Source organism: Apium graveolens, chromosome 6 (genome assembly GCF_009905375.1).
Source record: "Apium graveolens cultivar Ventura chromosome 6, ASM990537v1, whole genome shotgun sequence".
Lineage (NCBI taxonomy): Eukaryota > Viridiplantae > Streptophyta > Magnoliopsida > Apiales > Apiaceae > Apium > Apium graveolens.
The window spans coordinates 226,798,669-226,942,847 of NC_133652.1; positions in this window are offsets into that span (position 1 = coordinate 226,798,669).

Here is a 144,179-nt window from a genome sequence, read left to right on the forward strand (position 1 = left end):
AAAAAAATAACTCTAGAGTTAACTTAAGACTTTAACCAAATAATATCTTGAAAAGACACGGTTCCCTAGACTGATTATAATCATGACATTATACATGCACACTTAGCAAATAAACATTTTATTTCACATGCACATAAATAATACATCATAATACATCATAATAGTAGGAACAAAATGAAGCTCTATGGTTCCTTCCATGACATGCTCTCTTATGAAGTGATATCTGATACTGATGTGCTTTGTAAGAGAGTGTTGCACCGGATTTCCTATCATAGCAATAGCACTTTGATTATCACAATAAAAAGAAATTTTTGAGAATGATAATCCATAGTCCATGAGCTGATTTCTCATCCATAACAACTGGGCACAACAACTCGCAGCTACAATATATTCAGCCTCATCAGTTGAAGTAGAAATAGATTTATGCTTCTTGCTGAACTATAAGACTAATCTGCCTCCCAAGAACTGACAGCTTCCTGATGTACTTTTCCTGTCTATTTTGCATCCAGAAAAATCATCATCTGAATAACCACATAATGTAAAATCAGCTTCTCTTGCATACCAAAGTCCAAGAGAAATAATACCCTTGAGGTATCTGAAAATTTTCTTTACTGCAATGAGATGTGGCTCCCTTGGATTTTCCTGAAATCTTGCACACAAATAAGTGGAAAACATAATGTCTTGCCTGCTAGTAGTTAGGTATAGCAGAGATCCAATCATACCTCTGTAGGTTGTCATATCAACTGTTGTACCTTCATTTGGATCAAGTTTTATAGCAGTTGCCATATGAGTACTTGCAGTTGCACTTTCTTGCATATTAAACCTCTTTAGTAGATTTCTTGTGTACTTGGACTGATTGATATAGATGACATTATCAGTCTGTTTAATCTGCAAGCCTAGGAAGTAACCCATCTCTCCCATCATACTCATTTAATATCTTGATTGCATCAACTTTGAAAACTTATCACACAGTGTTTGATTAGTTGATCCAAAAATGATATCATCAACATAAATTTGAACTAAAAGCAAATCTTCATCTTTATTCAGATAAAATAGGGTTTTATCTATTGTACCTCTTTTGAATCCACTTTCAAGTATAAACTGAGCAAGGGTTTCATACCATGCTCTAGGTGTTTGCTTCAGTCCATAGAGTGCTTTATCAAGTCTGTAAACATAATCAGGATGTTTAGGACCCACAAATCCTGGTGGTTGTTCAACATAGACTTCTTCTTCAAGTTCTCCATTGAGAAATGCACTCTTGACATCCATCTGGAAGACTTTGAACTTCTTGTGAGCAGCATATGCCAAGAAGACTCTGATTGCTTCCAACCTAACAACAACAGAAAATATCTCATCATAGTCAATACCTTCCTATTGGGAATATCCTTTTACCACCAATCTTTCCTTGTTTCTGATGATTGTTCCATCAGAATCAGTCTTATTTCTAAAGACCCACTTTGTGCCCACAATTGACCTGTTCTTAGGTCTAGGCACCAGCTTCCACACTTCATTTCTTTTGAACTCATTTAATTCTTCTTGCATGGCTATGACCCAATCTGCATCCTTGAGTGCTTTTTCTACTTTCTTTGGCTCTTCTTTTGATAGTAGATTATGATATAAATATTCATTATGAGTTGCACTTCATGTCTTGTTAATCTCTTGTGAAGCGACGGTGGATCTTGAGATTTAGAACTTGCCATGCTAGCATAGGTTCATGTATGTTGTGCATGATTAGTGGGTAACTTTAACAGTTTTATTTGCCCTATGTAATCAAAAGGAATAACTTGTGCTTAAATCGTTGTGTTGTCAATTTCTGTAGACATATAGGAACTCAACATAATTGATGACTATTCAACTTCTATCTTAATTGTGGATGCTTGGTAGAATGGTATTAGTACAATGAAAGTTGGCTTTTCTCAGTTTCGTGTTATTCGATTAATATCATCACTGTCACATGCTAAAGGTAATAACAATGGCTATTGAAGGAAGTAATAATGAAGTTGTGATCTCATGAGTGTTTTATTATTGATAATTTGAAGTGTTAAGTAAGTGATTAATTAAGTAGTTAATTATAGTTAATATTTAATCAACAATCTTAAGTGTTAGTGTCTTAACATTGAGAAGTAATCATACATTGGTGAGTGAGTTTAATTAGACAATAATTTAGTCTGAGTCTCTATGGGAACGAACTAGAAAATATTCTATATTACTTGCGAACGCGTATACTTGCGTGAATATTAGTGTGTGATTTCGCCCTAACAAGAAACCCAAAGGTTGAAGAGTCAACCTGGGAGTTAGAAAGTGATATGAGAGAAAAGTACCCTCATTTGTTTTCTTAGGAGATTCTAAGGACAAAATCCTTTTAAGGGGGGAAGGATGTAATATCCGGGATATATCGTGTAATTATTTTGCTATTAAATAATTATTATGTGTGTTCAGTATCTATTCTGTGAGTTAATTGTTAAATGTTATCTATACTTGGATATTCAAAAATAATATTAATTGAGTATTTTAATTTTTATATGTCCAAAATAAAATATAGATAATTGTCATATCTTTCTAATTATTTTTATGTTGATTTATGGATTTATAAGGATCATATGAAATTTATAAAATCTTTTTCCGAGTATTTAAAATCTATTTTATAAAAACGGGAACCAATCGACGTCATCCATTGTTACGTTTTTGGAACCCGAAACTCTTCCGAAAACTCCTTCCTAACCTAATTGTAATATTCCCAGCATATTCCATGTTTCGACTTTTTCGATCCGGCGTACGGTTTGTTCTGCGTGGGTCCCGGCACAATATTTTCGATACAATATTCCTTTCGGTAAATCAATAAAACCCGTATTTTTGATAAACGGGAGCTTTTTATTAAACTATCCCAATTATCACTTCGTAGTACGTGTAACCAGGCGCTGAGACCAAGACCGTAGTACAAATTGTACTGATTTGGATAATTATCCCGAAAATCGATACCGTTTGGATCAGTTTTTATAAATAAACGTACCGTTTTATATCCGGAATGATCCAACGGGATACTAATTTTCCGTAATTATAAATAGCCTTTTTCCGTATTTTATTTCGTATCAAAATCATTTGCAGATAGTTAATTCAATAATTTTCAGAGAAAAACCCTAATTACATAAACTGTTCTAAGAATCGAACAGCAAAACGAAGGCGTTACCGATCTCTCTTTTCAAAGCTTGAGTAACCAAAAGGAAGGATTTGAAGTGTTCTATCAGATTCTGAGCTTTGTTTCACTGCAGAATCAAAGGTTTATTTTCTGGATATTTATTTATTTTTGAATTAAATTTATTAAAAATATGAATTTTTGTTCGGATGATTGTTTGTATGATTTAATGATTGCATGTTGTAGAGCTTGTTTTCCTGATGATTTTGATATATTATACGTCTGATTTGGAGTTCAATAACATGTTCAAATTTGAGTTTGATTTTCGAATTTTAAAATTAGGGTTTATAACTCGTATGAATGTTCTTAATTGAAATTTGGGGGTTTCTTATTCTGAAATAGATTGATGTTGTGGTATAGTGTATTGTATTCTCTGTGAAATTTGCAATCTAGTCGTACAAGTTTCATGAATCAACGAGGTCTGTAGAGAAGGGAGTTGTGTTTTGAAGTTTACGTCAAACCCGCCGGAAACCGGCGAGTTTCTTGATCAAATTCCGGCCAAGTCTGGGGTTATTGATGAATTTTGATTGCAGAGATAGGTTCCTGGTGTGGTGTAGTTTAATTCTGGAGGTGATGGTGGTGGGAGGATGCCGGAGGTGAGTTCTCCTGCCACCCCCGACTTTTCCGGCGACTGGAACTGCAAAATTGCAGTTTGGTCCCTGTACTTTTCAAAACCATGAATTTTGGTCCCCCAGGTTTCCAGACTTTGCAAAAATTGGATTCCTGTTTTAAAAATGTTTAAAAATCATATTTCCTATTTATTTTTATTATAAAAAAAATTCGTTTTTAATTTCTGAAAATTCTAAAAATTAGTATTTTAATTCCGAAAATTATTTTTAATTCAGAAATAAATCTGAATTAATTATTTAATTAATTTCAGTTAATTTTTAATCGATTAATTGGTCAATTAATTTGGAAATTAATTGATTAATTGATTTAATTAATTATTAATTGATTTTAATTAATTATTTAATTAGATATAATTACTTAAAAATGATTTAAAAATTCCGAAAAATAGTTTCGAGCTTTAAAATATTATTCTAAATTATTTCCATGGCTCGATAATTAGTATAAAATTGTTTCGGAGCCAGAATTGGCCAACCGAACCCTGTTTATTAACCCGAAATTGATCCAACGACCCGTTCTAATTCTGAAAAATGTTTTAAAAATCATTTTAAATACCCGAAAGCCTATTTATGACCTGAGACTTCTTTATAAATAATATATCATTGATTACGTGATGTATTATGTGCTATATGTGACTTGTTGATTGACTATCAGTCTATATATTCGGTGTTTACTTGATTATTGCATAACTTTCAATCTGTTAATCGGATTTAGGTAAAATGAAGGGTAGATAGAAGTATGTGTTGAATAGAACTCTATGAGTCGATTATTGATAGATGTTTATGATATGTGAGCAGAAGAGGCAAGGCGTAGGAAAGGGAAACAGGTAGTTGAGGAGTAAGACGATTGTGATTGGAAGCGAGTGCAGAATAGTAAGCTAGTACCAGGGAAGTGTTCTGAACTTTCTCGAGATATTGTAGTACTTGATAATCCTGTGATATTGCAAGTGCTTTGAAGCACAGAAACCTAAACCCTGATTCCAGTTATTGATCTTGAGCCGTAACCTGATTCTTTCTAGACCATTGATTGTTGTATACCCAAACACGAACCACGAATCTACGATACTACTCCACAAATACATACAAACTAAATACCAAACGCTAAACTAAATTACTTATATACTCAATCCATGATATCTTATGCTTTGAAAGACCAAATCCTTGAAACCCTGAAACATTAATTCCTTTGTTATCCAATTCTTTCATTACCCAACATCCAAGCTTTGAAATTACCTTATTGATCCTTACAAGGATTGAAACCCTTTCATTGTTAAACACTCATCGTTGTTAATGATTCTGGTTATTGTTTATTATTGCTTATTCTGTTATTATGTTAGAATTGGATTGTTTTTATAAAATTGTGGACCAGATTCGTGGTCAGACCATATAATGGTCAAGTTAGGCCAATGTGTGCCTTGGATCCATTAGTTAGAGCAATGTTGTGTGCCTTGCTCAGGGTTAGTGCATGATTGATCAGCAGCCTAACCTTGGTTTTTAAATTAAAAGTATAATATCCAATTCTAAATCATAATCCATTGTTCACTTGATATCATAATCATGTTCTCTTGATGATCATTATTCTCAGTTTTGTCATTGTGACTTGCTGAGCTAGTTAGCTCATTTGTGCGATGTTGTTTATATTCTTTACAGTTAAAAAGGAACCAGTTGGTAACGAGGATCCCCAGTCCAGTGCGAGAGCTAGGGGTTCAGGTTGAGAAAGCTGAGCTAGTAGGCTTCTTTTGGAATAATTTAAGTCTGTAAAAGTTTGTAATAAAGTTTAATACTCAGTTTGAGTTTGAATGATTGGGATTTGAACGGTATATAATATAAGTAGATGTATGGCTTGTGTGCATACTTTAACCTGTTGCGATCCGTGGTAGTTGGTAAATAGGGTCACTGCATATTATTGTTATCTTTATTATTGTTATAAGCAGGTTATAAATAAGGTGTGTGTGTGTGTGGACCCCAAACTTCTAACCCGGGTGTGGAGGGCGCCACATAGACTGAGTGTATTTTCCAGTTTTTGGGATCGAGCGAATATTTTACTCGCCCCAATATTTTATCAGTGATAGAAATATTATTTGGTATTTTAATCGTGTTCACCCGTTTGGCTTAGGCCGAATCCTTTAAATCGTGGAACAAATTCTACCAGAGGTGCGTCCTGTCTCACAAGAAAGCCAAAAGGGGAAGCCAAGAAAAGGAGACAGGTTCATGAGTCCAAGATATCAAAGAGATAGTCGAATCCTAAACCGAGTGAATGTTACCACTGTGCGAATAGAATAGAGCCCTCCCTCAAGTTATGACAGCAGGACGAGTGGTTATACTCCCTTGGCAGCCTCATTTGAACAGATCTTTGAGGTTAATAAGAATAAGGGACTATTTAGAAAATCAGATACTCTGTCATCTTAGAAAAGTAAGGATAAAAAGATATACTGTGAATATCATTAATCTTCTGGACATAACACTCATGAATGTCGTCAGTTAAAAGATGAGATCAAGGCTTTGATCATGGAAGGTTACCTTGGTGAATGGGTGGTTAATAAGGTAAGAAAATATAATAGTAGTTCCGACAAAGTAAAGGAGGAAGGCTGTCGAACACCGCGTGGATCCAATAATAAACTTCCTAAAGAAAGTAAATTTGTTAGGGATGGAAGCATTTAAGCAATATTTGGAGATGATACTGGTATGGAATATAACAACTGAGCACTTGGGAGATATGCAAGAGAAGCAAGGTATAGGCCTTTGAAGGATATCGATAATCTGGAGACAAGGCCACCGAAAGTATTCAAATGTGAGTCCATGGATATCACCTTTAGAGAAGAGGATGTGAGGTGGATGTATCACCCCCATAATGATTCTTTAGTTATATCTCTTCAGATTGGGACTAAAAAAGGCTATACAGCCTTTTTAGACAATGAAAGTTCAGCCAACATCCTTTACCACAACACTTATAAAAATATGGGTTTACCCGATCGAGATATGTCGATGAAAAATGCTTGGGTCTTTGGTTTTTCTGGAGAAGATGTTAGAGTTATGGGTTTGATTCGATTTCATGCACCTTAATAGAAAGTCCCCTTTTCGTAACTAAGATGCTTGAATTTAAGGTTCTCAATGAAGAATCAGCCCATAATGTGTTGCTTGGACGACCTTTCTTAAGGGTTATGAGACATAGTCCAAGGAGATTTCAATGGGGAATAGCTTGAAGGGAGAGTTGAGGCTCTGCAAAGTCTATAAAAAACTATAAATGAATTTGATTCCCCTCCTACAGAGGGTGCGCCTTCACCACAAATAACTTTAGACGAAGTTGATTCCCCTCTTAAAGAGGGTGCACCTTCCCAAATGGAAACAACAAGCTTAAATGACCAAATCTTGACTTGGATCCAAACATTCCTTTTCCCGTGGAAAAAATGGGGTCAACTTGTCACACCCCAAACTAAAAACACACTCTCTAAATAAATGCGAACCATAATTATATTATAAACTTATAAGTCCAAAAGATGATAATAATATGATTACAAACCCAACCAAAAATATTAACAATCCTGAGATCTTGACAAGTTCAGAGTTTGGAACATCCCTTCTAACTAATACCATAATTACATACTGGTGGATTTTGCCTAATCTATACATATATATTCTACTTGCGCCCTCAAATAGTCTTCGCCCTGCCTACCGGTTGACTTACGGGCGGTCTGCTTGGTACGAACCATGATTTCTAGTTGTAGAATAGGGTTAAATACAAGAAAATGAGCTAAAATGCTCAGCAAGTACTATCGGTCCTACTATAAAATGCATTATCTCAAAATCACGCGTTCATGAATCAAGAGGTTATAGATGCTTACAAAAATGACAATAAGAAACATGAAGTTATAATATAAAGACATGGTAGAATCATAACAATCGAAACATGGCATATGGTATCATGGCATCGGGTAACATGTTATATTAAATTAAATATAAAATCATCAAAATTCATTTTAGGATGCTACGAATTATAGCCGGTGATCAGCCGCGAAATAATCCCGAACTGCGCTGGGTTCTCAAATATAATGGGATCCCTAGGCTATATGTGAGCCTATCAATAAGTGTGAAAAGGACTTGCATCTAGTCCAATCCAATAAGTCAAGAAAACATTTATTTTATTTTTAATGATTTATAACATGGATGCCGGGGAAAGATTTGGTATCACTTTAATGGAATTATAACAAGAGAATTCAAGTTCACTAATGAGGCTCGCTTTAGGGAATTTGGTAGAGAGTTTGGTATTCACGGTCTAATGGATAGGTAATGTTTTGAAAGTAAGGTACTAAAAAGATTAAGAGTTATTAACGGAAGTATTTGAATTAATTAATGACATGGTGGTTAATTACAACTAATCATTCACGAAAAATTATGTATACTCGCAACAATTATAAGCATAAGAAGATAGTAACTTGCCTTTCAATAGTTCTAAGATTATTCGATCTTGACGGCACGAATCTTCCCCTTCGCTTCGGAACCTACACATTATATTAACCTCATTACTATTCACCTTTTAACACCTTATAAGCCTATAAGCTCCTAGACTCACTTTTACCCTTATCATAACTACTTTTACACAAAAACTTATGATTATAAGAATACCCATAACTTAATCACATATAATTGAAGTAATCTACATAGTCACATAATCACATAATGGCATGGCATATGACACTTAGTTATTATCACCTAAATCCCTAAGCACATAAGAAAGTTATGGTGCCCTCCAAACCTGGGTCAGAAGTTTGGGGTCCACAACACATACACAATATATAAACTTGTATATGAAATATTAGTTTCCATGACCCTGCTTTACATAACCACGGATCGCAACAGGTTAAAGTATAAAAAGAAGCCACAACCTTAACTTTTCTTACAACGTACTAAATCCAAACTAATTTACCTTACAACTGATAATGAAATTATTCTTACAATCTTACTATCTCACTACCATATGAAGCTCCTGCTAGCTCGATCCAACTCAAACTGGAATCCTAGCTCGCACTTTGGACTGAGGACCTTCACTATCATCCATATCCTTTTTAACTGTAAAATATATGAAAAAATGATTCGCACGAGTGAGTTAACTAGCTCAGCAAGTCAAAATAACAATAACTGAGGTCAATCAATGATCAAACGAGATGATTAATAGGAATCAAGTTTCTTATTAAACAATCATTAGAATTGAATATTCATTTTAAATTTTTAAAACCAAGGTTAGGTTGTTGATCAGTCACGCACTAACCCCGAGCAAGGCACACAGCTCTGCTCTATAAACTGGATCCAAGGCACACATTGGCCTAATTCGACCACGAATCTGGTCTGACCACGAATCTGGTCCACATAAAGAAAACTATCCAATTCTAAAGCAATTCAATATGATAAACAATATAATTTAAAAAAACAAGATCATAATCAATAGTGATGAAACATTTGTATAAAGGCATGATGCATTTCATGAGTATCACAAGGGGGTATCGAAGTATGTATAAGAAATGGCCTTCAGCCTGTAGGAGAATCGGGTATTAGATGAACAATGATTTTACAAGGTTTAGTTCTTTGATGTCACAAGGTATGGTTGAGTATAAAAGTTTCTGGATGTTTAAACAATTTTGTTCCAGTGCTTGGTTTTTGGTAGTTATATATTTGGAGGGTAGTATCATATTTGTGTGGTTTAGTATCTGGAAATCAACAAGGGATGGTTTACAAAGAATAAGGCTTACGGCTCAAAGATCAAATGATGTGGCTCAGGTTCAAGGCTGGAGGATTCAAAGTACTTACAATATAAAATAGAGCTATTTTGAATACTTAACAATATGTCATGAGAGAATTTAGAAATATTTGCATTACATTTCAAAAAAGGTTTAGGAGTACTTGCCTTACAGGGCTTTACAACTATTACTGATCAATTCTGAGCCGACTCTGCCACTCAGGCTTTAACGTCCAACCACTAGATCATATTGGATTCGACTTCGACACTCAGGTTTTCCTGTTGAAACTCTACTGAGCTCGTCAACTGACCACTAGGTTATCTTTAGTCCAACGTCCACTTTCGGTTTCCCGACTAGAACCTACAGGGTCGAAATACTATATGTTAGACACCCAATTATGCTTGACATATCCTCGATACCAATCCTACTCAACCTATAACAATCCCGACTCGTAATTATTCGTATTATAATAACATACACAACAATTAAGGTTCACGGTCTCAAAAATCGGTTCGGTATTCATTTCCATAAAATACGTATACTTGTCACTTTACAAAATTAGGGTTATCGGTTTTGGCAGAAATATTTCATAACAACATACAATCAAGTTCCACGTAGAATCCACAAACACACACACACACACATATATATATATATATATATACGCCTGATGTCCCGATAATCATCAGAAATACTCCTGTATTTTCGTAGTTCAATTTCTCGGAAATCGGGCAGCGTCTCCTTTGTTTATCGGACTATCCCGTTGAAACACTTCGACGTCTCAAACCAAATCCACAACAATAATAAATCACAATCAATTCAATCCACCATCCCCACACCAGTACAATTTCAATAATCATATCCTACTTTTCGCTTTAAAATAAATTTTATAACTGATTTTACTTATTATTTTAATAATTGTAGGACTCATATTATATCATCACGATCCACCGTTCGCTCGTAAAAAGTCATCGTGGACGGCAGTAAAATTTCGCGGGTACCCGATTAATTCTCGGGTTTCCAACGCCAAACTTCGCCGATTACTCCTTAAAATAATTCTGCGTGAATAATTAATATCACAAATATTAATCAAAACATGCAGAAAATAATTAAATTAATTAAAAAAATCAATAGCACACGCGCATATGCCCGCTCAATCACATAGACACAATTAGAAAAATGAAAAGGGGGCCGGAAACGGAGCAACACCGCCACCGGCCTACAGCCACAACTGAAAACACTCACACACGAATTATATATGCATACTATATATATATACAAAAAGGAAAGCAACAGGGCCAAGCCGGAGTAGTAAAACCGGAGACACACCGGAAAGAAAGTCGACGGAAAAGGACAGCGGCACGGCGACGAGAAAACCGGAAACAGGGCAACGGAAAATAGGAAATCGGGGAAAGAATCAGGAACAAGGAGGAGCAAGAGAGAAGAGATGGAGAGATTTTTTTAAGAGAGATAAAGCCGAGATCGAATGATACAGAAGAAGAAGCTAAGGAGAGTCTCTGCTATCTTGCCACGCGCCCCCACAACATTTTTGATACGTGTCCATTTTCTTTTTATAAGAATTGGACACGTATCCCTAATCTTCCCGATACTGAAATTTTAACTCAATTTTTAACAAACAAATTACGAATGAAAACTCGACAAAACCAATATAATTAAAATACCAAAGTTATCAAAGTAATAAAAATTAATAAACAAAAATTTCGTAAATAAATATAAACTTTCCAAATGTGAAATATACCTGGATTTCACAATTAACGAACCAAGCTGCAGTTAAAACAAATTCAGAAAATTACAAAAATAGTCTTAAAATGTTATAAATATCCTGAAGTTTATAAAAACATGAATTTCAAAATTTTAAAATAATTTTTGAAACGCAATTTATACCCGTTTTTAACAAATAAACGAATCAATGCGCAGGTGAAATTAATCTCAAAAATCCCCAAAATAATTTTAAAATTCCCGGAATATTCCTAACTTAAATAAATATGAGTTTCATAATTTTTGAAGAATTCGGGAATTAAATACAGATTTTACAAATAAATGCAATCAGAAAATCATACAGGGTTAAATAATTGATGAAATATTGATTTCTAAATTTTATAAAATCTCAAAAATAAATATTGAGGTTATAAAGTCATAAAAACAATTTTAGAGACAATCCACATATTTACACAAATAGACTTGTATTAAATCCACTTTTAAAATTGAAAACAATTCAATACAAGTCCATAATTAATTACGAGGACAACCCAGTACACCAAAAATCACATATACATAACGATAAAACAACACATAGTGGTCAAATCCAATACACATATTTTATTTAAATTAATCATTCCATAATTATGCACAAAAATACACGAGTCGTTATACAAGTAACACATAAGAACTATTACTAATGCTCCCATATATCTAATCTGACCTTAACTTAAACCTAAAGATAATGTGCAACACTCAGACTCTTCACCATAAAGTCCCAATTACAACGAATACCACTAAATCTTCCTAATGTCATTCTAAGGGTGCTCTCGGGTGTCTTGGTGGAAATGGGATGTCTCCACCTTGGGCCTTCACTCCAAACCACTTCCTAAAGGTTGTTAGACTATATAATAACTTCTAAAGTTGGTAAGACTCAAGGGCCTCACTCCTATAGGCTTACAAAAATCCATACTCACACTAAGGTTTCTTTCTAGCAACAGTTTGCACTACCTGCGCTCCATGGCAGAAGTCTTGACTTCTGCATTGGGCCTTCAAACAAAGACAATTCACATGGATTCTTAAGACCTAAAACTAACTCTCGAATTCACTCTACTTTGTTTTTACTTACATAAAACTTACTTTTCTCACTCAATTTTTAACTCTAATGGTTTGTTAAACTTTATAAGGATGTATTATACTTATTTAAGCCAAGGCCCCATGAAGGCCTAGCCTATGGCATGGTTATAATGGACTAAAGTTCAAATTTACACAGTCCTAGCATGTTCTGAGCTACTTTCAGAAATGTGTGTGTGCACCTACCTAAATGCAAGTTTTTCAACTAATCAAAGCCACTGGACTCAAGTACAACTCAATTCCTAACTCCAGTCAACTCAGGCCTAGAAAAATTCTACTATATAATGTCTAGTGTACCCCCTACCACCTTAACTCCCATTTCATCACCAGTACCAACAATCAAGCCAACAAATCTAACTTACAATATACACAACCCTATTGAATATCATTTTATTGAAAAATACAAGCATAAACCTAGCCATATAAGTCATTTACCGAGGCAAAAACAGAGAGTATAGCAGAGCATATTTTATATATGCAATTTTAAGCTAATTTTTGAACTAAAAATACATGGTATCAACTTGATGGCTACTAGATTTGATTATGAATTATCAAGGCACATAGCATACTAGCATTTCAGAGCAAAAACCATGGCATGCATTGCACATACACTCAAATTTAAGTCACATAGCACATTTGTCTGAAATATCACTTATACTACGACATGCAAGTATTAACTTCGACTTTTATTGTAAAAATCATGGCATGCAAGGATGAAAACTTTGTAAAATACATTTTAAAAGATAATAAGTTCTTTATAAGCCACATGCAAAGTCTCTTTCTTTTTGAAAATAAATAAAACTAACACACAAACAACAAAAATCCATTCGGCTCCATGGGAGTCATTGCCGAATGCTTGAGGCCAAGATCATGGCTTGAAAATAGAAGCAAAACACTTCATCAAGACCATCTCTTGCTCAAGTTTTATGAGCCACATTAAGTTTAACTCTATATTCACAAGAATCAAAGTTAAACCCTTGGCTTTAACCATATGCAACTAAGAAACTAACCTTAAATGATGATATATGTTAGGCCACACACACTGTAGAGGGGGTGAATACAGTGTATAATACAATCAAATCAAACTTTAATATCTTAAGTAACATAAAACAAACTTTATTGAAACAATAAACTATGTTACAGTATGGAACTGTTACCTCTCAGTGATGAACAAATATCACGAGAGCTACTAGGGTTACAATGAATAATCTTCTCGAATATGATAACACTTATAGTGTAAACCCTATGTCTGTGTTTATATACTACACAGTTACAAGATAATCGCTAATTGATATGGAATATAATTCTGCTTCCTAAAATATATCAATCAGATTTCTTTTCTTCCAAGTATTCCATTCTTCACGGAACTCCTTCTTCATGCATATCTCTTCTTATATTTATCTTGATCTTATTTCCTTTAATCAGCTACTGTCCTTATCTGATCGTCCTTCAGCACTTAAGTTCTGATATCTAACTTCTGATGATTATCTCCTGATAATATAAGTACTGATATCCTTAAGTCCTGACTTCCAGTATAAGTATTGATCAACGATTAAGTACTGATATGTCCTGTTAAGTAAGATCTGAAATCTAAACATAAATTATATTAGCCATGACATTATCAAATATATCTAACAATCTCCCCCAACTTGTAAATTAGCATAATATACAAGTTTAACAGATATTTGATGATGTCAAAAACATTAAGTACAAATGCATGAGAATTAGACTAGATAACTACAACTTACAGTCCTTAAATCTTTACCAATATTCAACTTCTGATAACAACTTCAGTCTGTACAAATATCAGAACTTAAGCAGTTGTAGATCTTCGACTTGGCTTCATCATCTGATCTCTCTGATGTCAGGAGTTGTTCTGAGATAGTTCTTCAACAAACATTTCTCAGCATATCTGAGTTCATCAATCATTCTCCTTTTGGCATCTTTAAGCTCTGCAGTATCTTCACCAATTTGAAAGATTGCAGCTCTGAGATCATTGATCTTTGCTTTTCTTATATCCTGATCCAGTCTGATCAAATAAGCTTTATCAGACTCAAGATTGAATTCAACAGCCCTGTACCCCAGAAAGGTAGTTATAATCTTAGCAGTGTTGGGCTTCATTTCAACTATATCACCATTGTGATCTCTGTACTTTGGAACGTATGTGCTGTCAGACTTAATAGAATAAAGCCTTTTCTGTCTCTGAATCTGTTCTTTCAAATAGTTTGCAGCAGTTCCTGTTATTCTGTCATCCACTTGAAGTAAGAATAGTACATGCTCCAATTCTTCAAAATACTTCAATGGAATGGCATTTTGTCTTATATTATAAACCATACCATCTGTCATGAAATACAACAAGATGTATTCTTTCAAGTAGGTATGGTAAACCATCTGTATAGATTCCAGTTGATTCAATCTCTCAGGAGTTGCTCCAATACCTGGTTCACTCAAGGAAGTTGGATCATTGGTAGTGTTATGTATTCTTCTTTCATCAGCACTTCCCAATCCAGTTTTATCTCTTGCTTCCTTTCCAGTAACTACTCTAGCTTCAAAACCACTTGCAGTAGTCTTCAAAGGTTGAGTCTGTTTTGCTTTAGTGAATCCTGGTATGAGTGTCTTTGGTCTATCTTCTGATATCAAGTTAACTTGAGCTATGTCAGAGGTTACTTGCTTCTTCTGAATATCAGAACTTACAATTTCTTGACTCTGAACAACTTGAGCCATGTCAGAGGTTATTTTAAGAATTTTTCTTGAAGTCAGAGCAAGATTATCCTTTTCATCAGTAATTTCTTCATCCTCTAGAGGCACATAAACCTTGATAGGTTCACCAACCTTTTCTTTACCCTTGGATCTTGGATCTATCTGCGGTTGTGATCTAGCAAATGTTGCTTCAGTATATGTCCTTTCTTTGATCACAATGCCTTTGAGTTTTGGAAGTGGCTTTTTACCAGAAGCTTCAGATTTAGATGTGACTTTCTCTGATTTAAGTCTGGCTTCTTCTTCCATTAAACTTTCCAAGTCCATTCCTGGATTTTCCTGAAGAAATAACTGTCTTGACATTTCCTCATCAAGATCTAAAAGTTCATCAGAACTTATCCTTTTACCAGCAGCAGAACTTATTCTTTTCCCAGTATCAGAACTTGTCCTATGACTTGTGATTTCAGCTTTTCTTGATGTGAATCTTCTACCTTGACTATGACCTCTACCCATTCCAGGGTTTCCTTGATCATCTTTTTTATCATCCTTTCCTGTCAGTATCTTGTCAGTCTTGCATTTGGACTTAATTACTTTCTCCCCCTTTTTGGCATCAGCAGGTAGTAGAAGAGAGATAAGCAATTCCACTGAGGATTGGATTTCAGTCAGTTGTGATTGCTGAGAAGCTTGATTTTTCAGAATATCATCAATCTGAGCTTGTTGATGATCTTGAGTCTTCTCAATATAAGCAATCCTGTCAAAGGTAGGTTGGAAGAACTTTTTCTTATCTATTTTCCAAACTTGTTCCTGTTGGATAGATTCTTCCTGAATCTTGTGTATCTCTGCATGAGTAGCTGAGTGAAGACCTTGTAGATGTTTAGTACTCAATGCAGTGACTATAAGCTGGGTTTTGAAATCATCAGAATTTAACATTTCATCAGCTTTAGTCAAGTGCTCAGCAAGATGCTTTTCAGTTGGAACACATGAAACTGAGTTCCATTCCTTAGTCCACTCCTGTCCTGCAGGAGTTTCACTCCAAGGTACTGGTGCTTCTCCGGTAATAAACTTCTTAACCAGTTCAGACTTTAGAATAGTCTGTTGAGGAGCATGTCCTGAAGGACCTGCTGCATCAGCATCTGCAGTTGGAGCAGCATCACCAGTATCTCCAGCATTTGCAGCATCAGAACTTAAAGAATCAGTATCTTCTGATAAGACAACAGTGTGAGTAGCAACGGAGGTTTCAGCATCCTCTAATTGCTGATCTGGTTCTAAGTTCTGATCAACAGCCAAATCCTGATGCTCACCTAAAGTCTGATCATCAGCATCATGATGCAGAGAAGGTGTTGTTGATAACTCTGGAGTTTGAACAACATCAGTAACAGGTGTTGTTGAAGGATTAGTTGCAGGTGGAGCTTCTAAGAGAATTACTTCAGGCACAACCAAGTTTTGAACATCAATATCAGCACTTGTGCCTGGATCAACAGGAGACACAGATGGTGTGTTAGCCTTTTCAGAAACAGCTTCCTGAGATGGAGTTGATGGAGAAGAAGTGACTGGAGCAAATTCCTTGTCTTGTGAGATCAGAGATTCCTGATCCCCTTCCTTAGCTGCTTCCTCTTCATCATCTAAAACTGGCCTGTGTGCCCTCTGTTTCTTGTATCTCTTTGTTGATTTGGATTCCTTTGGGGTGTCAGGAACTGTCATTCTTCTAAGCCTCTTGAGAAGCCTAGCTCCCCCAATTCCAGAATCCCTCTGAGAAGTCTCTTTCTCAGCTTAACTTACAACAGGTTCTGAAGAAGGAACCTGTTCCTCAGTATCAGATTCATCTCTCAAGGCAATCCTCCTTCTCTTTTGAGGTGTTTGAGGAACAATCTTTGTCCTCTTTGGCTTGGAGGATGAAGGTTTCACAGTAGGTGCTGAGGATGAGGGCTGAACAGTCTGTGAAGTGGAGAGATAGGATTTGAGATATGTCCTGAGGGTAGGTTGAGTAGAATGAGTGGTAGGTGTTGAGGATGATGGTTTTTGGGTGTTTGTTGTTGGTTGGACATCAGAGTAAACAGATCTATAAGTATCAGGATCAGCATTTACTAGGATCTGTTTTACAGACTGAGGCATCTGTAATGGTCTAACCACTGATTTCTTAGTGTCAGCATTTACCAGGTCATTAAAGTAGCGTTTTGCAACTTTAAAAGGTGTGGTTGAGGAACTGACTAATTGAGGTTCATCAGTACAAAAAGTATAAATAAGTTGACAGAATCTAGCAAAATAGACAACATTCCTATCCTCTGTCATCCTATCCCCAATAAAACCAATTATACCAGTTGCAAAATCAAAATGAGTTTGATTGATAATAGCATACCCGATGTGCTGACTCAGAATTGGGATAGCATCAAAATTCGAACATTTGTTCCCAAAAGCTTTGGTGATGCTGTCAAAGAAGAAGCTCCATTCTCTTCTGATATGAGCCCATTTCAACTGCCCAAGTTTTGCCAAACTCTTTTCATATCCCAAATTAGCCATTAACTCCTGAAGAGCTGATTCCTCTGGAATTAAAAAAAGTACACTCTTCTGGGAGATGTAGAGCCCTGCGTATTGTACCAGGAGTAACTGCATAAGATGAATCACCCACTTCGAAAACAATACTGGGAGTGCCATGTTTACCACCATCATCAAAGTGCCCAGTCCGCCAAAACGTCAGAACTTGTTGGTTCGAAAAGACTGAAGGCTGGGTTAATGCATACCCAATCTCACTGTGTGCAAGAAGATCTTGCACAAAATGCAATTCAGATGGAGCTTCAACATGATCAAGAATTGCAGCATAGTTGTTTGGAACAAACTTAGCTCTATCAATGATTAAATCCTTAGATGCCATGTGAAAAATTTAGATGAAAAAGTGTCTGTCAGGTGTTTGATAAAATGTCTGTATGAAAAACCAACGTGAGAAGATGAGAGAAAGTGAGAGTAAAAGCAAGTAGAGAGAAAAAAAATATGAAGGAAATAAAAGATTAAAGAAATCCTCTCTCTGTCGTACTTATACTCTGAAAAAAATGTTACCGTTGCACACCTGTCAGACATACAGTAATAACGGATAGTTACTGGGCTCGAGAAAACAGTAATTATTACTTACCCACTCGCCTGTTTTCAAGGAAAAAAACCGTTCCACTTACCCAGATATGCCATTAATTAAGGTGAAACAGTTTTAATTCAAAATTGAAGCCGTTCCCACTTATGGAATTATTTTTCACTGCAACATTAATATTCTGAAAATAAGTCAAGTGAAAATGACCAAGATAAATCATATGAATAAGTACTGATAAAGGAAAGTCAGAACTTAAATTTAAACATAATTTATATGGTCATCAGAATATCAGTCAGGATTTATCAATGCATTACAAAATATCTTAGAGACAAAATCTTGAAACAAAAACAAATTTCATTAATATATCAAGTGAATACATTCATGAAATTGAGATTATATCAGAATTTATACAAGATTTCCCTAAGCTGCTAAACCTAACATCAACAGCCTTAGTCCTAGCTAAGAAGCCTGACAAAGCTGATGATGAAGAAAAACAGGAAGAAGACAAGATTAAATCATTTCTTCTTCCTACTCTCGATAAACAGAATGGCGAGTCGGATGATTCGCTCTTGCTGGTGGAGAGCTTCCAGCCTTTCCTCCTCCAATCGCTCCAGATGGCGATGGTAATCCATTTAGAAGAACAGGAGGTGGGTCAGTACCTCCTGTGGGACAGAGTCCCATATCTCCTCAGGAATGGCCGTGACGTGCCATTCCTGCTGCCAGTCAGCACATCTTAGCTCCATATTGAAGTTTTGGTAGTTCAAAAACATGTTGTATCTGACCATTGCGTTTTTGAAAGAAAAAGTATGAAGGTAAGTTTGTGAGAAAGAATTTGATGGGAAGGCTTATGTGAAGTGGCTGCTTATATAGGCAAGAGAATGCCAGGAGACGTAAAAGTATTTAATGCTGACAGGTAGAATTAATTCTACCTCGTCTCCCCAGACTTTGAAAAAGAATAACATTCATTGGAAGGAGAAAAAATGGTTGAATGCGCACAAGAAACAAGTAAAAGTGGATTGTTCAAGTACGAATACCATTAACCCTAACCATAGTGACTATTAATCTTCCACTTCAACATATTCTAGTTTGAACCGAGACTGCTATTAAATTTTATCCACAGATAAGCCAGGTAAAGAATTAGACTGTAATATCAGAACTTAGACTTATATCAGAACTTAACAGTCATCGGAACATAATTTCTTAACTCGAAAAAGGAATGCCTATCTAAGTAAATCCTCATACAAGTTCTGAGTTATACTCTTCAGAACTTAATCGTCAGAATATGCAATCAGAACTTGTCCTCAGAGTTAGTGCAAAATGACACAATGACTGTTTATCTAAAACAACATAGACCACCACAGTAATTTTCATCATTCAGATGGAGTGATTAGTGTGTGCATTAAGCTAAATTCCAGACAAGGAGTAAAGTCTAATTCACTTCAGTACATCTTAGAAATAAGGCATAACTAAAATTTTGCTAAAGAGCTATCATTATCCTGAATACCTACTGATGAATGAGTTCATGCTTGAGTCCACCTCAGCTATTTTGTACTAATTTTATGCATCTTTTTAAATTCTATTTTACAGTGTCTTCTCAGTGTAAGTCAGTCACGACTGCTTATCAGAATTTATGCTATTATCAGAGTATTTCTCCAGTAATCATAGAGTGTGAAAAGTCACCAAGAAAATTTTGCTTTTCTAATGCATATTTACTTAATACCAGCAATGCACATGGGTCGTGCCTTCCACATTTTTACTCTAGATCTCAAAGGAGTACCTGATTTTATTCTTTGATCCTTTTTGTTTTTTCTTTTGATAAGTGAGGTTTATCAGCACTTAGTACATTCAGCAGTTTTACTAGTATCAGAACTTAACAGATGAGTAGCATTATTTTAATTTGTGACTTAGTAATAAGATAAACAAAGTAAACTCAACTAAGCTCAATTATCAGAATTTGCTTGTGACATAAGATTTCCACAGAAATAATTACTTCTTATATGGGATCATCTGTTTATTGAAGACTACTAGGTCAGTATATAGCACAGTTATCCTCATAGGATTGAATACTTACTTAAACAGACATATCACTTGTCAGAGTTTAGAAATATATATCAGACAACAATCAGTACTTGAACGCATATTTCAATTAATCACAGAATACACAAAGAGATTACATTCTGTAAATACTGATCATAAAGTCTAATGAAATAGAACAAAACTAGACAGATTTAGAAAAAGAACCTGAAACCATTCCAAGTTCATTTATCAATCTTGTAAAAGTGGCTTCACACAGTGGTTTTGTGAAGATATCTGCTAGTTGTTGATCTGTTGGAACAAAGTGCAATTCCACTGTACCTTCATCCACATGTTCCCTTATGAAGTGGTACCTGATGCTGATGTGCTTTGTCATAGAGTGTTGAACTGGATTACCTGTCATAGCAATAGCACTTTGATTATCACAGTAAATAGGGATTTTGAAATAAGTTAACCCATAATCCAGTAACTGATTATTCATCCAAAGAATCTGTGCACAACAGCTTCCTGCAGCAATATACTCTGCTTCTGCAGTTGATGTGGAAATTGACTTTTGTTTCTTGCTGAACCAAGAAACCAATCTGCCTCCAAGAAATTGGCAGCTTCCACTTGTGCTTTTCCTGTCAATTTTGCAACCTGTAAAATCTACATCTGAGTAACCTATTAGTTTAAAATCTGATTCTCTAGGATACCACAATCCCAGATCAGCCGTTCCTTTAAGATACTTAAGGATTCTTTTCACAACTGTTAAGTGAGATTCTCTTGAATCTGCTTGAAATCTTGCACAAAGACAGGTAGCATACATGATATCAGGTCTACTAGCAGTTAGATAGAGTAGAGAGCCAATCATACCTCTGTAATCAGTAATATCTACTGATTTACCAGTATCCTTATCCAGTTTTGTTGCAGTGGCCATGAGAGTGGATGCACTTGAACAATCTTGCATTCCGAATTTCTTTAGCAAGTTTCTGGTGTACTTAGTTTGACAAATAAAAGTGCCTTCTTTATTCTACTTGACTTGAAGGCCCAGAAAATAGCTAAGTTCCCCCATCATACTCATCTGATATCTTGACTGCATCAGTTTGGCAAACTTCTTGCAAAGTCTGTCATTTGTAGACCCAAAAATGATATCATCAACATAAATCTGGACAAGAAGTAAGTCATTTCCATGGTTGAGGTAGAACAGTGTTTTTTCTATTGTTCCTCTGTTGAATCCACTTTCCAGAAGAAACTAAGCTAAAGTCTCATACCATGCTCTAGGAGCTTGCTTAAGTCCATAAAGTGCTTTATCAAGCATGTAGACATAATCTGGATATTTGGAATCTACAAAGCCTGGAGGTTGTTCAACATATACTTCCTCCTCCAATTCTCCATTGAGAAAAGCACTTTTCACATCCATTTGAAAGACAGTAAACTTTTTGTGAGCAGCATAAGCCAAAAATATCCTTATGGCTTCTAACCTAGCAACTGGTGCAAATGTTTCATCATAGTCAATTCCCTCCTGTTGAGAATATCCTTTTGCAACCAGCCTTGCCTTATTCCTTGTAATTATGCCATCACTGTCAGTTTTGTTTCTGAATACCCACTTTGTACCAACAACAGATCTATTCTTTGGTCTTGGCACTAGGGTCCAGACTTTGTTTCTTTCAAACTCATTTAACTCTTCCTGCATTGCTTGCACCCAATCAGCATCTTGAAGAGCTTCTTCCACTTTCTTTGGCTCAGTCTGAGAGAGAAAAGAATTGTAAAGACATTCATTTGAAGTACCTGTTCTAGTTCTGACACCTACATCAGGATTTCCAATTATCAAATCAGGTGTATGTGACTTTGTCCACTTCCTTGCAGATGGAAGGTTTTCTCTAGAACTGGATGCTCCCCCATGATCCATGCTGTCTTCATTTTCATTTTCTGATGCTCTCCCTGAAACTATGCTCTCTGAGTTGGATTCTTCAGAATTTAGATTTTCAGCACTGTCAGAACTTGGCTTATCAGAACTTGACGAATCAGAACTTGAAGAGCCAGATGTATTTTCTGATGTTTCTTGAGATGTGGTAGGATCTTGAGTATGCTCCCCCTGCATTGGTGCATCTTTCTTTGACGTAGTCACCACAGTTTCAATAACATCAGAGTTTAATCCATTAGAGTTTACAGTATCAGGACTTAGACTGTCAGGATTTTCAGTATCAGAATTTGAGTCTTCATTTTCAAATCTCAACTGATCATGATCAATGAAATCTTCAAGACCAGTAATCTTCTTGTCATCAAAAGAGACATTGATAGATTCCATGACCACTTTTGTTCTCAAATTATAGACTCTAAAGGCTTTTGTGGAAAGTGGATATCCAACAAAGATTCCTTCATCAGCTTTTAGATCAAACTTGGATAGCTGTTCAGGATGAGTCTTGAGAACAAAACACTTGCATCCAAATACATGAAAGTACTTCAGATTTGGCTTCTTTTTCTTCACCATCTCATAAGGTGTTTTTCCATGCTTGTTAATAAGTGTTGCATTTTGAGTAAAACAAGCAGTTTGCACAACTTCAGCCCAGAAATAGGTTGGAAGCTTTGCTTCTTCAAGCATTGTACGTGCAGCTTCAATGAGAGTTCTATTCTTCCTTTCAACAACTCCATTTTGTTGTGGAGTTCCAGGAGCAGAAAATTCCTGCTTTATTCCATGGTTTTTGCAGAACTCTTCCATCATCAAATTCTTGAACTCAGTGCCATTATCACTCCTTAAGATTTTCACAGAATCTTTGAGCAATTTATCCAGATGTTTGACATGATCAATCAAGATAGATGCAGTTTCACTTTTTGTGTGCAAGAAATACACCCATGTGTATCTGGTGAACTCATCCACTATGACCAACGCATACTTCTTCTTTGCAATAGACATGACATTCACTGGACCAAATAGATCAACATATAATAGATGATAAGGCTCAAGAATTGATGATTCAGTCTTGCTCTTGAATGAAGATTTTCTTTGTTTGGCTTTCTGACATGAATCACAAAGACCATCAGGAGCAAATACTGACTTTGGCAATCCTCTCACAAGATCTTTCTTGACCAGTTCATTTATATTGTTGAAATTTAAATGAGAGAGTTTCTTGTGCCAATTCAAGCTTTCTTCAATTGATGCTCTACTCATCAGACAGATTGCAGAACCATCAGTACTTGTTGAAAGCTTAGCTTCATAAATGTTACCACGCCTGTATCCTTTCAGAACAACTTTGCCTTTAGATTTACTCACAATTTCACAGTGTTCTTCAAAGAAATCAACATGATAACCTCTGTCACAGATTTGACTTATACTCAGCAGATAGGGTTGACACGAGATCCATGCCTTGTATTTAATCGGGACATTGTAGGGTAGAAGGAGTTTATTGTACGGTAACTATTCACTGAATAGGTTCTTGATATTCTAAGCAGTGAATTCATATTATCCGGATAGTCGTGATATGCTGAGAAGTATCCCTCACGATGTAGAATAAATGTGATTAATTAATTAATCATATTTAATAAATTAGAGAATTTATATAAATAATGATAAAATAGTTTTATTATTATTTATTTCTACTACCGGCTTAATATTGAACCTACAGGGTCACACCATAAAAAGAGAATGATTTAATGGTGGAGGAATTAATTAATAATGGCTAAATAATTATTTATTTGTGAAATAAATAATTAATTGGCAAATTTAATTATTGATTAAATGAGATTTAATTGATTATAAATTAATTAAGAAAAGTTCTTAATATTATTAATTAAAGGATTTAATTTTTGGAAATTAAATCAAGAGAGAGAATTATTTTTAAAGTGTTTAGAAAAAGGATTAATGATTAAAAGGTGTTTTAATTATTAATGAGAATAATAAATGGGATAATAATAATAATATTTATGGGAAAATTTCAGCTGAAAATTTTGCCTATAAATACACTATTATAGACCCTAATTTTATTCCAACCAACCCGAAAACCCAAAAAGTTTGGAAAACCCAATTCTCTCCACCTCCTTCCTCCTCATTAACATCGTTTTCTTGGTGGATACCGGTGGAGTGCTTCACACTTGAGGAGCAACTGCTAAGGATCTCTGATCGTTGTCTCCGAATTATTTTAAAAGGTTAGATTCGATCCCTCGAATTTTTATTCACGATTTATATTCTTTTATTTGGATTTTGTATGTGTAAAAGTGTTTTACCATGACCCCACTGCGTTAAAAATCCAACAATGGTATCAGAGCATAGGTTGTATGCATATAGATCTGTGGTAAAAATTTCATAATTTTATGTGCTTGTATGAATTAATTATGATTTTTACAAGTTATATCATGAATTAATTTTGTCTGATGAGAAATCGTTTCTCAGAATAATTTTGAATGTTGATCTGGGTTCTACAAGTGTTGTAGATCGTCTGGGTATTTTTTTCATAATTTTATGATGTATAGATTTTTTATTATGAATTTTTGTAGTTCTTGCAATTAAAATTCGTAATTAAATAAGTAAATATATGTATATATAGTATATATATATATATATATTTGTATATACATCTGTATTGTTGCAAAAGAATCTGTGATGCACGGAAAACAAACAAAGACAGACTAGCACAGGTGACAGCGGCAGAAAGGACAGGCACGGAAATAGAGGAAAGCTGTCGGCTGCTGAAAAAAAAAATAGGGGTGTAACGCATTCCGGGAATGCGTTACACACCTGTGGCGCATTCACGGAATGCGTTACACCCTTTAATGGCTTAAAAGGGGTGTAACGCATCACCGGAATGCGTTACAGGGCTTGTAACGCGTTCCTGTAATGCGTTACAGCCCGTCTATTGATTTTAAAATTGATTTTCTGGGAGTTTCGTAACTCCGTTTTAGGCGTGCAATATACCATTGGATTCGTTTTTTCGAGACGGATCTAATGGAGTTATCAATTTTAGTTTATATAAAAGTTTTGAACTGTTTATATTTCCATGAAGTGTTTTTATGTTGTTTTTGACTGTTTTAATTACTTTTAAATGCTTCATGTGATACATAGAGATGTATAATGCTTAGACTAATGTGCTAGATGATGTAACATGCCTACCTTGATGTTTATTCATGTTTATATATGTGATATATGCTTAGTTTATCATGCGATGATAGATTTAGGTGAACTTGAATGAACATAAGGCGTTTGTTAGACAACCTAGTATAGTGAAATTGTTTCATAACCTTAATAACAATATTATGAATACAATCATGAGATTCTTGTGTTTATGAAACACGTAATTGAATATGAATTTTTGATATGAGAGAAAGGATGATTCTGTCAATAACAGATTTCTATCTGTAAGAAAGGGTTATTAAGTGACGCCTCTTGACAATGCTCCACCCGATCTGGGAATCATCTAATTATTGATTATTGATTTGAAATATTTAATTTAAAAGGAAGAATCTCTTTATAATATGATTACAATTGTAACGTAATATAATCCCTCTAAAATTAAATAATATCAAGTAGTAATTGGCCAATGATACAACGGGCTTGTGTCGGTCATAGCCTTCCAACATGATAGAAAAGTAGTTCTTATTTTTGAATCATTGTCGGTTCGTGCTACAGCCGAGGGCTTTGATTTCGAAATAAGAAATACTTGTCTATTACATAGAGATGTGTACATTGAATAAGAATCTAAAGGTCGGTACGTGCTACAGCCGTGGGCCTTTGGGGACTGATTCAACTATACGGAATGTTGGGTTAGACTTGACTTAGAATATTGAGTTTGTCGTGCTACAACCGAGACTCAATTATTCAAGAGGCTAAAGTTTGATTAGGGAATAACATAAGATGTAATTGATAAGAGTTGTCTGCCTATTGAACATTACATGGCGGTTCGTTCTACAGCCGGGGTCGTGTAATGAATGTAGGATCCCTATTCCCACTAGCATTATGAATGCTTAATTTTTCACGTAGGGGGTTGAATAAATTAGGAAAACTAGTGGGAGCCACTTATGAATAAAGACCTGATTCATATAGTGTTATGAAATGAAATCGAAGATTTGCTAAGTGTTGTTATGTGTTTATCATTTACAGATTTGCTTTGTACGTTATGTCTTCTGCACTATCACTCAGGAGCATACTAGATGCTCATAAATTGACTGGTCCTAATTATGCTGACTGGCTTCGAAACTTGAGAATTGTTCTCAGGATTGAGAAGCTGGAATACGTGATTGACTCACCTAAGCCTACTGAACCTGCTAGTGATGCACATAATAATGAACATGTTGTGTATCGTAAGTGGATAGATGATGCAAATGTTGTTCAATGCATCATGCTAGCTTCCATGAACATTGAGCTACATAAGCAACATGAGCATATGGATGCTCACACTATCCTCATGCATCTACAAGAGTTGTATGATGTGGTGGGGAGGACAGCTCGATATGAGATATCGAAGGAGCTGTTCGGTTGTAGGATGTTTGAGAGATCATCTGTGAATGACCATGTACTTAAGATGATTAATTTGATTGAACGTCTTGGACAACTTGGTTTTGCCATGGATGGGGAGCTGAGCCAAGACTTGGTCTTGCAATCGCTTCCGCGTTTGTTTTTGCAGTTTGTTGTGAACTTTCACATGAATAAGTTGGATGTCAGCCTGCCTGAACTCCACAACATGTTGAAGACTGCGGAATCGAATTTTCCCCCTAAGAAGAGTTCTGTTCTTCTAATTAGTGAAGGTTCCAATCCTAAGAAAAGGAAGAGGAACTCTTCCAAGAAGAAGTAAGTAGGTGAGAAAATGCTGGTTCCACCAAAAGCTGTAGACCCCAAGAGCAAAGTTGTTTGCTTTCACTGTAACAAGGTGGGGCACTGGAAGAGGAACTGCAAGGTTTACCTTGCAGAATTGAAGAAGAAGAAGGGTAGTGAGACTACCGCTTCTGATTCAGGTATGTTCATGATAGAAGTGAATATGTCATTAAATCAAATTTCTACTTGGGTATTAGATACCGCCTGTGGTTCTCAAATCTGCAATTTGTTGCAGGGACCAAGGAGAAGTAGGACTCTTGAGGAAGAGGAGGTGATTCTACTGATGAGAAAAGGAGCAAGAGTTGCTGCTGAAGATGTAGAATCATTTCATTTACATATGCCTACGGGCAAGACTATTGTTTGAAATAATTGTTATTTTGTTCCCTCGATTGTGAGGAATATTATTCCCATGTTAGACTTGGCTGGATTTTCATTTATTATTGAGAATAATGAATGTTCTATTCTTAGAGATAATATTCTTTATGGACTTGGTACTTTAAATAATGGTCTGTTTATATGTGACATAATTTACTTCAGATTGAACAAACTAATAAAAGAAAAGGGATGATGAAAATCTCACTTTATAGTGGCACTGCAGTCTCCATTTAGTAGACATGGAGAGAGGACTGCAAATTTGCTAGGAATGGTACACACAGATGTATGTCGACCAATGTCTAAGCAAACCATGGGTGGATTTTCATACTTCATTACTTTCATAGATGATAGATCTGGATTCGGATATGTGTTTGATGAAACACAAGTCTGAGGCCTTTGAAAAGTTCAAAGAATATAAGTATGAAGTGGAGATACAACCAAACATAGTATTATAACTCTTCGATCAGATCGAGGTGGTGAATACTTTAATGGAGTGTTTCTAGATTATCTCAAAGTAAATGGTATAGTCTCCCAGTGGACTCCTCCAGATTGGTATCTGAAAGGAGAAATCGAACTTTGTTAGACATAGTTCGGTCCATGATGAGCTATGCAAATCTTCCAGTATTCCTATGGGGTTATGCATTGGAAACCTCAGCATATTTACTGAATATGGTGCCTTCCAAAATCTGTTCCTCAAACTTCGTATGAGATCTGGAAAGAAAGGAAACCGAGTCTTAAACACGTTAAGATTTGGGGATATCCAACTTATGTCAAGAAAGTTGACCCAGATAAGCTGGAATATCGATCCGTAAAATGTGGTTTTGTGGGATATCCTAAAAAGACTTTAGGGTATTACTTTTACACCGATCATCGGGTGTTTGTCTCCAGATATGCTACCTTCTTGGAAAAGGAGTTTAGCCTTGAAGGAAATAGTGGGAGCAAAATTGAACTTGATGAAGTTCAAGAAGCATAAACTACTACGGATCAAGTGGAAACACCTGTTCTGACTGAACAACCTTTTGTGGAACAGCCCATTCATAGTTCAGGGAGAGTGTCTCTCCAACCTGAGATGTAATATGGCCTTGTCATTGAGAATGATAAAGAGTTGTCGATCATTGATGATGACGACCCTGTGACCTATAATGAGGCTATGAGTAGTGTTGACTCAGAGAAATGGCATAGTGCCATGAAATCCGGAATGGAATCTATGTATACGGTATACAAAAGATAGATTATAGCAGATGGCCAGGTGGACACCTATAAGGGCAGGCTTGTGGCAAAAGGATTCAAACAAAGGTAATGGATTGACTTTGATGAAACCTTTTACCTGTAGCCCTGTTAAAATCAGTTCGAATTTTGCTTGCGATTGCTGCTTACTATGACTATGAGATCTGGCAATTAGCCAGATGGTTTTCTTTCCAAGAGAAATGAAAACCTAGTGTGTAAGCTACTGTGAACCATATGTGGTTTAAAGCAAGCTTCTCGTAGATGGAACATTCGTTTTGATGAGACAACCAAAGAGTTTGGTTTTATCAAAAACGTAGATGAACCATGCGTCTACAAAAGGGTTAGTGGCAGCGCGATAACATTTCTTGTGTTGTATTGAATTAGAGTTGACACACATAACAACATAGCAGACCCACTCACAAAGCTACTTTATGAAAGTCACTTTGATCATCATAATGACAGGATGGGTATTAGATACCAGAGTGATTGGCTTTAGTACAAGTGGGAGATTGAAAGGAATATTTCCTAAGTCCAATCATGTATTAGGATTTAGGAATAACTTTTATGTAATCTGTTTTGATTTCATTGATATTAATAAAGACTTGTTTTGTTTTTATTACGGGCTTTATCTATTTAAGTGTTTAAATAAGATATACCATAGTTTAGAGTAAAGCTTTTTATGGATTATGATGAGATCATAATAGTGAGACCTAAAAAGATGATAACTCTAAACTTAAATAGTTCCTGGTCATAGGATTACTAACTGGTAATTAATAATCCACAAAGATCGGTACATACTATGCTTGCTTCATTATGAAGGATGTCTGTTCTCATAGACATTTGTGTGGTGACACTATAGCTAGTATGTAGGTGCTTATTATAGAATAAGTTCACTGAACATGACTCGCACAGCTGAACAACTGATGGAGTTCACTCACGTGTCAGCAGTTGTTCACATAGTGATAGTTGTACAAGTATCCTTAGACTTGAGGTCATCATAGTCATCTTGTGTACACTGAACTATGCTTTGGTTTAGTTCTTAGTCTCCAGGGACAATTATTAGGGCTCTTCTGGGTATAGGAATTTGTACACGAAGATAGTGTATGATCAATAAAGGATCTACCCCTTCAAGTGAAGGAAGCGAATGTTCAAGGGTGATCCACTTATGTTAGTTCAGGAATCTCTGGCCAGAGTGAATGAAATTAGAAAGGAGTTTCTAATTTGCATAGAACTAAGCATAGTAAATGGTAAGCAAGTGATTAAATTAGATAGGCTTGACACGAGATCCATGCCTTGTATTTAATCGGGATATTGTAGGGTAGAAGGAGTTTATTGTACGGTAACTATTCACTGAATAGGTTCTTGATATTCTAAGCAGTGAATTCATATTATCCGGATAGTCGCGATATGCTGAGAAGTATCCCTCACGATGTAGAATAAATGTGATTAATTAATTAATCATATTTAATAAATTAGAGAATTTATATAAATAATGATAAAATAGTTTTATTATTATTTATTTCTACTACCGGCTTAATATTGAACCTACAGGGTCACACCATAAAAAGAGAATGATTTAATGGTGGAGGAATTAATTAATAATGGCTAAATAATTATTTATTTGTGAAATAAATAATTAATTGGAAAATTTAATAATTGATTAAATGAGATTTAATTGATTATAAATTAATTAAGAAAAGTTCTTAATATTATTAATTAAAGGATTTAATTTTTGGAAATTAAATCAAGAGAGAGAATTATTTCTAAAGTGTTTAGAAAAAGGATTAATGATTAAAAGGTATTTTAATTATTAATGAGAATAATAAATGGGATAATAATAATAATATTTATGGGAAAATTTCAGCTGAAAATTTTGCCTATAAATACACTATTATAGACCCTAATTTTATTCCAACCAACCCGAAAACCCAAAAAGTTTGGAAAACCCAATTCTCTCCACCTCCTTCCTCCTCCTTAACATCGTTTTCTTGGTGGATACCGGTGGAGTGCTTCACACTTGAGGAGCAACTGCTAAGGATCTCTGATCGTTGTCTTCAAATTATTTTAAAAGGTTAGATTCGATCCCTCAAATTTTTATTCACGATTTATATGCTTTTATTTGGATTTTGTATGTGTAAAAGTATTTTACCATGACCCGCTGCGTTAAAAATCCAACAACAGCAAGCTTAATTGGTTTGTGAGGCCCTTCCTTGATTCTATCAAGGTATTCTGGATCTGTTGCTTCCAGGAACATGGTCATCCTTACCTTCCATATGGGATATTCAGATGGTCTCAGTATGGGAACTCTGATGGTCTCATACCGACTCTGAATTTGTGTCTTTGGTGGTTCCTCAATTTTGGTAGGCTTAGTTGGAGTTTCTGTGTCAGACATGATTGTGTTTGGATCTTTAACTGTATGTGTGTTAACAGATAGGCTCTGATACCACTTGTTAGGTCACACACACTGTAGAGGGGGTGAATACAGTGTATAATACAATCAAATCAAACTTTAATATCTTAAGTAACAGAAAACAAACTTTATTGAAACAATAAACTCTGTTACAGTATGGAACTGTTACCTCTCAGTGATGAACAAATATCACGAGAGCTACTAGGGTTACAATGAATAATCTTCTCGAATATGATAACACTTATAGTGTAAACCCTATGTCTGTGTTTATATACTACACAGTTACAAGATAATCGCTAATTGATATGGAATATAATTCTGCTTCCTAAAATATATCAATCAGATATCTTTTCTTCCAAGTATTCCATTCTTCACATAACTCCTTCTTCATGTATATCTCTTCTTATATTTATCTTGATCTTTTTTCCTTTAATTAGCTACTGTCCTTATCTGATCGTCCTTCAACACTTAAGTTCTGATATTTAACTTCTGATGATTATCTCCTGATAATATATGTACTGATATCCTGAAGTCCTGACTTCCAGTATAAGTACTGATCAACGATTAAGTACTGATTTGTCCTGTTAAGTAAGATCTGAAATCTAAACATAAATTATATTAGCCATGACATTATCAAATATATCTAACAATATAGAACCAAGTGTAGTTGCCCCATGCATAGAGGAGTTGAAAGGTGCAAGAAAATGAAGAAATGGAGAAGAAAATGAGAGGGGTGGGGAGGGTTTTAGGCGCGGCCGAGAGGGAGTAAGGAGAGGAGAGAGTGTAGTGATGTGTTGGTGAAGAAAATGATGTGAGATGAGTTGGTCTAGCTTTTTGTCTCATCCAAGTAGTAAGTGGATTTTGCTTTTTACCATTCTATCCTCCTTCTACTACTAGCATGACTTGTATGTAGGCTTTTATTGGTCATTTAGTTGGTCAAATGGAGTTAGTGGAGGGTGAAAGGTTGGTCTTACCCTTGATCTCTATTTGGGTGGAATTTGCATGCAAGGGCATACTTGTTATTCAATAACTATTAAAAGTATAATTAAAATGAATGTGTTTTAGTAATTAATATATAAATCCATAAATCAAAAAATTAATACTATAACTACTATGAGATTTTAGAAGTTTAATAAAATTGTTTTCAAAAATTTTGAACAAAAACTTATATTAAAAGAATTTTCTAACAATATCACACTAATGAATAAGTCATGTAAAATATAATTAACACATTAAAAATCACACACGCAATTGCAAATAAATTGACACTACTCCACAATATTAGAATATAATTTATCGCCTAATCGCAACTATTCAAATATCACTAAATCACGAGAATCTCAATTATTACTTAATCGTGTAGTCGCAACTATTCACATATTATCAAATCGCACTACTTATTTAATCGCGTAACAAAAATCTTACTCGCGTACGAAAACTATACGCTTAGAAATATTCCAGCAACATTCGCAATGCCATACGATAAAATTATACACAATATATCACACAATATTTACGAATATATATATCGCACTTATAAAATAGTTCAAATATTTACTGGTTGTCACACAGCTGGAGATGTCATTTCTATCCCGGTTGATGATAAGGATCCAAGAAAAATTTTAAAGGTTGGCTCTCAGTTAGAGCCAAGGATAATGGAAGAACTCTAAAAAATTCTCTTGGAAAATTTCGATGTGTTTACCTGGAGTCACTCAGATATTGTTGGGATTGATCCAGAGGTCATGTGCCATTATTTGAACATCGATCCCAAATAAAAAAGGAATCTGGAAGAAGCGTCAAATAGTGAGTGGAGAGAGGGCTGTAGCCCTGGCAGAAGAAGTTGATAGACTCTTGGAGGTTTGACTGATCAAAGAGTCCTTTTATCCAGAATGGCTGGTAACCCCGGTATAGGTAAAGAAGCCTAATGGGAAGTGGAGAACTTATGTGGAATTCACTGATCTAAATAAGGCATGCCCGAAAGATAGTTTCCCTTTGCACAGAATTGATTAGTTAGTAGACGCTACTACGGGACATGCTTTGCTAAGTTTCATGGATGCTTACTCTGGATATAATCAAATTCCTGTGTATGGCCCCGACAAAGAACATACCTCATTCATCATCGATAGAGGATTATATTGTTCTATCAGAATGGCTTTTGGTCTTATCAAAATTGGGGCTACATATCAGAAATTAGTAACAAGATGTTTAAAGGGCATATAGGAAATACCATAGACGTATACGTGGATGATACGTTTGTAAAGTCCAAAAAAGTCGGGGATCATGTAAAACACCTCGATGAGATGTTTCGTATTTTAAGAATATATTAAATGAAGTTGAACCCGCAAAAATGTGTATCCGGGGTAAAATCAGGTAAGTTCCTTGGATTCATGGTATATAATTGGGGAATTAAAGCAAATTCGGCTAAAATCAAAGTTTTGCTTGATATGAAATCTCTAGCCAATGTAAAACAAGTAGAGAGCCTAACCGGGAGGATTGCAGCTCTGAATCACTTGGGATCACTTACCCTGTAATCTAGTATGGGCTCCTTATTCGGGGGACAAGGATGCGACCAACCTTTGGGGTAAATCGTGGCTATACATGCGTCCATGGATTAGAGAGACAGCTGATAGCGGAGGGTTATCCTAGGCCGCGGAGATCCCTTATCCATGAAGTCTCGAAGCCATGGACGAGCCTTGTGCCTTTGTGGTCAGGCATCATCGGCGGACATTCCTAAAGCTAGTAGAAGATGGTTTTCAGTAGGTTTCCTACTAGGCCTCAGGATGAGAAATTTAAGCCTATTAGGTTTCTTGTTCCCCAAGAACTACGTTGGCTTGATTTCCTATAAATAGGGTACGTCGGCAAATTGCAAGGGGTCAGAAGTTGAGAGAGTAAAGGAGCCATCACTAATCCTAAGCAATATCAGCCACCATTAAACACAACCACACACTCTGTACAATTTTTTAGCGAAAGACCGCCGTCATAGATATTGTTTCTGGCTACGTACCTCAAATTTTATTGCTACCAAATTCCTCCATCAACAGATTTCATGCTTTATATCAGAAAGTGATGCATGGATCCCAAGGGGAGTGGATGGATAATTGTAAAAATTTCATCCATTGATGAAACTAAAGAAGATAGTTCAGGGATTCCAAATCATGGTTTGTTATAGTGCTGACTACCCATTTTGTGAGGATGAAAGAGGAAAAAAATACATACAACCGTACTATATTCACCTTTGCATTTTCTGGTTTAAAATATATATTATATGTTAGGTTCGTAATCAACTGTAGAGAGGGGTGAATATAGTTTATGCAAATAATTCGATAAAGTTTTAATAAAATCAACAGTTTTTATATTAACAGATAAAAACTGATTACAAAAGTACTCTCTCAAAGGATGAACAATTATCCTTGAGATCTGCTAGGTTATGCGAATGATATATCAATGTACACAATGCTTTTAGCATAAACCTAATATGTGCTTTATATAGAGCACATTTACACAATTAATAAGGAATCCTATTCTATTACAATAAGGAAACACCTATTACATATCCATGTATGATTGCTAGTGAAATAAATTCATTCGCCGCCTTGAATTTCTATTTTCCTTTTCCTCCTCGAATATCTACTGAAGTGACAAATCCTGATAACATTAACTGTTGATCATCAAGTACTGATATAAGTACCGATGACGCCACTCTTCTGTAATACTGATATTAAGTCAAGATAAGAACTCCTGATAGTTTTTGTCCTGGTATCATAAATTATATCTAACAATCTCCCCCTACTTGTGCATTATGAAAATATGTACAAGTTCCAATTGATGATGTCAAAAATATATAAATTCAAAAATTAAGTAAACATATTTATTCTTACTTCAATGAATATCAGACTTTACTCTTCATTCTGAACTCTAACACAGTCTGAAAAATCTTCAATAAACTTCCTCAGCAGATTTTCTTCCATTACATCCAAATACCATTGCATCCTCTATTTATGTTCTTTCACTTCATCTGTTGATTCATCATTCTGATATATGGCAACCCTGAGGTCATGTAACTTTGAATTTTCAAGAGGTAGATTATCCAGTTCCAGAAACCGAATCTTCTTTCTATCAGGATTAAAAATTAATACTTGTCTTCCTAGACTCATTTCTATCTTAGCTCCTCCAATAGGCATATCAACAATATATTCAGTTTGATCAATGGACTTTGGAATGTAGTTAGATTTGTAAGGCATTCCTCTCTGCTTTAACTGTATCAGGCTTGTTATTCCCAAGCAATCTAACAAGTAATATTACAGAAGGTGGGTTGAATATAATTTTAGGTTTCTTTTCAAATATTTAAAAGCTTCTTACAGATAAAATATAACTGTGTATGAATGTGCTAAGTGCAGATTAGAAATATTCAAGCATTCAAAACATAAAGTAAAAAAGATGTTTAAAAACTTTCTGGTGGATTGTTGTTTCCACCAAATATATATATAAGTAGAAGATCTCTATGATGCAAGAATGCACAAAGATGCTTACAAGTAAGTTTACAACAGAGAGAACTTGGAAATTCTTAACAGATTGTGCTTTATCTATTTCCTTAGTTCTTTCGATCGATATTTTTCTACTTGCTACTCTTGGTTTATATATCACCAAGTTACATGTGAAAAAGACAAACTAATAAAACAAAACTATTCAAGTCTAATCACATGCTTCTTCATTTCTCCATCCAACATCTTTGTATTTATTCATATTATCATGGAAATGGAAATGCTTCTTGATCTTCATAATCCTGATTAGCGGCTGCCACATTCCTTTTGTGTATAATCAACCCATGTTACTGTCAATTCAATATCAACTCTTATTTGATTTGAAATCCATCGAGACTCTGTTGGATCATCCATCGAAACTTTGTTGAATCATCCATCGAGACTCTATTGGATCATCCGTCGAATGTGACTTGGGTCATCCGTCGAAGTCTCGTGGAGAACATCCGTTGAAAGTATTCCCATAGCAGTTGACTCAATTTCACTTATGTAAAATTACAAGGCATCTAATATATACAATTAGCCAACCTATTTTACATATCATTCTTGTAGTCAACATGACTTAGAACATCCTACAAATTCTGATTCTCTAAGACATTACATTACACATGAAGGTGCTACAAAAGACTTATTTCATTATAGGCTACTCTCTCAACGGATGACAAGTGAGATTATCCGTTGAGAGCTACAAAATATATTTAATTAAATCTACTAAGGTGTTTTGGAAAATTATCATCAAGCCTACAACATATTCCTAAAAATCTCCCCCAATTTATGTCTACTAGAATTGTAGGCATAAATTTAGGAGGACTTGATGATAACAAAAACCTCTTACAAAATATTAATTCAGTAGTAGATTTAAATGATAAGTGCTGTAAATTTATTGAAAGTTAACACAAGAAAGTTCACATAGGTCTTACAAGCTTTGTTCAAGATGTTCCTGTTGTCTGCGCAGATTAGTCCTTTTCCTTGATCGTCTATACTTCCTTCCAAGCTTCACATTGTTCTCTTCTATCTGGAGTTGGAGTTGTCTGTAGAACTCATCTTCATCTTCATTAGATAGATCCAGCAACTCTTGCATTTCCCTTAGACTTTCATTGCTTGATATTTTTAGCTGATCTTCTAGTCTGAAAAACCTTCTTATGTTCTTTTCATCCTTGAATTCCATCAACTAGTAAGGCTTCAAGTGCACTCTGCTTCCAGTGTAAGGGATATTAAAGATTCTTGGTAGTGCACTTGGTGTTAGGGCGAAAACACACGCTAAAATTACACGCAAGTATACGCGTTCGCAAGTAGTATAAGATATAAATCAGATTCGTTCCCACAAAGACTTTTTTTAGTTAACTTAAGATTATGCACCTATGCAACAATGGTAATGCTATCGCTCAATGCTAAGACAATAACAAGTTGAGATGTTTATAACTAAGATTAAACTAACATGCAATTAACTAAGAACAAAAGTGATTGAATTACCTAAATGAGACAAACATGGGATTCTAACCTCATTAAATACTTCATTCACAGTCGTTGTTCTTAACCTTGGCATGCAATGGTGGTGACAACTAATCAGATAACACGAAACTAGTAAACGCCAACTTTCATTGTACGAATACCCTTCTACCAGACATCCATAAAAGAGATAGAAGCTGAATAGACACCAATTATGTTGAGACCCTATATGTCTATAGAATTTGACAACATAAAGGTTTAATGCGCAAGTTATCTATCGTGATTACATAGTGTAAGTAAGATGGTTAAAATTACCTACGAGCCATCCATAACAATTATACATGAACCTATGGTAGCATGGCAAGTTCCAAACCTCTATATTCACTTTCACTTCAATAGAGATTAACACGTTATCTTATATGTTAGCTACGCACATAAAACGAATAAGCACAACCAATACTAGGATATCAATCGATCACCACACACCATGATATCGAAACAAATTAACTATAGAAATCCATAAGTAAATCTGTTAGAACCCCACGATAACGATTAGTTCATAACCAAACTCATCGTTACCATGGGTTCCAATGAAAGCATGGTAATAAATAATATAAGACTACCAGGGTTCAAAGACAAATCGAAAACAAGCATCCAAGTATCGCCTGTGGCGCCCTCCAAACCCGGGTCAGAAGTTTGGGGTCCACAACACATATACAATATATAAACCTGTATATGAAATATTATTTGCAATGACCCTTCTTTACATAACCACGGATCGCAAAAGGTTAAAGTATGAAAACAAGCCACAACCTTAACTTTTATTACAACATACCAAATCCTAACTAGTTTAACTTACAATTGATAATGAAATTATTTTTACAATCTTATTATCTCACTACCATATGAAGCTTCTGCTAGCTCGATCCAACTCAAACTGGAATCCTAGCTCGCACTTTGGACTGAGGAACTTCACTATCATCCATATCCTTCTTAACTGTAAAATATATAAAAAGATTCGCAAGAGTGAGCTAACTAGCTCAGCAAGTCATAATAACAATAACTGGGGTTAAACAATGATCAAACGAGATGATTCAAAGGAATCAAGTTTCTTGTTAAACAACAAATAGAATTGGATATTCATTTTAAGTTTTTAAAACCAAGGTTAGGTTGCTGATCAGTCACGCACTAACCCCGAGTAAAGCACACAACACTGCTCTAACTACTGGATCCAAGGCACACATTGGCCTAACTTGACCATCAATATGTTCTGACCACGAATCTGGTCCACATAAAGAAAACTATCCAATTCTAAAGCAGTTCAATATGATAAATAATATAATTCAATAAAACTGGATCATAATCAATAATAATAAAACATTTGTATAAGAGCATGGTGAAAATTCATGGCTACCGAAAGGGTATGTCAAAGTATATAAAAGAATGGGCCTCCAGCCTGTAGGATAATCGAGTATTAGATGAATAATGGTTTTATAAGGTTTTAGTACTTTGATGTCACAAGGTATGGTTGAGTATAAAAGTTTATGTATGTGTAAACAGTTCTGTTCCAGTGTTTGGTATATGATGGATATATATTTGTGGAGCAGCATCGTGTTTGTGTGGTTTAGTATCTGATAAATCAACAAGATATGGTTCACAAAGAATAAGGCTTACGGCTCAAAGATCAAATAATGTGGCTCAGGTTCAAGGCTGAAGGATTCAAAGTACTTTCAACATAAAACAAGCTATTTTGAACACTTAACAATATGTTACGAGAAAGTTTAGAAATATTTGTATTATATCTCGAAAAAGGTTTAGAAGTACTTGCCTTATCACAATCGATTCCAATTTCACTTGTATTCGTCAAATGACTCTCTTCAACAACCATTCGTCTACTTTTCCTATGCCTCGATTCTATTTTCTGATCACTTGCTGTATTTTCTACATGTCGATTCCATTTTCTAATCACCCGCTTCCCTTTCCTACGCCTTGCTTACTCTGCTAGGCATCATAAGTATCTATCAATATTCAACTCATATGATTCTATTCGACATACATTTCTATCTACCCTTCGTTTCACCCAAATCCAATTAACGGATTGAAAGTTACGCTATTAACAAGTAAACACCGAACATATAGACCGACAGTCAACCAACAAGTCACATATAGCACATAATATGTCAAATAATCAATGACATATCATTTATAAAGGAGTCTCGGGTTATAAACAGGTTTTCGGGTATTTAAAATGATTTTTAAAACATTTTTCGGAATTAAAACGGGTCGTTGGATCACTTTCGGAGTAATAAACAGGGTTTGGTTGGCCAAATCTGGCTTCAAAACAATTTTATAATAATTATCGAGCTTTGAAAACAATTTAAAATAATATTTTAAAGCTTAAAACTATTTTTCGGAATTTTTAAATCAATTTAAAATAATTAAATCCAATTAAATAATTAATTAAAATTAATTAATAACTAATTAAATTAATTAATCAATTAATATTTAAATTAATTGATTAATTAAATAATTGATTATTAACTAAAATTAATTAATTAAATAATTTAGATTTATTTTTGAATTAAAAATAATTTTCAGAATAATAAATAATGAATTTTGGTAATTAAAATAAATTTTTAGAAGTTAAAATAGAGGTTTTTGAATTATTTTTTTAAAAAGAAATCCCAGAAACAGTTTCTAGGAATTGCAATTGGGATTATAAGATCAAAACCGGGTCATGTAATTGGTAAAACGGGTCAGGTTCCGGGTTCCGGAAAATTCCGGGTCACCAAGAACGACCCGTCGGATTTCTAGAAAACCCGGAAACCGACGAGCAGTTCCGGCCACTAGGAAAGTCCGGCGAGGCTTATGCAGCTTCCAAACCTCTCTGTCCAGTCTGATTCCTAAACAACATCGAATTAAGATCGATTCCCTTAGTCTCCAGGAACAACAACAATGCTAAACAAGCTGCAGAACTCGAATTCCGGCCACAAAATCCATTAAAACCGGTGACATCAAAGCAATTATCAGCCAAAATTCGAACTCCAGCAATACACAACCAAACTCGACGGATTCGGTACCAAAATGAAGCTGTTTAAAGGTACAATATATTCTGTTAATCATAATCAATAACCATTTCATAACTAATCCGAAAAAATCAAAATAAAAATAATTAAACTATTAAACTTGACTTAGTACGAATCGAACCCAAACAATACAAGTTTATACACAAATCGATTCCAAATTGAGAGATAAAGACATTCACAGCATCAAAACAAGTAAACAATCAGCAAATTAAAAACCCCTAAATCCAAAGAAGAACCCTACAATTTCGAAATGAAATTTACCCATCCTCGGGATGATTTGATGGTGGATAAAGATAGAACATATCGAATCCTTCAATCTGGTTACTCATACTTGCGATTTGGACACCAAAATCATCCCCAAACAGTCCATTAATCTTCAAGAACATCCAGAACAAATATTCAAGGATTTTATTATTATTATTATTATTAAAATTTTCAGATAATTATGAAGTTTTATGATATAACTCTGATGATCTGTACCGAATACAATACTACATTAGCTATTTATATTTACGGATTATTAGTACCCCGTTGGATCATACCGGATATAAAATAATAAGTTTATTTGAGAAAACATATCCAAAACGGTACCGATTTTGGGATAATTATCCAAATCAGTATAATTTGTACTGCGTTCTTGGTCTCGGCGCCTGGTTACACGTATTACGAGGTGATAGTTATAATAGTTTAATAAAAAGATCCCGTTTATCAAAAATACGAGTTTTATTGATTTTACCGAAACGAAGAATGTATCGAAAATGTTGCGCCGGGACCCGCACAGGACAAATCGTAACCCGAATCGAAAAAGTCGAAACATGGGAAATGCTCGGAATATTGTAATTAGGTTAGGAAGGAGTTCTCGGAAGAGTTTCGGGTTATAAAAACATAAAAACGGATGACGTCGGTTGGTTTCCGATTGTATAAAATAGTTTTTAAATACTCGAAAAAAGATTTTATAAAATCCATATATTTCCTATAAAATCATAAATCATCATAAAAATAAATAGGAAGATATGATAATTACTTATATTTTATTTTGGACATATAAAAATTGAAATACTCAATTAATATTATTTTTAAACATCCAAACACATTTAACACTTAACAAATAATTCACAGAATAGATACTGAACACATATAATAATTTTCTAACAGCAAAAACAATTACATGATATATCCCGGATATTATGTCGCCTAAATTGAAGAATACAAAAGTCTTCTTCTCCGTAGCCGTCTTGCGCTCTCTAGGTCTTCGTAATGCTCTCCCTTGGCTCCTTGTTGTTAAAAACGTCTTCTTATCACTATATATAGGCCCCTAGTGGACCAAGACCCTCAAAATCATCAAATTCTACTAAAATAAGGATTTTGGAGAAAAAGGGCGGGGCGGCCGCGCTCAAATCAGCGCGGGCATGCTGGTTTTTGGCAGAAAGTCGGGGCGGCCGCGCTGCTTTTGGGGGTGGCCGCGCCTGACTTCTGGACTTTTCTGCAGTTTCTTCTTTTGGCCGTATCTTGAGTTCTGCTCGTCAGAATTAAGGGATTCAACTGCCCACACAAAGCTAACGAGATTATCTTTAACTTAAGAATGACCTAGGATTCCAATTCTTAGCTATTTTTTATCATATTTCCTTGAAAATCTCATTTCTTCATTTAAATTATGCCTGAAATGCAATAACACAAAAACATATCAAAAATACCAAAAACTTGATTCCAAAACACCAACTTAAGCCTGTAATGAAGCGTTCCAAGTAGATATAAAATCCACTTATCACTTGGATCTCTCCGGCTTTGACTTATTTATTAAATTTTATTTAGTATCTCTATTTTGGCCACCTTGGTGAATCCAAAATCTTTCTTGATTGCAGAGAATGCCTTTACTAAGATAGTATAGACTTCATTGAGAATCCTATGAAGAGGCCAAGTGAATTCCTTGCCACCCTTGTACTTGAACACCAATCTTTCTGGTAGTCTTTTGTGAGCATCAATAGCTTACTTCATCCAGCTCATCTAGGTAGAGATTGATGTTTGAAAACTCTTTAATGTCATAGATAAAGATTTGATCTCCTTTATTGACTGTAGGCTTGGGTTTGGATAAGATCTTGGATTGAGGTAATACTAGCTTGGCTTGCTTTCTTGCTGCTATCTTTCTTCTTTTGGAGGTAGTTGGATTGGAAGGTTTAGATCAGGGATATGTAGACTTGCCCGGTCTATTGGTTTATCCTTTGGAATTATTGGCTCGCCATGAAAATTCATATTTGGGTTGACCTTGATTTCAGCTTGCTCCATTGTGGGAAAGGTTGGTTGATTTGTAGTAGTAGACTAGGTTGACTTTGATTCTTCCTCCTCTTATTCAAAATCCAGCTTCCTTTTGGTTCTTCATTCTTCTCAGTTTCAATCACTATGGCAGGCTTCAGAATTTCTGATTTGGTAGCAACCTTTTCAGCTTGTTTCTTAGCTTCTATGACAACCTGCCTTTTTTGATGCTTAAGTCTTAGTTTCTCTTCTTTGTTGGCTTCTACAAATTATGGATGTCTAGACATCACATAAATTTATTTTCCATGTCTGTAGACTTTTGCTATTCTTTTCTTTAGGACTGAGTCTTTTGGATATTTGATATTTGTAATGGAGTGACCAAGCAGTTTCTTCTCATCAGGTTGGGGAGTTACATAGACTAGGTCCAAAGGATTCTTGCTAGAGTGTTTTAAGGAATGATTCTTGGGCTTCAAGATCACATTGGCCTTTTTATGTCTTTTAGTTGAGGTTTGACCCTCTTCCATTCTCCCCAACTTCATTTCACTAATGGGAATTTATCTCAATTGTGTGAAGTGCTTCACTGATTTGTCTTGCTTTCCAATTAGACCAAATACCTATTTAATCCTTTAATCAATCTTCTTCATTTATTTATCCAGCCTGAGCTCAGCTGCTGTAATGTTGATCAAATCAGTGATGTCTAAAACTGATGGCTTTGAGAAAGTAATGGCTGGAACAATTACTTTGCTGACTTGTATATGCACATCCTTCTCCCTTTTACTAACTTGAACAATTGCATCTATCTCACCCATTTTGTTATCATCAAGTTGAGGAAGGTTGGAAGTTTGAGAAACCACCAATTGCTGTAACAATTGAGTTTGAGTTTTTTGATGTGAGAGAATTTGAGCAACTGAATTCTCCACTTTTGACAGTCTTGAACCAAGATCCTCAACTTTGTTGTTCAAGTCATACTCTTTCCTGAGATTTTAACTGAGATTGGTCATTGTAGTATAAGGAAGTTTAGCATCTAGTGTCTTATAGATATCCTGCTTGACTTGATCAATATCATTTTTCATTACATCTACAGTTTGATGGTGTTGAAGGGCTTGAATTTTATGCAACTATAGGGACTCTAGATATGATTGGGGAAGACTCTCGGTGTTGGCACTATTTGTGGTTTGAATTGCATCTTGAATTTGGTGAATGAGTTTGAACAGGGTGGATTTGAAGTGATGATAATTGCAGTCCTTTGTAAACATCCATTATGGAGTTTCTACTTCCCCCCCTATGTCCCTGCCTACCTCCTTAGCATCCTCTCTAAGTGAGGCATCTCCATTGGATTCACCAGAAGCACTAGATGGATAATCAAGATCATCACCAGCTGTAGAGGGTAGTGAATTGATTGCATCCTTGGCTCTTAGAATAGAAGCTGTAGTGTGCACCAAGTTTAGAGTCCTTTCAGCAGCCTCATTGCCTTGTCCAGCTAGAATTTAATATACTGGAACATGATGAGTAAATGCCTCGGCATCAAAGGAGATGGAATCTAAAAGAGCTTGATATTCTTTCTGAAATAACCGCTTCTTTTCTGCATCATTGACATCCCTTAACTCACTAATAATGGGCTCTTCCCATTCTTTCGATGTACCTGCTTTTCTCTTATTATCTCTCTTTTCTTGCATCAAGGGCTCCCCTTGGATTCCCACTCTCAAACCCTCACCTTCACCATATAAAGTGGGACTCCTCTCACTCACTGTTGCCATGTTGGAAGAAATAGCATGCATTTGGTCACTCATTTCCTCTCATATTGCCTGAGAGCAACTCAGCCTCTCACTCAGTTCACTCTTTTCCCTCAATCCTGGTAGTGATTAAACAACCACTAAGTCATCTACACTTGTAACATTTGTAGTAATTTTAAGTTGTGTAGAGACTTCCAACGGATGAGGAACATCCATCAAAATAGTAGTTGTGAATGTTGACGGAGAATTGTTGTGAAGCTTATCCGTCGAGAAACAATCACTAGTCGACGGATGAGGAATATCCGTCAAGAGAGTAGAAATGAAAGAGTTAGGAGTTGAAACTACTATAGAATCTGTGATGATTGATTTGAGATTAAGCACAGATTTCTCAGTAGTATCTGAAAGAAATGGCAAGTGAGCCAACAAATCATCCAAAAGATGATGCTCACTTGCTTGAGATTTTGGCTCCTCCGAGAGTTAAAGATGGAGAATCAGGAGTTGATGTGTTTATCATGTCCACATCCAGTGAGTTTGTGGGAGAATTTTGTATTTGAGGTGTTTCAATTATAAGAGATTTTGACTGTGACTCCACATTTATTGGAGCCACATCAAACTGACTTTGTGATGGTGCAGTAACTGAGTCTTTTACTGCAGTTGGCACTATATATGTACCCTGTGACTTCCCCATAAGTTTATATTTCTTCTTTCTAATATAAGTTTGAGGTTGGTCTGTGTCTCTTCCCCTTTTATCTTGTGCTCTTGGTTGAGAGCTTATTTTAATAGTCACATCCTTTTGGGAGGATGCAACTAGCAATGAGCATATTTCCTTATTAAGCACTACAGTTTGTTGAGAAATTGTAGTGTGGCTGGATTGGGTCACACAAACCTTACTATAACGACTCGTATATTTTCGAATAATTTAATTATGTAATTCTGGAAATTATTAAATAAGTAAAATATGTATGTTGGTTTTGACCGCTATGTGTTGTTTGATTATTAGCCATATGTGATTTATGGTGTACCGGGTTGTCCGCGTAATTAATTAAGAAATTGTATTGAATTGTTTCACTTTTAAAGTAAATTTAATGCAAATTTATTTGTATAAACATTTGAAGTGTCTCTAAAATTGTTTTTATGATTTTATAATTACAATATTTATTTTTAGGATTTTATAAAATTGAGAAATCAATATTTTATTGATTATTTATCTTTAAATGATTTTCTGGTTACTTTCATTTGTAAAATCCCTAGTTAATTCTAGAATTCATCAAAAATTATGAAACTCATATTTATTTATGTTTGGAATATTTCGAGAATTTTAAAATTATTTTAGAAATTTTCGGGATTAGTTTCATTCGCGCGTTGTTTCGTTTAATTGTTAAAAAGCGGGTATAAAATGCACTTCAAAATTTTTCTAAAATTTTGAAAAATTAAGTTTTTATGAACTTCGGGATATTTCTAGCATTTTAAGATTATTCCCATGATTTTCTAAAATTATTTTAAGTGCAGATCGGATCATTAATTATTAAATACAGATATGAGTTACGTTTCAAATATATTTTGAAAATTATGAAAAAATTATTTTTAGTAATTATGAATTATTTGTGATATTTTAAAACTATTTTGGTAATTTTGCGGGCTTTCGCTACCCGTGCATTTAGTCGTTAAAATAGCAAATTGTAAGCAAAACCGGTCTTCGCGGGGAATAGTTATCAGTCCATTACACGTGTCTAATTCTTATAAATTAGAATACACGTGTTGTGCAGGGTGTGGACAACAGTTTATACAAACAGAAAAATAAATAAATATAGAAACACAGCAACACCCCTCCTCCCCTGTCTTTCTCCAAAATCACCGATTATCTATTTTTCTCGGTTTTATTCTATAATCTTCTCCATTCTTAATGTCTTCCTCTCTCTCTCGAAGTAATCTCTCTTAATCTCTTTCTCTCACCCTTCCCTATCCCCATATCTGTTTCCCGATTATGTGGTTCCGCCGCCTCCGCTCAGTTCGGTAAGGCTGGTGTTCGGTTGGTTCTGTTGGCTATTTTCGTTTTCTGTGCTTGATTGTATATGTATGTGTATTTACATGCTGTTACAGTTGGGTGTGGTCTATATTGGGTCGCATGTATTCCTCAGTCACCGTATTTGCTTTGCCGTTTTGCCGCCTTTCGCCGGTTTCCGACGAGATGGCGGTGATGTGCGTGTACCCACGTGTGGCTGTCATTTTCTTCTGTTGCTGCTGTGTTCGTGTTGATTGAATGATTCAATTCTATTCGAATTATTCTCTACATATACTCGAATGAAATTTTATTGATTTTTGAATATTCATTTTAATAATTTGAGACTTAATTGGTGATATTTGTGTTGTAAACCCGACTATTATTGGGAACCCGCGAATTTTACCGCCGTCAATGATGAATTCCGATGAGTTGACGGTGGACAATGATGATATATATCTGAGTCCTAATACTTTGAAAATAAATAAATAAAAACAAAATGCGAGTAGTAATTAATAATTGTGATCGAGTTGGAATTTGAAAATGTATGGATTTTGATTGGATAATTGTTGTGATTGTGTGTTTGAGATTTGACGTCGATTGATGTTTCGACGGGTAGTCCGATAAACAAAGGAAACGCTGTTCGATTTTCGGAAAATTGAATTACGCAAATACGGAAACGTATCCGATTAATATCGGGACGTCAAGAGACTATATATATGTGTGTATGTTTTATACGAAACTTGATTGTACGATATGATGAAATATTTTGCTAAATCGATAACCCTGATTTCGTAAAATAAAGAGTATAGGTATTTTTCGAAAACGAACACCGAATTGATTTTCGAGAACGTGAACCCTAAGTGATACGTGTATTATTATATGAAGTATGTTACGAGTCGGATTTTGTTAACGTTCGGGTAGATTGTTAGCGAGGATATGTCAAGCATAATCGAATGTCTAAGTTAGAATATTTCGACCTTGTAGATCCTAGTCGGAATGCCCGAGAATTGGAATTGGACGAAAGATAGTTGGTGGTGAGTCGAAAAGCTCAGTAAGGTCCCAATCAAAGGACTTAAGTGTTAAGGTCGAATCCCGAGTGATCTAGTGGTTGGACGTTAAAGCCTAAGCGGCAGAGTTGGCCCAGAATTGATCAGTAGTAGTTGTAAAAACCAGTAAGGCAAGTATTTCTAAACGTTTTTCAAAATATAATACAAATGTTTCTAATTCTCTCGTGAAATATTGTTAAGTATTCAAAATAGCCTTGTTTTATATTGCAAATACTTTGAATCCCTCATCCTTGAACCTGAGCCACCTCATTTGATCTTTAAGCCATAAGTCTTATTCTTTGTGAACCATTTCTTGTTGATTTACCAGACACTAAGTCACACAAATATGATACCACCCCCCAAATGTATAACTACCAAACACCAAACACTGAAACAAAATTGTTTGAAAATAACAGAAACTTTTATACTCCAACCGTTCTTTAAAACATCAAAGAATTATACCTTGAAAAATAACTATTTGTCTAATACCTGATTCTTTTATGGATATGAAGCCGTTTCTTTTACATATCCTGATATACCCGTGTGATATCCATGAGTTTCCTTACGTTTTATTCAAATGTATAATCATCATTGATTATGATTTTGTGTTATCGAATTATATTGTTTATCATATTGAACTGCTTTAGGATTGGATAGTTTTTATATATGTGGACCAGATTCGTGGTCAGACCAATGGTCAAGTTAGGCCAATGTGTGCCTTGGATCCAGTAATTAGAGCAGTGCTGTGTGCTTTGCTCAGGGTTATTGCGTGACTGATCAGCAGCCTAACCTTGGTTTTAAAACTTAAAATGAATATCCAATTCTAATGATTAGTTAAAAAGAAACTTGATTCATATGAATTACATCCCTTGATCATTGTTTAACCTCAGTTATCGTTATTATGACTTGCTGAGCTAGTCAGCTCACTCTTGCGAATCCTTTTTATGTATTCTACAGTTAAAGAAGGATACAACTGATAGCGAGGTTTCACAGTTCAATGAACGAGCTAGGACCCCAGATTGAGTTGGATCGAACTAGCAGGAGCTTATTGCGGTAGTGAGATATTAAGATTGTAAGAATAATTCTATTATTAGTTGTAAATTAAATTAGTTGGGATTTGGTGCGTTGTAATAAAAGTTAAGGTTGTGGCTTGTTTTCATACTTTAACCTGTTGCGATCCATGGTTACATAGAGCAGGGTCATTGCAATTAATATTTCATATACTAGTTGATATATTGTGTTTGTGTTGTGGACCCCAAACTTCTGACCCGGGTTTGGAGGGCGCCACAGGTTGGTATCAGAGCTACAGGTTATAAGTCACTGAAACAAGCGTTGATTTTCGGGATTGGGTAGAGGGTTAGGATTAGGAATAGGAAATAGAAAGATAAGATTTTGTGAGGTTGAGTGCGATTGTATAATAGGTCTTCGGCACAGTTCGTATTGTGACTCAGGATTCTTAGCTTGCGATGTGATTTCCAGACAACGGCAATGGCAGATCCTGATTTCCCTATATCATCTGATCGTTTGGAGCTTCTCGTTCAAGGATTGTCATCTTCTTTTAGATTGGATTTGCACCTTGTTCCTCCACCAGCGTTAATGGTATTACCTTCTGTTATAACAGTTCCACTCTTTCAACCTATTCTACACTATTATCACCTCTTGATATGAAACCACCTATGTAAGAATCTCCCTCTGTTTATATTTGTTTTATTAGATATTCAGCTGGGAGAGTATCTTTTCAGTTTACTTTACACCCTGTTCTACACCCCCAGTTTAAAACTCGTCCTATGAAGCAACAGTACCTACGAGGATGGATTCGAGAGCTACAGTAAATGGTGAGTATTTGAGATATAAATAAAGGTGAGAAGAAGGTTTAAGTGTTCCGGAGAATAGCTGTTACCAGATTGAACGAGGGCACTAGTGAATAGACCACTCGTGATTAGTTTGTGGGATGGGCTAGAGGAGTTTTGAAAGAGTTAGAGAGAAAAGTATAGATCTGGAATTTTCATAAAATTAAATGACGGTGCTATGATAAATACGATATGTAAAGTATTGATATGATGTGAGCAAATTATGTTCTATAAAATAGATTTGTTGACTATTGAATAACCTGTTCTACTTAACGACTGCAAAGTGGATGACGGGAGCATTGCCAGGATGGAAATTTTGATGTGAAGTTGTGAATACAATAACGTGTAACGACACTTGAAGTGATCGTCGATTAAGGAAGGCAAATGGACCCAGTAAAGGAGAGAAGGTAGATTGAAGTGAATGGACCTTTATATGATCGTTCCATTAATTTGATACCTTGTTACAGGTCGGAAGGACAACAACCAACTCATATAGTAAGGACAACCAGGTTTGTGATTTTCCAAACTTTTTAAACAAGTTTTCGAAAAATATTTTCCTTTACAAATTTCTAAAAGCTTTTTCGAATAAAATGATTTTTTTTTACAATGGTTGTCAAGTTACTACTTGAGTTTTTGTTTGTTAAAAGACCCGGATTACCTGGAAGGATATTTGTTTCAGACTTAGTATTGTTAATTTAGAGAACAAAGTAAGCCGTGATTATGAAGAAGTTGATTATTCCTACCGGTAAGGTGCAAATATTGTCTGACAAGGTTAATAACAGAATCCGCGTACGGAGTAATTATTCATCCAGTTGCAGAGACTATTAAAGTTCAAAGAATTCATTGATTTAACAGGAGCCTGGGCATGACCGAAGAAGATTGGGAAGATTTCCAGACTTTTCTAAAAGAAGAATATTATTAGCAAAAGGATCGTTATGCTAAATGATTCGTGGTTATTCTAAATTAAAAAGAGGAAACTTAAAGTTATTTGGTAGGAACGCCATTATGATCAAATTGTTAAAGTATTATACGTGTAGGTGCGATGTTAAAGACGTAAGACTTAACAAGTAAGAATCTACCATAATGCTTAATTTGCAAAGGTATTCTAGCGTACCTTCTCAAGTTATTATATGACACGATTGGGATATGATCAAACAAGCTCAAAAGATAAACACAAGTGAAATGTGGATGGTGACCAATGGTATCATACTTGTCCTCAATATTACAGCGTATATTCCTTTTTGATTCTTAAATAAGTATGAACTTCTTTTCTTAAATAAACTCTTTGCTATGACCTCGATAAGGAGGATATTTCATTCCTTTCAAATTTAATTGTTTTCCTCGAGTTTTGTTCTCTGATTGGGACAAACAGTGTTATGGTAAGACGCTTTGTCGGGATGACAAAGAGTCGGGTGGGACGCCACCTAATCATGTGCTGTATGCCATATGGTATGAAAGACTGGCCATCTTAAGTACCAATGTGGTTGTCTCATGCATATTTAAATTCTTATTTCTTCTTTCTTTTCAACTCTAATTTTTTTGAATTGTGAATCCTTCTAGTTGTTTTGTAGTACTGTCGTTCTTTGCAAGAGTTTTTCCAACAGAAATCAATGTATTATGGACCAAGCGGGCAAAGTTCCATCTACCTCGCACGTATGGAAAGCAAACAAGGGCATATGGTGAGAATTGCAAATCACTAACCCAGTCAGGGATGCACTAAGAGTCAAGGGAATCTACTCCAATGAGGAATACGTCTCCGAGAACGAGAAATTGTGATTTTCCTGTGAAATATGTTATTCAGAATACGGATGCGGTGATATGAATGAATATCGTGGATACCTTATGCGTTAAAGTATTGAAAGATGTGAGAGCCACTTGATTGTTAGCTCCCAAGGTTTTGTTGATAAGATTGTGATTAAAGGACTAGCAAGTTAAGAACGTGTAGTTGTTAAATAAGTGGGTACCAATGGTGGAATTGAGATTTCTGGCAATAAGTTGTGAAGAATTGATATCATGAAAGATAAGAGGATTTAATATTATTCTAAGAAATGGATTAACTATTAAAGTGTGATGTCCAGACAGACCGTCGTGATGAAAAGATAATTCTGAGGACACCAAATGAGAAGGTGATGAGGTTCAGAAAATGAAAGAAAGTAACGAATTTGTTAATGATGATTACGGTGATCAAGATATGAGAATTATGGTGATTATGGAATACATAAAAGTCGGAAGCAAACAAAGTTTGAAGATTTTATAGCAATTAAGGAGTTTCAAGATACGTTTCTGGATGAGTTATCAACATTTCCTTTGGATATAGAAATTGAGTTCGTGATTGACTTAGCACCTGAAATGAAGCCAGTGTCCAAGGCCCCGCACAGAATGGCGCCAGTTAAAGTGAAGGAGTTAGCAAAGTAAATGCAAGAAGTGCTAGAAGAAGAAGCGATTAGACCTAGTGTACCCCATAAGGTACACCGGTATTAAATGTTAATAAGAAAGATGGAAGTATGTGATTATGCGTCGACTAGCGAGAGCTCAACAAGTTTACTATCAAAAGCAAGTATCTGTTACCTCGACCCAATGATTTGTTTGATCAAACAAAAGAAGCAAAGTACTTTTATAAGATTTATTTAAGACTTGGTATTTCACCAATTGAAGATTAAACATATGGATATATCGAAGATAATTTTCAGAACTAAGTATTTTTCTCGTATTGCTATTTGGATTAACTAATATACTAGTAATATTTGAACTTGATAGACAGAATCTTTAAGGAATTTCTAGATAAGCTGTAGGGTAACACTTAAAGTCAACGGAGGACCATGCAAAGCATTTAATGATAACTGGGAAGTTGGAGAAGAAAGAAGTTGTATGAAATATAGTTCTTAGCATAAATAGTCAATGTGGAGAAGATCAAAAGAGATTCAGCAGAAATTAATAGTTGCTATGAAAAAAAAAGAGATCAGAAACACCAACAAAAGTAAGAAGTTTTATCATAGACCAGTTACTATCAGAAATTTGTGCAAGATTTTTTTTAAAAGTTACGATATCTTGGACGAAGCTAATGAGGAAAAGCAAATGTAGAGGCAGACGATAAGCAAAAAGGAGAGAATCAACGTAGAAACTATACCAGAAGAATTATTTATGGAATTTTAGAAGTTGGAGTTAGAAGTCAGACATTGATCCCAAGTAAACAAGGACGGGTAGTATGATCTTTTAGTCAAAATTGCTAAGAAAAGATAAGGAGATGTCAAGGGAAGATAATGGATCACGATGTTAGCAGTAGTGAGAGGAAATTTATGTGCCCAGGAAAACGATCACGATATCCCCAGGTTCTCTTCTAGCACTTGGAAGTAACAAGTAGAAAAATTAAAAAAAAAATGAGATGCCACAGGGAATTCACAGTATAAAGTATATACTCTATTGAAGAGATGCCAAAATATATGGAAATAAAAGAAAAACAACGATAACCAGGTATAAGAAGGATATTTCAAAATGGATTAGAAAGTGTTGGACACGTCAAAGAATTAAGGTGAACTATTGGAGGCCTAATGGATAAGGCAGACCCAGGGAATGGTTTTACAAGAAGTGAATCGTGAAAGGTACCAGTAATGTTCATGGAGAAAAGGAATGAAATTATAAGAGTATGTACTGATTATCGGGAGTTTAACAAAACAATGAATAAGAAGAAGTGAGACCTTATAAAGAATTGATTACTTATGAGACCTAATTTAAGAAGTGTGTTATGTATTGAGAATTAACTTAAGATCCGACCTGAGAAAATATCAAAGATTACGATTAAAGTGAGTTCAGAGCATTGCAAGCTTTGATGATATTATGTGAAATGACTAGTGTATCAGGTGGCTATAAGGAATTAAGGAATGTGATGTATAAGGAGTACTTAGATAAGCAAACTGTATTTATTGATAACATCCTCAGCTACTCAAGGAATAAGAAAGTATGCGTGGAGTGCCCAAGGATTTTTCTCCAAAGATCAGAAGGAAAGCAACTATACGTTGAGTTTCAAGAATGAAATTTTGACCAAGGTTAACAAAGGATTCTGAATTAATCCACTAACAACTACCTAAGTAAAGCTGTATGGTAACAGATTGCCTTATGCCGACATAAAGGATCGAATGTAATTAAGACCACCGAGGAGTTAATAGACGAATTAGAAAGAGTGGAATCTGAAGTTTAAATACTTAAAGGTGATAATACGTGAATTTATGCAATTACTTTTCAGCTTTAACTGATGGAAAACAATAAGAAATGTTTAAATGTTTGAAAACCAAGTTGAAAATGAGCACCGCCTACCTTCCTTAAACAAAGAGTCAGAGTAAGGAAGCGATTCAGGGAATATAAGGTATGTTGAGAGATTGAATTTCAAGAAAAACTGGGATGATCATTTACCATCAATTTCTGCTTTAGAATGCCACTTTACCAAGCCTTATTTGAAAGCGAGTGTAGGTCCCCATTTTTACCGAGATAAAGTGGGAGAAAGAAAGTTGTCAAATTTTAAGTTAATTCAGCACACCAAGGGTGTAACAATATTGACTGAAGCAGCTCAAAGTAGACAAAGAAAGAAGCGGAATTGTATCAAGGGAGAGTATGAATATAGAAATAGAAGCAATAATGTTAGTAAAAGTGTCGTCTTGAAAGAGATTGGATAAGTTTGAGTAAAAAGGGCAAGTTGAGTCCTAAATTTAGTGAACCATTTGAGGTATTAATAAATATAGATAAAGTTGTTCATGAGTTGATGTTACTGTCGCAACAGTGTGTATATATAGTGTGTTTGGCCTGTTAAAGTTAAAAACGATAAGTATATGATCTAAATTAAGTGATTAATCAGGAGCCAATGGGGCTCTTGTCCAAGTTGTTTTGCATAAAGTGATTAATCCAAACTCTTGATCGTTAAAGGCGAATCATTGGAAATGAGTGTATATCTATAATAAGTATATTTGAAATCCTCAAGTAGAAGAGTCTACTTGGAAATTAGGGTCAGATATGCTTGACAAATATCCTCACTCATTTAGTTAAACCAGATTCTGAGGACAGAATCTTTTTAAGGGGGAAAGGATATAACAACTCGTATATTTTCGAATAATTTAATTATGTAATTCTGGAAATTATTAAATAAGTAAAATATGTATGTTGGTTTTGACCGCTATGTGTTGTTTGATTATTAGCCATATGTGATTTATGGTGTACCGGGTTGTCCGCGTAATTAATTAAGAAATTGTATTGAATTGTTTCACTTTTAAAGTGAATTTAATGCAAATTTATTTGTATAAACATTTGAAATGTCTCTAAAATTGTTTTTATGATTTTATAATTACAATGATTATTTTTAGGATTTTATAAAATTGAGAAATCAATATTTTATTAATTATTTATCTTTAAATGATTTTCTGGTTACTTTCATTTGTAAAATCCCTAGTTAATTCTAGAATTCTTCAAAAATTATGAAACTCATATTTATTTATGTTTGGAATATTTCGAGAATTTTAAAATTATTTTGGAAATTTTTGGGATTAGTTTCATTCGCACGTTGTTTCGTTTAATTGTTAAAAAGCGGGTATAAAGTGCACTTCGAAATTTTTCTAAAATTTTGAAAATTAAGTTTTTATGAACTTCGGGATATTTCTAGAATTTTAAGATTATTCCCGTGATTTTCTAAAATTATTTTAAGTGTAGCTCGGATCATTAATTATTAAATGCAGATATGATTTACGTTTCAAATATATTTTGAAAATTACAAAAAATTTATTTTTAGTAATTATGAATTATTTGTGATATTTTAAAACTATTTTGGTAATTTTGCGGGCTTTCGCTACCCGTGCATTTAGTCGTTAAAATAGCAAATTACAAGCGAAACCGGTCTTCGCGGGGAATAGTTATCAGTCCATTACACGTGTCTAATTCTTATAAATTAGAATACACGTGTTGTGCAGGTTGTGGACAACAGTTTATACAAACAGAAAAAAAATAAATATAGAAACACAGCAACACCCCTCCTCCCCTGTCTTTCTCCAAAATCACCGATTATCTATTTTTCTCGGTTTTATTCTATAATCTTCTCCATTCTTAATGTCTTCCTCTCTCTCTCAAAGTAATCTCTCTTAATCTCTTTCTCTCACCCTTCCCTATCCCCATATCTGTTTCCCGATTATGTGGTTCCGCCGCCGCCGCTCAGTTCGGTAAGGCTGGTGTTCGGTTGGTTCTGTTGGCTATTTCCGTTTTATGTGCTTGATTGTATATGTATGTGTATTTACATGCTGTTACAGTTGGGTGTGGTCTGTATTGGGTCACATGTATTCCTCAGTCGCCGTATTTGCTTTGCCGTTTTGCCGCCTTTCACCGGTTTCCTACGAGATGGCGGTGATGTGCGTGTACCCACGCGTGGCTGTCATTTTCTTCTGTTGCTGCTGTGTTCGTGTTGATTGAATGATTCAATTCTATTCGAATTATTCTCTGCATATACTCGAATGAAATTTTATTGATTTTCGACTATTCATTTTAATAATTTGAGACTTAATTGGTGAAATTTGTGTTGTAAACCCGACTATTATTGGGAACCCGCGAATTTTACCGCCGTCAATGATGAATTCCGATGAGTTGACGGTGGACAATGATGATATATATCTGAGTCCTAATACTTTGAAAATAAATAAATAAAAACAAAATGCGAGTAGTAATTAATAATTGTGATCGAGTTGGAATTTGAAAATGTATGGATTTTGATTGGATAATTGTTGTGATTGTGTGTTTGAGATTTGACGTCGATTGATGTTTCGACGGGTAGTCCGATAAACAAAGGAAACGCTGATTTTCGGAAAATTGAATTACGCAAATACGGAAACGTATCCGATTAATATCGGGACATCAAGAGACTATATATATGTGTGTATGTTTTATACGAAACTTGATTGTACGATATGATGAAATATTTTGCTAAATCGATAACCCTGATTTCGTAAAATAAAGAGTATAGGTATTTTCCGAAAACGAACACCGAATCGATTTTCGAGAACGTGAACCCTAAGTGATACGTGTATTATTATATGAAGTATGTTACGAGTCGGATTTTGTTAACGTTCGGGTAGATTGTTAGCGAGGATATGTCAAGCATAGTCGAATGTCTAAGTTAGAATATTTCGACCTTGTAGGTCCTAGTCGGAATGCCCGAGAATTGGAATTGGACGAAAGATAGTTGGTGGTGAGTCGAAAAGCTCAGTAAGGTCCCAATCAAAGGACTTAAGTGTTAAGGTCGAATCCCGAGTGATCTAGTGGTTGGACGTTAAAGCCTAAGCGGCAGAGTTGGCCCAGAATTGATCAGTAGTAGTTGTAAAACCCTGTAAGGCAAGTATTTCTAAACCTTTTTCAAAATATAATACAAATGTTTCTAATTCTCTCGTGAAATATTGTTAAGTATTCAAAATAGCCTTGTTTTATATTGCAAATACTTTGAATCCCTCAGCCTTGAACCTGAGCCACCTCATTTGATCTTTAAGCCATAAGTCTTATTCTTTGTGAACCATTTCTTGTTGATTTACCAGACACTAAGTCACACAAATATGATACCACCCCCCAAATGTATAACTACCAAACACTAAACACTGAAACAAAATTGTTTGAAAACAACAGAAACTTTTATACTCCAACCGTTCTTTAAATCATCAAAGAATTATACCTTGAAAAATCACTATTTGTCTAATACCTGACTCTTTAACGGATTGGAAGCCGTTTCTTTTACATATCCTGATATACCCGTGTGATATCCATGAGTTTCCTTACATTTTATTCAAATGTATAATCATCATTGATTATGATTTTGTGTTATCGAATTATATTGTTTATCATATTGAACTGCTTTAGGATTGGATAGTTTTTATATATGTGGACCAGATTCGTGGTCAGACCAATGGTCAAGTTAGGCCAATGTGTGCCTTGGATCCAGTAATTAGAGCAGTGCTGTGTGCTTTGCTCAGGGTTAGTGCGAGACTGATCAGCAGCCTAACCTTGGTTTTAAAACATAAAATGAATATCCAATTCTAATGATTAGTTAAAAAGAAACTTGATTCATATGAATTACATCCCTTGATCATTGTTTAACCTCAGTTATCGTTATTATGACTTGCTGAGCTAGTTAGCTCACTCTTGCGAATCCTTTTTATGTATTCTACAGTTAAAGAAGGACACAGCTGATAGCGAGGTTTCACAGTTCAATGAACGAGCTAGGACCCCAGATTGAGTTGGATCGAACTAGCAGGAGCTTATTGCGGTAGTGAGATATTAAGATTGTAAGAATAATTCTATTATTAGTTGTAAATTAAATTAGTTAGGATTTGGTGCGTTGTAATAAAAGTTAAGGTTGTGGCTTGTTTTCATACTTTAACCTATTGTGATCCATGGTTACATAGAGCAGGGTCATTGCAATTAATATTTCATATACTGGTTGATATATTGTGTTTGTGTTGTGGACCCCAAACTTCTAACCCGGGTTTGGAGGGCGCCACACTTACTCTCCTTATCCTTAGGGTTTCTTTGATGTTCACCCTGTCCCTCACCTGTCTCACCACCTTGCACACTCCCCTCTTGTATTTTGGTAGTTTTTGAAACCAGTTTCTTTTGAGAGGAACTAGAGTGGGGTTTATTTGACTTGGATTTAGAAATTTTAGATTTTGTGGCTTGGGTAGGCATCTGTTGGGTCACTATCACAGATTCCATAACCACAGTAGCTTGCAAAGAAACTATAGGTTGGGAAATAGCAGAGACGGAAACATTTACCTCACTTACTTAAGGTGCCTCTATGATTGGCAAGTATTTGAGGGGCACATCATTGTGGAGATTGTTCCTGTTAAGATCAGCAAGAATCCTCTTTTCTTGGACCCAACAATCTAGCTTATTTGTTGGATTCTCAATTAAGAGGTCTTTAGACACATGGTTTGCTATCAACATAATAAATCTAGCATAGTATATGTTCTTAGACGTTTTTTTAAGGTTTCCTAACTTATACCCTAATTCATACATGACAGAACTGCTAAAATTAAAGTACTTATCACTCAAAAGCATGTAAAGCATGTTAATAATAGAGTAACTAACAATATTAAAATTGCTAATCTTCCCTGAAAAAGCTTTAACAAAAGAGTCACAGAGAAAACTCCATTCTTTTTTAAGGCATATTCTCTTAACCTCATCTAACTTGGCAGAATTAAGAGAATAACCCATAGAAACAAGCATGTTGCTCACCTCTGTGTCTGTGTGTGGGACAAGTGTGTTGTTTTCAGGTAATTTAAAGCAATATTAAATTCCATCACAGTTAATACAATGGTCATTACCTTTGAGAGTGAAGGCAATGGTCTTATCTTTTGAGTTGTACACTGCCGTATGGCAAATCTCATCCACAACCTCATAGTAGATAACAGGAGATTCAAGCATTGCATAGCTTAGTTTGCAACTTCGAATGAAGTCCATCATCTTGTGATAGTCCTCAGAAGCACAATCTCCTTGTTTACCAGTGCAACAAAGTTGTTCTTCTCATACACAAATCCTGATTGAGATATGATTTTGACTACAGGTGGCATTTCTGTGATTAGAAGTAGTTACAAAGAAAGGGGTTTTTTTTGCTTTTGGAGACGAAGAGAGTAAAATTGCTTTGAAAAAGATAAAAGTAAAATGAAAAATGAAAGTGAGCTTTTATACTTTCTCATAAATAAACAAGTAAAATGAAAAAAGAAAAAAAACAACAAGGTACCCAATGAAATTTGCCCAAAATAGTCATTTAAAAAATAAAATAAACTGTAGAAATTATAGAGGCTATCCATCAAAATATACTTACATACTGTAAGTAAATTCGACGGATAAGAATTAGAATTAATGTCTATGATTATAGTAATTCGATGGATAAAGATTAAATAAATATATGTCGAGATAAAAAGTATCCAGAAAAATATTTTAATTTCAATAGTTTATGAAATTCAATGGATATTCATTTTCAACGGATAGTGAACATCCGTCGAGATGTAAATTTTGAATTAGCCAAAATTTCATCTTAACTAGAAAAATAAAATTTGATTATGGCTGCATAACAAGTTGTTTAGACATCAAAAGAATTTAGGAATAATTAAGCATACCTAACTCACTTACCAACCTAGTAAAGGTGGACTCATCAAGTGGATTGGTAAAGATGTATGCAAGTTGCTTCTCACTTGGAACAAAATAAAGTTCCACACTACCATTCATGACATGTTCTCGAATGAAGTGGTACTTGATGTCAATAAGTTTGGTCCTTGAATGCTGCACAGGATTTTCGGTAATACAAATGGCACTAGTGTTGTTACATAAAATTGGCATCTTGTCTACATATAGATCATAGTCCAATAGTTGATTCTTCATCCATAAAATTTATGCACAACAACTACCAATAACAATGTACTCAGCTTCAGCTTTAGAAGTAGAAACTGAATTTTATTTCTTACTAAACCTGGACACTAGCTTATTTCTTAGAAATTGACAGGATCCTTTTGTACTTTTTCTATCAATTTTACAACCTCCATAATCTACATCTGAATAACTAATTAGATTAAAACCAGAATCTCTAGGATACCAAATGCCAAGTTTTGGTGTTCCTTTGAGATATCTGAAAATTCTCTTAATAGCTACTAAATGAGATTCTCTAGGATCATCTTAAAATCTAGCATAAAGACAAGTAGCAAACATTATATCAGGCCTACTAGCTGTTAATCATAGAACTGAGCCAACCATGCCTCTATAGCTTGAAATATCCACAGACTTTTCAGTAGTGTTCAATTCAAGTTTAGTGGCAATGGCCATGGGAGTTTTTGCAGATGTGCAATCCATTAAGTCGAACTTCTTTAAACGATCAAAAATATATTTGGTTTGACTAATAAATATTCCATCACTAACTTGATTAACTTGTAAACCAAGAAATTAAGTTAATTCTCCCATCATGCTCATTTCATACTTACTTTGCATTAATTTGGAAAACCTTTTGCAAAGTTCCTCATCTGTAGAGCCAAATATAATATCATCTACATAAGTCTGAACAAGTATATTAGAGCCATTAACATTTCTAAAGAAAATAGTTTTATCAACAGTACCTCTTGTGAAGTGATTTTCTAAAAGGAACTTTGACAAAGTATCATACCAGGCACTAGTTGTTTGCTTCAAACCATACAGTGCTTTCAAAAGATAGTAGACATATTCCGAAAAGTTGGAGTCCTCAAAACCAGGAGGCTGACTAACATAGACTTCCTCCTCCAAATATCCATTCAGAAATGCACTTTTAATATCCATTTGATAGACCTTTAAATTGGCATGAGATGCATAGGCTAGAAAAATTCTGATGGATTCAAGTCTTGCAACATGAGCAAATGTCTCATCAAAATCTATTCCTTCTTGTTGACAATAGCCCTTAGCAACCAATCTAGCTTTGTTCCTGACTAATATGCCATTTTAATTCATCTTGTTTCTGAATACCCACTTGGTGTCAATAGGATTTTTGCCTTTAGGTTTGGGTACCAGCTTCCATACCTTATTCCTTTTAAATTAGTTTAGCTCTTCCTGCATAGCTAAAACCCAATCAGGATCCAACAAAGTTTCTTCTACCTTTTTAGGCTCAAGCTGAGATAGGAAGTTGCTGTATAGACATTCTTCTTGAGTTGCTTTTCTGGTTTGCACTCTTGAAGTTGCATCACCAAAAATTAGCTCAAATGGGTGATCTCTAGTCCATTTTCTCTATTGTGGTAGATTAGCTCTAGATGAAGAGGCCTCAAAGTTATCTTGATGTGTGACTGAGTTTTGATTAGAAGAAACGCCCCCTAAGTTTGTGGATCTTTGACTTGAAGTTGGGGTCCTTTCTATATGTGATCCATTTTGACTTTCTACTCATATTGAAGGCTTAATGGATGTTGATCTTTGTCTTTGGATGGATGATGCAGTTTGTCTTTAACGAATGATGCACTTTGTCTCTCGACGGATATTGAATTGTGTGCTTCATTTTTTGTTAAATTTTCTGCATTATCCTTAGAGATTATTTCTTGATCACTTTTATCATCACTATCATCACATATCATCTCAATATTGTCAAATTTGAGGCTTTCATGGAAATCTTCATCTTGTAGTCCTTCAATGTTCTTATCATCAAACACAACATGTACAGATTCCATAATAATATTGGTTCTTAGATTGTAGACTCTGTATACTTTTCCAACTGCATACCTAACAAAAATACCTTTATCTGCTTTGGCATCAAACTTTCCATGCTGTTAAGTTTGATTCTTTAGAATATAGCATTTATAGCCAAAGACATGAAGAAAGTTTAGTGTTGGCTTCCTGTTCTTGAATAGTTGATAAGGAGTCACACATTTTGCTTGATTAACCAAAGAAATATTCTGAATATAGCATGCAGTATTTATAGCTTTAGCCCAAAATTAAGTTGGTAACTTTGATTCTTCTAGCATTGTCCTTGCAGCTTCAATAAGAGATATGTTCTTCCTTTCCACCACTCCATTTTGTTATGGAGTGCTTGCAGCTGAAAATTCATGCATGATCCCATTTTATTCATAAAACAACCTCATAACAGAATTCTTGAACTAAGTTCCATTGTCACTCCTGATTCTTCTAACTTTGAGATCAGGATGATTGTTAACTTGTCTTATATGATTGATAATGATTTCACTAGCTTCATCTTTAAATTTAAGAAAATATGTCCAAGTGAACTTTGAGAAATCATCCAAAATCACTAGGCAATATCTTTTCTTTGAGAAACAAATCCATGTGCAATAGTTGTAGAGGTTCTTCAATTATAGATTCTAGCTTCTTTTTGAATGATGCCTTAATTTGCTTCCCTTTATGACAGGCATCACACAGTCCATCCTTTGAGAACTCAACTTGAGGAATACCTCTTACAAGATCTTTCCTCACTAATTCATTCATAGTCTTGAAGTTCAAATGGGACAGTTTCTTGTGTCATAGCCAACTTTCATCTTGACTTGCTTTGCTGAAGGAAAATTAATAGAATTTGCACTTGATGAGTTGAAGTCAGCTAGATACACATTTCCTTTTCTCACTCCAGTGAGAACCAATTTGTTGTTTTTCTTGTCTGTAACAACACAGGCTTCAGAATTGAATGTTATTGAGTTTCCCTTATCACAAAGCTGGATGACAATCAAAAGATTATGTTTGAGTCCATCCACTAGAGCAACTTCTTCAATAATGACATTGTCTTTAGAAATCAAGTCATATCCCACAGTATACCCTTTGCTGTCATCTCCAAAAGAAATACCTGGGCCAGCTCTCTCCTTGAATTCAGTAAGCAGGGCAGAATCTCCATTCTTGTATCTTGAGCAACCACTATCCAGATACCAAAGATTCTTTCTATTTCCCTGCACACATCAAAATCAAATCATGTTTATTTTGGTACTCAAGTTTCCTTAGGTCCCGCATTGTTAGCCTTCTTTTTAGGTTTCTTACGCTTGTCCTCATTTGACTTAGGTGAATGAGATTCAACCTTGGCCATTAGAGTAGGGCTTTGAAAACCATTCACATTATCAAAATTATCATGCACAGGTTGATTAACATGAAATGACATATTTTGTGCAAACGTGTTATTCCAGTATGGCATGCTAAATGGAATTTGGAGCATAATAAATGCAGCATAGTAAGGATTTTGTGCAAATGGCATATTAGCAAATTGTGCATTCAAATTTTGTGCAGGCATGACATTCATAGGCATTGTGGGCATGCTAGGAAATGAGGGTGGTGTAGACATAGGTGCGGGCATAGAAGATTTGCAATTAATAGATAAGTGATTAACACTACCACACTTAACACATATTTTTCTAGGTGCATATTTATCAAGTGTATAGTTGTTATGTTTGTTAATTCCTACTTTCCCATTCCTGTTTGTTATGGATTGAAACTAAGGTGTATTAATTGTTGTATTTACTACTAGGGTTCGTGAGCTTCGAGGCTCGATTTGACTGCTCTTATGTCTCGTGACTCGATCTATCTTAACAAGATGCCTACGTACCCTGCTGATTGACAATGATCAAGTCAAAAAACGTAGTTCTGATTTGGTGGGGGGTGAGACCCCTTATATAGATGTTGGGAGTCCTTGAATTGGACTAGAGTTAGGAGACTTGATGGACAAGTCTCTAAATTAGGATGGACTTTGGAGTCCTAGGAAGTAGGAAACTGATTCCTTGTCATATGAGAGCTCTTAGAGGCCAATCTCCAAGGAATGGTGCCCTTATCTGGACTTTATTTATCAGGTGACTTATCCCTTATTAATTAATTATGAAATTAATTAATATTCAGGGTTTTGGGCCCTTTCTAATGGGCTTAACTGTCAGCCTAATTTTGGTATAATAAATGTAATATTAATTATGCAATCATGGTTTATTTTATTCCCTATCATTTGCCCCTACTTCTGGGAAACCATAAAATATTTCTCAAAAGTTAAGTTCATTTGTTCCCTTACAAGGTATCGTTCTTGCGTAAAGTGTGGAGCGACCTACACATTTACAATGATTTGCCTTCTACGCGACTTCAGGGTTGTTTTGGAACCTCCCCATTACTTTCTTTACCTTATTCCTATTATTTAGGAATTTTCTGGTATTGTTTCCTTAATTTCCAGGATTTTTCCCTTAATTTTTGGGATTTTTCCCTTAATTTTCAGAAAACATTCATAATTTTTCTGATATTTTTGAAGAATTTCCTTAATTTACAGGATTTATTCTCAATTTCCAGAATTTCAGGATTTTTTTAAGGAATTTCCTTAATTTTCTGCAATTTTTCCAGGAATTCCCCCCATTTTCTTTTCTTTTCTCTTTTTTTTTTCTTTTTTTTAATGTAATTTCGACCAGGAATCCTTTCGACCAGGATCTGGTCAAATAATGCTTCAATGTGTTCTGGTCGATAACCAATTTGGTCAGGATCGTTCGACCAGGATTCCTGACCTATTTCGGTCAGGATTTTGACCCTGGTCTTTCAGTTCTGACCGAATTATCCTCCCTTTTTTCTGATCATGGTTTATTTCGACCAGGAATGTTCGATCAGGATTCCTGACCGAATTTCGGTCAGGATGACGTTGTTTTTGATTTTTCTGACCGAATAAAGGTCCTGTATTTTCTGATCATGGATTTTTTGATCAAAAATCTTCAATCTAAATTCCTGATCGACTTTCCGGTCAAAACCTAATGCTTGTCCCTTTTCTGACCGAATTATGGGTCACTATTTTCTGGTCATGGGCATTTTCGAGCAGGAATTGTTGACCAGGAATTGAATCAAATTCCTGACTGAATGGAGGTCAGGATGTAGTTCTTGAATTTTTAATTGGGTCAGACCTCTTTTCTTGGGCCTTTCAACGGGCTTAATACTTGGGCCCATTTATTGGTTTTATTAATATTTGGGCCCTTTACTGGGCTTGATTTTTTTAATATTTTCTGAAATACTGGCCCTTATGCTAGGCTGTCTGTTAGGCCTTTTGGGCTTTTTCCTTCCAGGCCCAAAAACACTTGGACTCTTTTAGAACTTTCTAGAGTTCTCTCATATACACGCATATACATTAACATAAGTATTTATTATATATGTATATATATATATATATATATATTTTTAGGTTATTCTGGAGTCTTCCAGAATTGGGCTGGGCCTTTTTTACTTGTTATAGCCGGTTCAAATCCCCTTTTTACCGGCCCATGACCGGCTGGGAAATGCTATAGAAGAGAGGGGAAGTGAAGTGAGTCCTCACACTTCACAACCTCATTTCTCAATCTCACATATCTTTCTCTCAACCTTCAATAAAGTTCCAGAGTTCTCCGGTAGGAAAACAGCCTTTTCCGGCCACCTTCCTTCTCCTTTCAAAACTTCCAACTTTCATCTAATACCTCCATCAATGGCAGATAAGAGTTTTGAGAGGGAAGCTAAGATCGATTCTACTTCCAAATGAGGTAACGATATCGAAATCCGTTCTTCTTATATATCATTGCTAGACATGATTAATACAATGGGGCTGAATACCCATCTAATGCCCATTTAGATTCGTTTGATTACTATAATAAGTGGTACAACGTAGATGCTATTAACAAGCTTAACACCATATACGATGTTCATCCCCCCTTAGGATTGTTCTTGCTGAAGGTGGTGATCGCACATGCCACTGGAAGCCCGACACTCTATTCATCTATGTAGACTCCCTTATTGTTGGGCTTAGTTTTCCATTTCATGAGTTCATTCCCATCTTACTAGCAGACTTACAAATTAGTCCTTGTCAGCTTCCCCCTAATGCTTGGAGAAACATTTTATGTTTCATGGTTTTGTGTCTTAGGAATGGTTTTCCTCTGTCAGTAGCTGTCTTTAGGAAAAAAATTCAGTGTTACAATAGTTCCCAAAATTCTTATGGCTAGGTCTATATTAGACAAAGGCCCAAATATATATAGATTTTAAATAGTGCCTCGATCCCTGATAATAACCAACACTGGACGGATAGCTTTTTCGGGCTAAAGTGGGAGAATGGAGACTGGGGCACCCTCTTTAGATCTTCCTCCGGGAAGGTCAATTATGGTAGCCTCAAATCCATTCACCTTACTCCTGAAAAAACTATCATCTATGAAGAGCTCACAAAGGATAATGGCGTAACTCCCAGCTAGACTTTATTAGAGGAGTTTTTCCTGATCCATATGGGGCTTTTCTCAGTTTATGTGCATGGTAATTTTCTTCTATTCTTATTTTTACCTTCTTTCATGCATTATTGACACCACTTATTTTTGTTTCTCTTTTGTTTTTACAGCTGCTAAGGAAATCAATGAAGATAACCTGCCTGTTGTTGAGGAAACAACGAGGATCAAAAAGGCTCCGCACGTAGGGTTGATACCCGAGGAAAGGCTTTGGAGCCTAGCTTTTTGAGGAAGCATAATGAGCCTATGGTAGAGACTTCCTTAGGGGGAACTGAAGTCCCAACTGCTCCTGCTGCTCCCACTTATGTTGCCATTGGTGATTTCCTGCCTCCCTGGGGTTCCGTCGGGGGGATACCGTAGTTAGATCCATGAAACATGCTTGGGATTGGTCCTACCACTCTATGACCCCTAAGGATTTTACTGATATTGTGGCGGGCCCAGATTTAGAGAGGATAAAGCTTATGGGTGCTTAGTCTCTGGCCTCGGTATGATCTCTCCTCTTAAATCCTTTTTCTTTTATATACTCGTAGTTTCTATTGCCTTACGCTTTTTGTTTATCATTTTTTTTCAGTCTAATGCTTATTTCCAAGCAACTGTGAGGCAAGCCGAGTCGTGGAAGAAGGCCCCATATAATGCTGACAATGCCCTCAGAAGGCAATAGAGAAAGTATGCTTCCCTCGAGAGGAAGATGAAGCGCAAGGAGGAGGTGCTAGGAGAGGAAAAGGCCGAGTTGGTCACTCTGAGGGCTGAGAAGGATAGAGCGATTGATGCTTATCTGGACACGGAGGAGTTTACTCAGTCCATGAGGGTGAGGGACAACACGGTGTTCCCTGGGTTTTTTTATAACTGGCTGGGACACGGCCCTTAGGACCGTAAATGAGGCTTGTCCCGATATTAACCCGACATACTATGTGTGCCCTGATGATGAGACTCTACTACAGAGGTTTCGCACCTATGTAGTTGTCTCGGATCATATCCCTCAGGACCCACTTATCCCTCCTCCCGAGTCATCTTCCATGCCTACAGTAGCGGATCACAGCTCTTCTTCCACCGAGTCTGGCACTGCTGAGATGTCTAGTGAGAGCGGAGGGGATGACAACATGGATGCCGAGGGCACCTCTGCTCCTTAGAGTTTTTATTCGCCCTGCATGGCTTATTTATCTGCATCTTATTTATCAAACTTTGTATCTTTTTATTCGTACTTTTACTTATCAAAGTTTATGTTCTTATTGGAATTCATGCACTTAGTTTATCTATCGTAACTTGTGTGCCACATGAACTTTAATCATATTTTGGAAATTTTATAAATTTCATAAAATTTTGGGACTCATCCCTTACACAAGCCTTAATAAACCTCAAACTTAAAATAGAAATCTTATAAAAACTAAAACATGAAATCCGAAGCAAGCAAAGCTTCAAGGTGCTTTTCAACCTACTTGTCACTTTGACAAGTGAGAATCATGTTCATCCATCTTACACATAGTAAATTTTCAGCATTTGTGCGTGCCAGGTTTTTGGGACTTCAAAACCATCAATAGTCTCCACCTTGTAGGATCCTCTTCCTTGAACAGTTTTGATCTTATACGGCCCTTCCCAATTTGGGGCGAGTTTTCCCTTCTACCCAATGCCAGAAGCTTCCACCTTCCTCAGAACCAAGTCTTCTTGCTTGAAAAACCTTTCTTTTACCCTTAAGTTGTAGTAAAAAGAAGCCTTTTCTGATATTCCACTATCTTGGCATGTGCCTCATCCCGTACGTCATCAATTAGATCCAGGGCTAGCCTTTGTCCTTCCTCATTTTCTTCAGTATTGTATGCTTGGATCCTGGGAGACGAGTGTGATATTTCCACAGGAAAAACCACCTCTGGTCCATATGCTAACATAAAGGGTGTAGCTCCAGTTATGACTCTACAAGTAGTCCGATAATCCCAAAGTATTGGGATTATTTCATCCATCCAAATTTTCCTGGATATCTCAATCCTCTTCTTCAGACCATCTAGGATTATACGATTCGCCACTTCCGCTTGCCAATTGGCTTGTGGATGAGCTACGGAGGTAAACCACAACTCAATCTCATTCTCCTTTCAATACTCCTTGAACTCCTCAATATTGAACTATGTTCCATTATCGGTAACCAGAATACGGGGAATTCCATATCTGCACATGATATTTTCCCACAGGAATTGTGCAACCTGCTTAGTTGTGATCTTAGCTAAAGGCTTAACTTTAATCCACTTAGTGAAATGATCCATGGCTACAATCAGGAATTTACTTTGAGTTGTGGCCATGGGAAAAGGCCCAAGTATATCCATTCCCCACATAACAAATGGGATGGGAGAATTGATGGAAGTCAGCATCTCCGGAGGTTGTCGAACAACTGGTGCATGTTTCTGACAACGATCGCACTTCCTCACATAGTCTTTGGCATCAGCCATCATCTCTGGTCAATAAAAGCCTAAACAGGTTATCTTATATGCCAGTGCTCTGCCCCCAAGTGTTGTCCACAGATTTCTTCGTGTACTTCTTCAAAAGCCAAATGTGCCTCATCGGGTCTGAGACATCTTAAATAAGGAACCAGATAAGATCTTTTGTACAGAATCCCATCGATCAAGGAATATCTCAGTGCTCGAACAACCAACTTTTGTTCTTCAGTCACATCATTTGGTAACCAACCAGTTTGAATATGGGCCTTAATAGGATCTATCCATGATGTCCCCAGCCCTATAGGGGCTACAAGCTTAACATCAATGCTCCGTGTTTTCAAAACGTGGAAGTACACACTTCCTGAACTTTTCTTTATCTCTAATGAAGCAAACTTAGAAAACGCATTCGCCTTAGCATTTTCCTCCCTTGGAATGTGCTCAACATGGCTTTCATCGAACTGAGTCATCAAAGCCCTTACTAGGCGGACATACTTAGCCATTGTATCATCTCTTGCCTCAAACTCTCCCTTGACCTGGGATATGACCATCTTCGAATCCCCCACAGACTTTCAAATTCTTGACCCTCAACGTTCTTGCTAGGCCAAGGCCAGCTATCAGAGCTTCATACTCTGCTTCATTATTTGTAGTTGGGAAGTCTATCTTCATAGCATATTCAATCAGGAACCCATCTGGAATTTGTAAAACTAGCCCTGCTCCGCTTGAATATATTTTTGATGCTCCATCAAAATAGAGAACCTAATATTCACTCTCTTTAACGCCCTTTTCTTTGTCTCCTTTATCATCTTACGTGTCTTGAGGTTTACAATCTTCCTACCCTCGACTTCTTGGTTGGGTATGGTACATTCCACCACGAAGTCAGCTAATGCCTGGGCTTTTATTGCCGTTCATGGCTTGTACTTGATGTTAAATTCTCCCAATTCTATTGCCCATTTAATCATCCTCCCACTAGCTTTGGGACTATGAATGATATTTCTCAAGGGCTGATTTGTTAGCACTTCAATTTTATGAGCCTGGAAGTAAGGACACAATTTCCTTGAAGCCATCACCAAGGCTAAAGCAAACTTCTCAATAGTTGAATAATTCAACTCAGCTCCATGCAGAATTATACTAACATGGTATATGGGTTTCTGGATTTTAAGTTCCTTCTTAACCAATACATCACTCAAGGCATTTTCTGAAACGGCCAAGTATAAGTACAAAGTTTCATTCAGAGTTGGCATGGCCAACAACGGGGCTTGAACCATATATTTGTTTAATCCTTCAAATGCCTCCTGGTTTTCCTAAGTCCATATGAAATCTTTAACCTTCTTCAGGGATTTAAAGAATGGCAAGCACTTGTCTCCAGATTGGAGATGAAACGTAGTAGAGCTGCAACTCCTCCAGTGAGTTTCAGAACGCCCTTTATGGAACGCGGCAATTCCATATCCAGGATAGCCTTTATTTTATCAGGATTGTCCTCGATTCCCCTCTTGGAGACCATCAGACCTAAAAACTTTCCAGATCCCACTCCGAAAGCACACTTTGTAGGATTTAGCATCATTTTGTGATATCTCTGCACCTCAAAGGCTTTCCTCAAATGGGTTATGTGATCAACCTTTAAAAAACTCTTGACTAACATGTCATCAACATAAACTTCCATAGTTTTGCCAATAAAATCCTTGAAAATCTTATTTACCAACCTTTGATAGGTGGCTCCTGCATTCTTGAGACCAAACGCCATAACAAGTTAACAAAAAATACCAAAGTCAATAATGAATGATACCTTTGGGATGTCATCCTTATGCATCTTGATATGCTTGTATCCACTGAATCCATCCATGAAGCTCAGCATCTCATGACCAGCAGTAGCATCAATCAATGTTTCTATACTTGGCAACGGGAAATAGTCCTTTGGGCATGCGTCATTCAGATCGGTGAAATCCACGCACATTCTCTATTTTCCATTAGCCTTCTTTACCATCACAAGGTTTGCTAACTATTCCGGAAAATGTATCTCCTCAATGAAACCAGCCTCTAAGAGCTTCTCTACTTCTTGCTTAATAGCTTCCTGCCTCTCTGGAGCAAAACTTCTTTTCTTTTGTTTCACAGTCTTCCGATTTGGATCTACGTTCCGCTTGTGAGTGATCAGTTTTGGATCTATGCCAGGCATATCAGCTGCTGACCATGCAAATACACCATTATTCTCTTATAAAAACTTCACAAACTTCCCTCTAAGGGGCTCCTCTAGTGATGCTCCAATGAAAGTTACTTTCTCAGGATCCTCGGGAGCCAAAGGAATCAGAATCAAATCTTCTGCTGGCTTCCCTCTTTTCTCCTCGTTTTCACGAATATCCAGATCTTCGATAGGAAGAACCTTTCCCCAACTCCAACTGCCCTAAGAGAGGCCACAAAATAACTCATTACCATCTTTTGATCTCCTCTCTCTTTTCTAATCACATTCCGGGTGGGAAATTTCATCACTGAATGGTAAGTAGAAGGGACTGCCTTGAAAGCATGTATTCCCCTTCTTCCCATGATTGCATTGTAAGTTGATTCAGCCTTTACCACTATAAAGTCTAACATCTGTGTTGCTTGTTTTGGTTCCTGACCTATGGTCATTGGCAACTTAATTATCCCTTCTATGGGGCATTCCACTCTAGTAAATCCATAAATTGGCATATCAGTTGGGGTTAATTGAGAATCATTATAACCCATCCTTAAAAAGGTGTCATGGAGTAAGATATCCACTGAGGCACCATTATCTACAAGGACCCTCTTCACTGGGCTGTTCCCTATTATTGGTGTTATGACCAGAGGATTATCATTATCTACAAAGTGGTTGACTAATGGAGATCTAAAGCTTGTTCAATCACCACGCATCCCGCTCTTGCGACCTACGCTCTATCGGTATCCACACGAATGCTTGAACGCAAGGATTGAATGTGTACTAGCACAAACTCGTTTCTTTTTTCTCTCTCCATCTTCTCCCTTGGTGGCTAGGGTTTTAGTAAAAGTCTTTATTTCACACCAAAAATCAGCCCCACAAGAGATATTATATAGAGTGTAGAAAAACGAATTATAACTCTTAACTAATTAGGAGTTATTATTAATTCGAAATTCATATTTGTATTATAATTAAGTCTCACTTAATTATTTAACAAATAAATTTCATAATTAATATTAGTAAATTCAAATATCATTATTTATCTAATTAATTAAGTCAAACTTAATTAATATTATAAATAATTCAAATTACTTTAATTTAATTTAAATCCAATTTAAATTAAATAATCCATCAAGCATTCTTTGTGCGTGACCCTATAGGTTATTATTACATTAGCAACAAATTTTAAATCTAATTTAAAATCATAAACAATGAGCGGCATCTAGTAATACATCATTGCTACCCAAGTAATAATAATTAAATCGGTTAATAGGGAATAAAATAAACCATGATTGCGTAATTAATATCGCATTAACATTGGGCTGACAGTTAAGAAGAGGCCCAAGACCCTTGAAAGGGGCCCAAAAATATCCTAAGAAATAACTTGGGATTAAAATTAATTAGACCAGATACGGTCCAATAACGAAGCCCAACTAGAAAGGGCCCGAAACCCTGAATATTAATTAATATCATAATTAATTAGTAGGGGATAAATCAGCTGTCAAGATGAGTCCCAGTGAGGATATAAATCCTTGAAGATTAGCCCCCAAAGGACCTGATAGGATAAGGAATCAGTTTCCTACTTCCTAGGACTCCAAAGTCCATTCTAATTCTGAGACTTTCCCACCAAGTCTCCTAACCCAAGTCCAATTCAAGGACTCTCAACATCTATATAAGGGGCCTCACCCACACAATCAGAACTACGTTTTTTGACTTGATCCTTGGAAATCAACAAGGTATGTAGGCATCTTGTTAAGGCAGATTGAGTCACGAAACACAAGAGCAGTCAAATCGAGCCTCAAAGCTCACGCTCCCTAGTAGTAAGCACAACAGTTGTTATACTTTAGTTTTTATCCATAACATTTAGCACCCTATGTGGGAAAAGCACAACAACAACCATGGCGAGAACACGGAGAGGAAGCAGCGCCCTTGAAGGAGGAACACCAGCGGGGACAACTCCAACGATTTCGTCAACGGTGGAGGTACCTCCGCATTTAACCTATGCAGCCACCCAAGGAGGAGCCCAGGTAAGGACAACTGAACCTCAACCTCACGGGACAATTCCCCCAGCTCCTCAAGGGACGAATCCCCAACTTCAACAGCTACATAAACCTCTGAATTCTCGACCCGTTGGGTATGAGTATTCAACTATTATGACCACTAACCCCCTTTAAGGGATGCCCCTTTACACCGAGGTTGGAGGAAGTTGACATGCTGGACGGAGTGAAGCACGGGGGAAAACACCCCCTACATACAAGGTTTGGCTCCTATCCCGGAGGATCAGGAATTTTCTGGTCCTTATTCTGAGAGAGACTCTGAATCTTCGGATGATGAAGTGGCCCCAAGAAGGAGACGTGCTGGCAAAGAGCAGATGCCTGATGGTAACCAACGTCCCAGGAGCACCCGAGGGACGAATTCCCAAGAAGTACAGGAGAGAATCAGGGCTCACGAGGCTGAGATTCAAAGGCTGAAGAATGACTTGGAGGCGCACCAGGCTCCCAGACCCCCACTACCACCTAGGGGGAGAAATCCTCCTCCAATTATAGACCTGGATGGTCCGTCACAAAGAAGGACTGTAGTTTCAAGTGCTGATCCAAGCAAACTTCTCCCCTTGGAGATCCTGATGATCCTACTCCACCATTCACTGAAAAGATAATGAAAGCCCATATCGCAAGAAAGTTCAAGATGCCCACTATCAATGCTTATGATGACAGTGGAGATCCCGCTAATCATGTCAGGACATTCTCTAATACACTATTGTTGCAGCCCATGAATGACGCTATTAAGTGTCAGGCCTTTCCTCAAACCCTGTCGGGAATGGCTCAAAGATGGTATAGTCGTTTGCCCCCGAACTCTATGGGGTACTTCAGAGAATTAAGTCAGGCTTTTATTAAGCAATTCATCAGCGGGAAAGTGCATGAGAAAAGTTCAGCATCCCTCATGAGCATTGTGCAGGGAGTGAAGGAATCCTTGAGAGACTACCTGAATCGTTTCACAAAGGAAGCTTTAAAAGTCCCGGACCTTAATGACAAGATAGCTATGATAGCACTGCAACAGGGAACTAAGGACCTTGATGACAAGGTAGCTATGTTGCAGCTCCAAGATAGGGTCGGGAAGTACATCAAAGTGGAGGATAACATGAGGAAGACAGTAGTAAGTAATGAGCCCGCTGGAGGAAAGAAGTGGAAACTGATCGGGAATATATCGCTAAGGACAAGTATCCTAGAACTGAGCAAAACCCTGATTCAACCCCAAAGAAGGGAGGACCTGGGCAAAAGTTTACTGAATATGCTAAGCTGAATGCTCCCAAAAGCCAGATCTTGATGGAATCGAGAAAGATCGAGATATTCGTTGGCCTAAACCCTTGAAGGCTGATCCTACCAAGCTAGATAAGAGCAAATATTGCAGATTTCACAAGGATGTTGATCATGACACTGATGAGTGTAGGCAATTGAAAGATGAATAGAGTTCCTTATTCGAAAAAGGAAGATTGAGCAAGTACACTGGGGAAGGAGGAGATAGGAATAATAATGGGAGAAAGAATTTTGAAGATCGTAGGAGGGACCAAGACGATCAGGGTCGGAATCTCCAGCCTAGGAGACCGGTTATAAATGCAATCTTTGGAGGACCACGACCCCAAGGACCTGTGATAAACACAATCTTTGGAGGACCAACTGCTGCTGGATTATCCAGGAACTCCGGGAAAGAATATACCAGAGAGGTTATGCATAGTGTTGGAGAAGCCCCGAAAAGGGCCAGGACATGAGTAAAAATGGCATTTGATAATTCTGACTTGGAGGGTGTGAAATTTCCTCATGATGACCCGCTGGTCATAACTCCAATAATAGGAAACAGCCCGGTGAAGAGGGTCCTTGTAGATAATGGTGCTTCAGTGGATATCTTGCTCCATGACACCTTTTTAAGGATGGGTTATAATGATTCTCAATTGACCACAACCGATATGCCGATATATGGATTTGCAGGAGTTGAATGCCCTGTGGAAGGGATAATTAAATTTCCAACAACCATAGGTCAGGAACCAAGGCAAGCAACACAGATGTTGGACTTTGTGGTGGTGAAGGCTAGTTCAACTTACAACGCGATTATGGGAAGAACAGGTATATACGCGTTCAAGGCAGTCCCTTCTTCCTACCATTCAGTTATGAAGTTTCTCACTCGGAATGGGATTGGAAAAGAGAGAGGGGATCAAAAAATGGATAGAAGTTGTTATGTGGCCTCCCTGAGGGCAGATGGAGTTGGGGATAGTTCTACCTATTGAAGATCTGGATATCCAAGAGAATGATGAGAAAAGAGGGAAGCCAGCAGAAGACTTGGTTTCGGTTCCTTTAGCCCCCGAGGATCATGAGAAAGTGACTTTCGTTGGAGCCACACTGGAGGAGCCCCTTAGAGGGAAGTTGGTGAAATTTTTGCAAGAAAATAGTGATGTGTTTGCATGGTCAGCAGCCGATATGCCAGGCATAGACCCATAATTGATCACTCATAAGCTGAACGTGGATCCAAATCAAAAGACTGTGAAACAAAAGAAAAGAAGATTTGCTCCAGAGAGGCTAGAAACTATTAAGCAGGAAGTAGAGAAGCTCTTAGAGGCTGGTTTCATTGAAGAGATTCAGTTTTCGGAATGGTTAGCAAACCCTGTAATGGTGAAGAAGGCGAATGGAAAATGGAGAATGTGCGTGGACTTCACTGATTTAAATGATGCATGCCCAAAAGATTGTTTCCCATTGCCAAGGATAAATACATTGATAGATGCTACTGCTGGACATGAGATGTTGAGCTTCATGGATAGATTTAGTGGATACAATCAAATCAAGATGCACAAGGACAACATTCCAAAGGTATCATTCATCCACTGACTTTGGTGTTTATTGTTATCTTGTTATGGCATTTGGTCTCAAGAATGCAAGAGCCACCTATCAAAGGTTGGTAAATAAGATTTCTAAGGATTTTATTGGCAAGACCATGGAAGTTTATATCGATGACATGTTAGTCAAGAGTCTAGTAAAGAATGACCATATAACCCATTTGAGGGAATCTTTTGAGGTCCTGAGATACCACAAGATGATGTTAAATCCTGCAAAGTGTACTTTCGGAGTGGGATCTGGAAAGTTTTTAGGATTGATGGTCTCCAAGAAAAGGAATTGAGGCCAATCCCAATAAAATAAAGGTAATCCTGGACATGGAGCCACCAAAAACTATCAAAGATGTTCAAAAGCTCATTGGAAGGGTTGCTGCATTGGGGCAATTCATCTCCAAGTCTGGGGATAAGTGCTTGTCGTTCTTCAAGTCCTTGAAGAAGGTTAAGGATTTTGTATGGAGTGAGGAAAGCTAGAAGGCATTGGAAGAATTAAAGAAATATATGGCCCGGGCTCCGTTGTTAGCCAAGCCAGCTCTAAATGAAGTTTTATACTTGTACTTGGCCATTTCAGAAAATGCCTTGAGCGCTGTATTGATTAAGGAGGAACTTAAAATCCAGAAACCCGTATACTATGTCAGCAAAATTCTGCATTGGAGCTGAGTTGAATTATTCAACTATTGAAAAGTTTGCCTTAGCCTTGGTAATGGCTTCAAGGAAGTTACATCCTTACTTTCATGCTCATCAAATTGAGGTGCTAACAAATCAGCCCCTGAGAAATATTATTCATAGTCCCAATGCGAGTGGGAGGCTGATCGAGTAGGCAATAGAATCTGGAGAATTTGACATCAAGTACAAGCCACAAACGGCAATAAAAGCCCAGGCATTGGCTGACTTCGTGGTGGAATGTACCATACCCAACCAATAAATCGAGGGCAGGAAGATACTATACCTCCAAACACAGAAGATGATAAAGGAAAGGATGGTTAGGATGATAAAGAGAAGGAGTATTGGGTTCTTTATTTTGATGGAGCATCAAAAACAAATTCAAGTGGAGCAGGGTTAGTTTTGCAAAGCCCCGATGGGTTCTTGATTGAATACGCTATGAAGTTAGACTTCCCAACCACAAATAATGAAGCAGAGTATGAGGCTTTGATAGCTGGCCTCGGCCTAGCAGGGACATTAAGAGTCAAGAACTTGAAGGTCTGTGGAGACTCGAAGTTGGTCATATCCCAGGTGAAGGGAGACTTTGAGGCAAGGGATGATACGATGGCTAAGTATGTCCTCCTAGTAAGAGCTGTGATGACTCAATTCGATGAATGCCATGTTGAGCACATCCCAAGGGAGGAAAATGCTAAGGCAGATGTGTTGTCAAAGTTTGCTTCATCTGAGATAGAGGAAAGTTTAGGAAGTGTATACTTCCGCATTCTGAAGACACGGAGTATTGGTGTTAAACTTGTGGCTCCTATAGGGCTGGGGACGTTGTAACATCTGGGAAATTTACATCTGTATTATATCATATTTATAATAAATTATGTGTGTTAATGTGTCATTTATGTGGATTTAACTGTCAAACCCTAATTGCTATGTGTTATGTGCATTCTTTGTCGTCCTGGTATTTTTAAGATATTTTTCAAATATTTTATTTTTCATTTACAACTTGCATTTCAAAAGTTTTACGACCCGAATCATGATTTTAAAGCAGATATTTCAAATAAAATAATGGGCCTTATTTTTCATCAAACGGCTTTTACCATCGCATTATTCTGAACATCTAGGCATTTTATAAATTTTCTTATTTTGTGAAAAATGACTTTTTCGGGCCCCATTGGGTGTTAAAAACCCCACAAAAAACACATTTTTATTTTTATAAAATTTTAGGACTTTCATTTATACCATTTCTTTGTATTTTTGCATTATTCACAATTTTTTTGAAATTTTGGCATATATATTGTATATATAAAATATTTATAAATTAAATTTTAATACTCAAAAATTATAAAAGTAGGGGCCTATTAATTTCAAAAAGTGTAGAATTAGGGCCTTAATTTTATTTAGGAGTATTAATTTTACTACTATAAATAGCCTAATTTTTATTTAATTATAAATAATTAAGTAATTAAAATTCTGAAAATTCACAAAATTCTCTAAAACCGGGTCGAGAAGAACCAAGTCGGGTCGAAGAATCAATCGGTGATTTCGAGCAGATTACAGCACCAAATCAAGTGATTCGAGTATCCAAATTGAAGGTTTTCATCTGTTCTTTCTGTTTTTAGCATCAATTTCATGTTTTAATTCGTAGTTTTTGATTTTTGATTTCTAGGGTTTATGTTCGAATTAGGACTTTTTGATTCTAGGGGTTATTATGATGTTTTGATGATTGATATAGCTTCCTGATGTTATTTGCAATCGATTCATGGTGTTTAATTGAATAAACGATACCTGGATAGCAAAGTTCGATTATTAGGATTTATGTTCGATTTTCAAATCACAACTCTGTAATTTCTGTGAATATTTAGTTATTAAGATGTTAGGGCTTTGATTGTATATGTTCTTAGCTTTAATTTGCACTATTAAATGTTAAGTTTCATGTACGATTCTGTGATTTCGATATCTGGCCGGAGTTGAAGTCGATTTTGATCGGAGATGAAGATTCTGAGATGTTTTTGGTTCCTTTTGGACGGGAATTAGTTGTTGCAGTTGTGTGGAATAGAAACCCAGTGAAAAACACACCAAACAGTGTTGTTTTTGGCCTGAAATTGGCCCACCGGAATCTGCTCCGGTGGCCAGTTTTTGGTAAAATTTCGGTCATGTTCTTCATGACCTAGAATTGACTCGTTTGACCCGTGAAAAATACCTGGGTTTGATCTGTTTTTGCCAGGATTTTATTTCTCACAAATGTTTCTGCAAATTATTTTTATTTTTATTTTATTTTAATTATAAAATCAGTTTTATTTATTTTATAAATTGATTAATTAATTATTTAATTAATTGATTTATAGTATAAATAATTCTGAAGTATTTTCTAAAAATCAGACTTAATTATTTTCTCAATTATTTATTATTTATTTATTATTTATTTAAAAATGATTAATTATTTTGATAAATAATCAAATAATTTTCAATAAATTATAATAAATTCATTTTAATTCCAAAAATTATAGAAAAATCATTTTTAGTTCTGATTTTTCTTAAATAATTATTTAAAAATTATTTTAGGGTTTAAAAATTAGTAATAATTATTTATATTGAATAATAAATTGATTTATTCATGTTTAATTAATATTAATTAGACCGTTAGTCCGATTCGAGCGAAACGAAAGCCCTTTGACTCAGAAAAATGAATTCTTTTCATTAAAAATAATATTAAAGCCTAATTTCTTCTAGAAATTAGTTGACTTTGTTATTTGTTTGATTATTAGTCGAATTGCGTGCCGAGACGAGTCCGGAAAATTCCGAAAAATAGGAAACGAGTCAGGTAATGATCAGTTGAGCGATCAGCAAGTCGATTTTGTTCCTAAAAATTATTTTAACTATAAAAATGATTCTGTGCTTATCTGCTTATGTGTATTATGTGGTTAATCGAGTCTTGCTTGTTAATATATAATATACGAGTCAGTCATAAGCGCATGGGTAGACAATAGGAACGATGTGAAGTCGGTTCAAGACGCAATTGAAATACAAAATGACTAAACCAGTCTATTTCTCTAACAGAAGCTAAGCCATCAAGGCAGGTTGAGTTGGTGATAGACGAAGGTGATATAATTGCAGTGAGTCGCGCAGAAGGCAAGTTTTTTCCCTATTCTAATTTCAGAATAGTGATATTTCATCAGATTCTTATCACGCTTGCACTTTTTTAATTCCCTTGTTCATATTTCATTTCAATTTTTGATTTCTCTTTTTCATTTGAATTCATTGTTCCGGTCGCTACTCCATGGACTGGATAGTGATACTTTTTGGGATTAAGTTTACTTAATCCTAAGGACCGGGACATAACCGGATCCTTGAGATGGACCGTAGTGCCTGGGTGCCCGACGGGATTCATATAGTGGGATATAGATCTGCACTGTATCATGACTGATCAGCAGGGTATAGATGCGAACTTGTGTCCAGTTTAGTTCATTTGTACTCGCCAGCAATGGCCTTCTTTCTATTCTCGCGGGGTTATATCTTTGCAGATATACCCAGGTTACCGATTTATTTATACTACTTTACCACTATTTATATTTTACGGACTTGTTGAGCAATTTTTGGCTCACCCTTTTTACTATTATTCACCTTATTGGTTTCAGTTAAAAAGGAATATGAAACCCATTAGGACTCGAGTGGTAAAGAAGCGGGTCAAGCCTCGGGATCCTCTCATACCCAAGGTGTTGATCCCAATCCAGGAAGAAATATTTGAGTTTCCCGAACAGGTGGAGTGTAGATAGTTAGTGTCTGTGTTTAAATAAAAGATGAAATTGGTTTAAAACTGGTTAGACAATGGTTTATAATAAAGAGAATTTATAAGATTTTGAATTTGGTTTGTAATAAAGTAGTTAGTGGTTCTTGTTTTCATACTTCAACCTAGAAAGATCATGGTTAGTGTTAAAGGGGTTTAGATTCATTTCTTTATTATTTGTTAATCAGATTGTACAGGTTTGGTGATTAGCTAGTAACCCCCAGACTTATATCCCGGGTCTAGAGGGCGTTACAGACGTCATGGATAGATCCCATTAAGGCCCATATTCAAACCGGTTGGTTGCCAAATGATGTGACTCAAGCCCGAAGATTGGCTGTTCGAGCACTGAGATACTCTTTGATCGATGGGATTTTATACAAAAGATCTTATGTGGTTCCTTACTTAAGATGTCTCAGGCCCGATGAGGCACGCTTGGCTCTTGAAGAAGTGCATGAAGGTATCTGTGGGCAACATGTAACACCCTCAGATCCGGGGTCGGGGATCCGGGTCGTCACGAGTTCTATTTCCCTTAATAATACTTAATCTTAACAATCAACCAACTGCTGCGTACTGCGACCCCATAATATACACACACACACCACAAGTTATAGTCCCATAGATGACTACCAAAAATAACACAAGTCATTTTATTCCACAATTATAAGCCATTACACCTCAAAAGGGTTTCTGAATAAATTTACATTTCTTTGCCATTATTACAATTCATAAATATACATAAATCCGGTACATCAAAAGTTGAAAGCCTAGCCTATTGGTAGTTCCTACCTCAGCTACAACGACATCACCGCCTATAGGAAACTGCGGAACGTTTCCTATCCGCTCGCGAATTGGGAGCTTGGTCCTGTTCATCTTGTCTATCTGATGTTGTGTGATGAAAGAGGAAAGCAAGGGTGAGCAACAAGCCCACCGAAATAATATGTATAATAATTAACAATATATGAGCATTCTCATAGTACTCATGAAAGTCTTGGTCAAGAAGAAATGAACCAAGCTGATATCTTAACCCGACCAAGTCGCAAAATATTCAGTATATATATACATATATACTTTTCACAATATTTGAAATCCTCTGACATGTATAATATACACAGAGTTCCAGTTTATAACTGTATAAAAATATCGTAGATATAAGTTTAAAAGATGAAGTTACAAGATACTCCAATATACTTATATCTTTTCCAAATACTACTTGAACTACCACCGTTCAATGTATAAATAGTTCATCCTATAGATTAAGCTACCAGACAAAACTTGTATAGAATCAATCTTTAAAATATCATCAAAATAAAATGAAGTTACGAGATACTTCATTTGATGCAAATATCAGTTTGAAAACTTGACCCTGCCAAAACTCAACAATCGCCCAACCGTAGCCTTTCTATCGAAGTGCTCTGGGTAGTGTTGCAGAAATATCTAATTGGATGATGAACTCATTACGGGAGTTTACCGCGCCAGGAAGACCACTTACGATGATCAGTCGTAGTAGTACAACCCCACCATTTTCTACATGTAGAGGAGAACCTTTCGGATTTACTTGTCAACCGAACACTGGACTCCTAAGGAATGTACCATCTTGCGGAACTTCCAGGCCATTTGGGCTAATATAATAAGGCTGGGCCGGCGCCACTCGACCACTTACGCCACTCCTAGTTCAGATGAAATCCATGACTCTGAAACGTAAAGCTCGTCCCCACTTTCCCCAAGTAGAAACTTGTTGATACGGCTCCACCAAGAAGTCGTATCTAGTTGGAAAGGAAAACTCACCGATATTTCCCAGGCGATGCCTGTTAATGGATTAACTTGTTCCAAGAATTTTAATTCCCGAGTATTGGGTAAGTAATCAAAAACTCTTTTATCAAAATAGCAACCTCGTTGCGAATATAAAACACACCACAAAGCCGGATCCCTCAGGTTTTAAACGAATATTTAAATCCCCTTTGAAAGGAAGATCTTAAATATAAAATGAGTTTTGGGATCCGCTCTAACTTTTAAAATCATTTTGAAGACTCGCTAAACATTTTTAGGAATGTTTGGAGTGATGCTGATTTACTAAAATAAATCAGTCCCGATATATTAGGAAATATCTGAATATTATTATTTAAATAATATCCTCATGAAGAATAATCTTTATAAAAATAATTGAAGTAGAAGTTTTAAAACTTATACTTGCAATGAATATTAAATAACCAAAGATATACTTATACGAAAGTACTATCTTTATTTGAATAATCAAAAGTGAGTTTGATTATCGACACATTATTCCTTAATAAAATAAAGAATAATAATTAGTAGTTAATCAGAGTCATAAGTCCTCGAATGAATATTCAAATAATAATATTCATTAATAAAATAAATGGAGTCATAAGCCCTTGAATGAATATTTAAAATAATATTCAATAATAAAATAAATGGGGTCATAAGCCCTCGAATGAATATTCAAAATAATATTCATTAATAAAATAAAGTTATCGAATAAACCTTATTTGATTCATAGTTTTGAAAACTATTCATATATATATATATATATTATACTCGGGAGCCTCGACTCCTGGTTTTAGAAAAAGTTCACCTTTGGGTCCCCTATACTAAGGGTATATGCAAATTACCGCTTATCTCTAGCATAGGTATTATCAACTGAATCAACAGATATATGTATCAAGAATACGAAACAGGCATGCATATATACCATATCACATGCTACAATATATCGCAAGAATTTGCTAAGTAACCATTATGCATCTATCACAAGATAATGCATGTACAAATGTATACATCACAACAACAGTATAACGGATAGAAAACTTTTCTGAGTGCTCCCGGATAGACTTAAGCTTAGAGTGGGTCCGATAACCTATGAACAACAACATAAGTCGGAATTAAACCCCGGTCGCTTAAGAAACTAGACTTTAACCATTTAGAGTCCTAACGTTCGCTTTCACGCTTAACGATTCACTTAAGTCGCTCGAGTACCCTCGGCTCCACCATTTTTAATAAATTAACCATTAAGGGTTTTAAGGCGATTCTTTCGCGAGTACCTTACCAACTGCCTAATCCACTTTACATAAATGTTTCATACCCCAATTAGTCATTTAAGGTCCTTAACCAAGGTTTCAAAGTAAGGCGAGGGGTAATGGTTCGGTCGCGAAACGCCGTTACTTAAAACGGTCGTTTCTCCTAAACCGTACATCGGATTCAAGCGTACTACATATCAAAACGAAGCTTGTAACATGAACTATCTAAACATGGAAATGGTCAGAACCTAACAGTGAGTTCAAGGGTTCTGATGTTAAGAACAAAAACAGTCTACGGTAAATCGGGCATTACGACGGCTATGTTTACGCAATTTCTCAAAATTTTACCAAACCAATTCAACACCAAACCATCACCAATCAATCCCAATACAACCATATGACAATATCACTCATCAACCACTTTAAACCATTTAAACCAAGCCCAAATCATACCATGAATCATCAAGAACAACTAGTGCTAATCTTAACTCCCAGAATCAACAAAAACACTTAACAACTAAGATCTCAACATGACAAAACAACTACTACACTTAACCTATCATTCCATCATCATAATCATTTATACCAAACAACTTAATGCTAAGATAATTTAGAGTTATACCTTCCTTGAAGCTTTTAATCAATGAAAGATCCTTGGAATGCCCATGGAAGCCTTGATCTATGCTTAAGCTACCTTGAACTTTCATAAAAAATCAAGAAAACCAAAGTTATTTCTTGAAGGTTACTATTCACCATCTTCTTCCTTGATTTATTGGAAGAGATTGTGAAGGAATTAGAAGCTTGAACTTATAGGATATCCATATCTATGTACAAGGAACCTTAGATAATTACCTCACTAATTAACAAGGCTTGGATCTTGAATTTTAGAATTTTCTTCTTTGAAAAAGAAGAAAAGCCGAGAGCTCTTCTTGAAAATGGGAGTGTTTTGTGTTTTTTTGATTTGTTTGCTTGGTTGTTAGCTTTTGTTTTTGATTAATTACCTATTTACCCATGAAAAATGGCGTGGTTATTAATCAACCACACCTCCTTCCCTTATGTCATGCTTAGGTCATCATGTGATGTCACCTTGTTACACTTGTCTTCCTCTTGTTGGTGTGATGACATCATCATCCACTAACCCCTTGATTAACTCCTAATTACTTGGCTAATGACCGCTGATCTGTTATGCGGTTCGCTTAAGTTTTATTTTCGTTTATCGTTTGAGGGATCATACCCAGGATCTTATTACTTGGGTTTCCTTAACCTTTCTCAATACATTATATTCCTTTTATGATCCTCTCTTATAATCCTTGAATTTAAATCCTTTTTATCCTGTTACCTTATACTCAATTCTTTCGGTATCTGGTGGATTTTCGGGAAAAATCAAAGTGTTCGGATTTGGATTCTGACGATCTTTACATACACTTATATACCACATAGAGTACTAATAATATCCCAGAAGATCAATAAAAGAACTCCTACATAGTGTGGCATGAAAAGTTTTCTTATTCAGCATAATCAGCAAAACACTATTCATAAGGGTTTCAAAAATTCCAAAAATTGGGGTTATTACACAACACCTGGGGGCAGAGCACTGGCTCATAAAATAACCCATTTAGGCTTCTACTGGTCGGAGATGATTGCTGATGCCAAAGAGTATGTGAAGAAGTGTGATCGCTGTCAGAAACATGCGCCTATCGTTCGAGAACGCCCTGAAATGCTAAACTCTATCAACTCTCCCATCCCCTTTGCCATGTGCGGAATGGATATACTTGGGCCTTTTCCCATGGCCATGGCACAAAGAAAGTTCTTGATTGTAGCCATTGATTATTTTACTAAATGGATTGAAGACAAGCCTTTGGCCAAGATCATGACTAAGCAAGTTGAACAATTCCTGTGGGAAAATATCATGTGCCGATATGGAATTCCCCGCATCCTAGTCACTGATAATGGAATATAGTTCAACAATGAGGAATTCAAGAAGTATTGTGAGGAGAATGAAATTGAGTTACGATTTACCTCTGTGGCTCACCCGCAAGCCAATGGGCAAGCAGAAGTGGCGAATCGAATAATCCTGGATGGACTAAAGAAGAGGATCAATAACTCAAGAAATAACTGTGTGGATAAATTACTCCCAATTCTGTGGGCCTATAGGACTACTTGTAGTGTCACCACTGGAGCAACTCCCTTCATGTTAGCATATGGGGCAGATGCAGTTGTTCCTGTGGAGATATTACATTCGTCTCCCAGAATCCAAACTTTTAATGCTGAAGAAAATGAGGAGGGGCAGAGATTAGCCCTGGATCTAATTGATGAAATACGAGATGAGGCACATGCAAAGATAGTGGAATATCAGAAAAAGGCTTCATTCTATTACAACCTAAGGGTTAAGGAAAGGTTCTTTAAGCAAGGAGACTTGGTTTTGAGAAAGGTGGAAGCTTCCGGTGCTGGGCAGAAAGGGAAACTTGCCCCAAATTGGGAAGGACCATATAAAGTCAAAAGTGTTCAAGAAAGAGGAACCTACAAGATGGAGATAATGGATGGTTTTGAAGTCCCAAGAACCTGGCACGCGCAGAACCCAAAGGTTTACTATGTGTAAAAAGGTTGAGCACGATTCTCACTTGTCAAATGACAAGTAGGTTTAAAAGCACCTTGAAGCTTTCCTTGCTTAGGATTTTTATAAATTTGATAGAAGATATGTTTTAGTTTTATCAGGGTTGGACCCATCTCGTGTAAGGTGTCAAAAGCACCAAGTTATAATGAAAAGTGTTCAGTTTGATCTAGCTTACTAGATTGATATATTGTGAAGGATAAAACCAAGTTATAAACTTGAGTTTGGAAACTCGAAAAGCTGGGCTATGATTGAATAACTAAGAAAAATGAGTAAAAATAACCAAAGTCAATTACAAAGCTTGAGAATGTCTGAAGAAAAGAAAAATACATAATACAAAGAAGTTAGGCCTTAGAAGGCTCAGATTCTTCAGAGCCACTGTCTGAAGTCTCCTCAAACGTCTCCTGAGTCGGTCCCTCAAAAGTTTTTCAGAAGTCTCTGCAGAGGTCTCCTCGGAACTATCCTCAGACGCCTTGTTAGCCTTAGGGGACGCGGGTCTTGGAGGCTCTTCCACCCTGGCCTTCTTTATAATAGGCTCGGCCTCTTCCTCGGAAGAAGATTCCTCCTCTTCAGAGCTGGATTCAGGCTCCTTCTTCTTCTAGCCTTGGCCCTGGCTTCCTGATGGCGCTCTGACCGGAGACGCTAAAGTGACATACTTAATTAGATCAACAAACTTGTCAGCAATGCCCCCAAGTGTTGGGGCCTTTACAGAAAAAGGGAAGGGAGCTTGCTCAAGAATCTCAGGAAACTCATCCTGGATAGCCTTTACGGCAGCGTCCCAGCCTTCCTTATAGCTGACTGGGTGAAGGAGGGCATCATGCTCTACCATTAAGTCTTTGAACTCTTGCGTATCCATCCAGCCATCAAAGGCTTTATCCTTCTGAGCCTTAAGGACCACAATCTCAGCCCGGGCCGTTTCCAGATCAGAAGTGGAGGAGGAAAGTTGGGCTTTAAGAGTTTCTATTTGCTGGTTAGCCTCCTCCAGCTTCTTGTTTGTATCCTCCAGGCCAACCTTCTAAGCCTTAGCTTGGTGAATCGCCCCTTGGAAATGGACGTTCTCCTACAAGAGAGAAAGAGAAAGTAAAAAATAAGAAAATCATGACAGAAATCTATGGATAATAAAAGAAAAAAATGTACCGCCGGCAGGGCCTGAGCACCAAAAAGCTCGTTAGCCTCCAAGTCCTGTTGGAGGACAAGATCGTGATAATCTACTGGGGAAATGGAATGCATGGACCATTCCTTGGCAAGTTTTCTAGTGCCGACAATCGAGTCCTTCCCCCGAATTCCCCAGGCAGGTTGGAAGAAAGCCCTTGGTTTCTGTTTTGTTCGCAAGGGTTGGCTGGGGCCTTCCTCATCTACTTTCTTTTCCTGAAGAAGTAACTCCGGGAAGCGATCCCCAAGGCACGGGTCCTTGAAGACCTTTCTGGCGTGCTTCATCCTGGTCGTTTCCAGGTCTTTAGGCTTGGTAGCCTCTTCAATCCTCTCAGCCACTGCAACGAATAAGTAAAGTGGATTGAGAAAATAATAAAGTAAAAAAGTGGGAAAACCGAAGACAACTAGAAAAGGATGAAAACGTACCTTTTATAGGAACGGGAGAAAGGCCACGTTCAATAAGAACGGTCTCTCTGATGAGATCCCAAGAGTGTGATGTCCCATTATCCTGGGTATGGAGGTTGAAGGCCCTGGTCTCCTCCTCAGTTAAAACAATGTTGTTCGGGCTCCCATTCACGGCTTGCCCAAAGGACGAGTGAAAGAGAGTCCCCCAGTCGCTGCCTTGCCAAAGGACATAAAGAAACTCTTTTTTCCACCCCAAGTTGTTGTCAGGAATGGATTTCCCATTCACTATGTGAGGGACAGTGGGGCGCTGGTTCAAAGAAACCCACCCCGGGTTCTTGTCAAGGTTGTTCTTGAACTGAAATTTTTTTCTAAATACAGCGACCGAAGTAGGGACGTTGTGCTTGGCGCATTGCGATAAATAGCAAAGAGAATTAACCTCCAAGAGTTTGGAGGGAGTTAGCAAGGGCTGATGCCCACATCAGCTAGTAAAACTGGGATAAAAGGATGGAAAGGGAGTCTGATACCTGCCCTTAAGGTGTCCATAAAAATGCATAAAGCGTCTTTCTTCCATTGACAGGCCCTGTCAGCCGGACCCGCAAGAACCAACTTGAAGGGCTCCTTGATCTTGAAGAAAGATCTCATATTATCCAACTCCTTTGCATCCCGGAAAATGCTAATGTGATCATGCGCATCCAGCTGCGTGTCAGATGGGTACTCATCCCCTCGGGTATTGATCATATCTATTAGAGATGTGTACCTTGACCGAATGGGGAACTCGTTGGATTTCTTGGCCACATTCATTTTGGCCAAACGGGTCACTCTCTTGTCTGCCATCTGAAAAGGGCGGAAAAGAAAACAGTTTTAGGAACAAACTTTATGCAAAGGCGTACTTGAAAATAAAAATACAAAAGAGGGTATTTACCTGAAATAATGCCGAAGACTGGTTGGAAAAGGCCGAAACTTCAAATCTCGAAAACTCCGACCTACGATTATACTTTAACCTCTAAGATTTTTGAGAGAAGAAAAAAGAAAAACTTGGAAATGAGAAGTGAGAAGAGAGTAACTCCACCCACTCCTTTATATAGGCCGAAAAAGGGAAGATGAAAGGGCAAAAAAGCCCATAAAGCTATAGTCCCAAAGAAAAAGCCCAAATTCTGGAATCTTCTAGAAAATATCTTTGAAAATTATTAAGTTTTGGAACTTTCCAGAAAATCCTCGATAATTCTTAAGGCCCAAAACACGGCCCAAATCCAAATAGGATTTGAAAAAATTGAGGCCCAAAACAAGGCCCAAATCCAAATAGCGTTTGAAAAAATAGAGGTTCAAAACAAGGCCCAAATCCAAATAGGGTTTGGAAAAATAGAGACCCAAATTTAGGCCCAAATCCAAATGGGATTCGGAAAAAAGATGCCCAATTCAAAATAAAACCAATAGACCAGGATTGAGGTCGAGTATGAGGTCGTGGATCCTGTTGGAATTCTTTCGAATAGGAGCCAGAAAAACACCCATCAAAAAGACCAGAATTGAGGTCAAGTTTGAGGTCGTGGATCCTATTCAAATTCTTTCGAACATGAGCCAGAAAAACACCCATAAAAAAACCAGGATTCAGGTCGAAATCCTCGGCGTGGATCAAGCTCGAAACCTTTCGAAAAGGAACAAAAAATGGTCATAAAATTCGACCAAGACCCAGGTCGTGAACTCGACCAGGATCCAGGTCGAAATCTTGGTCGTGAATCCTAGTCGAAGTTACACGAGCAAGAGTCAAATAATGGCATAAAATTTGACCAAGACCCAGGTCGTGAACTCGACTAGGATCCAGGTCGAAATCCTGGTCGTGAATCCTAGTCGAAATTACACGAGCAGGAGTCAAATAATGGCATAAAATTTGACCAAGACCCAGGTCATGAACTCGACTAGGATCCAGGTCGAAATCCTGGTCGTGAATCCTAGTCGAAGTTACACGAATATGATTCAAAAGGTGGCCAAAATTTTGACCAGGATCCAGGTCGTTTGTTCGACTAGGATCAAGGTCGAAATCATGGTCATGAATCCAAGTCAAAATTCTTCGACAAGGACCCAGGAGATGGCCAAAAATTCGACTAGGATCCAGGTCGAATTCTCGACTAGGATCCTAGTCGAAAAAATGGCTGAAAAATTCTAAAAAATCCCAAAAAGTTTGGGAAAATTTGAAAATAATTTCAGAAATAATTTTTGATAAAATATTCTTTAAATATTAATATTCGTAAGTATCTGAATATTCTTGAAAATTAGGAAAAAGTCCCAGAAATTAAGGGAAAATTCCTGAAAAATACCAGAAAATTCCTTAAAAGGAGGGAAAAGGTAAGAAAATAATAGGGAAGTTTTTAACACAACCCTGAAGCCGTGTGCAAGGAAAATCGTTGTAAATGTGTAGGTCTCTCCACACTTTACGCCAAAATGATACCCTGTAAGGGATGTAAGGGAACAAGTGAACTTAACTTCTGCGAAATCTTTTACGGTTTCTCAGAAGTTGGGGGCAAATGATAGGGAATAAAATAAACCCTGATTGCGTAATTAATATCATATTAACATTGGGCTGACAGTTAAGAAGAGGCCTAAGACCCTTGATAGGGGCCCAAAAATAGCCTAGGAATATAATTGGTGTTAAAATTAATTAGAGCAAATACAGTCCAATAAAGAATCCCAATTAGAAAGGGCCTGAAACCCTGAATATTAATTAATTTTATAATTAATTAGTAGGGAATAAATCAGCTGTCAAGATGAGTCCCAGTGAGGATATAAATCCTTGAAGATTAGCCCCCAAGGGACCTGATAGGATAAGGAATCAGTTTCCCACTTCCTAGGACTCCAAAGTCCATTCTAATTCTGAGACTTGCCCACTAAGTCTCCTAACCCAAGTCCAATTCAAGGACTCCCAACATCTATATAAGGGGACTTACCCCCACAATCAGAACTACGCTTTTTGACTTGATCCTTGGCAATCAGCAAGGTACGTAGGCATCTTGTAAAGGCAGATTGAGTCACAAAACACAAGAGCTGTCAAATCGAGCCTCGAAGCTCACGTTCCCTAGTAGTAAGCACAACAGTTATTATACTTTAGTTTTTGATCCATAACATCGGTGATCGATTAAACCTTTCATGAATAATGTACAATGTAATATAATCCCTTTAACCAAATATTATAGATTAAACTAGAGGCATGTAATGTGTCATCCTCATCATAGTTTAATCCATATTTCCTTGATCAATGAGTAGACTATCATATCAAATCAACATTTGAGCGTGGCCACGCATTTCATAGTCTAGCTCACATAAGAGGCTAATAATATCACTCCTAAAATAGGAGGGTTAAATCCCTTCTAGATCATTCATATTTCTCATACGATTCATAATATACCCAATGTCCACTTTTATTATTACCCGGTGAAGGATAACTTTTAATGGAATCAATGTATATTAATTCTCGTATAGAAATATAATGACTTCAGGTCTAAGGACCATTATATCATTATCACTGTGAGAATACATGTAGAATCTCACATTGGATCTGTCCAGCACCATGTACATATACATCTGCCTGTGTTTTTTACTTTAATATCACTATACCTATGATCAATGAGATGTGATCATCAGTCAACAAACATACTAGTCTTAATACATTATTATTGTCCCTTAATAATAATACTCGATTAGGGACCTTTAGGAATATTGATACTATTCCCATAATCTCATTTCTAAGTCACGTACTTAGAGATATAGAATTGTATATCATATTCCAAGGACATTTATTAATCTAAAATTTATATCGCAGCAAATTAAGAATTAAAAAATTATAAAGGGAATAATCGATATAACATAAATATTAATAATCCAAATGTCTTTAACTAAAAACATCATAGTGTTGTCTCTAGGGTACAATCACTAACAATCTCCCGCTTGCACTAGAGCCAATCACCCATGTATCTAATACTCATGGAACTAGTATGACCATCGTGCTTCTACTGCGATAAAGCCTTAGTCAGTGGGTCTGCAACATTATCATTACTATGCACTTTACATTTATATCTTCTTAATCATTAATCTCATTAATAAGGTTATATAGCCTAAAGACATGCCTAAATAATCTCCTTGGCAGTTTCAAAAAGTATCAATATATTCGGCTTCCATTATAGAATCATCAATGTTCTTACTGTGAACCATTCCAGCTAACATAACTTATATTTAGACAAAACACAAACCAGACATAGACACATAATCATCCTTTCTATCCAGAAATTAGGTTAAGAAACTAGTATCAATGTAAACCTTTACAACCAGTTCCCTATCTTCTCCATATACCAAAAATAAATCTTTAGTCCTCTTTAAGTACTTAAGAATATTCTTGAAAACTATCCAGTGACCCTCACCTGGATTAGACTGGTATCTTTTCGTCATGCTCAAAGCATACGAAATATCAGGACAAGTACATATCATTGCATACATTATAGATCCAATTGCCGAAGCATATGAAGTTTTTCTAAGACGTCCCTTGTCATCTAATGATTTAGGGCAGTTATCCTATGAGATCACTATCCCAAGAGACATCGGGACATATCCACTCTTTGCCTCATGCATCCTAAAATGATGCAATAATTTATCAATGTATGTATTGTGACTAGATTGATTAATATCCTCAATCTATCTCTATAGATCTTAATCCCTAATATCTAGGTAGCATCGCCTAAGTCTTTCACCGAGAAACTATTTCTCAACCAAGTCTTAACAGCCTGTAGAGAAGGTATGTCATTCAATATCTGTTATATGTCATCTACATATAATACTAGGAATGTCACATGGCTCCCACTAACCTTCTTGCAAACACATCCTTTTGCCAAATCTCATAGTCAAAGTAAGCAACTATTGCTAACAAACTCCCGATGTACTTGACCATAACAACTAGTGAAAAAGTCTCATCATAGTCTATACCATGAATTTGTTTGAAACCTTTTGCCACTAGTCGCACCTTACAGGTCTGTACTTTACCATCCATGTCAGTTTCCTTCTTGAAATCCCACTTGCGCCCTATAGGTTTTACCCCTTTGAGTGGATCAACTAAAGTCAATACTTTATTTTGATACATGGATTCTATCTCGGATTTCATGGCCTCTAGCCATCTCTCGGAGTCCGAATTGTTCATAGCATCTTGGTAGGTGAGAGGCTTATCATTATCCGTAAGCATCACATCACCATCTTGAGTCAAAAGAAATTCATAATTTCTCCCGGTCTCATGGTGAATCCTACTAGATCTACGAATAACCTGTATTTCTTGGACAAGATTACTTACAACATTTTGATGTAAATCCTGATCTTATTCCAATTTTGGTTCAATGTTATCATGTGGTTCTCGATCTTCATCGAGATGTATTATCCTCCCACTGATTTTCTTAAAAAGTAGTTCTCCCTCAAGAAATACGAGCAACAAACACTTTTTTCTCGGAAGGATTATAAAAACTATACCCTAGTCTCACTTGGGTATCCCACAAAATATCATCTATCTAATTTTGGTCCAAGCTTGTCAGATTCTAAATGTTTTACAAACGCTTCACGTCCCCAAATTTTCATAAATGACATGCTATGACATTTATCACTCTATATCTCATATGAAGTATTTTGAACCGCTTTAGTCGGAACTTGGTTAAGTGTATATGCAGCCATTTCTAGAGCATAACCCAACAAACTGAATGAAAGATCTGCTTGACTCATCATCGATTGCACTATGTCCAACAAGGTACGATTTCTCTTCTCAAAATCTCTATTCCATTGAGGTGTTCAAGAAGGAGTAAGTTATAATACACTATCACACTCCTTCAAGAAACTCTTGAAATTGAGGTTTAAGTATTCTCCTCCACGATCTGATCATAAAACTTTTATACTTTTCCCTTATTTTCTTTTCTACTTCGACCTTATATTCTTTGAATATTTCAAAAGAATCAGATTTGTTCTTCATAAGAACCACATATCTATATCTACTGAAATCATCAGTAAATGTTATGAAGTAGTATAAGCCCCCTTGCTATCATACGCATTCGACCACATACATCATTATGTATAAGTCATAATCATTTGGTGCCCTTTCACCTGATCAGGTAGAAGAAGCTTTAGTCATTTTGCCAATGAAATAAAGTTCGCATCATCTGAATGATTCAAAATCAAAGTTATCCAAGTATCCATCTATATGTAACTCAGAAATGCGTTTCTCATTAATATGGCTTAACGACAATTGTAGAGGTAATGTTTGATTTGAGTCATCTTAGAACTTATAAATTGTTAACTAATTGTGCAACATTATAAGCCTTATCATTAAAATAGAATAAACAACTATTGTTTATTTAATTAAAATGAAAACCTTTCTTGTCCTGACAAGAAATTGACTTAATGTATCGGCTAAAGGCAGGCACATAATAACAATTTATCAAGTTCTCAATTTCGCTTTATGGGCAAAATTAGGTATCAAGTTCCTTCAACTAGAGCAACAACTTTTGCTCTAGTTCTAACCATATACCTGAAGCTTGATCATTGCTAATCTTCTTCTTTAGATCTTCCAAATAAGCTCGATAATTTAACTTCCATTCATCCAGTTATTTCCATAGAAATGACAATAATATCCTTTAGAAACACCACTATTAGGCTTCAAAAGCCCTTTAGGATTGGACTTTGGTTTGGCACCGAATAAGATCAAATCTTCACCTTTCCTGTTCACTTTCTTTTCCCATTTGCATTCCAGGTGTACATCATCAATATGGACGTAATTCATGCCTTTACCGTGTTATTTCAGCAGTTCTAAACATGCTTAACAACTCAGTGAGTGTTCTGTCTATCTCATTCCTTTTGTTCTTAACAAACTGAGAATAGAAGTTGTTCAAAGATCATTTTATCAAATCAAGCCGAGTCTCTGTACCATTCTTGAAACCCAAAATATCAAGGTACATATGTCTATCACCTTCAGAACATGTGGTCCAACCAGATATGATTCTCCCATTAATGCAAAAGTATGGTGCCTTATTATTGTCAAATCTTTCTGATGAGCCTATCCTTCAAACATCTTTTAAAGGTGCTCAATCATAACATTGGTATTATTATGATCGTGTTGCTTCTAAAGCTTAGCACTCATAATTACAAGCATGAGACATGAAACATCAGTTGCATAATTAATTTGCTTCTGGTAAGCATTTTGTTCTGCACATGTTTCATTCTCAGCTAGAAGAAATAAGGGAGGGGTTTGAGTGACATCCTTGAACCCGAGGAAAATCCTCAAGTTCCCATGTCAATCGAGGAAATTATTCCATGTCAGGTTGTCCTTCTTAAGGACTATTATATAGAGAAGTGATTTGTGTTATTTGTCATTTGATATCTATAATATTAAAATGCATAAAATGACTTAGTCTACAGATGATCATTAAATTATGTTCAAGTGATTATTCATATATATTCACAATATATATCTCCCACTATTTTTATCAAATCAATAGCCCTAACTATTAATTCAGAAAAAATATCTTTTATATCCTTTCTAGTGAGCCAAGATCTGTATTTCACCACGCGTTAGGTCAGCTTTGGCTTTTCTCCTAAAACATGATTATTTAGGTAAACAACATTTGTCAATTATATCAACTATATAACTCTTGGATAGCTTGGTGGAACAACATTTGTTCATATTTATCTAATAAATCTCGCCAAACTCTATGCCTCTAAGTTCACAATCCTATTGTGATAACTTAGTTAAGTCAAACCCAATAGTCAAAAGTATCAATATACTTCAACATATCCCCCATGATAGATGGGAGTACTTCTCTTTGGCGAACCCACTCCTTATCGATCTATGGGTTAACGCATTGGACTCATTGGAAGGCATCTGATCAACTTAATATTAACTTTAGGGTTTTATTAATTTTAAAATGATCATGATCCCATCATAAAGAGATTCCCAATTTTTCCATGAATAAAATACTTCAAATCAATATTCATCAATGGTTTGATTTCCAGGTAGTGAGGGAGTCACAACGGTCTCTCTTAAAACCCACAACCTTACAAGTTCAATGAACTCGCTTTTGACAAAATCGCCCCATGTCAGAAATAAAGAAAATTTGTATTTTATTATGTGTTCCATAAACACGAGAATCTCATAATCGTTTGTTCATTTTAAAATCTTGAATCATTACAGATTTTATCTTGTTTAGCAAGCATGGCATGGGTGTCGTATCTAATACATACATCCTTAATATAATTAAACATGCATCTTTATAAACTACTCTACACATGCATTCATCATATGCGCATATATATCTAAAGTGCAATAAATAAATGTGGTTGGTTATGGCTTCATCCTATGTGATCTTTATCAAGCTAATGACAAAGATCTAGGTCAATCTAAGGTGGAAAATAAATATATGCTAACTATTACAGGTGTCTTATTTCTTGTATTGCTTCCTTGGATGGCCTCCGTGTGGGATTACCCTTGATCTTCAAATCTTCATGTCTTCATATACATTACAAGAATGAAATATGAAAACTAATCTAATGAACTTACAAGAAGAACTCGAGTTACATTCGAGATTTAATAATTACAAGATTAAACGACATGCAAGCCATATTTGAAAAAACTAAAACCATTAACCTAAGGTCATAAGCCATAACCATCCACCATGCTCAATTAACACAAAATATCATACCCATCATGATCTAATCATAAATACCAAATATTGAAAAAATCAGAAAATTCAAAAATAAATCTGATAATATTAAATCACAGATTACAGGGCCTAACGCCTTAAAGATCAGTCGATGATAGCTTTAGCTATCTATTACATTCAGACACTCGATTCCATATGAAATAGCGTATTCTTTTTCCAAAATCAGACACCAGACCCAGATTTCAGCAAATCCGTTGCATCCAATTCAGAATCGTATCAAATACGATTCATATAATAAGAACAAACACTAAACATGTATATATCAGTATATATACAGATTATATAATCATCATATGATTATACAACACTCATGAATATCATATATTCAAAATATATATATACATACGCATATATAAAAATAAAAACATGCAAAACATACAAAATCGCATACATAATAGTCATGGAATATTCTATACATGTTATCATTATAAAACTAGTAAATACATAAACGAATTAAACACTTTTCGCAAGTAGCTCTGATACCATTATTGGGTTTCGAGCACATAAACGCAACAGAAATAGTAATTAATAATCTGAAAAATCAGAATTTTCGAAACCCACTGCAGGATCCATGCAAAAAACCAAATATTTAATTCGTAGATCAGATTGTTTACCTTAAGAAGCTTTACAAATTAGTTGACTAATGAAGATCTAAATCTTGTTCAATCACCATGCATCCCGCTCTCACGATCTACGCTCTATCGGTATCCACATGAATGCTTGAACGCAAGGATTGAATGTGTACTAGCACAAACTCGTTTCTTCTTGCTCTCTCCACCAAAAATTAGCCACACAAGAGATATTATATAGAGAGTAGAAAAATGAATTATAACTCTTAACTAATTAAGAGTTATTATTAATTCGAAATTCCTATTTGTATTATAATTAAGTCTCACTTAATTATTTAACAAATAAATTTTAAAATTAATATTAGTAAATTCGAATATCATTATTTATCTAATTAATTAAGTCAAACTTAATTAATATTATAAATAATTCAACTTACTTTAATTTAATTTAAATCCAATTTAATGTCACGCCCCCAACTTAAACAGCAAATTAAATATAGCTATTACAAAATTTTAACAGAAATAACACAACCAAATCCAAGATCTTACAGTTTAGGGTTTGGAACAGCCCAACACTACCAACTATTACATCTGATCTTAAATACCGAGTCCTCACACAAACTACTATCACTTATTCTACTTGAGCTCGAACATAAGCATCAGCATCACAGGTCTTACGGGCAGTCTGCTTGAATCTAACCATAGCTGCTAGCTGTAATATCAGGGTAAAGCAAGGAGTGAGCCAAATGCTCAACAAGTGATAACAGTACGATACAAAACATAAATCGAGATATACATTAAAGAATGACAATGGAAAGATATAACCAATGATAACGAGAGATAAAACTATGTGTGATGGCATCATTTTACTTGTATCAAAACAATTTTAAAATCATGTCTTAATCAAAATCATTTTATGACGCTACAGATTACAGCCGGTGATCAGCCGCGAAGTAATCCCGAACCTCGCTGGGTTCTAAAACATTAATGGGAATCCCTAGGCAACTTTTAAGCCTAATATAAGTGTGGAAAGGACTACCGTCTCAGTCCAGATACACTATTCAAACAAAACATTTATCCCCCTTTGGGACTGAAAACCCACATTTTATTTATTTCAAAAACTGATGCCGAATTATAATAAAATCTCTTTTAACAGTAAACATTTTTATCAAGGGATTATAGATCAACTCGAAACACGGGAAATATGGTACTAAATCTCAGGGCCATGATTCACCAAACTTTACTCTATTAGGGTAACTAAAAGGTTTTCATATGTCAAAACTTGGACAAGGAAATTTAGTGAGGCTAATGGATAATATGAAGGGGTAATGCCAAACTGGGATTAAAGCAATGGTTTCTCGTCAAGGTACAGGTGTTGGATCATCAAGAAGATAAGCTTCATGAATACTAAGGGTGTTAGGGTATGAAGAAATGATCTTTAGCTCAGGATATATCAGAATTGTCAAGCTTTAGGATAAGAAAGAGGGGTATCAATCAACGAGGAATCACTTTGATAAATATCTGGCTTTCAAGATTCAAGGTAAGTTTCTATAGGGATTCAAGTATCAGGATGAGATATCAATACTTAGGAATCATCAGCATGTTAATCAAGAGGATCAATCAAGTAATATAACAACTCTTCATTTTATCATGGCATTCAACTATCATGAAAAGACTTTTGAACTACTTGCAATACGTACTCGAGGGTTCATGGCGTCTCTATATAACTCAAAGATAAACAAAAGATACGCTTGATTTAAATATATCAAAATGACTCAGGATAATTGTATCGATATATATGAACTATTTACAGTGAATTCGAAAGACAGGTTGAATCACTTGCCTTGAGAAAGGCTGGTATGGTCTGACTGGTAGGAGCAACAACTGGAGCTTCACTTGACCTTTATAGCAAGTTTTCCCTCGGCTCGAGATCCTACAATAATAATGATAATCCTCATTATAATATATTCTCACCAACTTAATCTATTTACAACCCGAAATTTAACACGGATGGCACTTAGACCTATATGCACTTAATTTTATATTCACTTTTAAATTACAAATGTTCACACATAGCCACATAATCACATATCATATATTAATACCAAATAACACCATATATACCATAATGCAACACTAGGCTTGGATGATCTCGACTCACAACTTAAATCACTTGGTCGCTAAACTAGACAAAATCTTCTAATTTTGGCTTCCTAACTCGATGTGCCTTTACTAAACTATCCAAAACCTATTGACCCTCACTTATGCCTTTTATTCTTCTGACCTTATACTATCTTACAACTATGGTGGTCGACCTAATACTCACACCTAAGTGTTCTAAAACTATGTGATAAGTGAAAGTGCTCACTGGTGCAAATTTCAGAATGACAACTATGGTTTCTTGAGTGCATTAGACACTCTTAAACTACAGGTTTTCCTTCAAAACTTTTACACAAGACTCTCCTGACCTAAGGGCATCTCACAAACTTGATGTGGCTCAAGGGCCTGGCTTGGGCCTTCTTGGGCCTAAGCTAAAAGTCCAAGGTTCCCCTGTTTTTCTGGACAGAAAACGCCCTGACTTGAACTAACTTGTGACACATGGTTCTAGCTCATATCCTATGAACTATGGTTGGAAAAACTTCTCTGACACTCCCTCTAACTAAGGCCCAACAGGGCCTAATGAGGGCCTACCCATGACATGGTCAAATCTCCCTATTTCTAAGTTGCAACAAAACTGTCCCCTGCTGGACAGATTTTGTTATTTTACTTGTGCACCTAACAAAATGACATGCAAACCTCCAACCAACACCTAAAACCTTTTATATACTCCCAATACTAACTTCTGGTGGCTTGGGCCTCAAAGTGCACATTAATGACATGGTCAAAACTTACTCTAAACCTCAGGGTACTAAACTGATTTTCTGCAGAAACTATAACTCTCCTTTCTCCAAAGTCTTGACTTGAGAAACTCAGCTACCAACAACCCAATACTCAAACGAAGACTTAAACATGGTAATATACTGAACTAACTCCCTTATTCTCAAAATAACTTTGGGTGGAGATCATCCTTTACCTAAGGTGCAATTATGGCAAAACAAAAGAAACTACACTTCTCAACTCACAAATCATCAAGTTTTTGAAACAACAGGATATACATTTTTATAAAAGATAACCACGAATTATCGCCATGAATCAAGGAGCATTAATCAATATTAACACCTTATTTCTACTGAGATTGAAGCTCACTAACAAATTTTTTTCCAAATGATCAAAATCTTATAACATTCTAAGAAAAATCCACATGCATGCATGTCTTCGGGTTTTGCAAACCAAAACAACATATATTCTACATACATTCTATCATAAAATTGACATGCAAGCCTAGCATAAGATATACCTAGATGATCACTTAGCATGCAAAGAGTTTTATCAAATATTCACCATAAAATTCAAGCCATTATCACATAAACATGTAAAAATGGAATTAAGCAACAAGAATAGTGTTAAGGACCATTCATTCGGCTCCCATATGGTCATGGTCGAATGAAATAGAAGGGAATGGCCATTTAATAATCAAGAGTTTCCCCTCTTGACTTGGCACTTCTCCATTCCTTGTAGTCCTCTCAAAAACAACCTTAAATCCATAAGAATCAAGATTGTATTTTGAGTTCCAACTAAAACCTTTACATGCAACCTTTAAACTTAAACTTTCTACTCAAAACTCTTTGAAATATGAGTGATCATGGTATGGGAAGTAACATTTACTTGTATAGAGAGTGGAATCTTGGTTGAGGATTGAAGAAAAAAAAATGGGGAGGGGGGTTTCGGCTAAAAGCCGATAGTGAAGGGAGAGGAGGGCCGAGAGTGAGAGAGGGAGGAGGGAGGGAGGAGAAATTGTGGTGGTGAGTGGAGTGAATGATCATGTCTTTGCTTGTTTTATGGTTTTTGTGTTGCCAAAAGTGAGTGGAATTAAGAATTGACATGATTAGCCTTCCACTTGAACTTGGTTCAATTTGCATGCAAGGGTAAAGAAGGTATTTAGCTTAGGAAATAAGAGTTAGTGGGGTGGTTATTGACTCTTTAGCCCTTTTGAATTGAATAGAAGGGATTTGCATGCAAGGATAACTATGTAATTTTCTAATTATAACAATTAACATTTATAAAGATTTATTTTTATAAAATAAAACACAAGTTCAAAAATTATAAAATTTATAACATAAAATAACTTGGATTTTTGGAAATTTTATAAAACCACTTTTGAATTTTGTGAGCAAAATAACTTTTAAAAAGAAATTTACTCAAGGTTTAAAATATTCCTTATAAATCAAAAATAAAAGAAATAAATAAACTTTTGCTTTGAAAAATCATATACCACATAATGAAAATTTAAGACGCAGAAATTCTCATTCACACAAGCATACAATAGTTGAATATATTTGCATTCGGTTTTATAATTACACCAAATTCACAATTAATATTACACAAAAATGCCGGTTATAACATCCTCTCCCCCTTAAGGGATTCTGTCCCCAGAATCTAAGAGAACAGATGAGGATACCGGGAACGCATATCAGACTCTAACTCCCAAGTCGATTCTTCGACCTTAGGGTTCCGCCAAAGTACTTTCATTAGCTTTACTGACTTATTTCTAAGGCTCTTCTCTTGCCAGTCGAGTATTTTAACCGGTTGCTCCATAAATGACAGGTCTGCCTGAATTTCTACAGGTTCATATTCTATTATATGGCTAGCGTTAGGATTATACTTCTTAAGCAACGACACATGGAACACATTATGCACATGCTTATACTGAGGTGGTAAGGCCAACTCGTAGGCCACCTTCCCTACTTGATTCAAAATTTCAAAAGGACCTATATATCTAGGTGCTAACTTCCCTTTCTTGCCAAATCTCATCAATCCTTTTCTAGGTGACACCTTCAACAAAACAGCTCCGCCAATTTGGAACTGAACATCCTTACGCGCTGGATCCGCATACTTCCTCTATCTATCTTGAGCAGCAAGCAACCTTTTCTGAATTAACTTGACTGAATCATGCAACTGTTGTACCAATTCCGAGCCGAGAATTCTTCCTTCTCCTACTTCATCCCAACTTGTTGGTGATCTACATTTTCGCCCGTACAAAGCTTCGTATGGTGGCATGCCGATACTGGAATGATAGCTGTTGTTGTAAGAGAATTCAATCAACGGCAAGTGATCGTCCCAGCTTCCTGCAAAATCGATTGCACAACTGTGCAACATGTCTTCAATTATTTGGATTGTCCTTTCGCTTTATCCATCAGTCTGCGGGTGGTACGCCGTGCTCATATTCAATTTTGTGCCAAGACATTCCTGAAATTGCTTCCAGAATCTCGAGTTAAATTGGGGATCTCTGTCTGAAACTATTGATACGGGTACTCCATGCCTCACTACGATTTCGCGCACATATAGATGAACCAACTTGTCCAGTAACGACTTCTCGTTAATTGGAAGGAAATGCGCTGACTTCGTAAGGCGATCAACTATAACCCATATTGCGTCATGCCCAGATTTCGTTCGAGGTAGTCCCACTATAAAGTCCATAGCAATATTTTCCCACTTCCATTCTGGAATCTTCAGGGGCTGAATTAATCCGCTCGGTCGTTGATGTTATGAATTCACTTTCTGACAAGTATAACACTTCACAACCCATTCTGCCACGTCTCGCTTCATATTTGGCCACCAAAAGTTCTTCTTTAAGTCTCGATACATCTTGGTACTTCCCGGGTGGATTGAAAATTTCGAATTGTGGGCTTCATGGAGGATCTCATTCTTTAATTCAGGTACAAGAGGAATCCATATTCTGGAAAAGAACCTTAGTATCCCTTGCTCATCCCTTTGAGTATTAATCTCCTCTCTAGATAACTGATTCTTCTCTTTCTCCATTACTTCTTCTTGACATTTCTTTATCTTTTCCACTAGTGTTGGCTGAAAAGTCATTGTGCGACAAACTTCCTCAACTTTTCCACAATCACAAAGTTCCAGTTCAAATCTCTTGATTTCTTCAGATAACTCCTTTGGTGTTGTCATCTTATTCAATCTCTCCTTCCTACTCAGAGCATCAGCCACAACATTCGCCTTTCCAGGATGGTAATTTATCGAACAGTCATAGTCCTTGATCAATTCCAGCCATCTCCTCTGCCTCATATTGAGCTCTTTCTGAGTAAAAATGTACTTTAAACTCTTGTGATCCGTGTAGATTTCACACTTCTCTCCGTAAAGGTAATGTCTCCAAATCTTAAGTGCGAACACTATGGCGGCTAGTTCCAAGTCATGTGTCGGGTACTTTAACTCATACGGTTTCAACTGTCTTGACGCATATGTGATCACTTTACTGTATTGTACCAACACACAACCCAAACCCTTATGTGAAGCGTCGCTGAATATTACAAAGTTCCCTTGATCGTCTGGAAGTACTAACACCGGAGCTGTTACCAATTTCTGCTTCAACTCTTGAAAGCTATCCTCACATTCTGCACCATTCAAACTTTTGATTCTTTCTAGTTAACTTGGTCAATGGCATGGCGATTTTCGAAAAATCCTTGACAAACCTTCTGTAGTATCCTACCAATCCTAGAAAACTTCGCACTTCCGTAGGAGTCTTTGGCCTCTCCCAACTCATAATTGCCTCAATCTTTGCCGGATCCACTTTAACTCCTTCATTTCCAATGACATGCCCCAAAAATTGAACTTCTTTTAACCAAAACTCACATTTGGTAAACTTGGCATACAACTTCTCTTGACGAAGTATTTCCAATGTTATCCAGAGGTGCTGCTTATGTTCTTCTTCCGACTTAGAATAAATAAGAATGTCATCAATGAATACCATGACAAATTTGTCCAAATACTTCTTAAATACCCGATTCATCAGATTTATAAATGCGGCCGGAGTGTTGGTCAATCCAAACGGCATTACTAGGAATTCATAATGCCCATATCTGGTCCTAAATGCGGTCTTGGGAATATCTTCTTCCTTGATCTTTAATTGATGGTATCCCGATCTCAAATCAATCTTCGAAAAGCATTTTGCTCCCTTCAACTGGTCAAAAAGGTCATATATTCTTGGTAGCGGGTAGCGGTTCTTGATCGTTGCCTTATTCAACTCCCGATAATCTATGCATAGTCGCATACTCCCATCTTTCTTCTTTACAAATAGAACAGGTGCTCCCCATGGCGACGTACTTGGCCGTATCACTCCCTTATCCAACAATTCTTGTAGCTGGCTCGCCAACTCTTTCATTTCTGCTGGTGCCATCCTATATGGGGCCTTTGAAACTGGTTCCGTGCCTAGAGCAAGGTTGATCTCGAACTCGATTTGTCGATCTGGTGGTAAGCCTGGTAGTTCGTCGCGAAACACATGGAGAAACTCGTTAACTACAGGAATATCTTCTAAGCTAGAGCTGCCTTTTTCTGAATCCACTACATACGCTAGGAATGACTCACAACCTTTTCTAAGTAGCTTCTTGGCCTGAACAATTGTAAGAAATAGTTGCTCTTGTCTCTGCCCCTTGAATACTACCTTCTTTCCATTATTCGTCTTTAAATAAACCTTCTTGGTCTTACAATTAATCTGAGCGCTATTTTCCCCTAACCAATCCATTCCTAAACTTATATCAAACTCTCCCAACTTGAAGAGTATCAAGTCGACTAAAAACTTATACCCCGAAATATCAATCTCACACTTTGGACAAAGTTGATTCACAGGAATCCTTTCTTGGTTCGCAATTACCACATTTACTACCTCACTCATAATCATTTTATCACATTGAAGCTTATCAACAAAAGATTCTGATATGAAAGATCTTGTTGCTCCCGAATCAATCAATACTTTAGCTTTGACATTATTGAGTAAAAGTGTACCTGCTATCACCTCCGAATTCTGAACAGCATCCTTCATCTTCAGATCAAATGTCCTTGTTGTTGCTTGCGGGGTTGGTGTAGGTGGTGGAGGTAATGCCAATACCTCAGCTGGCACGCTTACACTGGTACTTGCCACGTTCATTAAAGCTTTGACTGGTCCGGTTGCCTTGCACTCCCTAGCCATGTGTCCAGTCTTCCCACACTTGTAACACGTAACTCCTGGCTTCGGCATCTTGCACTCATTTGCCAAATGTCCCTTCTGATTGCACCTATAACATGTCATGCTCAACTTATTACATAATCCAGGGTGCCTTCTTCCACAGTGCTTGCATTCCGGTCTCTGGAACCTGTTTTCTCCAACTTGCCCTTGGCTTGCCTGATTGTTCCCCTTCGATTCTTGCCTTTTACCCAAATTTCCTTTCTTTTGAAAATTTCTGCCCTTCTGGAATCCGATCCTCTTTATATTCCGATCTTGTGAACTTCCCACTTCAGACTTTTCTCCATAAAATTGAACCTTCCTCTTCTTATTATCCCTTTCCTTCCTTGACTGCGTCCCATTATTCTCAATCAGAGCAGTTTTCTGTACTACTCCCGCGTAAGTTTCAAGCTCAAACATAGCCACTCTATCTCTGATCCAAGGCTCCAATCCTTGTTGAAATTTCTTTGCTTTTTCCTCCTCAGTGCTGGTATACTTTGTCACAAACCTTGACAACTCAGTAAACTTCTTCTCATACTCCAGTACATTCGTGTTCCCTTGCTTCAACTCAAGAAATTTAAGTTCCATCTGATTCTGCATGTACTTAGGGTAATACTTGTCCAGAAATAATTTCTTAAATCTCTCCCAAGAAACCTGCTGAGTGACTTCCATAGCTTTTACTGATTCCCACCAATAGATGACTTCCCCCTTCAAGAAGTAAGTAGCATACGGCGTCTTCTGATCGTCTCCTAACTGTACCAACTCAAAAGCCCTTTCCATCTCCTTGATCCATGTGTTAGCTATCACTGGATCAGTGGTATCATGAAATGCAGGTGGGTTCAAGTTCTGAAAAGCCTTGAAAGTGAAAACTTGTCTAGGTGGTACTGGTGGTTCAGGTGGTTGGTGTGGTTCACGGTTATCTTGGTTTTCAATTCGTTGTTAAAGAGTTAGTTGTTGTTGAGCTATAGCATTGGTTTGCTGTTGCAAAATTTCCAGTAGTTGAAGAATGTTTGGGTCTATGGTGTATGTGGTTGTTGGGTTCTTCTTTTTGGGAGGCATGATCCTGAAATAAGAGTTATGTCAAAACAGATATGAATAATAAAATGATTCGAGGGTATCGCATGGCATTCTTGTTTACATATGGGGTCAAGTTTCCAAATTAAGCAGATATGGTGATGCATATAAAAATGTAAACTAACAGTTGAGAGCAAATGGAACAATAGAACATAATTATTGAAATTTAAAGGTCACAATACATCTGGATTAGGACAAAGTCTGATTCTAGGAATAACAGGCTTATTTAAAGGAAACAACGGAAACAACTGGGGGTTCCACAGAGTCTGATAGTACAACAACATGAAAGGTAAACGGAAAGGACTAAGGCTCCACTCCATCTGAACGGGGCTTGGTAGTCTTTTCCTCTCGAAGCGTCTTCACAATGCTCTGGAGCTCATCCGCCACCATCTGAATGACATACTGACTGGTGCGGTCCCGGTGCGCTGGCATCTCCTCAAGCTTAGTGTTGACGTACTGAACCAAGGTCTCAAGTCTTGCAGTCATCTGCTCCTTGGGCTTCCCTTCGTAGTTTCGGTTGTCCGGATACACGTTCTTCAGTCGGTCTATCAATCGGTCGTACTTGCCCTGAAGCATGTCGAACTCGCGCCTCAACTTAGCATACACAGTGAAAGCAATAGTGTCGTCCGACCTAGAGGATGACGAGGAATGCGCCCTTTGCTGACAACCAATAAGAGGAGTATTAATAATAAATTTACTTAACCTACTCTCTCGCATATTATCTATAACCAACACACATATCCTATAACCTATTTGGGCTGTCCAGGGACTCTAAACCGTAGCTCTAATACCAAAACCTGTCACGCCCCCAACTTAAACAACAAATTAAATATAGCTATTACAAAATTTTAACAGAAATAACACAACCAAATCCAAGATCTTACAGTTTAGGGTTTGGAACAACCCAACACTACCAACTATTACATCTGATCTTAAATACCGAGTCCTCACACAAACTACTATCACTTATTCTACCTGAGCTCGAACATAAGCATCAGCATCACAGGTCTTACGGGCAGTCTGCTTGAATCTAACCATAGCTGCTAGCTGTAATATCAGGGTAAAGCAAGGAGTGAGCCAAATGCTCAACAAGTGCTAACAGTACGATACAAAACATAAATCGAGATATACATTAAAGAATGACAATGGAAAGACATAACCAATGATAACGAGAGATAAAACTATGTGTGATGGCATCATTTTGCTTGTATGAAAACAATTTTAAAATCATGTCTTAATCAAAATCATTTTATGACGCTACAGATTACAGCCGGTGATCAGTCGCGAAGTAATCCCGAACATCGCTGGGTTCTAAAACATTAATGGGAATCCCTAGGCAACTTTTAAGCCTAATATAAGTATGGAAAGGACTCGCGTCTCAGTCCAGATACACTATTCAAAGAAAACATTTATCCCCCTTTGGGACTGAAAACCCACATTTTATTTATTTCAAAAACTGATGCCGAATTATAACAAAATCTCTTTTAACAGTAAACATTTTTATCAAGGGATTATAGATCAACTCGAAATACGGGAAATATGGTACTAAATCTCAGGGCCATGATTCACCAAACTTTACTCTATTAGGGTAACTAAAAGGTTTTCATATGTCAAAATCTGGACAAGGAAATTTAGTGAGGCTAATGGATAATATGAAGGGGTAATGCCAAACTGGGCTTAAAGCAATGGTTTCTCGTCAAGGTACAGGTGTTGGATCATCAAGAAGATAAGCTTCATGAATACTAAGGGTGTTAGAGTATGAAGAAATGATCTTTAGCTCAGGATATTTCAGAATTGTCAAGCTTTAGGATAAGAAAGAGGGGTATCAATCAATGATGAATCACTTTGATAAATATCTGGCTTTCAAGATTCTAAGTTTCTATAGGGATTCAAGTATCAGGATGAGATATCAATACTTAGGAATCATCAGCATGTTAATCAAGAGGATCAATCAAGTAATATAACAACTCTTCATTTTATCATGGCATTCAACTATCATGAAAAGACTTTTGAACTACTTGCAATACGTACTCGAGGGTTCATGGCATCTCTATATAACTCAAAGATAAACAAAAGATACGCTTGATTTAAATATATTAAAAATGACTCAGGATAATTGCATCGATATATATGAACTATTTACAGTGAATTCGAAAGACAGGTTGAATCACTTGCCTAGAGAAAGGCTGGTCTGGTCTGACTGGTAGGAACAACAACTGGAGCTTCACTCGACCTTTATGGCAAGTTTTCCCTCGAGTTGAGATCCTACAATAATAATGATAATCCTCATTATAATATATTCTCACCAACTTAATCTTTTACAACCCGAAATTTAACACGGATGGCACTTAGGCCTATATACACTTAATTTTATAGTCACTTTTAAATTAAAAATGTTCACACATAGCCACATAATCACATATCATATATTAATACCAAATAACACCATATATACCATAATGCAACACTAGGCTTGGATGATCTCGACTCACAACTTAAGTCACTTGGTCGCTAAACTAGACAAAGTCTTCTAATTTTGGCTTCCTAACTCGATGTGCCTTTACTAAACTATCCAAAACCTATTGACCCTCACTTGTGCCTTTTATTCTTCTGACCTTATACTATCTTACAACTATGGTGGTCGACCTAATACTCACTCCTAAGTGTTCTAAAACTATGTGATAAGTGAAAGTGCTCACTGGTGCAAATTTCAGAATGACAACTATGGTTTCTTGAGTGCATTAGACACTCTTAAACTACAAGTTTTCCTTCAAAACTTTTACACAAGACTCTCCTGTCCTAAGGGCATCTCAAAAACTTGATGTGGCTCAAGGGCCTGGCTTGGGCCTTCTTGGGCCTAAGCTAAAAGTCCAAGGTTCCCCTGTTTTTCTGGGCAGAAAACGCCCTGACTTGAACTAACTTGTAACACATGGTTCTAACTCATATCCTATGAACTATGGTTGGAAAAACTTCTCTGACAATCCCTCTAACTAAGGCCCAATAGGGCCTAATGAGGGCCTACCCATGACATGGTCAAATCTCCCTATTTCTAAGTTGCAACAAAACTGTCCCCTGCAGGACATATTTCGTTATTCTACTTGTGCACCTAACAAAATGACATGCAAACCTCCAACCAACACCTAAAACCTTTTATATACTCCCAATACTAACTTCACTTCTGGTGGCTTGGGCCTCAATGTGCACGTTAATGACATGGTCAAAACTCACTCTAAACCTCAGGGTACTAAACTGATTTTCTGCAGAAACTATAACTCTCCTTTCTCCAAAGTCTTGACTTAACAAACTCAGCTACCAACAACCCAATACTCAAACCAAGACTTAAACATGGTAATCTACTGAACTAACTCCCTTATTCTCAAAATAACTTTGGGTGGAGATCATCCTTTACCTAAGGTGCAATTATGGCAAAACAAAAGAAACTACACTTCTCAACTCACAAATCATCAAGTTTTTGAAACAACAAGATATACATTTTTATAAAAGATAACCACGAATTATTACCATGCATCAAGGAGCATTAATCAATATTAACACCTTATTTCTACTGAGATTGAAGCTCACTAACAAAATCTTTCCAAATGATCAAAATCTTATAACATTCTAAGAGAAATCCACATGCATGCATGTCTTCGGGTTTTGCAAACCAAAACAACATATTTTTTACATATATTCTATCATAAAATTGACATGCAAGCCTAGCATAAGATATACCTAGATGATCATTTAGCATGCAAAGAGTTTTATCAAATATTCACCATAAAATTCAAGCCATTATCACATAAACATGCAAAAATCGAATTAAGCAACAAGAATAGTGTTAAGGACCATTCATTCGGCTCCCATATGGTCATGGCCGAATGAAATGGAAGGGAATGGCCATTTAATCATCAAGAGTTTCCCCTCAAGACTTGACACTTCTCCATTCCTTGTAGTCCTCTCAAAAACAACCTTAAATCCATAAGAATCAAGATTGTATTTTGAGTTCCAACTAAAACCTTTACATGCAACCTTCAAACTTAAACTTTCTACTCAAAACTCTTTGAAATATGAGTGATCATGGTATGGGAAGTAACATTTACTTGTATAGAGAGTGGAAGCTTGGTTGAGGATTGAAGAAAAAAAAATGGGGATGGGGGTTTCGGCTAAAAGCCGAGAGTGAAGGGGGAGGAGGGCCGAGAGTGAGAGAGGGAGGAGGGAGGGAGGAGAAATTGTGGTGGTGAGTGGGGTGAATGATCATGTCTTTGCTTGTTTTATGGTTTTTGTGTTGCCAAAAGTGAGTGGAATTAAGAATTGACATGATTAGCCTTCCACTTGAACTTGGTTCAATTTGCATGCAAGGGTAAAGAAGGTATTTGGCTTAGGAAATAAGAGTTAGTGGGGTGGTTATTGACTCTTTAGCCCTTTTGGATTGAATAAAAGGGATTTGCATGCAAGGATAACTATGTAATTTGCTAATTATAACAAATAACATTTATAAAGATTTATTTTTATAAAATAAAACACAAGTTCAAAAATTATAAAATTTATACCATAAAATAACTTGGATTTTTGGAAATTTTATAAAACCACTTTTGAATTTTGTGAGCAAAATAACTTTTAAAAAGAAATTTACTCAAGGTTTAAAATATTCCTTATAAATCAAAAATAAAAGAAATAAATAAACTTTTGCTTTGAAAAATCATATACCACATAATGAAAATTTAAGACGCAGAAATTCTCATTCACACAAGCATATAATAGTTGAATATATTTGCATTCGGTTTTATAATTACACCAAATTCACGACTAATATTACACAAAAATGCTGGTTGTAACATTTAAATTAAATAATCCTTCAAGCATTCTTTGTGTGTGACCCTATAGGTTATTATTACGTTGGAAACGAATTTTAAATCTAATTTAAAATCATAAACAATGAGCGGCATCTAGTAATACATCATTGCTACCCAAGTAATAATAATTAAATCGGTGATCGATTAAACCTTTCGTGAATAATGTACAATGTAATATAATCCCTTTAACCAAATATTATAGATTAAACTAGAGGCAGGTAATGTGTCATCCTCGTCATAGTTTAATCCATATTTCCTTGATCAATTAGTAGACTATCATATAAAATCAACATTTGAGCGTGGCCACGCATTTCATAGTCTAGCACACACAAGAGGCCAATAATATCACTCTTAAAATAGGAGGGTTAAATCCCTTCTAGATCATTAATTTTTCTCATAAGATTCATAATATACCCAATGCCCACTTTTATCATTACCCGGTCAAGGATAACTTTTAATGGAATTAATGTATATTAATTCTCATATAGAAATATATTGACTTCAGGTCTAAGGACCATTACAACATTATCACTCTGAGAATTACTTATGACACAACAGACATGTAGAATCTCACATTGGGTCTGTCTAGCACCATGTACATATACATCTGCCTGTGTTTTTGACTTTAGTATCACTATACCTATGATCAATGAGATTTGATCATCAGTCAACAAATACATTAGTCTTAATGCATTATTATTGTCCCTTAATAATAATACTCGACTAGGGACCTTTAGGAATATTGATATTATTCTCATAATCTCATTTCTAAGTCACGTACTTAGAGATATAGAATTACATATCATATTCCAAGGACATTTATTAATATAAAATTTATATTGCAGTAAATTAAGAATTAATAAATTATAAAGGGAATAATCGATAGAACATAAATATTAATAATCCAAATGTCTTTAACTAAAAACATCACAGTGTTGTCTCTAGGGCACAAACACTAACAGATTCTCTCTTGCAGTTCTTGAGGATTCGTCCCTCGGGTGCTCCCAGGACGCTGATTACCATCAGGCATCGGCTCTTTTCCAGCACGCCTCCTTCTTGGAGGCACATAATTATCCGAGGATTCAGAATCTCTCTCAGTGTAAGGACCAGAGTATTATTGATCCTCCGGGATAGGAGTTAAACCCCGTATATATAGGGGCGTCTGCCCTTGCGCTTCACTCTAATTTGCATGTCCACTTCCTCTAACCTTAGGGTACAGGGGGAGCCCATAAGGGGGTTAGTGGTCACAATAGTGGAATACTCATACCCAACGGGTCGAGGATTCACAGGTGCATGTAGCTACTGAAATTGGGAATTCGTCCCTTGAGAAGCCGGGGGATTTATCCCTTGTAGCTGAGGCCCGGTTGCCCCTATCGGGGTTCCTCCTTGGGCAGAGGCATAGGACGAGTGTGGGGGTATCTCCACCGTTGATAAAATCATTTGAGTTGTTGGAGTTGATGTTCCTTTAGGGGCACTGTTTCCACTTCATGTTATTGCCATGGTTGTTGTTATGTTTTCCCATAGACGGCGCCAAATGTTATGGATTGAAAATTAAGGTGTATTAATTATTGTATTTACTACTAGGGTTCGTGAGCTTCGAGGCTCAATTTGACTACTCCTGTGTCTCGTGACTCGATCTGCCTTAACAAGATGCTTACGTACCTTGCTGATTGCCAAGGATCAAGTCAAAAAATGTAGTTCTGATTTGGTGGGGTGAGACCCCTTATATAGATGTTGGGATTCCTTGAATTGGACTAGAGTTAGGAGACTTGGTGGACAAGTCTCTAAATTAGGATGGACTTAGAGTCCTAGGAAGTAGAAAACTGATTTCTTGTCATATGAGAGCTCTTGGAGGCCAATCTTCAAGGAATTGTGCCATTATCTGGACTTTATTTGTCAGCTGACTTATTCCTTATTAATTAATTATGAAATTAATTAATATTCAGGGTTTTGGACCCATTCTAATGGGCTTAACTGTCATCCCAATTTTGGTATAATTAATGTGATATTAATTACAGAATCAAGGTTTATTTTCCTCCCTATCACTGTTAATTTTCCTTTTTGATTATGTTTTAACCTCAATTTTCTCTAGTCTGTCATTTAGTTGCTTCATTGATAGATGGCCCACATTGACTCTTTTGTTCTCCTTGATTTGACTTGATTCTCCTGAAACAAAGTTCTTGGAAACTGATCCATACTTCTTAATGAGTTTAGAAAGCTTGTATTTACTGATTGGCTTTCTTTTACTCGACGGATGTGGTTCCTTTTTATCTTTGGACGGATAATCTTTATTATTCATTGAATCCACATCCGTTGAAAGTCCTTCTGTCAAAATAGGATTCAGTTTCTCTTTATTCTTTTTCCAGGCTTCTTCATAGAATAATTCTATGCCTTGAACTTTAGTAACTTGGGCATGGACATCTCTTGATGATTTTCAGGCCTTGATTACCTATTGCTCTCGTTCAAGCTGCTTTCTTAAGATCTCCTCTTTCTTTAAAGATTCGGTATATTCTTCCTAGAAATTCCACACTCTATTTTTAGTTTCTCAAACTCAACAAATTGAGTTTCTAACACAGTACTTTTCACTTAAAAACAAATTATTTTCCTTAATTTTTTTTGTTTTCCTTAGTGAGAGATTTGAGTGTAACACACAAGTGATATAATTCTGTTGACATGTCATTTATAGCATCATTACACTCATCTTTGGAAAGATATGCTGGATTAGTAGTGATTACTTGATTGCTTGAAGAACTGACTTCTGCTTCATCTGATTTGGCCATTAGAGCTAGATTGATATAGCTTGTTTCTTCATCTTCATCTACCCCATCAGCTGCCCAGACATTATCTTGAGTCAAGAAAGCCCTTTCCTTTTGTTTGAGCAATTCAAAGTACTTCTTTTTATAATCCACAGGCTCAAAGTTCTTTCTTTCAGAATCAGGCTTTCTGCATTCACTTGCAAAATGATCACTCAAGCCACATTTGAAACATTTGAACTTGGATTTGTCCACCATGTTTCTATTTGGATTGGATGCTCAAAAATTCTTTTTGAATTTGAGCTTGGAAAACCTTCTTGACAGGAAAGCTTGATGTTCATCTATGTCTTCCATTTCATCTTGACTGAGATGTTCTTCATGCTCAGCCACTAGCCCTTTTCCTTTGCCTTCAAAAGCCTTGGAGTTTGGTGCAGATTCCACAGCTTTAACCGTCATATCTTTCACTCTCTCTTGTTCAGCCACCAAAGCTATGGATCCTCCCAACTTTCTTCCTTTCTCTATCTGCTCATCTTGTTCCATTTCAAGCCCATAAGTTTTTAGAAGGCCATATAGTCTCTCCAAAGTAAATTCCTTATAATGTTGAGAATTTCTGAGAGAGACAGTTATAGGCTTCCACTCTTTTGGTAGAGATCTAAGGAATTTTAGGTTTGAATCTTTTGTTTGATAGACTCTTCCATACAGTTTTAGTGCATTTAGTAGTTTTTGAAATCTACTAAAGATGTCACTTAGAGATTCACTGTCTTCACAATGAAAGTGCATACTGCTGAATTAGAAGTTGCATTTTGTTTTACCTCACTTGTTCAGTTCCATCACATATGATTTGAATTGTATCCCAAATATCTTTAAAAGTTTAGCAGTTGACGACTTTGTCAAACATATCTCCACCAAAACCATTGAACAGGATGTTCATAGCCTTTTTGTCTTTGTGCACTTGCTCAATATCTTCATATGTCCATTCTGATTGTGGCTTTGGAATACTTTGGTCATTGCCTACAGCTCCTTTAGTGTCTGTAGCAGCTCTTCGAGGAACATGAGGACCTTTCTCAATGCAATCAACATACCTATCATCTTGATAGAGAAGATGCAGGTGCATTTTCACCTTCCAATGGTGATAGTTGTCTTTATCCAAGAACGGGATCTTTACTCCAACATCCTTCCTTCTCATCTTGTTAGTCACCTTGATTTTTAAACTCTTAGTGTGTCAAAAGCTTGTTTTCATACTAATTGTTATTCCCAAACAATCTAACAAGTAGAATTATAGAAGAGGGGTTGAATGTAATTCTAGGTTTCTTTTTAAATCTATAAAAACTTCTTACATATTGAATATAAATGTGTATCAATGTGCTAAGTGCGGATTATAAATATACAAGCATTCAAAACACAAAGTAAACAAAGATGTTTAAAAACTTTCTGGTGGATTATTATTTCCGCCATATATATATATATATATATATATATATAAGTAGAAGATCTCTGTGATGCAAGAATGCACACAACTGCTTACAAGTAAGTTTACAACAGAGAGAACTTGGAAATTCTTAACAGATTGTGCTTTATCTATTTCCTTAGTTCTTTCGATTGATATCCTTCTACTTGCTACTCTTGGTTTATATATCACCAAGTTACATATGAAAAATATAAACTAATAAAACAAAACTATTCAAGTCTAATCACATGCTTATTTATTTTTCCATCCAGCATCTTTGTATTTTTTCAAGTTAGCATGGAAATGGAAATGCTTTTTGATCTTCGTAATCCTAATTACAGGATACCACATTCCTTTTGTGTATAATCAACCCATGTGACTGTCAAGTCACTATAAACTCCTATTTGATTTGACATCCGTCAATACTCTGTTGAATCATCCGTCAAAACTCTATTGAATCATATATCGAGACTCTATTGGATCATCCGTCAAATGTGACTTGGGTCATCCATTGAAGTCTTGTAGAGAACATCCGTTGAAAGTATTCTCATAGCAGTTGAATCAATTTCACTTATGTAGAATTAAAAGGCATCTAATACATACAATTAGCCAACCTATTTTACATATCATTCTTGTAGCCAACGTGACTTAGAACATCCCACAACTTCCAATTCTCTAAGACATTACATTACACAGGAATGTGCTACAAAAGACTTATTTAAATTAAAAGCTACTTTCTCAATGGATGACAAGTGAGATTATCCGTTGAGAGCTACAAAATTCATTTTATTAAATCTACTAAGGTGTTTTAGTAAATTATCATCAAGCCTACAACATATTCCTAACAAGGTTCTTCATAAATACAGACCATCTGGAAGTTATATGATTTGTTACCTTGAGAATTGTAGCAATAAGTTCTAATTCCTGCCATGGTTTGTTCTTAACTGCTCTTGAGTCAACCTTAATTTTCTCCCAGACTACAGAAAATAAATCATTTTCTCTCCAACAAGATCAATACCAATTTGTACTAATATGATCTTCTGTAAGTCTTCAAGCATCACATTATCTCCAATTTCTGTCAGATTAGCATGCTTCCTTAGAATTAAAGCATCTATTATAGATGGATTAGCGTTTAACCTTCCCAGACCACTTGTGATTCCAGGTTTTCTAGCATGAGAACCTCCAATGTAAATCTTCTATAATGTTACAGAAAAATCTCTTGTAGGTGCAGGTTCTTGCTTCCCCATAACAGCTTCTTCTTCTCTTCAAGAGTAGTTCTGGCTTATCAGAGACTATATTTTCAGAATTAGGATTTGATAAATCAGCTTGAATTGGGTTTAAAGAATCAACAACATGAGTAGTATCAGAGGTTGTGATTGATTAATTAACAGCATTTGCTTCTACATTAACTTGAGCAATGTCAGAGGTTAACTTCAATTTTTAGCCAAATCAACTCCATGAATCTTCCTTCTTTGATGAGCTTGACTGACTTCTTCTTCTTCTTCAGCAATTTCTTCAGTATCAAATGCATGAGCTACTGTATAGACTGGATCAATCATTGTTTGAGATTTAGTTGCCTTAGATGTTGATATTTTCTTAGCAACAACTTTAATTTTAGGCTTTGAAGGCTTGGAATCTCTCATATATTCTCTTTCCCTTATATCTCCTGTTAGCAGTTGAGATAGCTTGGGACCTAAGAGGTCTTTCAGCCTCTGCTTGACTCACCTCCCTTATGACTACCCATTTGGTTGGTCTGTTAGAAGTATCATCTTCATATGGATCTTGAGAGATAACAGCAGCATCAGTATTTGTTATCTTCATGAAATTGTTGAAATCTTTCTCCATTTGCCTTAGCTGTTCTAGATCAACTCCGGGATTTTCTTTCTCAAAGATTCTTCTACTCACCTCAGAGTCAAATTCTTGAATCTTTGTATCCTTGTAGAATAGATTTGTATTTCTACCTTTTACTTTTAGAGTTTGAAGATACTGACGTGCTTTTACATCAACTTCTATCTCCAGAATACATTGGTCTTCATCAGTAGTTGTGACTTTTAAAGTTTGTTGAATTTTTGTAGTCACAATCAGTTCTTTAGATTTAACTCCTCTTTCACTTATCTTACTTTCTCCACCTTGTCTAGATTGAGACCTAGTGACAATTTTTGATGAGCCACTAATCCCAACTAGCTCTTCACCTCTTCTCCTTATATTGTCCTTCTGCCCCCACCCTTATTACCTCCATCAGGACTTTCATCATCAGTATTTGTCAATGTCAGCTTCTTGCATTTAGATTTAACAATTTTCTCCCCCTTTTGGCATCATCATCAAGCAGTAGAGAAAGAATCGGCTCCATTGAATTTTGTACCTCTATAAGTTGTTGAGACATTTGAACTTTACTTAGCTTCCAATCTAGCTTGATTAGCTTCAATTGTAATCTTTCTGGAACAATTGGTGCAATCTGCTTCTGAATTTCCTGATGAGTAGTCAGCCTTGAAGCAATCAAAGATTCTTTGATCTGATCGATTTGAGAAGTAGTTGCTTCTTGAGTTGTATGCAGAGATCTGACTATCAGAGTAGACGCTTTTAGATGATTCAACATGTCAGGATTTTGAATTCTCTTTTCATCTATTTCCAGATGTTCAACTAAATTGGTTCTGGAAATATGATATGCAGCATCTTTCCATTTAGCATTCCGTATATCATCAAGATAGTCCTGCTTCTTTTTAGAATGTAACTCCTTAAGCTTCTACTGCCTCATATATTTAGGCATATCTTCAGGGAAGAATAGATCATCCTCAGGATCTATAAGAGCATTTAAAGTATCAGCTTCTTCACCATCATTAGATTCTTCATTTACAACTGGATCTTGAACTATCTGCTGAACTTCATTGCCAGCTTCAGCATGTAGGATATAATCAGAAATTGGTGTTATATGTGATCCAGCAGCTTCAGAAGCTTCCATACCATCAACATTTAGTTCCACATCTTCAAGAATTGTAGATAAATGAACTGGAGCTTCAGGATTTACTTCCAGAACCTCAGTACCTTTGGAGTGCTGTGGTGAATTTGTAGTGGATAGAACATTATGAATGGACTGTTGTGCTACTATATCTTCAGCAACAACGGGGAGAATTTCAGGTGATGAAATAGTAGAATAAATGATATTTTTTTCAACAAAAATAGGGATTGCTACAGGTGTAGAATAGTAAATTGAATGGATTGCGAGAAAGTATCAGTAATTAGACCTGCAGGAAGATTATCAACAGTTGGTATATCAGAGTTTATCCGACGGTCAACAGTGTAACGCCATTCAAATCCGGGGTCTAGATCTGGGGATTACTTGCTAATATCCAATATAATACAAACATGTATAACAATTATGCAAACATATATCTAACCCCTTTACATATATCCAGGATCTTTTAAGGTTGAGGTATGAAAACAAGAACAACACACTCTCTTTATTACAAATCCAAATATAAAATCTCATAGAACTCTCTTTATTACAAACCGTTATCTAACAAGTTTTTAAGCTAAATTCATTTTATTCAAAAACACACCACATTTATCTATACTACACCTGCTCGGGTGGCTCAAAGCTCTCTTCTTTTATCGGGATTAGCGCCTTTGGTGCTAGAGGGTCCCGCTGCTTGACACGCTTCTTTACCACGCGAGTTCGAATAAGTTTCATTCTCTTTCTTGACTGAAAAAGACAAACTGAATGACAACAAAAGGGGTGAGCCATAATTTGCTCAGCAAGTCCACAATATATAAACTTTATTATAAGAAAGCTAAATGAAACAGTAATCCGTAAATATTTAACCCTGTAAGATTATAACGATGGCCACTATTGGCGATTATCAATAAACTAGATTGGACACAAGTTCACACCCATATCCTGCTGATCGGTCAGGATACAGTGCATATCTATACCTCCATGTATAGATCCATTCGGGTACCCAGGATCTACGTCCCAAAATATGGATCTGGTTAATTCCCGATCCATATGATCAAGTGTATACCTGATCCTCATCATCACCATCCAGTCCATAAATGAGCAACCGGAACAATCGGTATGCTTTGATGTATCCCAACATCAGAATATATCAGGATAAGTATAATGTGTAATCTATTGGAACATGAATAGAGTATTCAGTGTATCAAGAGAAATCAGGAATCAAAATGAAATATAAACAAAAGAACAATAATTGTGTATCAGTATAAGTGAACATGAATTGTGTTTGCTGAATTGAGAATCTGAATAGAAGAAAGCAATTTACTATTCTGGATTTAGAATAGGGGAAAAACTTGCCTGTTATGCGATTTACCGCAAATATATCACAGTTCTCTAACACTGGCTTAATCCGCCTTATTTGTTTCATCTCTATCAAAGAAAGATACTCATTTAGTCGACACATATCTTAATCGCATCTCAAACCGACGTCACATAGCCCTTATTGTCTACCCGTACGATTAAAACTGACTTGTATAATAATTACTAGCAAGTAGGACTCGATTAACCACATAATTCACATAGCACATAAGTCACATATTCATTCTAGGTTTAAAATATTTTTAGAATTAAAATCGGATCCATATTCGTATTATCGAACAATATCCGGCTCGTTTCCTAATTTTTGAAATTTATTGGACTCGTCTTTATAATTAATAGGATCTATAAGTAAATAAATATCGAAAGCCGACTCGATTCCAGAAGAAATTAATATTTAAAACTATTTTTTATTGAAAACATATCATTTTTCTGAGTCAAAGGGCTTTCGTTTCGTTTAAATCGGATAAACGGTTCAATTATTATTAAATAAATAGGGATAAATCAATTAATTATTCGAAATAATCAATTATTCAAAATAATTGAACCTTAAATATATTTTTAAATAATTATTTAGGAAAAATCAGAATTAAAAATGATTTTTCCATAATTTTTGGAATTAAAATGAATTTATAATGAATTACTGAAAATAAATTGATTAATTATCAAAATAATTAATAAATAAATAAGAAATAATTAATTTCAATTTTTAGAAAATATTTCAGATTTATTTACAAAATCAAATCAACTAAATAAATTAATTAATTAATCAATTTATAAAATAAATAAAACTGATTTTTATAATCTATAAAAAGAAAAATAAAAATAAAATCCAGAAACATTTGTCATAAAATGAATTCCTGCTAAAATAGATCAAAACCGGGTTTTATTCCAGTTTTTGATTTGGGTTTTCGAGTTAGAACACGGGTCAGGTCTCCAAGAACACGCCGGAATCTTTCCACATTCTGTTAACGTTCCCGGAGTCCGGCGACCCCAAACCCTGCTAAACAAGCATTGTTTGGCCTCATTTTTACGGAGTTTTTGTTCCAAATCAGTTCAACAACATCTATAACGACTCGTGTATTTTAATTTTTATTTAATACTTGGAAGTGTAATAAAAGTTTAAGTAAATAAATAAAAGGTGTGTATTGATTTTTGCATCGATTATTGATTGTTATTTAATTAATTATGATTTGTTGATATGTGGGATTGGAATTATGTGATTTATTGGTGAGTTATGTGATTTTATTTTGCTTGTAAGAGTGATTTTATTTTAATTTTAATTCCATAAATATTTGGGTTGTCTTTAAAATTGGTTTTCTAATTTTATAATTTCAATAATTATTTTTAGGACTTTATAAAATTGAGAAATCAATATTTCGTTAATTATTCATTTTTAAATAATTTTCTGAGTGTGTTAAATGCTAAAATCCATATTTAATTATGGGAATCTTTAAAAATTATGAAACTTATATTTTATTAAGTTCGTATTATTTTGATAATTTTAAAATTATTTTGGAAATTTTTGGAAGTCGTTTTAACCGCGCGTTGATTCGTTTATTTGTTAAAAACGGATATAAATTGTGTTTTAAAAAAATTATTTTAAAATTTCAAAAGTTATGTTTTAATTATTTCGGAGTATATCGAATCTTTTTGGATTGGTTGGAATCTATTCCAATATGTTATCAATATTACTTGGTTCGTTAAAAGTGTAATGTCGAGATATAAACGGGGTTCCGGGGATTCAGAAGTCCAGGTTAATAATAAACCAACACGTATCCCATTTTCACAGGACATGTGTTGGCTGCAGTTGTTTTCTTTTGTGCCATTTCAGTCTCTCTCTCTCTCTCGGTCTCAATCTCTCGCTCTCTCTCATCTTTGTCTCTCTCGCACTCCATATCTCTCGTTCTCCCTCTTCTCTTCTCTCCTTCTCTTGATTATTTCCCTCCCCGTTTCCTATTTTCTCTGTATTTCGGCTGCCCTGTTCTGTCGCCGTTTCTGTTTTCCGGCTTGTTACTCCGGTGAGCCGTCGCTTATTTTGGCTTGGCTGGTTCGATTTATATATATATGCATGTAAATGTGTACATGTTTATGTGTGTGTTGTGTTGTTGTGTGTTGTGTTGTGTGTATATGTTTGTGTGTGTGTGTGCTCTGCGCGGTGGCGCGTGCGTGTTGGCGTGGTTGCAGCCGTGTGCTGTGGCCGTGTACGGTGTTTCTCTGTGGACTGGGCTTGCAGTTGGGCCGGACATTTCGGGCCTTACTGATTGGGCCTGTTTTTGCAGTTGGGTTTTTGTTGTTGGGCCTTGTTGGGATGTTTGGGTGTTGTTGGTTTGGACTGTGCAGATTTTTAATTTAATTCCTTTTATTGCAGGGAATTATTGATTAATATTCGTGATATTAATTTTTCGTGTTGGAATTAGTTTTAAAATAATCGGTATAATTTATTTGGGAACCCGTAATATATCGGACGCCAATAAATTGTGCCACCGTTGACGATGAACTTCGGTGAGTCAACGGTGGACGGTGATGACGATGTTCTGAGTCCTAAATTCTATAAATAAATAAAATAAAATAATTATGTAAATTATGTTTGGATTTAAATAACTAAGTTTGATTGGTATTGGGTTGTGCTGAATAATGTTGTGGATTGTTGAGAATTGTTGACATCGATTATAATCGACGGGTAGTCTTATAATAAAGAAGTTGCTGCCAAAATTTTCTAAAATATATTTGTAATCGTACATAATTATGTTTTACGTGTTATCCCTATTTATGCTCGAGAAATGTGATTACATGATTATGTGTATAATAATAATACGAGTCGGGTTGTCGGATTTGGGTTATTAGGATTTGAGGATATCAAGCATGTCGGTATAACTAATTAGGGTATTCTGTAATTGTAGATCCCAGTCGAGTTGTTCCAGGATCAAAGTCAGCGTGAAAGCTATTTAGGGTTTGTAAAGCATTTCAAGGCAAGTACCCCTGACCATTCTTTTATGGTTCAGTGCATTGAATAGCTAAATGTTTAATCTCGTAATGGAACAGAAACGTTTTAAGTTACGTATCCCCTGTAGTTATAAAATCACTGTTTTCGAATTGTTTTGGGGAAAAGTAACTTCGAAAGGTACCTGTCTCAAATGAAATGATTTGCGAAACGGATTTTATATGTGTGTTGGTTAATTTAATGATTTTGAAAATGAGATAGGTACAAGTGTTTTGAAAACTGGATAAAACGGTCAGATATGGGATACATTCGGGCCAGAGTAGGCCTATTGAGGTGGCGTAAGAGGCTAATTCGGTTGCGCGCATTATAAAACCGATTAGTCCAGCAGGTCAGAGACCTAGCTAGTCTTTGAATTCCGGAACAGGTAAATGGGATGGCAGTTAGAGCCATCTTGTGTTGATAGCCTGATCAGCTGTCTTCACATATCCGCTATGTATCTGATTGGGATTTGTGAATTATATGAAATCATGATTGATTGATACAGCGGTTTTATAAAATGGTTAGCATGCTAAAATTGGACTCTGGTATTACGTAGCACACTACTATGTTGTTTTCACAAAGCATGCTAATTAGTGATATTCAGTTACTTTGATTATCATTATGAAATGTTGATATTATGATTATAGCTCTGTTCCCATTATTGTTACATTACTATTTTAATCTGTTATTCATATTTGGTACTGCTGAGCGATTATGCTCACCCTTGCAAACTGTTATGTATATTTCGCAGATGCCTAGAAGATCAGTCAGACCGACCCGTGTTCCCGCCCCTACTGGACCTGGCTCCTCTGAGGTAGTTTGTATCAGACCATGAGGTCTGAGGAGTTGCTGAATAAAGTTAGTGTGTCTTAGATATTGAATAAAGAGTTTGTAATAGTGAGAACCTAAATTATACTTGAACCTGGATCGGATCTTGGTTCGGGGTCAAGTTAGTATATTTTAATAATAATTCTGTTGTTAATATTTTTGGTAATTGTGTTTAGTGACGTCAACTCCTGACCCCGGGGTTGAGGCCGTCACAACATCAATCCACCGTCTACAAGCCAGAATCATCCCTGTAGCTTCTTCTCCGATCAAAACTCAAAGTTTTCCGGACAACTGTCGAATTCAGAGATTTGTACATGAAATCATACGTTCTATATCTTAAATCAATGAATAAATCTCGTACAATAAAACCCCTAACATCTAACATACCAAAAGATTACTCAAAATCAAAAACGTATAAATCAAAAATTCATATAAACCCTAATAATCGAATTATCAATTATAGCTATCGTTCGATGAATTAACTGACACAAATCGATTGTAAACTATCATATAAAGCTATTCAAATCATCAATATCATCAGATAACCCCAGAATCAAAACCCCCTAATTCGAACATAACCCCTAAAAATTAAAATTGAAAAATAACGAATGAAAATATGAAATTGATACAAGAAACTAAAAGAACATATCAAGAGCATCGATTTGAGTACTAGCATGAACATATTTGATGTTCAGAATTGCTCAAAATCACATTTTGATTCTTGACCCGAATCCGAAAACCATGACCCGAATTATAGAGAATTTTCTGATTTTCTGAATTTTTAATAATTTAATTATAATTAAGTAATAAAAATTAGTCTATTTATAGTAGGTTAAATAATACTCCTAATTAAAATTAAAGCCCTAATTATACATCTAATAAAATTAATTGGCCCTTAATTAATAATTTTGAGTATTAATTTTTAAATTTTTAATATTAAATATATACAAAATATATGCCAAAATTTCCCAAACTTTGTGAATAATTCAAAAATACAAAGAAATGGAATAATTGAAAGTCCCATAATTTTATAAAAATAAAAATATGATTTTTGTAGGGTTTTTGACACCCGAAGGGGCCCGGAAAAGTCATTTTTCGCTAAACGAGAAAATTCCTAAAATATTTAGATGTTCAGAATAACGAGATGGTACAAGCCATACTAGTCAAAATAAGGACAATTATTTTATTTGAAATATCATCTATTAAAACAAAGTTCGGGTCGTATAAATTTTGATACAAAAGTTTTTAACACAAAATAAAATATCCGATAAATACCCGAAAAATACCTAGACGTTACAGAACACACATAGAACAGAACAGCTAGGGTTTTTATGACTAGATACACTTAATGACATAATAAAAGACATAATTTCACCTTTATTATGATATAATACAATCGTAATTTCTCAGTCATTACAAACAAAATGTTGTTCAACAGTTGTTTCTTGTGTACTCTGTGCACCTACAAAATATAACAAGTAACAGTTAAGCTCTATATTATTTTAAAGTAGTCTCACTACTCCTCACCCTACACAGCTCATAACTTTAATAGTTAGAGTTTCCTCACATGTATTACTAAATCCTGACCCTCATCTACCTCTCCTTTTTCCAAGAAGGATTATGCCTCTCTTTAATTCTATTTTTCTCTAAATTGTTTCACACAACTCACGGAAAAGCTCAGATAATTTGTCCTACAGAAATAAGTGGTGGCTAAAGAAGAGCGGTCTGTGGTCATACAACTAGAGTTAGTCCTTAAATAAGGTCTAAAAATAATCATACCAGAAGGATTTATAACATGCATAATAAATGTTGATAATACTAAATCAGTATTTAAAATAAATGTTGATAAAGTGAAATCAGTATTTATACCTTGTGAATCTGAAGATTCAGCTTCTTTGCAGACATTCAGTGGAGGAACTGATAAGATATCAGTAGATGGTGGAAATAGGTGAATTCTAACTTCAGCATCTATTACTAGAGTAACTGCAGCAAGAGTGAAGCCTTCATTGCAACTTTGATATAATGGTTCTTGTGTAGCTAGAGAATCAGGAGTTTCCGGATGACTTTAACACTCAGGTTTTTGTGTACTTTTCTCCATAATTACAGTGATAGACTGCTGCACATGCTCTTCTTGAAAAGCAGTTGTCTGACTAAATCTTACAGGATCAATTTCCTACAGAAGTCCTTGACCTTTGAGACTTTTGCGTGAATTCTGGCAGTTTCTTCATCATGCCATCGTTGAATGGAATTTTCGTTCAGAGGCTCTTGTTCTTCAACATCTGTTGCACCACTTTGAGATGCAGGTTCTTGTGGGATTGGATCAGGAGTTATATTTGTTTTACCCCTTTGAGATACAGGTTCTTGTGTGCTTGATCCAGGGAAAAGACCTTTCCCTTGTAGCCTCTTGACACTAGCTTCAACTTGCTCTTGAGAGATTTCTCTTGCTCTCTTCCTTGGTTGCTTCAATGGAGAATCAGACAATTCCACAGGTGCATCAGCAGTTGTCTGGAATTCAGGATTTGGAGTAGATGCACTGTTAAGTGGCATTAATATCCACCTAGAATGCTCTATAAAGGCTAAAATTGGTGTTTTGTACTCAAGTTATTTGTGTATTTGATGTGTTTTTATAGTGTTTTGCATTTCAGGGCATGATCAAAGGCAAGAGTAGATCTTACATGATTTTATGTTTGAAGAGTCTTAAGAATGGAGCCTAAGTCAAATTGCACAAGAAACCAGCAGCTGCAAGCAACATAAGAAGAAATAATAATTTTTTTCCAGAAGGTCAGTGCGCCCGCGCTGTGTTAGCACACGCCCGTGCCAGTTGGCAAAAGTGCAGCGCGCCCGTGCTGGGAATGCGCGCGGCCGCGCCAGGTCGATTGTGAAGAATGCTGATTGAAGTAGAAGATTGATTTTCTGGACTTTTATTCTGAATGGGCTGCTATATAAAGACTATCTAAAGATGTTTTTCATAACGGAGGCTATGGAGAAGACGACGAGAAGACCTAGGTGCACAAATACAATGAAGGAGAAGAAAAGCTTGCTTTTAATTGTGATTCTTTGATTGAGTTGTAATCTTGGATTCTTGTTTTATTGTTTGTTGAACCTATTACTCTTGATTATGTACTTTAATTATTTATTCAGTTGTAAAGACTTAGTTTATTATACCATGTTTTCATCGGAACCCACGGTGATGATGAGTTCGGTTATGAACTAATAGTTATTGTGGGGTTCTAACGGATTTACTTATGGATTTCAATAGTTAATTTATTTCAATATCTTAGTGTGTGGTGATTGTATGATATCCTAGTATTGGTTGTGCTTATTCGTCTTATGAGCGTCGCGAACTTATAAGATAGCGTGTTAATCTCTATTGAAGCGAAAGTGGATAAAGAGGTTTAGAACTTGCCATGCGAGCATAGGTTCATGTATAATTGTTATGCATGATTCGTAGGTAATTTTAACCATCTTACTTGCCCTATGTAATCACGATAGATAACTTGCACATTAAACCTTTATGTTGTCAAATTCTATAGAAATATAAGGTCTCAATATAATTGGTGTCTATTCAGCTTCTATCTCTTTTGTGGATGTCTGGTAGTAGGGTATTCGTACAACGAAAGTTGGCATTTACTAGTTTCGTGTTCTCTGATTAGTTATCATCACCACCACATGCTAAGGTTAAGAACAATGACTTTGAATAAATTAGTAATGAAGTTAGAATCCCATGTTTGTCTCGTATAAGTAATTTAACCATACTTCTCTTATTTAATTTTAGTTAGTACAAATTTGTAGTTATAAACAATCTCAACTTGTTATCATCTTAGCATTGAATAATAACCATACCATTATTGCATAAGTGTATAAATTGAATTTAACCTAAACCAGACTTTGTGGGAACGAACTAGAAAGAATTCTATATTACTTGTGAACGTGTATACTTACGTGTAAAATTAGCGCGTGTTTTCATCCTAACATACACTTTATGTCTCCTCAACAATTTCATGTTTGATCTTGATCAAGTTCTGATTGTAGTAAGCTTTGACCAGTCTTCTTTTCTTTGGCCTTGGGCTTATTTCAGCATCAATAGATGTGCCCTCATCAGTTGATAGTACAACTGGTCTTGGAGAAGAACCAGATGAAAGGTTTGGAAATTTATAAGATAACGTAGCATTTTCCTCATCTGAGTCTGATTTGTACCAGGATTTGTAGCCCTCTTAGCATATTCTTTCTTCCTTTTTACAACAGATGTCTTTTGGGAGACACCAGAGGTGGCTTCTGTTTATGGTTGTTGTGGTGGTTGAGTTTGTGTTTGGGTTTGTGCTTGGGTTGTTGTGCTGGGGTGAGCTATAAGAGGGTTCCCAATGGTAATTTTCTACAGCTTAGCACTATATCTGTTAGGCAAACCATAAGTCTCAGGGAGCCTTGCAATGAGCAAGTTCCTAGCAACCAATGGCAACCTCAAGGGAGCTAAATTCAATCGATTTTAATCTTGTGAAATTAAGTCAGAAAAAACCCTTTTGTCAATTTAAATACCGACGCTATTTGATTAGAGGGGATAGGGGTATCAGGGAAACAAACATTGAAAATCAATTGATAAAATCTAGCATAATATACTATATTTCTATCAGCATTTATTCTATCACCTATAAAGGATAAGACTACTCTACCATAATCATAATTTGAAGCATGAATTAAAGAGTACCCTATCTGTTCTGTCATGATGGGCGGGATATCAAAATTGGAATATTTGTTGTTGAAGGCCTTTATGATGCAGTCAAAGAAGAAATTCCATTCCTTCCTGAGCCCATTCCTTTTCAATTGACCAAGGTTCTTTAGATCCTTGTCATAGCCTATCTCAGTAAAGAATCTCCTCATTTCAGTATCTCTCATGAATCTAGTGTAGGAGGTATGAGCAGGTAACTGCAATGCATCTCTTATAGTTTGAGGAGTTAAAATCCTTGTTTTATTATCAAATTCAAACACAAGGTTTGGAGACCCATTAGCTCCTCCATCATCATAGACTTCAGTCCTCCAGATAGCAAGCACCTGGTCACCAGAGATTTTGGGTGGAGCTGTGAGAGCAACCCAATCTCACCGGACGTAAGAAAGTCCTTAAAATGTGAAAATCAACATTAACACTGTTGTTATTCAGGATAACAGAATAGTTGCTAGTCACAAACTTTGCACCACCATAATTAAATGGTTTAGAAGCAACAGGTGAAGTCATGGTTAATTTGTAAGAAAAAGTTTCGAACAGAACTTAGGGTTTCAGAGTTTTCGGGTGAGAGAAGGTAAAGTAGCATAGAGAAAAGTAATAAAGATAAATAAAGTGTTAATTGAAATAAATAATTGATTTTGTATAACACATCACTCCACTAATTCAGAAACGATTCAATTTAGTGGGACACGTGGAAGTATACGATTGACTGTAAAAGTAATCATGTAAACGTGTGTTACTGCGTGCACAGTTCCCGAGAATAAAGTTTTGTTTTAACTGAACATTTTACATATCTTCACGCCATCGTGTAAATAACTGTAATCATAGGAAAATTACACACTTGCAACTAACTTCAAACTTGTATTAAAATACTGATTAAAACAATATTTAACTAAAATCAAAATTTATCATCAGAATATAATAGTCAATCAGAGTTTAACCATTATCAGTATTTAATCAAGAATTATCATTATATATTAATCAACACAAATTTGACCAATATCAGAATTCAACAACTACTGTCAGGATTTATCGGTCAAAACAAGTTTGACCAATATCTGAGCTTATACACATAATCAGAGTTTAACATGCAGCTACTGGATGGGATTGATAGAAGTTAATTGCATTCTTTCATGGCATCAGAATTTAACACAATAATCAGTATCTAGCAAGTACTGATACATAATAATAAGATACCATACTCTAACTATCAGTAGTTATTCCTTAATTATCAGATTTTGAGAAATGTCCTGATATCATTCCCAATTCATTCACCAATTTTGTGAAACTAGCTTCACAGAGAGGCTTGGTGAATATATCTGCTTATTGATGATCTGTTGGAATAAAGACCAATTCCATGATACCTTCTTCCACATGTTCCCATATGAAATGGTACCTAATGCTGATGTGTTTAGTCATTGAATGTTGTACTGGATTTCCTGTCATTGCAATAACATTTTGATTATCACAATATATAGGAATAGCAGAAGAGTCTAACCCATAATCCAGTAACTGATTCTTCATCCATAGAATCTGAGCAAAACAACTTCCTGCAGTAATATATTCAGCTTCTGTAATTGATGTGAAAATGGACTTTTATTTCTTGCTAAACCAAGAAACCAATCTGCCACCAAGAAATTGGTAGCTTCTAGAAGTGTGTTTCCTGTCTATTTCGTATCCTACAAAATCAGCATCTAAATATCCAAATAGCTTAAAATATGAATCTCTAGGATACTATAATCCAAGATTCATGGTGCCTTTGAGATATTTAAAAATTATTTTCACAGCTAATAGATGAGGTTCCCTTGGATCAGCTTAGAACCTTGCACAAAGACAGGTAGCATACATGATATTAGGTCTACTAGCAGTCAAATATAGGATTGAGCCAATCATACCTCTGTAGTTAGTTATATCTACTGATGAACCAGTATTTAAGTCTAACTTGGTAGCAGTGGCCATAGGAGTTGATGCAGTTGAACTGTCTTGCATTCCAAATCTTTTAAGCAAATTCCTGGTGTATTTGGATTGATTTATGAAGATCCCTTCATCAGTCTATTTCACTTGTAATCCCAAAACAAACTCAATTCTCCCATCATACTCATTTGATATCTAGACTGCATTAGCTTTGCAAATCTCTCATAAAGTTTATCATTCGTAGATCCAAAAATGATATCATCAACATTTATCTGTACTAATAACAAGTCCTTACCATGGTATTTATAAAAGAGAGTTTTTTCAATTGTACCTCTTGTGAAACCACTTTTTAACAGAAATAGAGCAAGTGTTTCATACAAGGCCCTTGGAGCTTGTTTTAGTCCATAGAGTGCTTTATCCAATAAGTAGACATAATCTGGATATTTTGAATCAATGAATCTTGGAGGCTGTTCAACATAAAATTCTTCTTCGAGCTCTCCATTTAGAAATGCACTATTTACATCCATTTGGAACACTTTAAACTTCTTGTGAGCAGCATAGGCTAAAAAAATTCTGATTGCCTCAAACTTTGCAACTGGAGAAAAAGTCTCATCATAATCAGTGCCTTCTTGTTGTGAATAGCCCTTTGCAACCAGTCTTGCTTTATTTCTTGTAATAATTCCCTCACTATCAGTTTTTTTCTGAACACCCACTTTTTACCAACAACTAATATGTTCTTTGGTCTTGGCACAAGAGTCCAGAATTTGTTCCTTTCAAATTCATTAAGCTTCTCTTGCATTGCTGTTATCCAGTCAGCATCTTGAAAAGCTTCTTCCACCTTCTTAGGTTCAGTTTTAGATTAAAAAGAATGGTAGAGACTTTTTTGAGTGGTTTTCCTGGTTCTTACACCATTATCATGATTTTCAATGATTAAGTCAGGTGTGTGTGACCTAGACCATTTTCTTGCAGATGGTAGTTGACTCCTTGAAGAAGAACCTCCCCATTGATCCATGAAATCTCTGTTATTTCTTTGACTTGTACCAATATCATGTCCTGATGAGAATCTGATGACTTATCTAATGATTTTCTTTGAGTTGAATCACTTGTAGAAGACTCTGCATTTGAATCATGTTGCTCCCCCTCAATATATGTTTCAGTATTTGAAGAATTTCCACTGTCATGTGGATCATCAGAGCTTGGAGTGATATCAGGATTTACTGTATCAGGATTTCTTAGTGAATCAGGATTTAACTGTTCAGTATATGATACTTCATTTTCAAATCTCAACTTATTAAGGTCATCTACATCTTCTAGACCTCTAATCTTCTTGTTATCAAAAGATACATTTATAGATTCCATGACTGTTCTTGTTCTCAGGTTGTTAACTCTGAAGGCTTTTGTAGACAATGGATATCCCACAAAAATGCCTTCATCATCTTTTATATCAAATTTGGTTAGCTGCTCTAGATGAGTTTTGAGAACAAAACACTTGCAACCAAAAATATGAAAGTAATTTAAATTTGGCTTCTTTCCCTTCACCATCTCAAATGGTATTTTTCCATTCCTATTGATCAAGGTTGAATTTCGTGTGAAGCAAGCAATTTGCACAGCCTTAGCTCAAACATAGGTAGGCAATCTTGCTTCATCTATCATGGTTCTTACGGCTTCTATGAGAGTTCTATTCTTTCTTTCAACAACTCCATTTTGTTATGGAGTTCCAAGAGCAAAAAATTCTTGTTTTATCCCCTTGTATTTGCAAAACTCTTCCATAAAACTGTTCTTGAATTCAGTTCCATTATCACTTCTAATGATCTTTACTTTGCAAGTTGATCCTTTTTCTAGCTCTCTCATATGATCAAGAAGAATGGATGGAGATTCATCATTGGTATGTAGAAAGTACACCCATGTGTATCTTGTATATTCATCAACAATTACAAGTGCATACGTCTTCTTGGCAATTGACATACATTGACTGGACCAAAGATATTAATATGAACTAGATGATATGGTTCAAGAATGGAGGATTCAGTTTTACTCTTGAAAGACATTTTCCTTTGCTTGGTTTTCTGGAATGAGTCACATAAGCCATCAACAGTAAACACTGCATTAGGCAATCCTCTCAAAGATCTTTCCTCACAAGTTCACTTATATTGTTGAAATTCATGTGAGCAAGTCTTTTATTCCAGTTCCAGCTGTCTTCCACAGATGCTCTACTAAGTAGACAAACTTCTGATTCATCAGAATTTATGGAAACCCTGGCTTCATTTAAACTACCATGTCTTATACCAGTCATTGCAATTTTTCCATCAGAATTACTGACAATTTCACAATGTTCTTCATAGAAATTCACCTGGTAACCTCTATCACAGATCTGACTCACACTGATCAATTATGCTTGAATCATGCAACCAGAGCTACATTTTCAATGATGACATTCCCAATTTTACTTTTTCCATATTCCAAGATTTTTCCTAAGTTTCCATCTTCATAAGAAATACTTGGGCCAGCTTTCTCCTCAAATTATGATAGTAGGGATTTATAACCAATCATATGTCATGAGCATCCATTATCCAACACTAAAGAATTTCTCCTGTTACCCTGCAATTAGTATTTAAAATTAGTTAGTGTTTTCAAGGACCCAGACTTGCTTGGATCCTTTGGTCTTTTTAAGTTTGTTAACATATGCTGCAGAAGACTTCATATCAGAGTTTATGTTAACATTCTTACTATCAGTATTTACACATGCAAAAATAGATTTTGCTTTATTTAAAGAGGGTTTTAGTTCATAATAATCATAATATAAATATAAATTATGATACTCTGTACATGTTTAAATAGAGTGCCATACACTACCACAATGAAAACAAGGACTTTGAGGTTTATATATAACTGTTCTATTCCAAAACTCTAATTTGGGAGTAACAATATTTATCTCTTTATTCTTCCTGCAAGAATTAGCAAGATGACTAGTGCTACCACATTTCACGCATGTTTTTCGAGGTGTATTGGGAGCAGTTACATAATTACCTTTCTTATTAACACCTACATTGCCATTCCTGTTTTTCCTAGACTTTTTCTCCTTATTTTTCATGTGTAAATCCTTCAGCTTTTGCTTAAGTTGTTTCTGAGTTAGTAAACCAATATTTACTGATCTTGTGTGAACTTGTTCACTCTTATCAGTATTTAAGTTTGATCTAGGTGCTGAGGTTGAACCAACCTCATTAACTGACTTAAAAGAATCAGCACTTAGATTAAACTTAATGGGCTTCAACTAAACCTTGTTCAGTTTGACCTTAGTATCAATAATTACTGGTTTAGTTTTCTCAGTTTCTTTCCAATTTTCTTATCAAAATTAGATCTATTAGCATATCCTAATCCTGATCCCCAACAGCCATTCTCTAAAATTTCCTAAGTTGTTTTTCCTGAGTTAGTCCAAAGCATAATAACCTCTCTTTCTTTAGCTAACTCCTTTTCTAGATAAGCATGATTTTCTAACAATTTTTCTTTAACATAAACAGCATTATCTCTTTCTTTCTGGATTTCTAGCATGGAAAGCAACTCAAATTCTAGGTGATTATTCCTTTTCTTTAACTCAGAGTTTTCACTCTTGATTCTATAATTCTCTAAGGTTTGATCCCTATAACTAACATGTAAAGACTTAAGAAACAATCTTAATTCATAGATATCATCAGTATCAAAAGCAAGGGTGGTCTGAGGTACCTTTAGTTCAGCATTTTCAGCCTCAGTATCATCATTTTCCATGAGAGCATAGTTGACCCCATCATCTGAATCTGATGAATCATCCCAGTTTTTCTTCTTTGAGATCAAGACTTGTTTCTTCTCAGCTTTTGGTTTTTTACAGTTAGCTGCAAAGTGTCCAATTCCATCACAATTGTAGCATCTTTCCTTTGACTTGTCAGATTTTCCAAACTTTGATTCTTTCTTATCAGTATTTCTTATGTCATTCATCTTATTATAGTTTGAGGAACTGGAACCTTTTCTGGAAAACCTTTTTCCTTTCTTCAAGTTCTTGTAGACCATCTTCTTGAAGCTTTTAACCAATAGAGAAGCCATTTGTTCCATGTGTTCATTATTGTCTTGATCACTATCTGTGTCTGATTCACTATCAGTATCTTAGTCATCATCAGAGTTTGATGATTCAGTATCAGACTTTGCAATCATAGCTTTTCCTTTAGAGTAAACTTTTCTCCTAGCTTTCTCCTTTGGCTTCTCTTCAACTTTAAGTGCAACTGGTCTACTCTTGGATCCTTTTCTTGCTTCTTTGCTCCATCTCTAGTTCATGAGTTTTCAGTATAACATAAATCTCATCTATAGGTGTTTTATCAAGTTCATAATTATTCCTTATTGATGTGACCTTATAGTCCCACTTTTCAGGGAGTGCAAGTAGAAACTTCAATTTTGAGTCCTCTAAATCATATTCCTTGTCGACAAAAGATAAGTCATTCAACAGCTTCTGAAATTTGTCATAGATCTCAATTAAGGGCTCATTATCTCTTGAGCCAAAGTGCTCATATTCTTTAGTAAGTACTGTCCTCATGTTCTTCTTGATAGCAGTAGTACCTTGACACTTTACTTCTAAAGCATCCTAAATTTCTTTTAATATTTTACATCCAATTACCCTATTGGAACACTATGAAGACTACTATGCAAGATATGTCTAACTTTTGCATCCTTCATAATATATTAAAGATCTTCAGGAGTATAGTCCTTCTTATCTTTATCAACCATCTTTTCTGCTTCTCCTGCTACAGCAACAACTACCTTCAGTGGTCTATGAGGACCATCATAATTCCTTCTCAGTTATTCAGGATCTGTTGCTTCCAAGCACATGACCATCCTAACCTCTAAGATTGGATATTCATGTATCTTCAGGATTGGTACCTTGATGCCTTCATACCAACTAATATTACTACTAATCTGTGAAGTGGTTAGGGGTGGTGGTGGTGGATTCTATGGTGCTTCCTTGTCTGCCATTAAAGATTGATTTTCAGATCTTAAGCTGTTTATATGTCAACAGAAAGCTCTGATACCAATTATTAGGTCCATAATCAACTGTAGAGGGGGTGAATACAGTTTATGCAAACAATTCGATAAAGCTTTGACAGAATCATAAGTTATTATATTAATAGATAAAAACTGATTACAAAAGTAATCTCTCAAATGATGAACAATTATCATTGAGAGCTGTTAGGTTATGCGAATGATATATCAGTGTACACAACGCTTTTAGCGTAAACCTAATATGTGCTTTATATAGAGCACAGTTACACAATAAATAAGGAATCCTATTATATTACAATAAGGAAACATATTACATATCCATGTATAATTGCTTCTGAGATAAAGTCCTTCACCGCCTTGAATTTCTGCTTTCCTTTTCCTCCTCGAATATCTATTGAAATGACAAATCCTGATGACATCAACTGCTGATCATCAAGTACTGATGACGTCACTCTTCAGTAAATACTGATAATAGGTCCTGATAAGAAATCCTGATAGTTTCTGTCTTGATATCATCAATTATATCAAACATTTTATTAAGAATTTTGAAATAAAATAGGAAAATATGCTTGCACTTGCACAAATTTCAATCCAGTATGTTTCTTATTCAGGAACTTTACCAAAAATAGGGGTTATTGGTTGTTAGCAGTTGAAAAAGTGATTTTAAAATAAAATCTTATCTTGAACTAGGGGCATGTTAGTTTAAGTCTTAAGGAACATGAGACAAGTATAGGCCCTATGAAAAATATGACTACCTGGTATGAGTTGCATCTTAGGTTTCAAAAGAATCAAACTCCTGATAAAACTACTCAGACACTAATTGAGAAGGAAAAAATATAATTGGAAGAAAGTGTTGTTAGTGTTTGTGCCCTAGAGACAACACTATTATGTTTATATTATGAAACATTTGGATTATTAATTATGATTCTATGGATTATTCTTTAGTAATTTATTATATCTTTATATTCTGTGATAAAATGTTAGATTAATAAATGTCTTTGGAATATGATATATAATTCTATATCTCTAAGTACGTGACTTAGAAATGAGATTATGATAATAATATTGATATTCCTAAAGGTCCCTAGTCAAGTATTATTGTTAAGGGACGATAATAAATACGTTGAGACTAGTGTGTTTGTTGACTGATGATCACATCTCATTGATCATAAGTATGGTAATACTAAAGTCAAAACATAGGCACATGTATTAAATACATGGTGATGGATTGACCTCGTTGTGAGATACCACATGTTTAAAGTGTCATAAGTTAATCTCACAGTGATAATGATGTATTAGTCCTTTGACCTAAAATCATTGTATTTCTATACGAGAATTAATATACTTTGATACTATTGAAAGTTATCCTTGACCGAGTAATAATCGAAGTAGACATTGGGTATATTATGAATCGTATGAGAATTATGAATGATCTAGATGGGATTTAGCCCTTCTTTATTAAAGGAGTGATATTATTGGCCTCTTGATTGAGTAAGGATTGAGTAAGATTATAAAATTCATGGTCGTGCTCAAATAGTGATTTGTTTAATAGTTTACTCACTGATCAAGGAAAGAAGGATTAAACGTTAACCGAGGATGACACAATGCATGCTTCGAGTTTGATCTATAATATAAGGCTAAAAGGATTATATTACATTATACATTATTCACGAAAGGTTTAATTAAATCACCAATTATTATTATTACTTGGGGAGCAATGATATATTACTAGATGTAACTCATTGTTTATAATTTTATTATTAGTAATAAAATTATTGCCAACGTAATAATAACGTAAAGGGTCACACACAAGGAACGTTTAAAACGGAGTGTTATTTAAATTATGAATTTAAATATTTTATTATTATTAATTCAAATTTAAATATTAAATTAATTAAGTGAGACTTGATTAATTGTATATATAGTAGAATTCGAATTTAATAATAATATAAACCCAAAATCAGAATGGGTGCTTTTAGAAGCCCATTAAGATTAGGGTTAGTCCCAAATCCTCTCTCCCTATATATACATTAAGATGTATATTTTTAGGGTTTGTTAAAAAATCATGTTTTTGAGAAAACCCTAGTAGCTCTACATCTTAGAGAGGCTAGAGAGAGCAAGAGAGAGAAAAGAGGCAACCAAATCGGCTAGTACCGGCTCCGGTGATCGTTGGATGATCGGGCGTTCGTGTGGATACCTTGGAGAGCAGATCTTCGAAAGGAGGGCTGCCGTGTTGGTTCATCAACATCTGTAAGTTTATTACAACCAGAAGGAAAGGCTTATTAAGGTAAACATCTAATCTCTGAATTAAATGTCTTATTTCGCATGGATCCTGCGTTTGGGGTTTCATTTTCATATTTATTTTTTATTTTTCCACTGCATTTGTGCCACGAATCCCAACAATGGCATCAGAGCTACTTGCAAAATGTTTTAATATGGTTGTATATTTACAATTTTGATATATGTGAGGCCATGTATATAATTTTTGGTACGTGTATATGCCTGTATATATGATTTTGAATATATATATATATACGATATTCATGATGTATTTTACAATCATGTGATGGTTGTATGTATCGTTGTGTGAGTATACATGATATAATTTGTTTTTATTATGGAGATTGTATACGATGCGATTTCTGAAAAAAGCTGAACAAATTTGCTGAAATCTGTGTATAGTTTCCGATTTGCAAACGATATGTGTTTTTCGACTAGAATCGGGTCACTGAGAAAGACTGACAAAGTCAGGTTCGCGTCTGTAAGCCATTGGATGTCGTTACAGGCCTCGAAACAACGATTTTTAGTTTTTAGAAAGCTGATTTAAATATTCTGAGTTTTGGTAAATATGTTGTGTTTGATTATATAGTCTGATGATATGTGATACCATGTTAAGATTATAAGTGTTTTGTTATGTGTCTTGTGATATCATGGTGTATGGTTATGGCCTTAAGACCTTTCAATTAATTGTTTTTGTTTATGGTTTTGGTTTCTAAATACGACTTGCATGTCATTTATTCTTTGTAATTCATTTACCTCGAATGTAACTCGAGTTTTCTTATGTAAGTACATTAGTATAGGTTGTTTTAATGTAATGTACTTCAAGGATGCATGATCCAAGAAGAGAAGGAGAAACTATGAAGACAAGAAGAATGAAGACTTGTAATTTTAATTGTATTTATATTATTCACCATAGATTGACCTTGATCCTTTCCTTAGCTTGAATGGACCATATAGGATAAAGGCCATAACCAAGCACGTTTACATACCGCACTTTACATATTGATGTACGAATGTATGTATAGAATAGTTAATGATGCATGCTTTAATTAGATTAATAATGCATGAATGTATGTAATGGATACGTCACCCATGCCAGGCCTGCTCAACAAGATAAAATCTGTAACGACTCAAGATTTTAAAATTTACAAACGATTATGAGATTCTCATTTTTATGAAACACGAAATGAAATACGAATCTTATTTATTTCCGACATGGGGCAATTTTGTCAACAACGGGTTCACTGAACTTGTAAGGTTTTGGGTTTTAAGCGAGACCGATGTGACTCCCTCACTACCTGGAAATCAAACCATTGACGAGTATTGATTTGAAGTATTTTATTCAAGGAAAAATTGGGAATCTGTTTATGATCGGATCATGATTGTTATAATACTAACAAAACTCTAATGTTTATATTAAGTTGTTTAGATGCCTTCCAATATGTCCAACGCATTAACCCCTAGATCGATTAGGAGTGGGTTCGCTAGAGCGAAGTACTCCCATCTATCGTGGGATGGCGTGTTGAAGTATATGATACTTTTTAGACCTTTGGGTTTGACTTAACTAAGTTACCACAATAGGACTGTGAACTTAGAGGCATAGAGTTTGGTGAGATTTATTGGATAAATAGGAATAAATGTTGTTTCACTAAACTATCCAAGAGTTATATAGTTGATATAATTGACAAATGTTGTCTACCTTATTGAATCATGTTTTAGGAGTAAAGCCAAAACTGAACTAAAATGTTGTGAAATTTGGATCTTGGCTCACTAGAAAGTATATAGAAGATATTCTTTCTGAATTCATAGTTAGAGCTATTAATTTGATAAAAATAATGGGAGATATATATTTTGAATATATATGAATAATCACTTGAACATAATTTAATAATCATCTGTAGACTAATTTATCTTATGCATTTTAAACATTATAGATATCAAATGGCAATCAATTCAAAAAACTTCTATGTGTGATCAGTCCTTCTGACAGGAACAAACTTCCTTGACTGGCAGAGGAACTTGAGGCTTGTCCTCAAACAAGAGCGCAAGCTCTATGTAATAGATATCCCTCGCCCTGCACCTCTCCCTGAAGGAGCATCCCGTGCTCAACATAATGTTTATCAGAAACATATCGATGATGATACAGATGTTTAATGTCTCATATTAGCGACCATGAGTGCTGAACTTCAGAAAAACATGAATATGGATCCTTATGATATGATTGAGAACCTTAAATGTATGTTTGAAGGACAGGCTCGTCAGGATAGGTTTGATACTTTCAAATTGTTGCATGCATGTAAGCAGGGAGAACGTGATCCAGTTGGACCGCATGTTCTAAGGATGATTGGGTATATTGAGTACCTTGCCAAGTTGGGTGCCCGATTGCTGTAGAGTACCAGATTGAACTAATTTTACAATTTTTAAATAGCAGCTATTCTCAATTTGTGATGAATTACAATATGAATGAGATAGATTAGAACCCCACTGAATTGTTAGCTATGTTGAAAACTGCTGAGACCAACGTTCAGAAGGCATCCCCTGCTCCCATGTTGATGGTGAATAAGGGGAAGGCCAAAGGAAAGGGTAAGTGGAAAGGCAAGAGGAAGATGGGATCTAAATCTAATGCCAATCTGAACCCTGATCCGACCAAGGCTTTGAAGCCTAAAGGTGGTGTTCCAAAGATTGGTGATTGTCACTATTGCAATAAATTAGGTCATTGGAAGAGGAACTGTCATGCTTATTTGGAGGATCTGAAGAAGAAGAAGGTTGATCTTGCTCCTTCTGATTCAGGTATTTATGTTGTAGAAGTCAATTTGTCTACTTCCACATCTTGGGTATTAGATACTAGATGTGGTTCTCACATTTGTATAAATATGCAGGAACTGCAGGGAAGTAGGACATTGGCAAAGGGAGAAGTCTACCTGCGAGTTGGCAATGGAACAAAGGTTGCTGTTTTAGCTGTAGGGACTTGTCGTTGATCATTGCCCACTGGGCTTGTTTTAAAACTTGATAACTACTTTTACTTGCCTGCGATTTGCAGAAACATTATTTTGGTTTCTTGTTTGGACAAGAAAGGTTTTTCGTTTTTGATTCAGAACAATAGGTGTTCCTTTTCATTCAAAAGAACAATAATTTTTTATTTTCATTCAGAAGAATTTCGTTTATCGGTTACTAGAACGTCAAGAACGGATAACTATAGCCTCCAGAATCATCAATCAAAGATCAAGAACAAATTTTCACGCCCAAAATTGTTCTTTAAAAATGTATTTAATAAAGATAAAATAAAATAAGTAAATATGCTATTTATATTATCTGAAAATCAAATATCTAAAAATCAGTTAAGGGTGATTTTATCCCTTTATTAAAATAATTAAGCCCAAAAAAAATAATTCTGGGGAATAATTTTAAAAGCAATTAAATATAAAATTTATGCCAAAATTTCCCAAAAATTATGAATAATTCAAAAATGCAACAAATATGGACATTTGAAATGTGTATGATTTTATAAAAAAAACATGAATTTTGTGGGCTTTGACGTCTCGGTAGGATCCCGGTCTGTTGATTTTTGAGAAACCGCAACGATTCCTAAATTAACAGAAAACCCCGAAAACATATAAAATGCATGCAAACGCACATAAAATGAGATAAAACTAGTACCTCGACAAAGACGCAAATAAACACGCATTCAAATTGCAGTTAATTTCATACAAATGCATTTTAGATACGTAAAGAGTATCCTAAAAATATTCTGGTCCTTACGGGACCACACATAAATCCATCACATGTTAAATCATGGCAAAACACATTTTTAAATAATATTAAACACATAATAATTCATTTAAGACGTATCAAAATAGCCATAAAATATTATTTTTAATATTTTTAAACCTCACCATATTATCCCAACTATCAAGAAATGTAACACCCCCAAATTGTCACGCGTTCCATTTCCCTTAATAACACTTAATCTTAATAAACAACCAACTCCTGTGTACTGTGACCCCACAATATACACACCACAAGTTATAGTCTCAGAGATGAATACCAAAAATAACACAAGTCATTTTATTCCACAATTATAAGTAATTACACCTCAAAAGGGGTTTCTGAATAAATTTACATATTTTTTGCCATTAATACAATTCATAAATATACATAAGTCTGGTATATCAAAAGTTGAAAGCCTAGCCTAATGGTAGTTCCTACCTCAACTACAACGACATCAACGCCTACAGGAAACTGTGGAACATTTCCTATCCGCTCGCGAATTGGGAGCTTGGTCCTTTTTATCTTGTCTAGCTGTTGTTGTGTGATGAAAGAATAAAGCAAGGGTGAGCAATAAGCCCACCGAAATAACATGTATAATAATTAACAATATATGAGCATTCTCACAATACTCACGAAAGTCTTGGTCAAGAAAAAATGAACCAAGTTTGATATCTTATCGCGACCAAGTCACAAAATAATCAGTATATATTTATATATACTTTTTAAAATCTTGGAAATCCTCTTCCATGCATTATATACAAAGAGTTCCAGTTTATAACTGTATGAAAATATTATTGCAAGGTGATCTTATATATCTAACCTTGTCTCAATATTAATCTGCGAATCTTTGTCATGCATAAGATAATCATTAACTAGATATAAGTTGAAAAGATGAAGTTACAAGATACTCCAATATATTTATATCTTTTCTGAATACTACTTGAACTACCACCGTTCAAGGTATAATCAGTTTCAAAAGTTCATCACATAGATGAGACTACAAGATAAGACTTGAATAGATTCAATCTTTGAAATATAATTTGAAAGAAATGAAGTTATGAGATACTTCATTAAGTCCTGATATATATACACACCTATATATATATATATCTCATACACTACTTAAAAACCTCTGTCATGAAAAGTATAAACAGAGATGTAATATCCAATGAATTTGGAAAGAATAAAACCTTGGCATAAACCTAATATCTTGCTGATCAGGCAAAGATACCAATTAAGTCACCTTTTCTACTAGTAGATGGATGAATTCCCCACTGGTCATCACTCTGGCCGTATTAGGACCTTATGCTGGACTGCCACTCAGCCACTTACGCTTTGATGGACTACCGCTGAGCCCATGGTGCCTATGCCGACGCATTTTAATTGGGCTTACTTCCCAAATGTTGGGCAAGTAATCAAACTCTTTGATGGATCCCTTAGGTTTTGAGCGAGTATTTAAATCCCCTTTCAAAGGAAGATCTTAAATTTGAAAATGAGTTTTGGGATCCGCTCGAACTTTAAAAATCATTTTAAAGGCTCGAAAACATTTTTAAGAATGTTTGGAGTAATGATGATTTGATAAAATAAATCAGTCCCGATATATTAGAAAATATCTGAATATTATTATTTAAATAATATTCCCATAAAGGATAATCTTTATAAAATAAATGAAGTAGAAGTTTTAAAAACTCATACTTGAAACATATAATAAATAACAAAAGATATACTTATACGAAAGTAAGATCTTTATTTGAATAATCGAAAATAAGTTTGATTATTATTCAAAACTATCGAATATACTTTATTCCATTGATAGTTATAGAAAACTATATAATATATACTCGGGAACCTCGCCTCCCGGTTTTAGAAAAATATTCAACTTTAGGTCCCCTATACTAAGGGTATATGCAAAAAATGCCTATCTTTAACATAGGTATTATGTAGTTTATAACAATTTAATCGACAATGAAATATCAAGATTATGAAACAGGCATGCATATATATATATATCATATCCACATGCTCCAATATATCGCAAAACTTGCTAATAACAACCATGCACTTATCTCAAGATAATGCATCAATATATTACATCACAACAACAGTATAACGGGTAGAAAACTTGCCTGAGTCTTCCGGGGTAGACTTAAGCTTAGAGTGGGTCCGGTAACCTATGAACAACAACATAAGCTGGAATTAAACCATGGTCTCTTAAGAAACTAGACTTTGTCCACATAGACTGTAATAACCCCCAAAATTTTTAACTTTTTGTAACCCTTGTGAATAGTGTTTTTGCTAAATGAGAAAACTTTTCATGCCACACTATGTAGGGGTTCTGTTATGGATATTCTGAGATTTTATTAGTACTCTATATGGTACATAAGTGTATGTAAAGATCGCCAGAATCCAATTCCGAACACTTTGATTTTTCCCGGAAATCCACTAGATACGGAAAGAATTGAGTATAAGGTAACAGGATAAAAAGGATTTAAATTAAAGGATTATAAGAGAGGATCATAAAAGGAATATAATATATTGAGAAAGGTTAAGGGAACCTAAGTAATAAGATCCCGGGTATGATCCCTCAAACGATAAACGAAAACGAAAGTTAAGCGAACCGTATAACAGATCAGCGGTCATTAGGCAAACAATTAGGAACTTAATCAAAGGGATTAGAGAGGATGATGTCACCCAACCAATGAGAAGAGGACAAGGAGGGGAAGATGACATCATAGCATGACATAAGCATGACATAAGAAGGAAGGAAATGTGGTGGATTGTTAACCACACAAAACCAAGGTTAAATTGGTAATTAACCTAAAATAAAACAAACCTAATTCAATCAACCAAGCCAAACAAATCATTTCTCATCAAAACAAACTTTTATTCTTCATCACCAAGGCTTGCTCTCGACTTTTGCCATTTCCAAGAGAAACAAATTTCAAAACTCAAGATCAAGGCTTCCTAAATTGGTAAGATAATTCCCTAGTCATCCTTATGCATAGTTATGGCTATATTATGAGTTTAAGTCTTCAATTCTTTCTCAATCTTCTTCAAGAAATCAATGAAGAAGATAATGAATAGTGATTTCAAAGTTTTTAACTTGATTTTTTCTTGTTTTCCTTTAAGATCCAAGCATCCCTAAGACTTCTCAAGGCTTCTTAAGGCTTCCTAGCTACTCCCACCACATCAAGGAAGGTATATCATCTCCAAACCCTAGATTCCTTTGTATAATAAGATGATTTTGATTATTATGGTGATATAGTAGCTTAATGCTTGTGGTTTAGAGTTTGGGTTGGAGTGGTAGTGAAATGGAATGGTGGATCTTGTTGTTTTGGTTAAAAGAACTTAAGTATAGTTAAATTCAAGCTTAGGCATAAGTATAAATGTTAATATTGAATTGATTGGGGCTGTTATGATGTGATAAGGATGGACTTTGGTTGTATGAATGGGTTGAGGTTGAACTGTGATGGTTTTTGAATGGTTTAAATTTGGGAAATCGCGTAAACATAGCCGTCGTAATGTCCGATTTACTTTAGACTGCTTTTGTTCATAATATTTGGACCCGAGAACTCCCTTCTAGATTATGACCATTGCCATGTTTAGATAGTTCATGTTACGAGCTTCGTTTTGATATGTAGTTCGTTTGATTCCGATGTACGGTTTAGGAGAAACGACCGTTTCAAGTAACGGCGTTTCGTAAACGAAACTTTTCCCCTCGCCTTACTTTGAAACATAGGTTAAAGACCAAAAAGGGTTAATTAGTGAATGAAACAATTATGGTAAGAGTGTTAGGCAGTTGGTAAGACACTCGCGAAGGAATCGCCTTAAAACTCGTAATGGTTAAATTATTAAAAATGGTGGAGCCGAGGGTACTCGAGTGACTTAGGAGAATCAGTAAGCGCAAAACAAGCGTTAGAGTCTAAGTTAGTTAAAGTATAGATTTACAAGTGACTTTGGTTTAATTCCAACTTACTTGTTGTTTATAGGTTACCAGACTCGTCCCGAGCCTTTTATCACCCCCAGTCGCTCAGGCAAGTTTTCTACCCGTATAACTGTTGTTGTGATGTATA